At 33.0% G+C, this 144,179-nt stretch overlaps 3 protein-coding genes and 1 long non-coding RNA gene across 4 annotated transcripts; 3 read left to right on the forward strand and 1 right to left on the reverse strand.

Annotated features, from left to right (window-relative positions):
- The first annotated feature begins 11,345 nt into the window (after window positions 1-11,345).
- Window positions 11,346-30,290, forward strand: LOC134683416 (uncharacterized). Its single transcript, XR_010101014.1, has 4 exons — window positions 11,346-11,522; window positions 24,504-24,527; window positions 26,583-26,675; window positions 30,204-30,290. It is a non-coding gene; the product is annotated as an uncharacterized LOC134683416 (long non-coding RNA).
- An 802-nt stretch (window positions 30,291-31,092) lies between these two features.
- Window positions 31,093-96,578, forward strand: LOC134684942 (uncharacterized). The gene is made up of 15 exons (XM_063544262.1): window positions 31,093-31,206; window positions 31,998-32,096; window positions 32,729-32,776; window positions 37,875-37,976; window positions 43,355-43,444; window positions 45,882-45,906; window positions 47,645-47,884; window positions 67,371-67,928; window positions 71,184-71,290; window positions 72,848-73,301; window positions 80,945-81,723; window positions 86,950-86,980; window positions 89,008-89,276; window positions 91,505-91,532; window positions 93,580-96,578. The coding sequence occupies exons 1-15, from the start codon at window positions 31,093-31,095 to the stop codon at window positions 93,948-93,950; spliced, it is 3,315 nt and encodes a 1,104-aa protein (XP_063400332.1). The 3' UTR covers window positions 93,951-96,578.
- LOC134683516 (uncharacterized) lies at window positions 50,398-59,683 on the forward strand. The gene is made up of 11 exons (XM_063542823.1): window positions 50,398-51,058; window positions 54,110-54,169; window positions 54,735-55,001; window positions 55,258-55,369; window positions 55,536-55,800; window positions 56,323-56,851; window positions 57,285-57,471; window positions 57,842-58,099; window positions 58,518-58,689; window positions 58,932-59,080; window positions 59,508-59,683. The coding sequence occupies exons 1-11, from the start codon at window positions 50,681-50,683 to the stop codon at window positions 59,681-59,683; spliced, it is 2,553 nt and encodes an 850-aa protein (XP_063398893.1). The 5' UTR covers window positions 50,398-50,680.
- On the reverse strand, window positions 59,524-61,862 carry LOC134683417 (P2X purinoceptor 7-like). The gene is made up of 3 exons (XM_063542703.1): window positions 61,572-61,862; window positions 60,556-60,777; window positions 59,524-59,956 (listed from the first exon to the last, which is right to left on the reverse strand). Exons 1-3 carry the CDS (start codon window positions 61,787-61,789, stop codon window positions 59,806-59,808), a joined length of 591 nt encoding a protein of 196 aa, XP_063398773.1. The 5' UTR covers window positions 61,790-61,862; the 3' UTR covers window positions 59,524-59,805.
- Window positions 96,579-144,179: the final 47,601 nt, after the last annotated feature.

Genomic DNA, 144,179 nt, shown 5'->3' on the forward strand with positions numbered 1-144,179 from the left:
TTCATCACAAACTTGTGTTTTGATGATGGTGATGTGTTTGTACATCTTACTTTACTGAACATTCTTGCTGCCTAAAATTATTTCTATCTATAATGAACTTGGCCCAGCAGTTTCAGTGGACAACTGTTAAAAATTGACTGTAAAGGACAATAACTCCTTAGGGGGTCAATTGACCATTTTGGTTATGTTTACTTATTTGTAAATCTTATTTTGCTGAACATAATTGCTGTTTACAGTTTATCTCTATCTATAATAATATTCAAGATAATAACCAAAAACAGCAAAATTTCCTTAAAAATACCAATTCAGGTGTAGCAACCCAATATAGGGTTGTCCGATTTATCTGAAAATTTTAGGGCATATAGATCTTGACCTGATAAACAATTTTCCTTCATGTCAGATTTTCTCTAAATGCTTTGGTTTTTGAGTTATAAGCCAAAAACTGCATTTTACCCCTATGTTCTATTTTTAGCCATGGCGCCCATCTTGGTTGGATGGCCGGGTCACCGGACACATTTTTTAAACTAGATACCCCAAAGATGATTGTGGCCAAGTTTGGATTAATTTTGCCCAGTAGTTTCAGCGGAGAAGATTTTTGTAAAAGATTACTAAGATTTACGAAAAATGGTTAAAATGGTTTGTCTCAATTTTGAAGGCCGTAAGGTTGCCTATAATTGCTTACAGTCATTTCATTTGAACTCTGATGAATATCTGTCTCATTGGCAATCATACCACAACTCCTTATTTTCATAATTAGTGCTGTTAATCTGTCTCATTGGCAATCATACCACATCTCCTTATTTTTATACTAATTACTGTTTATCTGTCTTATTGACAAATATACCACATCTCCCTTTTTTTATACTAAGTACTGTTTATCTGTCTCATTGGCAATCATACAACATCTCCTTATTTTATACTAAGTACTGTTTATCTGTCTCATGAAAATCGTACCACATCTCCTTATTTTTACACTAAGTACTGTTTATCTGTCTCATTGACAATCATACCACATCTCCTTATTTTTATGCTAAGTACTGTTTAATTGTTTCACTGACAATCATACCACATCTCTTTATTTTTACACTAAGTACTGTTTATCTGTCTTATTGACAATCATACCACATCTCCTTATTTTTATACTTAGTACTGTTTATCTGTCTCATTGACAATCATACCACATCTCCTTATTTTTACACTAAGTACTGTTTATCTGTCACATTGACAATCATACCACATCTCCTTATTTTTACACTAAGTACTGTTTATCTGTCACATTGACAATCATACCACATCTCCTTATTTTTATACTAAGTACTGTTTATCTGTCTCATTGACAATCATACCACATCTCCTTATTTTTATACTAAGTACTGTTTATCTGTCTCATTGACAATCATACCACATCTCCTTATTTTTATACTAAGTACTGTTTATCTGTCTCATTGACAATCATACCACATCTCCTTATTTTTATACTAAGTACTGTTTATCTGTCTCATTGACAATCATACCACATCTCCTTATTTTTATACTAAGAACTGTTTATCTGTCTCATTGACAATCATACCACATCTCCTTATTTTTATACTAAGTACTGTTTATCTACATCATTGACAACCATACCACATCTCCTTATTTTTTGACGGATTGTCAGTCAGTTAAAGTTCAATGATAAGTTCATATTGACAATAAAAGACCTCATCACAAAAAAGGCTGTTTAAATAGCCTTGCCCTCCGGGTTCGGTGATCTGAACATCCCTTCTTGTTTGGATGTCTTTTAATGACAGTATTAAGTTACAAGTGAACATTTACTATAAAAGGAAATTTGTATTTTATATCAAATAAGCAACCGCTTGATCTTATTTCCCTCCCCCTTTCTTATGAAATAATTAAGGGAAAATAAATTATTTACATCTGTTACGTGTACATTTATTTTAGCCTCCTTACTACTATAACAATGGATCAATTTAAAGTCAGTTTTTAACATTGATAACTATTAGAGGTATATTGAGGAGGAGAACATGTTAATGTGACATAAATATGACCCGCGCGTAAGTACCGATTTACCACTTTAACTTTAACGACAATGCTCGTCAAAAACGATTTAAGACTAACAAGTTCAATGGAACTAAACACATCCTTCTCGGAGAAGAAATCATCCTTTATGAATAATGTAGCCTTTATGGAATTTTTATATCCTATAGGATTATATAGCTTTATCATATAGGATTTAGTGAAGTCCTAATGGATATTAGAATATCCTTTATTATACATGTATCTACAGTAACTTCTAATTATACACTCTTTCAACAAATAAAATATCATACACCAAAGTCTAATATTATCTGAAAAGTCTTACCAGCTCAGAAAGAGACGAACATAATGACTGGCGAGTGACTCTTATAATCCTTTAACTTTTGTTTTCCAGAAAAAATGTAATTTACCACTGAGAGGAGTCAATTTCTAAATATTTTAAAAGTGGTATAGAAGACATTTTCTGCTTTAAAAGGTATCCTATTTTTTATCATCATGAAATATAAGGTATAAAAACTGAGATATGCAAGATTTTTTGTGGCATCAATGTTCTTGGCCTGCCTATAAAACAAAATTATTTGCGAGAATATCCCATATTATGGTGGCATATATCTGCCCCACTTGTCACTTAGTTAAGTCGTCATAATTAGCTAAATACGTAAGTCGACTTGTCAGTTAATTTAGTCTACTTGTCACTTATATTTAAGTATACTTGTCAGATAATAAGATGAAATTTTTTGTAAAAAATTAAAACATCTTTTATATAGCGTTTAATTTTGCCCATTTCATGACATGTAAAAACAGACTTATATATCTGACAAGTGCACTTAACTAAGTGACACGTAGACCTAATCTAATAAAATGACAAGTAGACTTAATTAAGTGACAAGTAAACTTAATTAAGTGACAAGTAGACTTGGTAGATACATAAGTCGGCTTGTCAAATTACATAAGTCGACTTGTCAGATACACAAGTCTACTTGTCACTTAAGTAAGTCGACTTGTCAGATACACAAGTCTACTTGTCACTTAAGTAAGTCTACTTGTCAGACACACAAGTCTACTTGTCACTTAAGTAAGTCTACTTGTCAGATACACAAGTCTACTTGTCACTAAAGTAAGTCGACTTGTCAGATACACAAGTTTACTTGTCACTTAAGTAAGTCGACTTGTCAGATACACAAGTCTACTTGTCACTTAAGTAAGTGACATGGAAAGTTTCCTAGTTTTGTGACATTATTTTTTTGCTGTTTTTATAGAGACCTTAAAATTTACTTTCTCGTGCTGAGACCTGGTCAAGTAACTGTGAAGTTTTTGATTTGTTTATCTGTGTCATTATATGTTGGTCAACGGTTCATTAGGGTACCGGTTCATTTGATTTGTTTATCTGTGTCATTATATGTTGGTAAACGGTTGATTGGGGTACCGGTTCATTTCTGTATTTTTTATTTTTTTTCGCTTGTTATTTTTTATCTTTAACAATAATGGCTATTCTGTAATAACTTGATAACTGTATCCTGACGGAACATTGTTCTTTTCTGTAATCAGTATATATTTTTACCCAATTCTTGAAATTTTGCAGTTATTCATTATATTTTAGCACCCCATTATTCTCTATTCTCTTTTTTGCCCATTTTACTCTATTCTTTATTTTTGCCCATTATTGTCTATTCTGTATACCCCATCCACACCCTCTTATATACCGTCTGTCTAAAGGTTGGGTGAACGTGAGGTCGGACGATCTAGTAAACAGTAAATAACTGAAAATTGTCGACTGTTAACGAAACTTTTAACAGGAGATAAATTCTTAGCAAACAGAGGATTTGACATATCAGAAAGTGTAGACTTTTGTGTGCGGAAGTGAAAATTCCTGCATTTACCAAGGGAACACGTAAATTATTTTTTTCTTGAAATAAAGCCAACAAGAAAATTAAGTGCACGTACATGACTGTTTTCGCATACAAGTTGAACTTGTACAAAACAAATATACTATTCTACAAAAAAACATTGCCAATTTACTTTCTGAATTTATATGTGTCACTGAGTTGAATCAGTTGTTCTACGACACCCTCCTCCCCCCATTCCAGACCATCACTGAAATGAATCAGTTGTTCTACGACACCCTCCTCCCCCATTCCAGACCCTCACTGAGGTGAATCAGTTGTTCTACGACACCCTCCTCCCCAATTCCAAAAAAAATTGTATATAGCGTGAAAAATTATTTATTATTTTTGGCGATCAAACGGGGGGAGCCGGGTCTTACGTCCTCTACCCCCTTTTTTCATTGAATCAACCGTTTTAAATGGGTCCAATCATTGTTTCAAACTGGTCCGATTTGTCTTTCAATCTAATCCGAGTTTCTTTAAAAGTGGTCCGAGTTTTCTTGGTCCGACTTGTCCCAATCCCGATATTCAGTGTCTCGTTTTGACAAAACTTCCGCGTTGCTGCTATCTGCAAACTGCCAACACATTCGTTTTAACCAAGAAGACGTCATTTCGAGGGCTTTTAAGGGTTAGTTTTAAATATTTCTGTTATATCTGACTCATGTGAAGAAATGACATACTCATTTTAGCTCATTTTAAAAATATTTTTGACATTTTTGACACAGCAACAGGTCGATGGCCATATTTCCGGGTTTCCATATCTCTTCTTCTTCGCATTAACTTAATGATTAAGACGAAATGTTCTGAACAAGTACAGAAGAAATGTTTAATTAATCATTTAACTAAGTGATTTTATGTTCTTCAAGGTAAAATTGTTTATGGAAACAAATTTGTAAGTTAAAAAGTGTAAGAGTTTTTAGACACCAGGCGGCGCTGAAGTTTGTCATGTGTTAACAAGTATTGTTTTTTAAAAAGCTTGTATGAACCTTCATTTAGGGACGACATCAAAAGATCAATGAAGGATAAAAAACTTAATTCAAATAGTTTGGGGGTGGGGGTTAAACTTGCTGTAAGTTTTGTTTATCCTACCAGTGATATTGTTTACCTTGAATTAGTGGAGAATAAAGGCTTTTTCCCCTGGAGAAGAATCCCAATTTGAAAAAAAAATGGCTAAAAATTATTCCCAAAAAGACAACTTTTTCCCCAAACAGTGCAGTCTCAGTAGTAATTGTGCATGATTACAAACTGAAAAACACTCATTTATACATTTGTCATGCCTAAAATGACTATATGGGCAGATTTGAGGTTCTATTTATGGATCATCACTGACAAAAAGGGGTCTTATTTCAAAGCAGGGTTTGACTCTTGAAAGGGGGTCTGTAAATTGAAGTTTCAGTCAAATTCATGGTTTATTCTAAATTTCCCAATTTGTTGAAAATTACGCATATTTTCCCAATAAAAAAGGGTAGAGGTAGTTTTGAAAAAAGCCAACAATATCACTGCCTACATCGATTTTACATATACATGATATATCTATATGGGTCAATCAATTTTTCCAAAGTTAAGTTAAGAGGGGGGTAGGGGGGTCATTAAAAAAACTATCTGAATTAAGTTTTTTATCCTACATTGAACTTTTGATGTCGTCCCTTACAGAGGCGGATTTAGGGGGGGGGGGCAAGCCCCCCCCCCCCCTTTTTGGGAAAAAAATTGGTTGCTTATGTAGGGAATCACTGAAGGGCGACTAGAGCAGGCCTCCTCTTAGGTCAGTCAGTGGGCCCCCACTTATGAACATTTCTGGATCCGCCACTGATTTATAATGCGTATAGATTCAAAAGTGTGCATACAATATAAAATCTTTGTATTTGAAAATTAAAATAAAATAAAGAACTGATTATTAACATCAAGTTAGGTTCCTCATCCACAGGTATGAGACAATACACCTTATCGCTAATCCTGAATCTGTCCTGCTCGAACTATGAACATCATACAACAATCACTTAATCCATTGTGGCGTCAGATATTTTGTATTATGACGTCAAAATTTTACGAGAACCTGTGTGATGCCCAGTAATGGCCTGCAGACAAATAGCGATAGGGTGTATATTAAAGATTTTACATTATTATTTACCACCAAAGGTATACATATAATTTAAACAAGTTATTTCAGACAATAACAGGTATACTAGTTCTGTTATTGGGGGAATTCTTATAGATTTATATCTCCTCCTGTCATGAATTGTGTTGAAATAACCGGTTATTTTACAAAGAAACAATGTCTGTATGTCATGTATGTAATAACGCCTTTCAGTCATCACAGTGGGTCTCATTGGGGTCTTAGCGTGACACAGGATTGGCTGATTTTTGGTATTTGGACACATGAAAGTCAAATTATTGTGCCTGAAAACAGGAAACAAAGTTGAGCGGGACACGTAAAATAACTTAAAAAAATAGAATCATAATTGTAATAAGCGTGAAATCAAAATTTGTTGTCAAAAGTAGTGATGACTTGTTTGAATACATGTACGGTTTACAATCATCGACATTCCGTTAATGGTTTTTGCATTTCGAAAACTGTATCCCTAAATGACTTCTGTACATAAATACCTAATTATAATAAAAAGAACAACAAGTTCTGAAAGTAATAAAGATCGGGTCGGGTGGACATGGTGGATCCATAAAACAATTCATTTTGAAAATGTAGCATCATTTAATCTTGGTTTCAGTAAAAAAAATATACATGTACTTCCATTTAATTCAATACTTTTATAACCAAAATATGCACTGCCACAATAGCAGATAAAAGGCATATACAATACAATATACACAACCAAATATATAATCATATTACAACATTTTCATTGACACATACATGTATATAAATACACATCCCTTAAATATTTTAATGTATGCTGATGATGTAGTTCTTTTATCATCATCAGAGCAAGGACTTCAAAATTGTGTTAACAAATTAAATAAATTTACAGTTGATTATAAAATGACAGTTAACACAAAAAAGACCAAGGTTCTTGTATTTAACAAATCAGGAAGACTTAAAAATATTAAAATATCATTAGGAAACCAGACTTTAGAATGTGTACAAAACTACACATACTTAGGTATAAATTTTTCATCATCTGGGAGTTTCCAAAAAGCAAAGAAAGAACTTTATAACAAAGGAATGAAAGCATATTTCAAATTAAGGAAGACCTTTTCAGTGGAAAGCCCAAAACCTAGTACTTTACTACACATCTATAACCATACAATCCGACCAATCTTGTTGTATGGATCTGAAATTTGGGGTTATATACCACATAAGAAACAAATACATTTGGATAACTTTATATCAAAAGAAACTGATTATCTTGTACTAGAGAAAATTCATACTAAGCTTTGTAAATTTTCACTTGGAGTTAATATAAAAGCATCAAATATGGTATGTAGAGGAGAACTAGGTTCACTCCCTACACTGTATAATGTAATAATGAATATGATAAAATATTGGATCCATCTAATGAAAGATATTGAACCTTCAAATATTATTCTAAGGGAAGCCATACATCTGTCTCATTCTATGGACAAACATAACCAGGAATCTTGGATAGGAAGTATTAAACATATATTTAAATTTCTAGACTTAGAATATCTATTTGTTAACCAGTCAAACTTTAAACAAAACCATATTCTAAAAAAGTTAAAAACATCTTTAACTATTAAATTTAAAGAAAGCTGGTTAGCTAGTTTAGAAAGCAATTCTGGGAAGTGTACTAATTTACAATCTGGCAATAAATTAAGAACTTACAGAAAATTTAAAAATATTTTTATGTTTGAACCATATTTAAAAATGAATTAAAAAAAAGACAGGCAAATAATCACAAGATTTAGAACTAGCTGTCATGATCTTGAAATCAAAAGAGGGAGGTATTTTGGGATTAAAGCTGAAGACAGAAAGTGTAAGCTATGTAAGAACGCAGTTGAAGACGAACTACATTTTCTTTTAAAATGTCCTGTTCTAAAAGATACTCGATCTCAACATCTATCTAATTTAAATTCCAAATTCAAAAAATTTTCAAGATTATCTGATGAAATGAAATTTGTTTGGATTCTTTCATCTGAAGATTTGTTTGTAACTTCAAACTTATCTAATTTATTGCACTCCCTTTTTGAAGAACGAAAGAAAATTATAGAAAATATTGTTGTTTAAAAAAAAAAAAAAAAAGAAATAAATAGAAGAAAAATATAGATAGATATATAATTATAGGAAATAAAATTGATCAGGAGTTGTCTCCCATAGACCTAGTACTATAAAGAATTATGTTATTTCTCCAGGTCACAGTGGCACCCATAACAACTATGTTTTGTCAATAACTTGGTTTGTATCAGGTTAATTAGTGTAAATGTGTATTCATGTGTTGTTTTTGTTTTTTGTTGTCTAAATGTACTTTAATCATTCTAATCATTTTCTGTGCTTTATTTTGTAATTCATTCATTTGATTGTATAGCTCAAATTTTGGGCACCATGATTGGGGTTAATAAAAATTATCTTATATATTGGCTATATCTTCCAAGTACATGTACCCTTCTGTGAAAAACTAATTGCTGTACCCAGGAAGTATTTAAGAAATTCAAAAACAAAATATATGTTTTGCCAACTTGGCATGGACAATGAGTACATAATTCAGGGGTGGATTCAAGAGGTAAGGCGGTCATTTTTTTCTGGAATTTATTTTTGTTCATTTAGGGGCATTTTTGTCATCAGTCAGGGGCGTTACTTAAACAAGTCATTTTTTTTAATTACTTATATAAGTAATTTTTTATTTTAAAAATAATAAAATTACTTACTTGAGTTATTTTAATTTTCAATAGAAACATAGACTAAATGTAGTTTTCATGATTTTAAACAACATTTTATATCATAAAATAAAGAATTTATCTGATTTGAGAGGAGTATAGAGATAAAGGGTTGCTTTGAAAATAATGACAAAAGTATAACTTGAATAAGTTATTTGAAACATTTTTGAAAAAATAGCAATTACACTTATCTTAGGCACATATGTAATTGATTTAGGTTACAAATTATAAATATCTTCAGGTCTTAATTAATTCACAAGTATCTATCTATTAATATCAGTCTACCTTCAAGATTTTAGAGGAAAATGATAATTTGATAGTCCCAAGAGACCAATCTTTGAGCCAGACGTATAAAAGATAAGTGCGTCGGAAAGTTAATTGGTGTTTCTGAAGAATTAGTTTTTATATATCAAGGGAAAAATAACCTGATAACTGTGAAAAATATCTAAAGCTAGTAAAATCTGTATTCTTCGATACCTATAAAAATAATATTCAGAAAAATTACTTATATAATGACAGTGGTCTCGCTAGCCCAAAATAGAAGGGCGCCGCGCCCTGGGTGCCCTCAGCCGCGCCCTGGGTGCCTTCATCCGCGCCCTTCTGCCCTGACGTCTTTTTCCGAAATTGTCTTGTGCCGTTTTGGTAAAATTTTGTTTCATCGATTTCTGATCTCCAAGTTAATTACATATATGACACCTGTGTGATTGCCCCCAGCTTAATCATGTCATTACAATCAATTACAATGACAAAGACTTCAAAGGTGTTAATAACTAGGTAATTTAATTAGGACAATGTATCTTTTTGTCATACTTTTGATGAATGCGTCAGTGAGTGTGCATTTTCGATTTCCAAGTCACAATGGAAGAGTGTATAAATGAAGACTTTCATTACTTTAGAATTGAATTTAAGTCATCAAAATAAAACTATGCCTTTACAGAAATGCCTGCCATCTCAACAAAAGCACAGTTTTTAATTAACGCAAACGTGGTGGAAATTGATTTTGAAGTTACTTCCCCTGTTTCAGCTTATTATAAATTTATGCTCTAAAAATATTATCTAGTATCAAAAAAAGGAACAAATTACCAATTGAATATATAATAACATAATAATATTACCTTAAAGATATTAACTGTCTTTGAACATATTAAAAAAAATATATTGCAATTTCTACTTAATAATTATACTTTTAGCAATCCATATTCTAAACATTGTTAAATAAGTAATGCTATACAATTTGGTGTTAATGAGGAATTTAAAGCTGAAATTTCTATATAGATAAAAAAGAAATACATATTCTTGGATAACGGTAAGAGTGAAGTTAAACTGTTAAAACATAATATGTTGATGGAGATAAACTATATCACTTATAATTAACAAACATTGAAATAATCAAATATAGACTATTGTTGAAAAGCATCTTTATTTAAAAAAAACCAAACATATACAGTAAAAAAAAAGAGAGATTTGTTAACTCGTGATACACACAGAAACGTAGACAAAAAAATGAGTAGTGCCTTTTCATATCATAAAAAGTGCCCTGCCCTCCACTGGCACCCTGCCCCTTTTGATTTCTAGCTAGAGCACTGAGTGATATTTAAATTAGCCTCGTTTTCAACATTACTTGTATAGGTAATTTTAATTGTTACTTGTTTAAGTAATGCCCCTGACTGGTCATGTTTGTCATGTTTTGCCTCCCACGCTTTTTCCAAAAATGTAGCTGTTTTTTTTTTATTGACATCTTTTCTCTGATAAACGAAAGATTGTCGTATTCATGCAAAAGTTTTAACTCGTATTAAGATTTCAGGCCCTCGCGAGTGGGAGAGTCAATCACGGGGAGGGACTGAATTATTCGGGTTATTGAGAAACAAAAATCTTGGGGCCCTATAGTAACACATCAGCCATGAGAAAATACAAGGATTTGTATAGTGAGACAAATCCTTGAAAATGTAGTATTCTAGTAGTTGTGCCCGTTTACAAATGGAAAAGTTGCTGAATTTTTCGTTTCCGTTCTCTAACTTAAGTTAGCCTCAACCAAATTTTGATAGTGATTTTTACCGTTCTTCAGTTATGTCCCTTTATAACTTTATATGATATGCGAGCGGGGGCAACTTCTGTGTCCCATGGACACATTTCCAATCTATTTGTATATGGAATCATTATAAGGTGTACATATATACATGTATGTATGTTACATGTTTCAAAGGAACAATATACATCATTAGTTTTGTTAAAATGTATACAAGTTCTATTGATATTACTATTGTCTTTATGTACATGTATACTCAACTATAGAAAGATATTTAACAGTTTATAGTTTGCCAATCATGCATAGTACACCTGTTATTACAGAAAAAGTACATGTATGTCTGTAATAACTAAAGGGTGGGGGTGGGGGGGGGGGGGCAGATGAAGTGTGCCTCTGGGTGCGGAATCTTCTCGCTGTGTTGATGACCCATTGTTGGCCTTTGGCTGTTTTCTGCTCTCTGGTTTTGGTTGTTGTCTCTTTGACACATATCTTGTTTCCATTCTCTATTCTGTTTAATCTGTTTACATGTTTTAAATTTTGAAACTTTTTTTAAGATTTTGATTGACTGGTGGCAGAAGGGGTATGTTATATAAAGTGGCATTAAGGCCTTGCAGACAGACTTAACAATAATATATAACATGCTGAAGTTTCAATAACAGTTTGACGAAGGCCCACATGTAATCCCATATTGACGGTTGTAGAACTCGTACCAACAGATTTCACTTTGGGTATTTAATTGTATTGATACTTAGTAATGGACTTTATTTTAAGAAGTTTCTTTCAAAATCACCCTTAGGCCACGGTTTTTTAATTTGTTGGTTTACGGATTTTCTCCATGAAAAAGTCGGGTCGGTCGGTCGGGAAAAAAGAAAAAAAAAGATCTTTCAAGACAGAAAACATATGCAAAATAAAAATATATTTCACCTTTCTAATAATATGTTTGTCATACTATTTTTCATCGTTCTTAAATTTTAGTTTGATGAAATATTATTGCTCAGCTGTAAACATCGCATGACATTGTCTAATAATTTCCCGTAAAAAAAGGGGGGGGGGGTACACTGACAAAGACGAAATTAAATCGTCATTTCACAAACAAGAAAAACAGATTCACGTCAGTTATTTGACTTAGCTTTTATTCAAAACTTGGTGAAAAATAATAAGCACGAAAACTGATAAAGAAAAAAAGTAAAAACGTCGTACGAAAATAAGTTTCAACACACGTGTCAAAAACGTAATAGACTCGTCCACTGTAAAAACGAGAATATCAGGTTTAATAATCTGTTGTCATGCATTCCCGTTTTTTATCCAAATGGACGATATTTTTTTATTATCTGTACAACAAGAAAATATCAAATGATTTGTTAAAATTCAGTATTTTAACTTGATTTCTTGAACTTCCACCTGTCCACATTTGGACAAGTCTATTTATACGAGAACATGCATCTTATGGACTGGTGACAAATAAGGGAAACGAACTCATTGTGTAATTTGTTTTAAACACAGGTTTCGTTCCGCAAAATTATTTGCGCAAACGACATTTCAAGGTCATTAATAATTGATTTGTCTATTTTTAGAAACGTAAACTGAAAGTTTCATTTTTCACAACAGAAAGTGTCATCACTTCTGTTAGTGATTAATGCATTTCATTTCATAAAAAAGGATATTTTAATTATTTTTCAGGGATAATGCATTTGTTAGGGTCGGCGAGAATAAAAAAAAAGCCTGAAAATTTGATTTTATTTTTATTTTGGAAATCGGCAAAATCGGGTCGGCGGATCCGTAAACCAACAAATTAAAAAATCCTGGCCTTAACCATGTTAACCATTTTTGTTAACAAGTTCAGGGCTTACACTACCATGACTACTTCAGCATCATAGGGAGAAGTGACTTCTCTTTTTGAAACCATGGAAACTGATAGGGAGAAGTGGTGAAATTTGAAAGAGAAGTGCTCCTTCGCGCGCTGCGCTACAATGTTTGGATTTTACTATAGTATAAAGGGTAATATGTAAATAATGTTCTTTTTATATTGTTCAATTCATATCTGAGTATACAATTAAAGTAACAGTTCAAATTCAAAGTTGTTTAAGTTTAGGTTCTTTATACATGTTATAGAAACTACCAACTAAATATCTAGCACTAAGAATTTTATTTATGTCAAAAAGGTAAAGAAATTATAATATATATCAATTACAATTTAATCTTGTGTATGAAAATCAGTGTTTCTCATCAAAAGATATACAAAGTTAAGCTGGGCCATAATATATTGATATTAGTATAATAGTCTCAGAGTTGAGCAACTTTAATCAATATTTTGAAACAATCCATAAATGTATAAATTATATGGAATTATATACACTAATCAATTAGATGTAACCAAAAGTCTGTTAATGCGTGTGGAATGCGTAATTTTTCCTTTTGGGATCAATATTCTTCTGTCGGCTGTTCCATCCATGCGTCTGTAGTTATTATTGTAAAAATACCGATTTCGATCATAGCTGGTCAGGTTCCGATCCGTAGTTAGAAAACGGTCAATAGCGGACGAATGCAAGAAAATTTACAAAAATAAATGATGTTTGACAAGCTATTTGGAAAGGAACATGACGTTTTTAATAAGAAAATTAATCATGTATGTCTGAATTTCTTCAATTATCAATAAAAAATTGATGTTTCATCAACTTGGTAAAAATTGAAAATGTCCGATGACGAAAGCGACTGAAAGTGAGTATCGTAAACAACAGGGCGACTTGTTTTCGCTTTATGGGGTTGGGGAAAGTGAAGTGATGGTCGGGAAAGCAACTTCTTCGCCCTAGTCGCCTGTTAGCGTGAACCCTGAACAAGTTATGTTGAAATTGAGGATCTTTTAACAGATTTTTTGGAACTTTTACAATGCAATTTGTAATCAAAATTTTGAAGCGTGTATGCTAAATAAAAATGTCATACTAACTGTCTCGTTAAATATATTATTCAACATACAATCAATGCAATAAGGAAAGATATGAGATGAACATTATATACGTATATCGATATATGTGTAAAGGTAGAGGCAGGGGTGTCCTGCTTTCCATTGTATAAAGCACCCTATATTTTTAGATTTTAATCGTGTACAGTGAATCTTAAAATATATATTTGATAAGGCCCAGATATTTTTACCTTTTAATTGTGTACGGTGAATCTACAAATTAATTTTATAAGTCCCCAAATATTTTTAGCTCACCTGGCCCAAAGGGCCAAGTAAGCTTTTCTCATCACTTGGCGTCCGTCGTCTGTCGTCCATCATAGTCGTCGTCCGTTAACTTTTACAAAAATCTTCTCTAAAACTACTGGGCAAAAATTTAACCAAACTTGGCTACAATCATCACTAGGGTATCTAGTTTTAAAAATGTGTCCAATGACCCGGCCTGCCAACCAAAATTGCGGACATGACTAACAATAAAACATAGGGGTAAAATGCAGTTTTTGGCTTATATCTCTGAAACTAAAGCCTTAAGAGCAAATCTGAAATGGGGTTAAAATGTACAACAGTTTTAAATCTATCTGCCCTGAAATTTTCAGACGAATCAGACAACCTATTGTTAGGTTGATGCCCCTGAATTGGTAATTTTAAGGAAATTTTGCAAGTTTTGGTTATCTTAAATATTATTAAAGATCTGTAGATACAGATAAACTGTTAACAGCAATATAATTTTCAGCAAAGTACGATTTACAAATTAAGTCAACATGACCAAAATTTTCAATTGACCCCTTAAGGAGTTATTGCCCTTTATAGTCAATTTTTAACAATATTTTTCATAAATTTTTGCAATCTGTTACAAAAATCTTCTTCACTTAATATACTGGGCCAAATAGAATTAAACTCTGTGAGTGAGCTACAATTTTCAATAGGGACCGTATCTTGATTGAAAAATATATCCGATGACCCTGCCATCCAACCAACATGGCTGACATGGCTAAAAATAGAACATAGGGATTTACTTTACAAGTCTAAGGGAAAATTGTAAAAAAAAACAATTTCAAATGGTCACCAGCTGGTCACAAGCCAGTAGCCTGTAATTCAGTGGTAATGTCTTTAGTTGCTGTACATGTATATATCATATTGGTTTTTGTTTCTTGATTTGTACAAAAATCTGGCCTTAAGTTGGTCCGAGGATGTTGTTGTCTACAAATATAGTCCCTAGTGTGAACAGTGTATAACTTGCATATTTTTTTGATACACTTTCCAAATTTATTTCTTTATAAGTATATTTTATGCATGAAATATAAAGTATGGGGGTGAAATTACATGTGAAAAAAAAAATTTGGTGATGAATTGTAATGTAAAGTAATGATTTTGTCCAGTTGAAGAAGGTCAAGAATTAGTATGTCTGATGCTGTCAAACTGAATTATAGACCCCTTAACATAGAATTGTCCATATTTTAAGTTAGAGCTGGTAGACTTTTCTATAATTTTGATATTATTTGTCCCAAAAGTAGTACACTACACTGTACAAATCTTTATGAGATGCAGCAGATGCGATTTTTTTAATTTGAATTTATTGTCTAAAAGATATGCACTACGAAATAAGTGTGTTCTCAGACCTTTCTCGTTGGAAGTGCTTTACATTTGTCATTTTGGAGCCTTACTTATAGATTGCTGTTTGGTATAGCTTTTGCTCATTCATGTCATTATTGAAAGCTCTCTGGTGAAGAGTCGTCCCATTAGCAATCATACCACATCTTCTTACTTTTAACAGTATTTTTACAAAAACAAGAAAAACACATTTCTGACTGACAAACCCAATTTCGACAAATGGTTGCTACCAGCACTTTTACATTTTCATAATATGAGGAAGGCGCTACCTTAAATGCCAGCTTTATACTAAGACAATGTCCTATGTTTTGATTAGTTGTTGGTTGTTTAACGTCCAGTGGCAAATATTTCATGCATGTTCAGAACAAATGTCCTAGGTTGCATGTCTAAAATGAAATTATAAGTTCAGATAGAAAATGTTTAGGGAACGAACATTGAACTTGAAAAGGCATGAGGGGTTATGGTATTTTTCCTGAAAAAATATTCTGGTTCATAAATTGATGAATAAAAAATCTGTTCAAGCATTAGGACAAAAAAAATGTGTTAAATCCAGATCTTCACCAAAAATGATTTTATCTTTCAGATATATATGCAAATTAAATTAAATTTATATATATCTTAAAACATAAAAACTTCCCAAACTTCCCAAACCGCACATGTAAGTCTGTACACAGTAGTTTTTTAGGTGATAATAAAGGCTGTATAGTAATTAGGCCGTATTTGTCAATTTGTTATGATAAACATTAATACTAGTGTTAAATTTTAACCAAATAATTTTAGTTGAAGGGCTTCGTTAAAAAAAATCTGACTCAAATAACAATTGTGTTTCTGATCATCTTCAGTTTGTGAGTTGTATGAATTGTTCTACATCAACTTCTTGTACTAATTCAGAGTCAGCTTTATGTCTTTTTTTGCAAATATTTTTTGTATAACATGCACATGATGTAGCTTACTTTTCAAGTTTTTATATGACAGCAAAATAAAATTGAGAATGGAAATCGGAAATATAAGCATGTAAAAAATTTGCTGAATGATGTCATAGTTGTTTTCAAGTAGACACATTGGTTTCCAGACAATAACTTGAGTATAAGTGAATGGATCTCTATGAAATTTTACTAGAAGATTCAATACAAAAAAGGAAGATTATAATTGATTTTTTGGTTATGGTAACAACATTATTGGGGGTGTGTTTTTTTCTTCAAAATTTTGAGTTTTTCTTCCAAAAATTACCTTATTTACATTGATTATACTCATCTAGTATATATATAGATTCAACAAATACTGATTTGGCTGGAGATGCACTCAAAATAGGGTGTTTTAAATATTTTATCTGTAGTTTTTCCTATGATTTGTACTTCTTGATAATCATGATAATGTTGATGTGAGTATCATGATAAAGAAAATATATTTGGTAACTGTAAGTATATATTCACAATTGACATGCACCGGAGCAGGAAAAGGATCTTCTGTCCCTTTATTTCCAAAAATGCACATGATTTTTTTTCACAGAAACACAAGTTATTTGGTAAACATGGTAAATAAAACATTTGTCAATGTTTGAAACTTTCAGTAATAAAAATTAAGTTTAGCTTGTTTAAATGTTTCACTGATTGTATGAAAATTTTAACAGCAATGTACAAAACACTTGATAAAATTGCATTATCTGCAGAATTGTTGATAACTTTCCTCACAATAAATTTACAAGGACATATAACTAACACATTGCCAATGTTATTCTGATCTGAGTTTTATACATACATATACTGGCATGGCTGTGCTGTTTCAAGTTGTCTTCTTTTTCTGTTTCCTTAGAAGTATTTGTTTAACCTGTTCAGTCACTATAAAGTGTTACAATTCTTATTTAGACGCAACACATAAATAGTGACCAAAAAGGTACTGCTTTCACATGAGAGGAGCTAGAAAAAAAATTAAATGTACACATTTTCAATAGTTTGTAGGACTTACTTTCATATGAAATTAAGGAGATATGTACATGTAGTTCGAGACTTCTGCTGAATAGAAATATGTGGGTCTACCTGATTCCTGTTTTCAAATTAGTCCATATTGAAGGATCCGAAAGTAAAATATGTTTGATTTCAACTGACATAAAAAAAAAATGGTGTTATTTATATGCTCAATATACATCTGCGGTCGTATCAGGCTGTGCATGGCAAAGCATTTTATTGCCTTTAGGTTTGTACTTTTTTTTTTTTTGGTCATGAAAATAAATTTTTAAGTCGTTTGTGAAGTTGCTAACATGAGCATGATGAGAATACTCTAATTTACTCTAAAATTAATTTTGAGTCCATGTAGAGTCATTGAAAAATGAGTTTGAAATTACATCGAAACAATCCTGTAATGAGACCAGTACCCAAATTCCATACATCATTACATGTATGGTTAATTTCAAATCCTTTAAACTGGGATATAAACAGAGATTTTGTTTTATTTCATGCTGGAACTATTATTTTTGGAAGAAAAGGATGTTCCTGGTAACACATCTAATTTGCTCATTTTATTGAAACCCAATTGAACCTTTCCATAGATTCACCTGATAGTGACCTGTCCATTTAAACTTTTTGCAGTTCTATTATCCCATTGAACAAATACAACAGGTATTGTTCTCTGTATAGTTTATAGTCACTCAGACCTTTAAAATCTAAGAGAAATCTATCACTCATTAATTAATCTACCAGATTAAAAAGAGGATAATAAGATAATTGCACATGCAGGTATTTTTTGTTGAAAAGGTGCAATTTGGTTACTGAGTACAATTTTGGTACTGTGATGTTATATCATAAGTGTGTATTGCTAAATAGATTGAAATGTGAACCTGATAGTGATATAGTGATAAACATGATAAAGTACTTGGTAGAGTAAAAATGTTTTGATCAGGGATAAACTGATGCATAAAATATGCAGGTGACTGCTGCAGCTTGAATTTTAAAGGATGTAGCCCACATTCTTCCAAGTAACATGCCCTGTATATACCTATCATGGGCAGTGGTTTATTCTAATGGGTTATCATATTAATAACTCCATCTTCCCATAAAATCCAATTTTGGACAATATTGAAGCATACAATATATACAGTAGTCAGTTCTAAATGTACTACTCAGACTCAAGTCTCCTTTTATGATTAAACTTAGAGAGAGAAAACAAAACAGTTTCCATTTCCTGGGACTGTATAAGGTGTGACATAATCAAGGAAAAGATGTCTTGAGAGTTTGCCATTTAGGAAGTACAGATTTAGAAGATTGTGAATTATTTGAATGTTTTAACTTTTATTTTTGACTTTTGTTAAGTTTTGAATTAGTCTGTGGGCTACCATAGGATCCAGAGGGAGACCCTTTTCTTGGGAAAAAAAATGATGATTATATAGGGAATAACTGAAGCATGAGTTGAGCGCACCGTCAGCCCCCCCCCCCCCCCCCCTTTATGAAAAATGCTGGATTCGCCATTGACTACATGAATTAGCGTGATCACATTCAACTGTATAATTATCACTGTTCCTTGGTGTGGGGAATAATGATATGTGGCAGATGAACATAAGGAGTCATGGTCAACCAGTGCACCGGAGTTTGCCCGGCATGGCCAATTTGTAAAAAAAAATGCGAAATGTATTGCTTGCAGAATTTTTTTCTTTGTTCCCATGGCTGGACGGAACTTTTACGCTAAATATGTTATCGTTAATTATGATTTTGTGACTTTTGAATGAAGTACCTGTGATTATTTAGGACATTTGCTTTGACCTCACTGATAATGGAATGTTGAAGCAGACGAAACATGGCGTCAGATGTTGTTGTCATAACTTCGGTAATTTCCGTGGTACAATAAAATTCAAATAAGCTACACAAGTAGCCAACATTTCTGAATTCTTGTTTTTGCAAACAAATAAAAATTCATGTCGTATTTAACATAGAAATTATTCCGATCTTTCAAGAATTTTTTCAAGATCGCGTTAAAACGTTAAATTCGGCCGCCATTAAAAAAAATAATCGTACGAGATTTAGCGAGAGTGACTAAACTTTTCAGATGGGTCGTCTAGAAAGAGTTATCGTTCTTTGTCCCAAAACGATGCTTCTACCATAAGTGCAAGCATAGCTGGCATATTATGGATTAAGTGCTATCATGGCTATGGTCCTTGTGATTGATTGAAAAATCACCGTTTATGACATTTCTGTGTAATAACTAGCGAAACATTTAACCAAACCTTTTAAAGTTTTAATATTTGTTGTTTCTCATGTCAAAATGGAGGTTAAGTGTGATAGTGCAAATTTTCTTTTATGCTGTTCAGGAGTTATGGCCCTTGATTGTTTCAACAATGACATTAAAATGTAAGCAAGATTTGTACATCATTTTTACCTCATCTATTTAAAAAAGAGTAATTTTGTTTTAAAGTTTATCTGATTTACTTGTATATGGTGGAATGTAATAAAAGGACAAGGTTAGAGGATAATCATAATTTGAATAAAATACAGATTTTATCAACATTAATACTTAAAGGTATTGGGCCAATCTAAATATGACATCATGATTACAACAATAATTGAAATATATATTCCTTGTAAAATTACAACTCCTGTATACAAACATGTTTAACCCCTCCTCATTCTTTATGTGACTGTCCCAAGTCAGGAGCTTGTAGTTCAATGGCTATCACTGGTTCTTGTCCGTCACATTTGTCTTTCGTAAATTGGTTAAATTGTTATAAATTAGGCGTTAGTTTTTCTCAATTGAATTGTTTCATATTTTTCATGTTATGGTCTTTATAGCTGACTATACGGTATGGGTTTTTATACGACCGCAAAAATTAATTTTTTTTTGGTCGTATATATATATTGGTATCACGTTGGCGTCGTCGTCGTCCGAATACTTTTAGTTTTCGCACTCTAACTTTAGTAAAAGTGAAAAAAAATCTATGAAATTTTAACACAAGGTTTATGACCACAAAAGGAAAGTTGGGATTGATTTTGGGAGTTTTGGTCCCAACAGTTTAGGAATTAGGGGCCAAAAAGGGATCAAATAAGCATTTTCTTGGTTTTCGCACTATAACTTTAGTTTAAGTAAATAGAAATCTATGAAATTTAAACACAAGGTTTATGACCACAAAAGAAAGGTTGGGATTGATTTTGGGAGTTTTGGTTCCAACAGTTTAGGAATTAAGGGCCCAAAAAGGGCCAAAATAAGCATTATTCTTGGTTTTCGCACCATAACTTTAGTATAAGTAGATAGAAATCTATGAAATTTAAACACAAGGCTGCTAACCATAAAAGGAAGGTTGGGATTGATTTTGGGAGTTTTGGTCCCAACAGTTTAGGAATAAGGGACCCAAAGGGTTCAACATTAAACTTTGTTTGATTTAATCAAAAATTGAATAATTGGGGTTCTTTGATATGCTGATTCTAACTGTGTATGTAGATTCTTAATTTTTATACGACCGCAAATTTTGAAAAAAATTTCGTCGTATATTGCTATCACGTTGGTGTCGTCGTCGTCGTTGTCGTCGTCGTCGTCCGAATACTTTTAGTTTTCGCACTCTAACTTTAGTAAAAGTGAATAGAAATCTATGAAATTTTAACACAAGGTTTATGACCATAAAAGGAAGGCTGGTATTGATTTTGGGAGTTTTGGTCCCAACATTTTAGGAATTAGGGGCCAAAAAGGGCCCAAATAAGCATTTTCTTGGTTTTCGCACTATAACTTTAGTTTAAGTTAATAGAAATCTATAAAATTTTGACACAAGGTTTATGACCACAAAAGAAAGGTTGGGATTGATTTTGGGAGTTTTGGTTTCAACAGTTTAGGAATTAGGGGCCAAAAAAGGGCCCAAATAAGCATTATTCTTGGTTTTCGCACAATAACTTTAGTTAAAGTAAATAGAAATCAATGAAATTTAAACACAATGTTTATGACCACAAAAGGAAGGTTGGTATTGATTTTGGGAGTTTTGGTCCCAACATTTTAGGAATAAGGGGCCAAAAAGGGCCCAAATAAGCATTTTCTTTGTTTTCCCACTATAACTTTAGTTTAAGTTAATAGAAATCTATGAAATTTAAACACAATGTTTATGACCACAAAAGGAAGGTTGGTATTGATTTTGGGAGTTTCGATCCCAACAGTTTAGGAATTAGGGGCCAAAAAGGGACCCAAATAAGCATTTTTCTTGGTTTTCGCACCATAGCGTTAGTATAAGTAAATAGAAATCTATGAAATTTAAACACAAGGTTTATGACTATAAATGGAAGGTTGGTATTGATTTTGGAAGTTTTGGTCCCAACAGTTAAGGAAAAAGGGGCCAAATAAGCATTATTCTTGGTTTTCGCACAATAACTTTAGTTAAAGTAAATAGAAATCAATGAAATTTAAACACAATGTTTATGACCACAAAAGGAAGGTTGGTAATGATTTTGGGAGTTTTGGTCCCAACATTTTAGGAATTAGGGGCCAAAAAGGGCCCAAATAAGCATTTTCTTTGTTTTCCCACTATAACTTTAGTTTAAGTTAATAGAAATCTATGAAATTTAAACACATTGTTTATGACCACAAAAGGAAGGTTGGTATTGATTTTGGGAATTTCGATCCCAACAGTTTAGGAATTAGGGGCCAAAAAGGGACCCAAATAAGCATTTTTCTTGGTTTTCGCACCATAGCGTTAGTATAAGTAAATAGAAATCTATGAAATTTAAACACAAGGTTTATGACTATAAATGGAAGGTTGGTATTGATTTTGGAAGTTTTGGTCCCAACAGTTAAGGAAAAAGGGGCCCAAAGGGTCCAAAATTAAACTTTGTTTTGATTTCATCAAAATTGAATAATTGGGGTTCTTTAATATGCTGAATCTAACTGTGTATGTAGATTCTTAATTTTTGGTCCCGTTTTAAAATTGGTCTAAATTAAAGTGAAAAGGGTCCAAAATTAAACTAAGTTTGATTTAAACAAAAATTAAATTCTTGGGCCTCTTTGATATGCTGAATCTAAACATGTACTTAGATTTTTGATTATGGGCCCAGTTTTCAAGTTGGTCCAAAACAGGATCTAAAATTATTATATTAAGTATTGTGCAATAGCAAGTCTTTTCAATTGCACAGTATTGTGCAATAGCAAGAAATATCTAATTTCACAATATTGTGAAATAGCAAATTTTTTTTTAATTAAGAGTTATCTTTCTTTGTCCAGTATAGTAAGCAAGAAATATCTGCAAGATTTTTTTTTAATTGGAGTTATTTTTCTTTGTCCAGAATCAACTTAAATCTTTGTTATATACAATATACAATGTATATTCACTTTTTACTACCAACTGATAAATTTAAATAATCTTTACCATTCAGTGATAACAAGCAGTTTTTTTACATTTTAATATTTTATGATGTATTTAAATGAGTAGTAATTGTTGCAAACTCCATTAGAATATTTTAATTGAAATTAGTTTTGGAATAAGGGAAAGGGGGATGTGATTACAAAATTGGGTTCAATTTTTCTCATTTGAAATTTCATAAATAAAAAGAAAATTTCTTCAAACATTTTTTTGAGAGGATTAATATTCAACAGCATAGTGAATTGCTCTGAGAGAAAACAAAAATTTTAAGTTCATTTGAATACAATCATTCTGTGTCAGAAACCTATGCTGTGTCAACTATTTAATCACAATCCAAATTTAGAGCGGAATCCAGCTTGAATGTTGTGTCCATACTTGCCCCAACCGTTCAGGGTTCAACCTCTGCGGTTGTATAAAGCTACGCCCTGCGGAGCATCTGGTTGGTCCTGTTTTCAAATTGGTCTACATTAAGGTCCAAAGGGTCCAAAATTAAACTTAGTTTAATTTTAACAAAAAATTGAATCCTTGGGGTTCTTTGATATGCTGAATCTAAAAATGTACTTAGATTTTTGATTATTAATTGGGCCAGTTTTCAAGTTGGTCCAAATCAGGGTCCAAAATTAAACTTTGTTTGATTTCATCAAAAATTGAATAATTGGGGTTCTTTGATATGCCAAATCTAACTGTTATGTAGATTCTTAATTTTTTGTCCCGTTTTAAAATTGGTCCAAAATTTCCAAAATTAAACTAAGTTTGATTTTAACAAAAATTGAATTCTTGGGCTTCTTTGATATGCTGAATCCAAACATGTACTTAGATTTTTGATTATGGGCCCAGTATTCAAGTTGGTCCAAATCAGGATCCAAAATTATTATATTAAGTATTGTGCAATAGCAAGAAATTTCCAATTGCACAGTATTCAGCAATAGCAAGAAATCTTCAATTGCACAGTATTGTGCAATAGCAAGAAATTTTCCATTGCACAGTATTGCACAATAGCAAGCAATCTTCAATTGCACAGTAATGCGCAAAAGCAAGAAATATCTAATTGCACAATAATGTGCAATAGCAATTGTGCAATAGCAAGAAATGTTTTAATTGGAGTTATCTTTCTTTGTCCAGAATAGTAGTTGAATCAACTCAAATCGTTGTTTTCTACAATATACAATGTATATTCTAGCTAGTATATTCACTTTTACTACCAACTGATAAATTAAAACAATCTTTACCATTCAGTGATAACAAGCACTTTTTTTTACATTTGAATATTTTATGATGTATTTAAATGAGTAGTTATTGTTACAAACTCCATTAGAAATTTGAATTGAGATCAGTTTTGGAATAAGGGAAAGGGGGATGTGAAAACAAAAATTAGGGGTGGGGTGGGGGTGGGGGTTCATTTTTTTTCAATTCAGATTTCATAAATAAAAAGAAAATTTCTTCAAACATTTTTAGAGAGGATTTATATTCAACAGCATAGTGAATTGCTCTAAGGCAAAACAAAAATTTTAAGTTCATTAGAACACATTCATTCTGTGTCAGAAACCTATGCTGTGTCAACTATTTAATCACAATCCAAATTTAGAGCTGAATCCAGCTTGAATGTTGTGTTCATACTTGCCCCAACCATTCAGGGTTCAACCTCTGCGGTCGTATAAAGCTTCGCTCTGCGGAGCATCTGGTTCTCATTATTGAAGGCTTTACCGTTGCCTATAATTGCTTACATCCACTTTATTTGAACACAAGTGGATAGTTGTCTCATTGGTAATCATACCGTATCTCTTTATTGTTATAAAAATACAATGATTTCTCTTTCTTTTACAGGATATAATGGCAAGTTGGGATGAGGTAAGTTTTTCTTCTTAAAAGTCAGTGGTCATGTGACCTATTTCATGTGACCTATGTTGTTTATTATTAAATTTACATGAAGGTACAGGCGTGCAGTATTCTTAGGGGGAGAACAGGAGAAATCAAAATAACTACAGTGAAAAGAATTTCAATATACAAAATTCCAGGACACAAACAAAGAGATATAAGATATTAAAGGACATTCATTTCTAAAAAAAACTCTGAAATTATAGACAATTTCATAATGACATTCCCTCTTCATAGTCATTGTATTTAATATATAAGCTATAAGCTATTGAAACTGTAAACATGTAGCTTATTAAATTCAATTATTACATTTATAATACATTTTTATACGACCGCAAAATTTGAAAAAATTTTCGTCGTATATTGCTATCAAGTGGGCGTCGTAGTCTGCGTCGTCGTCGTCCGAATACTTTTAGTTTTCGCACTCTAACTTTAGTAAAAGTGAATAGAAATCTATGAAATTTTAACACAAGGTTTATGACCACAAAAGGAAGGTTGGGATTGATTTTGGGAGTTTTGGTCCCAACATTTTAGGAATTAGGAGCCAAAAAGGGCCCAAATAAGCATTTTCTTGGTTTTCGCACTATAACTTTAGTTTAAGTTAATAGAAATCTATGAAATTTTGACACAAGGTTTATGACCACAAAAGAAAGGTTGGGATTGATTTTGGGAGTTTTGGTGCCAACAGTTTAGGAATAAAGGGCCCAAAGGGTCCAGATTTAAACTTTGTTTGATTTCATCAAAATTGAATAATTTGGGTTCTTTGATATGCCGAATCTAACTGTGTATGTTGATTCTTAATTTTTGGTCCCGTTTTCAAATTGGTCTACATTAAGGTCCAAAGGGTCCAAAATTAAACTTAGTTTGATTTTAACAAAAATTGAATCCTTGGGGTTCTTTGATATGCTGAATCTAAAAATGTACTTAGATTTTTTATTATTAGCCCAGTTTTCAAGTTGGTCCAAATCGGGGTCTAAAATTAAACTTTGTTTGATTTCATCAAAAATTGAATAATTGGGGTTCTTTGATATGCACAATCTAACTGTGTATGTAGATTCTTAATTTTTGGTCCCGTTTTAAAATTGGTCTACATTAAGGTCCAAAGGGTCCAAAATTAAACTAAGTTTGATTTTAACAAAAATTGAATTCTTGGGCTTCTATGATATGCTGAATCCAAACATGTACTTTTAATAGATATTTGATTATGGGCCCAGTTTTCAAGTTGGTCCTAATCAGGATCCAAAATTATTATATTAAGTATTGTGCAATAGCAAGAAATTTTCAATTGCACAGTATTGTGCAATAGCAAGAAATCTTCAATTGCACAGTATTGTGCAATAGCAAATATTTTCAATTGCACAGTATTGCACAATATCAAGAAATATCTAATTGCACAATATTGTGCAATGGCAAGAAATTCCAATTGGATTTTAATTGGAGTTATCTTTCTTTGTCCAGAATAGTAGTTGAATCAACTTAAATCATTGTTTTATACAATATACAATGTATATTCACTTTTACTACCAACTGATAGATTAAAACAATCTTTACCATTCAGTGATAACAAGCACTTTTTTTTACATTTGAATATTTTATGATGTATTTAAATGAGTAGTTATTGTTGCAAACTTCATTAGATTTTGAATTGAGATCAGTTTTGAAATAAGGGAAAGGGGGATGTGAAAAAAAAATTGGGGGGTCAATTCTTTTCATTTCAGATTTAATAAATAAAAAGAAAATTTCTTCAAACATTTTTTTGAGAGATTAATATTCAACAGCATAGTGAATTGCTCAAAGGCAAAAAAATTTTTTTAACTTCATTAGACCACATTCATTCTGTGTCAGAAACCTATGCTGTGTCAACTATTTAGTCACAATCCAAATTTAGAGCTGAATCCAGCTTGAATGTTGTTTCCATACTTGCCCCAACCGTTCAGGATTCAACCTCTGTGGTCGTATAAAACTGTGCCCTGCGGAGCATCTGGTTATATTTTAGAGGAAAATGTAAAAACTTTGTTTTGCTTACAGAAACTTCTGAAAGCTGCAAAGGAGGGAAATATAAAAGAGGTAGAATCATGTGTAAAGAACAGAGCTAATTTGGAATGTAGAACCGATGATATGGTAAGTGAAGTAAAATGTGTTTATCATATACATGATATATAGTACACACAATATGAATCAGTTAAACATTGCTCTTGTTAGTGTTCAGTAATTCAATGTTAATTTCTGGTTATTGCAAATACATCCCGAATGTATATAGAACTCTTGTATTCCACAAAAACAGTGCAAAACATTATTTCATAACACCAATATATACAACTCCTGTATTCAACACAAACAGTGAGAAACATCAGTACACGACACCGATGTATACAACTCCTGTATTCAACACCTATACCCAAGTAAAACAGCAGAAAAACACATAAAGTACATGAAGTAGAAGAAGAATGCCATGGCCAGACGAAAAGACAAACAACAGCCCCAAACAAACTTGAAACACTTCATTACACTGATGAATACCACTCCAGTTTGTATGTCAAAGGGTTGCCGTCTGATACTTCATAACTGTATACCACTGAAATATTGTGATTTACTTCAATACACTGATGAAAACCACTCCAGTGTGTTTGTCAAATGGTTGCTGTCTGATATTTCATAACTGTATACAACTGAAATATTGTGATTTACTTCATTACACTGATGAATACCACTCCAGTGTGTTTGTCAAATGGTTGCTGTCTGATACTTCCTAACTGCATACAACTGAAATATTGTGATTTACTTCATTACTCTGATGAATACCACTCCAGTGTGTTTGTCAAATGGTTGCTGTCTGATACTTCCTAACTGCATACAACTGAAATATTGTGATTTACTTCATTACACTGATGAATACCACTCCAGTTTGTATGTCAAATGGTTGCTGTCTGATACTTCCTAACTGCATACAACTGAAATATTGTGATTTACTTCATTACACTGATGAATAACACTTCAGTTTGTTTGTCAAAGGGTTGCTGTCTGATACTTCATAACTGTAAACAATTGAAACATTGTGATTTATTCATTACACATGTTACACTGATGAATACCACTCTAGTTTGTATGTCAAAGGGTTGCCGTCTGATACTTCTTAACTGCATACAACTGAAATATTGTGATTTATTTTATTATACTTTATGAACCTTAACATACACTGTCATGGTATTCTATAAAAAAAATTCCTTTGGTTTTACATAAATCTTGCATCATCATGACACAAGATATGACACATGATCATACAACATGCATTTACCACTCCTGTACTGAACATGACATGTGACACCTGATCATACAACATTCATTCACCACTTATGTTTTGAACATGACATGTGACGCCTGATCATATAACATTCATTCACCACTCCTGTACTGAACATGACATGTGACACCTGATCATACAACATTCATCCACCACTCCTCTTCTGAACATGACATGTGACACCACATCATACAACATTCATTAACCACTCCTGTACTGAACATGACATGTGACACCTGATCATACAACATTCATCCACCACTCCTCTACTGAACATGACATGTGACACCACATCATACAACATTCATTAACCACTCCTGTACTGAACATGACATGTGACACCTGATCATACAATATTCATTTACCGCTTCTCTACTGAACATGACATGTAACACCACATCATACAACATTCATTAACCACTCCTGTACTGAACATGACATGTGACACCTGATCATACAATATTCATTTACCACTCCTCTAATGAACATGACATGTGACACCTGATCATACAACATTCATTCACCACTCTTGTACTGAACATGACATGTGACACCTGATCATACAACATTCATTTACTATTATACTGAACATGGCATGTGACACCTGATCATACAACATTCATTCACCACTCATGTACTGAACATGACATGTGACACCTGATCATACAACATTCATCCACCACTCCTGAACTGAACATGACATGTGACACCTGATCATACAACATTCATCCACCACTCCTCTACTGAACAGGACATGTGACACCACATCATACAACATTCATCCATCACTCCTATACTAAACATGACATGGGTAACCTGCTAACATGTGACATAGTAATGACATACTTACACCAACATGTGACATTTCAAAAACTCTCTTATACTCAATACCAACCTGACATGTGACATAGCAATAACACTCTTATACTCAACTCCAACATGTGACATAGCAATAACACTCTTATACTCAACTCCAACATGTGACATAGCAATGACACTCTTATACTCAACACCAACATGTGACATAACCATGACACTCTTATACTCAGCTCCGACATGTGACATATCACTGACACTGTTTTACTAAACATCATCATTTGACCTAGCAATAACACTCTTATACTCAGCTCCGACATGTGACATATCACTGACACTCTTATACTAAGCACCAACATGTGACATAACAATAACACTCTTATACTCAACCCTAATATGTGACATAGCAATCACACTCTTATACTCAACACCAACAAGTGACATAGCAATGACACTCTTATACTCAACACCAACAAGTGACATAGCAATGACACTCTTATACTGCTCACAAACATGTGACATATCACATTTATAGGCAACGCAAACAAAAAGTAAAAACATGGCTTATTGAAGTTCTTCACTTATACTCCACACAAACATTTTACATGGAAATACCACTGAATTCTTTTTAAGCTTTTATTCTGAATCAACACAAAATACTGTTAATCGACAGGTGTCATGGACATTAAATACTTGTTAGAATTATATAAAGTGGGGTCTTATTTTTCCTGTCTCATTAATCTGACTTAGAAAATATAACTCGTCTTTATTTTTCTTGAAATTATTTTTTTTTTATTTTGCTCATTCATCATTGTTAATCAGACAGATTTAATAACAAATATTTGATAGAATTATATAAAGTGGGGTTTCATTTTATTCGTAACACAGAACTAAATCAGATAGTAAAGGTTTTATTTTGTTTCTTGACAAAACTTTTTTTTTCTAAACATCTGATTTTAATAAGAAGTTGAAGAGAACAAGTTGTGTTAACATCTTTAGTCAGATAATGTTAATTCTACAGATCTAATGTAAAACATCTTTTAAAAATAACAAATACTTGACAGAATTATATAAAGTGGGGTCTTATTTTTCTTGTCATTTCGTACTGAATCAGAAAATATAACTCGTTTTATTGTTTCTTGAAAAAAGTTTTTTTTTTTAACTTTAATCATTCTACTTAATCATTGTTAATCAGACAGATTTAATGGACAACAAATATTTGTTAGAATTATATAAAGTGAGGTCTCATTTTAATTGTCTTGTCAAGCTGAGTCCATTGATATAAATATTGTTGACGTTTCTTGATAAAAGTTATTATTTTAACCTGACAGTTCTGATGGAAGTTCTGACATCTCACAATAAAACATGTTGTTTATTTGTTGTTTATGTAGAATATAAATACAAGTGTGACTGGTCATTTTATTCAGTTTTGACCACTGATTCATGTGATATATATTTTGTTTATATTTATTACACAACATTGTCCAGTTTATGACACAAGTTTTGATGTCTGTTATATGTTGATATTACAGTTTGGAATGACACCATTAATGAAGGCCGCTGAGGAAGGACACCTGGAGGTAGTGACGTACCTCATCAGTCACGGCAGTCTGTTAGAGGCCAAAAGCACCTTGGTAATGATAGATATAATCATCTTACTCTGACTAAACACCACTTTATACAGAATCTACACAAAATCATGTTGTTAATCAGACAGGTTTAATGGACAACAAATATTTGTTAGAATTATATAAAGTGGGGTCTTATTTTATTCGTAACACAGAACTGAATCAGATAGTAAAAGTTTTATTTTGTTTCCTGATGAAAAATTATTTTGTTAACATTTGATTTTAATGAGAAGTTGATGAGAACAAGTTGTGTTAACATCTTTAGTTAGATCATGTTAATTCTACAGATCTAATGTAAAACATCTTTTAAAAATAACAAATACTTGATAGAATTATATAAAGTGGGATCTTATTTTTCTTGTCTTTTCGTACTGAATCAGAAAATATAACTTGTTTTAATGTTTCTTGATTTTTTTTTTTTTTTTAACTTTGACCATTCTACCATGTCTACTGAATCATAGTTAATCAGACAGATTTAATGTACAACAAATATTTGACAGAATTATATAAAGTGGGGTCTTCTTTTAATTGTGTTGTCCAGCTGAGTCCATTGATATAAATATTGTTTATGTTTCTAGAAAAAAAGAATTTTTTTTTAACCTGACAGTTCTGATGGAAGTTCTGACATCTCACAATAAAACATGTTGTTTATTTGTTGTTTATGTAGAATATAAATACAAGTGTGACTGGTCATTTTATTAAGTTTTGACCACTGATTCATGTGATATATATTTTGTTTATATTTATTACACAACATTGTAAAGTTTATGACACAAGTTTTGATGTCTGTTATATGTTGATATTACAGTATGGACAGACACCATTAATGTGGGCGGCTGAGGGAGGACACCTGGAGGTGGTGATGTACCTCATCAGTCACGGCAGTCTGTTAGAGGCCACAGACCCGGTAATGATAGATATAATCACCTTACTCTGACAAAACATCACTTTATACAGAATCTACACAAAATCATGTCGTTAATCAGACAGATTTAATGGACAACAAATATTTGTTAGAATTATATAAAGTGGGGTCTTATTTTATTAGTAACACAGAACTGAATCAGATAGTAAAGGTTTTATTTTGTTTCCTGACAAAAAGTTATTTTGTAAACATCTGATTTTAATGAGAAGTTGATGAGAACAAGTTGTGTTAACATCTTTAGTCAGATAATGTTAATTCTACAGATCTAATGTGAAACATCTTTTAAAAATTACAAATACTTGACAGAATTATATAAAGTGGGGTCTTATTTTTCTTGTCTCTTCGTACTGAATCAGAAATTATAACTTATTTAAATGTTTGTTGAAAACAAGTTTTTTTTTTAACTTTGATCATTCTACTTAATCATTGTTAATCAGACAGATTTAATGGACAACAAATATTTGATAGAATTATATAAAGTGGGGTCTCATTTTAATTGTCTTGTCCAGCTGAGTCCATTGATATAAATATTGTTTATGTTTCTTGATAAAAGTTTTTTTTTAACCTGACAGTTCTGATGGAAGTTCTGACATCTCACAATAAAACATGTTGTTTATTTGTTGTTTATGTAGAATATAAATACAAGTGTGACTGGTCATTTTATTCAGTTTTGACCACTGATTCATGTGATATATATTTTGTTTATATTTATTACACAACATTGTCCAGTTTATGACACAAGTTTTGATGTCTGTTATATGTTGATATTACAGGCTAGATGGACACCATTAATGTTGGCCGCTGGGAGAGGACACCTGGAGGTAGTGATGTACCTCATCAGTCACGGCAGTCAGTTAGAGGCCACAGACTCGGTAATGATAGATATAATCACCTTACTCTGACCAAACACAACTTTATACAGAATCTACACAAAATCATGTTGTTAATCAGACAGGTTTAATGGACAACAAATATTTTTTAGAATTATATAAAGTGGGGTCTCATTTTATTCGTAACACAGAACAGAATCAGATAGTAAAGGTTTTATTTTGTTTCCTGACGAAAAGTTATTTTGTAAACATCTGATTTTAATGAGAAGTTGATGAGAACAAGTTGTGTTAACATCTTTAGTAAGATAATGTTAATTCTACAGATCTAATGTAAAACATCTTTTAAAAATAACAAAAACTTTACAGAATTATATAAAGTGGGGTCTTATTTTTCTTGTCTCTTCGTACTGAATCAGAAAATACAACTTGTTTTAATGTTTCTTGAAAAAACTTTGTTTTTTTTTAACCTGACAGTTCTGATGGAAGTTCTGACATCTCACAATAAACATGTTGTTTATTTAGTGTTTATGTAGAATATAAATACAAGTGTGACTGGTCATTTTATTCAGTTTTGACCACTGATTCATGTGAAATATATTTTGTTTATATTTATTACACAACATTGTCCAGTTTATGACACAAGTTTTGATGTCTGTTATATGTTGATATTACAGTGGGGAATGACACCATTAATGTTGGCCGCTTTGGAAGGACGCCTGGAGGTAGTGACGTAGTTTTTTTTTAAATTTTGATCATTCTACTGAATCATTGTTAATCAGACAGATTTAATGGACAACAAATATTTGACATAATTATATAAAGTGGGGTCTTATTTTTCCTGTCTCTTTGTAATGAATCAGAAAATATAACTTGTTTTTATGTTTCCTGAAAAGGTTTTTTTTTCAACTTTGATCATTCTACTGAATCATTGTTAATCAGACGGGTTTAATGGAGACCTAATACTTGACATAATTATAGTCAGATAATGTTAATTCTACAGATCTAATGTAAAACATCTTTTAAAAATAACAAATACTTGACAGAATTATTTAAAGTGGGGTCTTATTTTTCTTGTGTCTTTGTACTGAATCAGAAATTATAACTTGTTTTAATGTTTCTTGAAAAAAAAAAAAATTTTCAACTTTGATTATTCTACAGAATCAACATAAAATCATGTTGTTAATCAGACATGTTAGGCGAAGTAATATAACTACTCAATGGAATTTTTTTAAATTTTAGATGTGGATTCTGCTAGTAAAAATACATCAGAATATAGAATAAAAAAAGGGGGTAACCGTTTTCGTTTTCCAGATACAAGCTGTTGAAACTAACAGCATTATAAGCCAGAAATACAAAGGATGTATAGTAGAAATCATAAAAAACGGCAGATTTTTTTACTTATTTTAAAATTCGAAGTTCAATTAAAAAATAAACGACGAATCCATTGGTGCAAAGAAAGTCCTTAGCACCCGTGCTGGTTTTCAAGCTATATTCTCTTGAAGTTTGATTTTAAGCGGAGAATTATAAAATATTCGGCGACGTTATTGATGTCTACTGTAACGTCACCACAAATTCTACTCTATAACGCTATTATACCCATTGTACAGTACAGTATTGTCATACAAATCGTGACTGTGGTTAACACATTTTCATAAGTATTGGAGATGCTAAAAAGATAAAAGCATAATCGGTTGAGATGGTTGATAATGATACAAACTGAAAAATGTTTATGAAGAATATTTCTGATGCCAAAATAATGCAAATTGGTAAATAAATATACTGCAAGTGAAAGAAAGTTACTGTATAGACTTTAACTCCATCTTTTCTTGATTAGACAGGGTTCCATATCTTTTTTTAAATATTTGTATTGGTCTAATAATTATTAATCAAATATAGAGTTGTCCAGATTAGAACAGAACAATTCTATACATATTTGAAAAAAATCATTATAAAATTGGGATCGCTTCTTTTCATTCTCACCATTTCCGGCGCTATTCGAGGTATTGTGTATACAACCCATTCTATTTGTCAAGTTCACACACGTGCACGTAATTCTACAATTTTACTTTAAAATTTCCTTTCCCGATAGCTTGCTTTTTAGCTCACCTGTCCCTTAAGTGAGCTTATGCCATCACTTGGCGTCCGTCGTCGTCCGTCGTCTGTCGTCGTAAACTATTTCAAGAATCTTCTCCTCTGAAACTACTGTGCCAAATACTTTCAAACTTTAACTGAATGTTCCTTAGGGTATGTAATTTATAGATTGTATCCGAAGTTATGATCTATCAACAAACATGGTCGCCATTGCTAAAAATAGAACATAGGGGTCAAATGCAGTTTTGGGCTTATAACTCAAAAACCAAAGCATTTAGAGCAAATCTGACATGGGATAATATTGTTTATCAGGTCAAGATCTATCTGCCCTGAAATTTTCAGATGAATCAGACAACCTGTTTTTGGGTTACTGCCCCTGAATTGGTAATTTTAAAGAAATTTTGCTGTTTTTGGTTATTATCTTGAATATTATTATAGATAGAGATAAACTGTAAACAGCAATAATATTCAGCAAAGTAAGATTTACAAATAAGTCAACATGACGGAAATGGTCAGTTGACCCCTTTAGGAGTTATTACCCTTTATAGTCAATTTTTAACCATTTTTCGTAAATCTTAGTAATCTTTTACAAAAATCTTCTCCTCTGAAACTACTGGGCCAAATACTTCCAAACTTTAACTGAATGTTCCTTAGGGTATCTAGTTTGTAAATTGTATCCGAAGTTATGATCTATCAACAAACATGGTCGCCATTGCTAAAAATAGAACATAGGGGTCAGCAGTTTTTGGCTTTTAACTCAAAAACCAAAGCATTTAGAGCAAATTTGACGTGGGTAATATTGTTTATCAGGTCAAGATCTATCTGCCCTGAAATTTTCAGATGAATCAGACAACCTGTTGTTGGGTTGCTGCCACTGAATTGATAATTTTAAGGAAATTTTGCTGTTTTTGTTTATTATCTTGAATATAATTATAGATAGAAATAAACTGTAAACAGCAATAATGTTCAGCAAAGTAAGATCTTCAATTAAGTCAATTGACCAAAATTGTCAATTGACCCCTTTAGGAGTTATTGCCCTTTAAAGACTTTTTCACAATTTGATCATCATGTTGACTTACTTTAAAAAATCTTCTCCTTTGAAACTGCTGTATCAATTTCAGCCAAACTTAGGCTAAATGAGTTTCAGAGTATCTAGTATAAATTTTATATTTTATTTCCTTGTATGTCAAGAAACATAGCTCCTATGGCTAAAATAGAACATAGGAGAAAATGATTATTTTTTTTTGGCTTTTGAAGAAAATAGGACGATCCAAAAAACATTTAAATAAATTGAAAAGCCAAAATAATCATTGATGAGAGATTTAACCAAAAGAATTAAGGTGAGCGATTCAGGCTCTTGAGAGCCTCTTGTTTCTTTAACTAAACGACATGTCATTATCTTGAATTCAATTTTTGCTTGAAATTCAAAGGAAATAATTGCTTGTACCATTATTTCTTAAATTTCCACATGTACGACTCATAAAAAGTAAGAAATCTGCAACTGCATGAGATGTCATCTTCAGAATGGCTATTATAAGGTCAAAAGAGGAACCTGTATGTAAATTTCAGAAAAAATAAAACAGATCGGAGTTTTTTTTATATAATTTCCCGTTGCATAGATCAATGCCTGTTTAATGCCTTAGCATTGTGTATATGCGTATTGTTAAGTGTAATTCTAAAGTTTTGCGCAATTACAGTTATTGTTATATGCTGTAAAAAATGTGCTGGTTTCATGACATTAATGTACTGGTGTCATGATATAAATGTACGTACTATGTAATGCTATACGAATGTAGGTATGTTTTAGTGTACTGTTATATGATTGTGCCAAGAGCGATGTAATAAGAATATATGCATCCATGATGCTAAAATTTTTTCGTAAAATTAAAATACTAATTGTTTTACAAATGGTTTACAAAGTACATCATTCAATATGTATATAACAAAATACCTACAACTTGAAATTTAAAGTTGAACTATCAATATATTTTTTTCAAGAAAATTAGGCCCGTGACCCTCTATTTTCTTATATATATATATATATATATTTCCAGAAGTATTAGTAAACGAAATTAGCCCGTCGAATCTTAGACAAATCTATTGTTAAATGTTTCTTTAATCCTGTTAATAAGAACAACTTATGTTTTCTTTATATAAATAAAATGAATACCCTAAATGTGGTTAATATCAATGTATTGTTACGAAAAAACAAGGCCCGCGATCCATTTTTTTATATTGAAATTTGAAATTTCTTTGACCGAAAAGTCTTTTAGAGAAGCTTACGAAACATTTATCGCCGAAAATTTTGACACCACAGCCGCCTTATCAAATGAAGTGGATATAAGCAATTATTATAAGCAACCATAAGGCCATCAACCATGAGAAAAATCCCTAACATTTCGTCGGTTATTGAAGGCTCCGACATAGTAACATTATTTTCTTCACCCTCTCTCTTCTTCCCTATACCTTAAACTCTATAATTCTATCATACTAGTAATCTTCAATTTTGAGACTTGAGAAGAAAAAAATACTTCAGAATTGTATTTTCTACTTCTGAATGATAAACAAAAAGAACAACACAAGAATGCACATTTCGCTATCCTTTAGAAATTGGAACTTGATCAAGAAAAAACTGCATATTCTATTTTCATCATACATGTGTAGTTTCAGTTTCAACCATTGTTCTAAATATAGATTTTACTTTCCAAAAAATTGCGGACAGAATAGAAGACACCTGTTTATTTTATGCTCAGTGAGAACTGAGATTTGGATGAGATAGATGATTAATTTTACTTATTCTGGATAAATGTCACTGTGTTAATACCTTAGTTTTTGTGTAATGTTTTGTAGACACAATCTGATTATTTTGTTCGTTTTTTTCTCTGTAAGTTTTGTCCTGCCACTTATACTTGTTAAATTGTTTTCCTTGAGGCCTATCGTTTAAACTTTTCACACAAAAATAAATTATCCTAAAATTTTCAATTGCATAAAAAACGGGACATGCCCACACATTTTTAGTTCAACACACATTTACTGTAATTATTCGTTACCTTCAAGATTGCGCTACAACAATTCATTCAAATAATATATTGTGGGGTCAATTCTGGTTTGATTTTAACGAGTATGATACGACTAGAAGCAGAATTGTCACTAGTTTATTTGTTTATTTTCAATTTCTGTTGAAATAAATACTGCAATAGTATGTACCCGGCCGCTCCTGTATGAGGCTAAAACAAAAACAGTTACAGACTAACACACAATACTAAAATTTCGGATTGGAGTTTTGAAATTTTGAGATAGCGCAGGAATACTTATTTGGGTTCATGATAGACCGCACAAAGTCAATGAAATGAAGATTTCTCTTTCATGTGCCATTTTCCCGTACTTGGAGTAAGGGAGATAACTTGCGTAACTAACGACGCACGTTTTGTATCCCGTTTTCCGCTAGAGTCGTGCAATTACGTACTTCGCCTTAAATGGACAACAAATACTTGTTAGACTTATATTAAATGGGGTTTGCTATCATTTTTTCCTGTTTTGTAGAACTGAATCAGAAAAAATATCTTGAGTTTATATATCTTAATCAACCATTTATCAGTTTATACACAAGTATAATTGTTTATTATCCTACCCAATGTTATATTTCTTACACTTTGATAAATTGTTTGACTCCTCTCTTGATTTATTATCACACTCCATTAACATGTTTATATTTTTATATTGTTATAGGATGGAGAAACAGCTTTACATTACGCTGCTCAAAATGAACGGATTGATACAACAAAGTGGTTAATAGATCAAGGGTGCAGTCCTTGGGTGAAATCAAAAAAGGTAACATTCAGTGTTCATTCTTATTCGGTATCTTTATTAACAAAAAATGTATACATTTTAAATTGATATATAGAACAAAATTTCACTTGAATTTATGTGAACCAAGTATTTAACTTGGAGCAAGCATCTGATTTACCATTAATCAAACCAACCCACAATCCACACTTAAAATGATGTCAAAACACTGATCACCAATCAAATGTTAACACATGGACAAATAATCAAATGTTAACACACTGACAACCAATCAAAGTATTTAACATGGTGCAGTCACTTGATTTACAAACATTAATCGTACCAACACACAAACCACACTTCAAATGATGTCAACACACTGATCACCAATCAAATGATAACACACGGACAAATAATCAAATGTTAACACACTGACAACCAATCAAAGTAATTAACATGGTGCAGTCACTTGATTAACAATTATTAACATGAGTCATAAAAACTGAAATACCACAATTCAAACAAAGTCAACAAAGGGATAACCAATCAAATCATGTCAATACAATGATCACCAATCATACACTACAAACACAACTTTCCATCAATCATACATTACAAACACAACTTTCCATCAATCATACATTACAAACACAACTTCCACCAATCATACACTACCAACATACCTTCCACCAATCATACATTACAAACACAACTTCCACCAATCATACATTACAAACACACCTTCCACCAATCATACACTACAAACATACCTTCCACCAATCATACATTACAAACACAACTTCCACCAATCATACATTACAAACACACCTTCCACCAATCATACACTACAAACACACCATCCACCAATCATACACTACCAACACACCTTCCACCAATCATACATTAATTTACAAACACACCTTCCACCAATCATACAATACCAACACACCTTCCACCAATCATACACTACAAACACAACTTCCACCAATCATACATTACAAACACAACTTTCCACCAATCATACATTACAAACACACCTTCCACCAATCATACATTAATTTACAAACACACCTTCCACCAATCATACATTAATTTACAAACACACCTTCCACCAATCATACATTACAAACACAACTTCCACCAATCATACACTACCAACACACCTTCCACCAATCATACATTAATTTACAAACACACCTTCCACCAATCATACAATACCAACACAACTTCCACCAATCATACACTACCAACGTACCTTCCACCAATCATTCATAACCAACACAACTTCCACCAATCATACACTACCAACACACCTTCCACCAATCAAACACTACCAACACAACTTCCACCAATCATACACTACCAACATACCTTCCACCAATCATACACTACCAACACACCTTCTACCAATCATACACTACCAACAAACCTTCCACCAATCATACACTACCAACACACCTTCAACCAATCATACACTACCAACAAACCTTCCACCAATCATACACTACCAACACACCTTCCACAAATCATACATTACAACATACCTTCCACCAATCATACACTACCAACGTACCTTCCACCAATCATACATTACAACACATCTTCCACCAATCATACATTACAAACACACCTTCCACCAATCATACACTACCAACACAACTTCCACCAATAATACACTACCAACACACCTTCCACCAATCATACATTACAAACACACCTTCCACCAATCATACACTACCAACACAACTTCCACCAATCATGCATTACAAATACACCTTCCACCAATCATACATTACTAACACACCTTCCACCAATCATACATTACAAACACACCTTCCACCAATTATACATTACAAACACACCTTCCACCAATCATACATTACAAACACACCTCTCACCAATCATACATTACAAATACACCTTCCACCAATCATACATTGCAAACACACCTTCCACTAATCATACATTACAAAAACACCTTCCACAAATCATACATTACAAACACACCTTCCACCAATCATACACTACCAACACAACTTCCACCAATCATACATTACAAACACACCTTCCACCAATCATACATTACAAACACACCTTCCACTAATCATTCACTACAAACACACCTTCTACCAATCATACATTACAAACATACCTTCCACCAATCATACATTACAAACACCTTCCACCAATCATACATTACAAACACACCTTCCACTAATCATTCACTACAAACACACCTTCCACCAATCATACATTACAAACACACCTTCCACCAATCATACATTACAAACACACCTTCCACCAATCATACATTACAAACACACCTTCCACCAATCATACATTACAAACACAACTTCCACCAATCATACATTACAAACACACCTTCCACTAATCATTCACTACAAACACACCCTCTACCAATCATACATTACAAACATACCTTCCACCAATCATACATTACAAACACACCATCCTCCAATCATACACTACCAACATAACTTCCACCAATCATACATTACAAACACAACTTCCACCAATCATACATTACAAACCCACCTTCCACTAATCATACACTACCAACAAACCTTCCACCAATCATACATTACAAACACACCTTCCACCAATCATACATTACAAACACACCTTCTACCAATCATACATTACAAACACACCTTCCAACAATCATACACTACCAACACACCTTCCACCAATCATACATTACAAACATACCTTCCACCAATCATACACTATCAACATACCTTCCACCAATCATACACTATTAACATACCTTCCACCAATCATACACTACCAACATAACTTCAACCAATCATACACTACCAACATACCTTCCATCAATCATACACTACCAACATAACTTCCACCAATCATACACTACCAACATACCTTCCAACAATCATACACTACCAACACACCTTCCACCAATCATACATTACTGACATAACTTCCACCAATCATACATTACAAACACAACTTCCACCAATCATACATTACTGGCATACCTTCCACCAATCATACACTACAAACATACCTTCCACCAATCATACACTACAAACATACCTTCCACCAATCATACATTACAAACATACCTTCCACCAATCATAAACTACCAACATACCTTCAACCAATCATACACTACCAACACACCTTCCACCAATCATACACTACCAACATTCCTTTCACCAATCATACACTACCATCATACCTTCCACCAATCATACACTATCAACATACCTTCAACAGATCATACACTATCAACATACCTTCCAACAATCATACACTACCATCATACCTTCCACCAATCATACACTATCAACATACCTTCCACCAATCATACACTACCAACATACCTTCCACCAATCATACACTACCAACATACCTTCCACCAATCATACACTACCATCATACCTTCCACCAATCATACACTACCAACATACCTTCCACCACTCATACACTACCAAAATACCTTCAACCAATCATACACTACCAACATAACTTCCATCAATCATACACTACCATCATACCTTCCACCAATCATACACTACCAACACTCCTTCCACCAATCATACACTATCAACATACCTTCCATTAATCATACACTACCAACACACCATCCACCAATCATACACTACCAACATACCTTCCACCAATCATACACTACCAACATACCTTCCACCAATCATTCACTACCAACATACCTTTCACCAATCATACTCTACCAACACACCTTCCCACCAATCATACACAACCAACATACCTTCCACCAATCATACACTACCATCATACCTTCCACCAATCATACACTACCAACATACCTTCCACCAATCATACACTACCAACATACCTTCCACCAATCATACAATACCAACATACCTTCCATCAATCATACACTACCAACATACCTTCCACCAATCATACATTACAAACATACCTTCCACCAATCATACACTACCAACACACCTTCCACTAATCATACACTACCAACACAACAACAATATAATCATACTTCAACTAACACACATAACATCAACATGCCGTAAATCAATATCACAATGAAGAACACAACTAAAATCTATTCATACTCCACCATAACACCGTTCACCAATCATACACTGTCAACACACCTTAAACCAATCATATAATGTTATCATAGTTTACCCACACACCTACCATCTTATCTTACTTTACCCACAAAACTACCATCTTATCTTACTTTACCCACACAACTACCATCTTATCATACTTTACCCAAACAACTACCATCTTATCTTACTTTACCAACACACCTACCATCTTTTCTTACTTTACCCACACAACTACCATCTTATCTTAATTTACCCACACATCTACCATCTTATCATACTTTACCCACACAACTACCATCTTATCATACTTTACCCACACACCTACCATCTTATCTTACTTTACCAACACACCTACCATCTTTTCCTACTTTACCCACACAACTACCATCTTATCATAGTTTACCCACACACCTACAATCTTATCATACTTTACCAACACACCTACCATCTTATCTTACTATTATTTATCGTTTTATATTGTATAGGTAAAATTATTGCAACAATTACCTATTATTTATTGTTTTACATTGTATAGGTAAAATTATTGCAACAATTACCTATTATTTATCGTTTTACATTGGATAGGTAAAAGGAGTGTGTTCGATAAGGCCCTAAAATGGCCCACTTTTTTAGCCTAAATTTCAAATTCGGATTTATCGCCCAATATCACGATATATTATAGCTAATACATTGACTAGCTAGGAAATAAATCATTTTGTTGAAAATTTTACGTTTCTGCGTTTCATTTTGACGTCACAAGTTGTTCTCATATTGATTTTTCACGAAAAAATCAATGAAAATAGGTGAATTTCCATAGATTATTGGACAGGAAACATAGAGCGCATACATCTACAACAAAGATCTTTTAAAATAATGTTTGTGAAGACATTTCACATGTCTTTTTTTAATCTTAAGCTTGTCGACGCCTGCGCTCTATGTTTCCTGGTCCTTTATTTGGTTGAAATCTAGATGATTTTGTTAAATTTCACCAAAATCCTTTATCTTGACCTTTTTTGGATGTAAAAATCAACATGTTAGAATTAAACTTTTGACAAAAACAGTTCTGTTTAACCTTCTAACATGTCTTTAAGGCAACTTAAAATATGTATTGCCTTGTAACTATGAACTTTATAATTGAGGTCAAATATGGCCCTTACCGAACTTACTCCTTTATTCAACAATTACCTATTATTTATTGTTTTACATTGTATAGGTAAAATTAATGCACCAGTTACCTATTATTTATCGCTTTACAGTTTATGAAATAAAAGAAGATGTATATGTGTATGATTGATGAAAGATTATTTGGTTGTATTTCAGGGACAGACTCCTTATGATATGGTAACAATGAAAAGCTATGATGATTCTGAAAAGAAAAAGAAAAAGAAAGAAGTGATGGACTTCCTTAAGGTAAATATTTTTTCTCAATAAAAAAGAGATATTCACAAATATGTCACAGATATGTTAGAGTCACAACAAACTTGGTACAAAGAAGTTTCAATAAAACATTTGCCTTTAGTTGTCTATGTGGTATTTGTTGTCATTTAACAATGTAAGTTGACAAGCTTGTTACCTAATGTCAGAATGTTGATGTTGGCATATGTGAAAGAAAAATGTTTGAAAACTGTGTACTCATCTGTTTGGATATCTTTTGGTATTTGTTTTGTCGGCTTGCTGTCTTCTTGGTTGATAAATCACATCTCCTTTTATTTAAGCATAATATGTGCATTATGTATCAGTGTATGAAAAGATTGATTTAAATGTTTCTCTAATTCTATGGAAATTTATCCCTTTCCGAACCCATTGTATAAAAAAAATTAATCAATGTGTGGTTGCCGGTGATCTCAAAAGATCATTGGATGATTTTAAGGGTCATAACCTTTCTAGCTAACTGGATGAATCAAAATATGCTAACAGGTGTTAATGAAATTGACAACTTCGTGGAATGTGAAAGGCACACAAAGGGGATTTTCGTTTAACAAAAAAAGAAAATTTATTTTTAATCATTAGAGAAACAGATTCTTACATAGTTACTTGTGGATCATTGTGTTTATCCAATCTCGATAGTTATGTTATAACTGAGGCTCTGACTTTAAAATTGATAATTTAACTATCTCGATTGGATATATCAGATAATCCACTGTTATCTATGTAAGAATCTATATGTATGTAAGTATGTGATAAACATATATATAAATGCACTTCTTTACATCATTTTTTACATGTGTAGAAAAACCTGTGTAAAATCTTTTAGAATCTAATATAAATACAATTACAAGTTAATCACAACATTATTAAATATGCTAATAGTTATCAAAGGTACCAGGATTATAATTTAGTACGCCAGACGCGCGTTTCGTCTACATAAGACTCATCAGTGACGCTCATCAAAATATTTAAAAAGCCAAACAATAACAAAGTTGGAAGAGGATTGAGGATCGAAAATTCCAAAAAGTTATACCAAATACGGCTAAGGTAATCTACCATCATGTTGTATTGCATATAAGAAAAACAAATTATCATGACTAGTAAAGGATAATGATTTTTTTTTAGGGCGTGCAAATAAAAATATTTGAGACATTATTTGTAGCTATAGTAATGATGCTCTCAAAATTTATATTTAATTTAGTTATAAATGTAACCTCAATTTTAATATTTTGATTAATTTTTCCACGTTTAATTAAAAAAAAAAAGTAAACCGTGTACAGTAATTTATATACATACATATGCAGATACAGTGAGGTATTTTCAGTTTGAACCTGGTACACAAATAAAGCAAGTTATTTACAATTTGAATACATCATGAATCTTGTCCTTTTTGATTTATTTGTATGCTAATAAAATATAACAGTTTTATAACAAGAAGAAGATGCATAACCCTAATAATGTAAATAGACTTTTTTGTGGTTTGTAAAAGATTTTAAAGATGTTGTTTTGATTGTTTTTATGCCCCAGCAACAAAATGTCAGGGGGCATATTAATTTACCCCTGTCTGTCCTTCCGTCCGTCTTTTCGTCCGTCCGGAGTAGGATACATTGTTCGTCAGGCTATCTCCTCCTACAGTTTTGGAGGTACAACCTTAATGTTTTGTAGGATGTTCATAAACATAATAAAGGTGTGCATGGCCACAGGATTTATATTTTTTTCAAATATTCTGAGAATGACAGGTAGTTGGACTTAGTCATGTTTTTGGTACTAGCTGCATAAAGAAATCATGGTTTGTCTGGCTATCTCCTCCTACAGTCACATCATCATACATAGTGTTAAATTTATAATTTCCTATGGTCAGGCGGAGGCATCATTTGTGTCTTGCAGACAGCGTACATGTAACAATTTCAAGTTGTATGCCAACATCACTGTTTGTCAAATCTAAAATATGTGGAACTATACTTGTGCATGTGGTAGAGCAGAAAAGGGAGTTGGGGGCATTGTCCATATCTAGTATTGTGTATAGTCATGTTTACATTTTTTCATGGTTTTTAGCTCACCTGTCCTGAAGGGCCAAAACAGTTTTTGTCATCACTTTTCGTCCTTTTCAAACTGATGCGTTAGATATTTTCAAACTGATATGTTATTGTGCTGTGTTGTTCCACCACTGTCTCAAGTTTAGGGGGATTGAGCACTCACAAACCTGTTTAACCACCACTTTATGTATGTGCATGTTCCAAGTCTGAAGCCTGTACTTCATCCAGTTGTTTTTGGTTCCTGTCTGATATATTTGTACTTCGATTATTGATTGCTTGATATCAGACTGTTGATTTTCTCGTCTGAATGGCTTAACATTTTACCGTGGACACACCAGGTTTATGAATTGTTATGTAACATCAGATTGTTTTTTCTTTTGTAGACTGTCATGTTAAAGACTCCAGAAGGTAAGTCTAGTTATGATCTGACAGTATTCTTATCTATCATACCGTTATTTAAGAATAAAGTGTTTTTCCTGTACTAGTATTGATAGTTAGTTGTTATACGCCCGTTGTCTTTTAGACGGGACCTATTATGGTATACCGTTGTCCGTCCGTCCGTCGTCCACACTTCGGACAATAACTCAAAAACGCTTTCACCAATTTCCATGAAACTTGAGTGAATTGTTTATATCTATTGACGTATGCTCCCTTTCGTATTTTAATAATTTCAGATTTTAAGTTTGGGATTTATGGGGCTTTATTCATAAAAAAGGGGGGATTTTCAACACTTCGGACAATAAATCAAAAAGGCTTTCACCAATGTCCATGAAACTTTGGTGAATTGTTTATATCTATTGATGTAAGCTCCCTTTCAATTTTTATAAATTTCAGATTTTAAGTTTTGGATTTATGGGGCTTTATTCATAAAAAAAGGGGGATTTTCAACACTTCGGACAATAACTCAAAAAGGCTTTCACCAATGTCCATGAAACTTTGGTGAATTGTTTTTATCTCTATCTGATAGAGATAAACTGTAACAGCAATTATGTTCAGCAAAATAAGATTTACAAATAAGTCAACATGACCGAAATGGTTAGTTGACCCCTTTAGGAGTTATTGCCTTTATAGTCAATTTTTAACCATTTTTCATAAATCTTGGTAATCTTTTACAAAAATCTTCTCCTCTGAAACTACTGGGACAAATTAAACCAAACTTGGCCACAATCATCATTGGGGTATCTAGTTAAAAAATTGTGTCCGGTGACCCGTTCAACTAACCAAGATGGCGGGCCGCCATGGCTAAAATAGAACATTGGGGTAAAATGCAGTTTTTGGCTTATAACTCAAAAACCAAAGCATTAAGAGCAAATCTGGCATGAGTTTAATTTGTTTATCAGGTCAGAATATATCTGCCCTGCAAATTTCAGATGAATCAAACAACCCGTTGTTGGGTTGCTGCCCCTGAATTGGTAATTTTAAGGAAATTTTGCGGATTTTGATTATTATCTTAAATAATATTATAGATAGAGATAAATAGTAAACAGCAATAATGTTCAGCAAAGTAAGATTTACAAATAAGTAAACACGACCGAAATGGTCTCTTGAGAGCCTCTAGTTAAGTAATGTCCCTGCCAGTCAATGTTATATTCATAATTCATTTTAGTTGGTATAGTCAGTTGTACTGTTCATTTGTATATTTAGTACATTGTTTTGGGGACATTAAGGTGTACCCTTGTTTGTCAGTCGCGCCGTACATACGTCCCTAAATTGGTATACCGCTCTAAACTTTAGTTGGTCTCAACTTAATTGTATGAAACTTATAAACAGTGGTTATTACCACAAAACACAGATCAAGTTTGAACGCAGGTGGCATCACTTTTACCATTCTAGAGTTACGCCCCTTTACAAATGGAAAAGTTGCTTAAATTATCGTTTCCGTTCTTTAACTTAAGTTTGCCTTTTACAACTTGTGATGAAGCTAATACACAATGCTTATTACCTCAAAACTCCGATCAAGTATGAATTTGGGTAGCATCACTTTTACTGTTATTGAGTTGTGTCCCTTTGTATTAACAATATAAGCAAGCGGGGGCATCATCTGTGTCCCATGGACACATTACTCATTAATTTTATCATCTTTTCCCCCCGGATACCATTGGTATTCATATAATTTAAGTAAAACATATTGATGTCATTTTTACAGAATATAACAACTTGAAGAAAAAACAACAGTTAAATCGTTTAACGGGTAAAGGTACCTACGAATCGTATGACATGCGCTGTATGGTGACTGGCCAGTTCGCCGTCGGAAAAACTACTCTGGTGAAGCTATTAGTGGCGGACGTCATTCCCGAAGGGAGACATCCTACAGATGGTATCTCGCTTCTAGAAGGTCGCTGTGGTCTTGACGTCCAAACAAGAGAATGGATTCTTATAAATCCAGGTAAGAGCATGTTTGTTTATGCCCCTCTCGCATTGGAGGGGGAATTAAGTGTTACCCCGGTCCTTCTGAACGTCTGTCCAAGCATTATTGGGAAACAATACTTGAAAATTTTACCTCACCAAACCCAGGTATATGCAATTATCCCTCAATACCGCATGCTTTGCAGAGAAGCATAAATACCAAATTAGATTGTCACGCCAATTACTCGTTCCACTAAACATAGAAAATGATAGTGCGAGTAGGACATCCATATACTATGGACACATTCTTGTTTGAAACTGATATACTATGATCATTACCACAAAACTAACAACAATTTTTTGAATTTTGGTGACGTCCCTTTTAACGTTCTTGAGTTATGTCCATTTATAACATTATATGCAAACAGGGCATCATGTGTGTCCCATGGACACATTCTCAATCTATTTTAAAAGATTTAAGGTGACTCGGCCTTTTAACAGTGCGGAGTTTAATTAGATATAGGAAGATGTGGTGTGAGTGCCAATGAGACAACCCTCCATCCAAATAACAATTTAAAAAAAGTAAATCATTATAGGTCAATGTACGGCCTTCAACACGGAGCCTTGGCTCACACCGAAACAACAAGCTATAAAGGGCCCCAAAATTACTAGTGTAAAACCATTCAAACGGGAAAACCAACGGTCTGATCTATATAAAAAAAAAAAAACATTTTTCTAACAACGAGCGCCTTGGAAACGATCCCTTTGAGGGTTTTTTTCAAAAAATAGTTTTGACGACTTGAAACGCAGATGTGTCTAAAAGAACCTTTTCCCAGTGTCAACAAGCGATGCAAAACTTTCCATGTAAAAAAGGAAATACGTTCAGAAATACAGAGTGGTTTGTTCATTTTTCACATACAATTTTAAATATAAGGACAGAAATAAACATGATATAAAAATAAAGCATAAAAAGAAAAGAAGAAAAAAAATATTGACATGTTGTTGTTGTACAACTGCCAATGACGCAATGTTTAACCTCAAACAAACTGTTTGAAATTTTGATAATAATTAGGTATTTTTTATTTTCTGAAACAGTTTTGAACATAACAATTTTCAAGCAAAGACTAAATACTTGACAGTCACATCTAACATTTTAATTTACAGATGTATATACTTAATCAACTCATGGACACGAAAAAGCTCTTTAAGACAACTACAGTCGTCTAACTGGATTTTTTATTATATTTGTTATTGAAAGTGGATTTCTAACAAATTATTTCATATCATAATTCCATGATCTCCGGAACTTAACATAAAACCTCGGGGCCAATGTTTTCTATTTATGATATTTTCTTTTACTTGTTTTGATATTTGTTATGTTTTATCTATCAATGTGCCAACCGAGTTTGCATTAAAAAAGAGGAAAAAGCAGCGTAAAAACCTTAACAATTGAATAAAAATGTGTTATCACAATAGACTACCGGAACTCAAGCAACACATTTCACAAAATTGATTATTTGTTTTACCCATAAAAAAACCCAGGTCTATGCAATTATCCCTCAATACCGCATGCTTTGCCGAGAAGCTCATAATCTTTGGTTTAAATAAGTAGGGATTTAGCCTATGACATCTGCAGTCTACCAGGCATCTTCGCTAGCCAAGGGTTACGATCCACTCCCGCTCTCTTCACCCTTGGCGGATTGAGCCAACATTTGTGATAAGATAAAAACCACGCCAATTCCGAATACATTAGTCTTGACCAATGGTAGCACTTGAACTCTTCAGCTTGGAGGTAAAAACACGACAGCGTCTAGATGCTACACACTTGGTAAAGCCGGAAATGAAAGCATACGTCAACATTCATGCATTTGTGCATGAAACATACACAGGAACTTCCATTTGTTGATTAAAAACATTCAAGTTTTCACTAAATATAGTCGTATGTTTAGGGATGTAAAGGCTTGTTGCACAAAAAACACGTGGCAATTGTTTACAAACACTTTCTACATTTACACGTAATCATGTTACAGGCGCATTTTGATTGGATGCAGCGAGTTTTGACTGCAACCAATAAAAATCCTTACCTTGTGTCTCCGAAATTTTATCTCAATCCGCCAAGGGTGAAGAGAGCGGGAGTGGATCGTAACCCTTGGCTAGCGAAGATGTCTACCAGGCAACTCCAAACACTACCAGCTAAAGGCCTTATAACCACAAAATTTATACTACTTACTTGGTTCAGGAAAAGTTGGGATTGGAATTCTAAATCTCCGCGCAGTACACAGGAACGCTATATACCGTGATGTTGGCAAACTTTAATTTCTGTCTTACTTGTTGACATGCGTTTTTTTATACGACCGCGAAAAATGTTTTGGGATCGTATAATGGTATGATGTCGTCGTCTGAGTCGTCCAAAAAACATTGGTTTCCGGAAAACAACTGTAGTTTACGTCAATGGATCTCTTTAAAGAGTAACTGAAACGCTTTTATTAAGTTACTTTCATTTAATAGTACTAAATTACCGTATAAAAACGCAAAAAACCCGATGAAATTTGGTTCATTAGTTATCGAGATATTTGCAAAATACTGGCCGATCGCCATTTGAACACCTGAATGATTTGTTAAATAACTTGCCACTTATTCTAATATTAATACTCGCCGGAAGTGACGTACAGTGCGGGTCAGATCATGTACATAAATAGACAACAGGTCATTTACAAAGTGAAAGCAGAATAGCAGTGGATCGTTTATACGTTATTGTTGACAGTTATCGATTGACAGTGCTTTTTATATATTCACCGGCAATTTTCTTCCTTTACTTTAAATCTACAATTCAACAATGGGAAGGAATTGTGCAGTTGCTGGATGCAACAACTCGGCAAAAACGGGACATACTCAACACGCTTTTCCAAAAGATGACAGACAACGTAACTTGTGGGTTCGTTTTGTAAAACTGACCCGTGTGGATTTTACTGTGCCAACTAAACACTCAGCCATATGTTCAGAACACTTCTCAGAAGAATGCTATGAGGTTGACAGGTTGAGATTCAAGGAGTTATTTGGTTTATCTGCTCATAACAGCAAGAGGCTTTTGCCAGGTTCAGTGCCAAGCAATTATCCAAAAAGGTCATCAGATGTTCTTAATGATGGATTTCTTTGTGAACCCAAGAAGAAGCTCAAAACTTCTAAAGCATTACAGAAAAGAGAGAAGGCCAGGGTAAGTTTATTAAAAGTATAGCATAAAAGCAGAAAAGTGCTGCATTTTTAAGCTTAAAGTAAAAGAACAAACCAGCATTATAGTAGCAGTTATTTTTTGAAGCCACCCCTTTTCTATAATAAGCATATTACTTTAACGCATGTCTATTGCATCTGTTGTACACTATGACTTATAGAGTACAATGTATATCAGATTTATAAAAAAAAATAGATGTGATATTAAAATACAATGTACATGTATGCAAATCCACCAGAGACTAAGCAACATATATGAATAAGTTTGACGTGGCATTATGTGGAATACATAAATACTTTAGAAGTAATACACGTACACGCAATTTACAGTGTCATAATTCTTCACGTTAAACAGCTGATGTGCTGATGGAGTATGCGTTCATTATCCCTGAACTAGTCTATATATATATATAGATATAGGAAGATGTGGTGTGAGTGCCAATGAGACAACTCTCCATCCAAATAACAATTTAAAAATTAAACCATTATAGGTTAAAGTACGGCCTTCAACACGGAGCCTTGGCTCACACCGAAACAAGCTATAAAGGGCCCCAAAATTACTAGTGTAAAACTATTCAAACGGGAAAACCAACGGTCTAATCTATATAAACAAAACGAGAAACGAGAAACACGAATATATTACATAAACAAACGACAACTACTGTACATCAGATTCCTGACTTAGGACATATTTGTTTAGAGCCATCTAAAGGATGCCTCCGGGTCAGGAATTTCTCGATGCATTGAAAACCTGTTAGTGACTTTCTGCTGTTGTCTGTTCTATGGTCAGGTTGTTTCCCCATTTCCAGTCTCAATTTTATGATGTACATATTCGATCCTGTTTAAAATGATTTCACACTTATAACTTTGGGGTCCTTTATAGCTTGCTGTTCATTGTGAGTCAAGGCTCTGTGTTAACGTTGAAGACCATAACTTGACCTACAGTGGTTTACTTTCATAAGTTATTACTTGGATGGAGAGTTGTCTCATTGACACTCTGACTCACCATTGCTCACACATACCACATCTTCCTATATGTATATTTATTAGGTGCCATAACAGAAAGTATAATTGAACAAAGACTTAACCTACAAATGTACAATGTATGTTTGCTTACTTATATTACATTGTGTCTTAGATTTATATTTTGTCTGAATTTGTTCATATATAACATGTATAAAAGAGAACTTTAACTTGCGATTTTAATATGGATAATTTTATGTATTTCTACACATGTGAAAAATTGTCAACCAATATTACCAGTATAGTGAAAGCCTGCATCAAAATACTTCTGAAAAAATTATTCTAACATATCTAATCTTATTTGTTTTTATGCACCCAGTATATGTTTTTATATATATACATGTACATCAAATTTATATGTAAATATATACATGTATATGCACATGTTTGAAAATGTAGCATTATTATAAGGTCATTGTAAGAATAAGCCTACATGCAGCCTCTCCTGTTGTATCCAATATTTTTTATGTATAAAGTTGTACCTCACATAGGATATTTTCTAGAGTTACTGAGTTTGATTTACACACCTTCTTTTCAAACCAGCACAATTACCACATTCTGAACATAAGTAGAAGGTACTGCTAATATCAAATGAATAGCCATGGCAGGCATGACTTTACCAAAAAAAGATGTAGCCAAAAAGCTTGCAATAAGCACAGTAAGAGGCTATTACATGTATTATGGCCAAATGCTCAAAATGCAGAAAATAACATGGTTTAAAATATAGCTTTTTTTAATACATGTACATTCTATTTCATTAGCATGATTAGGCAATGTAAAGCAACAGCAAAGTTTTAATGTTGAATTGTTTATTTAAAAAATATGTAATTATTTATTCATTATAAATAAAAGAATATCTTTATCTATATGACACTCCAAATCATGCTAGATTTTTGCCCCCCCCCCTTCTTAATGGTATTAAAGTAAACATCTGTAGAAATTAAAACTAGTCCATGATATAAAACAAATTAGTATACATGTGGATGGCTATTTATCACCTTCAATCGCGGTACGTCTAAACACCACCTAGGCCGCCTTGGTGCACTAAGCTCCAGGAAGTGCACTAAGCCCATGATGGGATGATCAAATAAGCACAAAGTTCATCTAGTACGATACAGATATGAATAAAGAGCAAATATTTGAATTTTAGTGCACCAAGGCGGCCAAGGTGGTGTTTAGACGCTCCCCTTCAATCGTGGTAATTAAAACAGTTCAAAATTTAACACCTATTAATTAACATCCTGTTATCTAGTAATAAAGATCAGACAGAGGTTTTAATCCCTCCAATCAGGTAAATAACAACTTGGTCATGCACCTACCACCTGTGGGGTATTTCAATATATATGAAAGTCATAACAAAGGTGTTATAAACACCAGTTTTGACTTAGATTATAATTCAAATTTCACAAAGAGCATAAAATCCCACCAAAATTATTTACCTAATTAATTCTACAAAATGTTGGAATTATTTGATCATGTTTATAAATTGTAGATTTGTTGATGATTTTTTTTAATTTCTTTTTACATGTATTAAAGTGCTGTTTCTCCAAGGATTATACTTCAATATGTATTTATGTTATACACACCTTTCAAAATATCTACTATTTCATTTCTTTCAAATATATATCATGTATATGGGCAATCATTGAAATTAATTGGCTATACCAGTCTATTAACATGTAGTTATTACCAGAATTCCACATTTCTAGAATTAAATTATTAATTCTAAAATTTCAGCATCCCTTTTTTTCCCAACAATCTTATGGCTTACACTACATAAACAATAAACTGAATTATTTCAACCTAATTCTAGCCATAATTAATGAATGTGACTTATGAACTACAGCTGACTCTGTGCTATGGGCTTTGCTCATTGTTGAAGGCTGTACACTGTACAATGACCTATAATTGTTAATTTCTGTGTCATTTGGGTTTTTTGTGGAGAGTTTATCTCTTTGGCAATCATACCACATCTTATTTAATCTATAGATTTTCATTATTTATCCTTTTTCAGGTACTTCAGGAACTTTTATATAATACACCAACTGAAGAGAGTAAAGACCCTAAAGAAACGGTATGTCTAAACACAGCTAAGAAATCTTATATGCCACTTTGGACTAGATTTTTAAACAAATAGTTTTTTTTTAATTTGGTAGAAAATGATTTTAATACTTCATTGCCAATTTTATAGAAATTGATAATGTTTAGCAATAAAGGCACCTTGTCAGCTTTTATGTGATATTTTTTTAGTATACACACAATAATTATACTCAAACATGCAAGTGTAAATTTCTAGAAAAATATGAAAACAAAAGAAGAAGAATGTATTCCATATTAACCAGAAATATTAATCCTACACTGAGTTTAACAGCGCTAAATTACTTTAAATGTATGCAAATAGGAAATGGAATTAATAATGAATGATTATAATAAGATATACTGGATTTGTCCTGGAACCCATTGATTTTATTATAATATTTACAAATCAAATTTTGCTTCTGTTTCTTTCCGATAAAGTTATTCTTCATAGGTGCATGGCTTTATGAGCTTCAGTTATTTCGTCACGTTATTAAAATGTTAAGTACATGTAGATGCAACATTTGAATTTGATTTCAATTTGATTTTGTTTTTTTCCCCAGATACTTCCAGAAGTGTCAGAAAATATACCAACTGAAGAGAGTAACAACCCTAAAGAAACAGAAAATATACCAACTGAAGAGAGTAACGACCCTAAAGAAACAATTGATCAGGTTCCTGTGCTTATCCACGCTGACACATGTCCATCTCCAGACCCTTGTGATAATGGACCAGAGTCATACATACCAATGAATGTTGATCCATGTCCAATTGATTTACACAATGATAATATTGATGGTATCAGAACTACTCATACAGAAGTTGAAATGGTTTGTATAAATATCATTTATAATACTAACTTATAAAGTGTTTTTCTTTAGTTATAATGGTATCAATAAACAGGGCTTTTACACATTAATCATATTGATAGAGTGTCTTCAACAATGAACAAATCATTCATACCTTTCAACTAGGTCAAGACGAATCCTAGTGTCAAATATAGCTGTACTTTTGATAAAAATAAATCAAATAATGTCTTTTCCTGGTTTGTTCACATACTCGAAATAATTACAATTTATTTTTTAGGTCAACACTAGTACTACCCAGAAAGAGGCAGATAACCAAACACCAAAAGTAGCAACTAAAAAGAAGTACAGATCCGCCAGGATTCAAGTTCATCCAAAAACAAAAGAGAAATGTAAGTATACTTTCAGCTCTGTTTCATTTAAGACTATGTTTGCAACCTTTGGATGTGACTTTTCATTTAAATAGTTTTATAAATTGACCATAAACCCATTTTTTCATAGTATGGTATCAATATTTCTATAGGTAAAGTTGTAAAAAAATGCATATTTTCCATTCAGGTACTCAAGCTGATTTTCAGCCTAGGATACGTAGCTTTGGAATTCAGTGTAACCTTCTGCCAACACCTATTGAACCACAGCAGGACAACAATACAGAAGAAAGGCATCAAGAACATAATGACAGTGGCCACATGGAGCATGAGGATTCTGTTGTACCAGATAATACAAATGATCCTGTTATTCCAGATGATATTAATGACCCATCATACGAACCGTCTATAAATGATTCTTCAGACAGTGGTGGAAGTGATAATTCTCATAATGAGTAAGTCTTTTAAACAGAAAATAAATCAGATAATAGACTTTAAACAATAAAAATTATAACTCACATCTTTAACCTATCTTTTTTATGATATAATTTAAGGTACACATGGTGTTGAATATGCATGGTGTAGTGATTTAAAAAAAACAAAGTTGTTGAACAAATATGGACGTCTTACAAGTCCCCTAACTGAGAGACCAAATATCGATCACCTACTACTGTAATTTCAGAAATTATAGGGTACATTTATTTTATTGAGAATAATCCTGTTAAATTCATATATAAAGTTTTGCACTTATATAAACCCTTTCGCATTATTCGCAATACCGGTAATTTATGAATTTAATTAAAATTGAGAATGGAAATGGGGAATGTGTCAAAGAGACAACAACCCGACCATAGAACAGACAACAGCAGAAGGTAACCTGAATGGGTCTTCAGTGCAGCGAGATAGGTATATTTGTATAATTTTCCACCGATCCAGTTTCAGGAACTATTTGTTTATCTTGTTCTTTATTCTTACAGACTAGAAACACATCTTCAAGAAAAGAAATTCATAGTATGTGAAGACCAGCTAATGGACTTATTCAAGATTTGCCCCACATGTTGTGGTTCTGCCAATGCATCCATTGCACACACAGTAGGAACACTTATTAAAGTTAATGTGACATGTGAACTTTGTCAACATAGCTATTCATGGTATAGTCAGCCATTTTTGGGATCCGTTCCAGCGGGTAATTTAGCAGTGTCAAGTGCTATTTTATATTCAGGTGCATTACCAACCAAAGTGCTACGTTTAATGAACTTCATGAACATTCCAACAATTTCACATCAAACATTCTTTAACCACCAGAAACATATATTATACCCAGCTGTTTTAAGGTTCTGGAAGCACCAACAGATGCAACACATAGCTAAATACAGAGACCCTACAGAGTCCTTAGTACTTGGTGGTGATGGTAGAGCTGATACCCCAGGTCATTCAGCCAAGTATGGATCGTACTCAATGATGGACTTAAAACAAGGTGTTGTACTAGACATCCAATTAGTTCAGGTATGATACTTTATAACCAATTAAAATGTATAACAGGTACATATACCTACCCAATCAATACCAAAGATATTGCACATTAATTTGTTTCCTTACCCAGAATTGTCCAATGATTACACTGTTAAACTTGATTTGAAGGAATTTGATTATTTAGACTAAAGTGAATTATAATTCCTTCTAAGACATGGCACATATTTGAGACTGTCAAGTAAAAGGTATGAAAATGCATACTAATTAAAAAAGACAAACAAATAATTAGCAATCATGACAGTGCTTGATTATAATTTAATGCCGTTCTGCATTGTGCATGTATGGAAATAAGTATCTTGCTGTGATATTTTTTTTCAAGTATGCAATGAGATACAAACATATTAAAATTGTGTTAACTTGTTGTAATATATATAAGCATGATTAATATGTAGATATTTTCTTGTAGAGTAATGAGGTCAGTTCTAGTAATGCGATGGAGAAAGAAGGGTTGATACGGTCATTAAAATGGTTTGAAGACAACAACCTGCAAGTCCAAACCCTTATAACTGACCAACACGTCCAGATTGTAAAATTTGTAAGAGAACAGACACCCCACATTACTCACTACTTTGATGTTTGGCATGTTGCTAAAGGTTTGTTTAGATTCAAAAATAGAATGATATTAATTCAACAAATCGGGCTAAAACGTCACGACCCACTCGAGAATTCAACCAAAAAAGTTACAAATACTTGATTTTCTCTGTTATTAGAAGGAATGTAAATTTAAAACTTTGCAAATATGTTTTTTATGTTGAGATGAACATAATTAGATGATAAGTAAATAATCGCAGAATTTCCCTTTAAATACCAATTTTCTATTTTTAAGTTTATATGCAGACTTCGTTAAAACCAAGATATTTAATATTCACGTACATACAAGTTTTCCGTTATCTATGATGATAAAACCCACAGTAGATAAGTTATTAACATTGCATTATAATGGTAAAATCCTTATACTTACAGGTTTAAAGAAAAAATTGGTAAAGATCAGTAAGGAAAAAGACTGTAAAGAAGTTGGAGAATGGATCAAAAGCATTACCAACCATATGTACTGGGTTGCTGCATCCACTCCAAATGGTGACAGTGAAGAAATGGTATCAAAATGGTTATCTGTTGCTAACCATGTGCAGAACAAACACAGAGGACATTCTGACCAAGTTGCAAATTGTTGGCACAGGGAACTAGTTGGCCATGACAGAAAAAAGAGATGGTTAAAACCAGGTGAGATAATATTGTTGTAAATCCGATCAAGATATAAAAAATAAAATTTATATGTATTTTTCTATAATTTAATTGAAATATACTATAAAAAAAACCTTGATGTTTGTTAAACCTAAATGTCTTATCAACCCAGTGATTTCAGCTCTATATCAGATCAAGATGAATGACTGATACATGTATGATTCTTAGGTAATAATCCCATTAAAATTACACCAAACATTTCTCAATTATAACATGAAAAACAACATTTGACATGTGTACAAAAAATCAAAATGATATAATTTTAAACATTGTAATGACATTCAATGATTTAAGTAAAAATCATGGCTTCTTATATCAAAAAGGGGGAGGGAGGAGAGGGAGACAAATAAATTTCTTTCTTCATGTTTTTTTTTACTTTTACTAATTTTCATTTCAGGAACCAAAGCTTGTGTTAAGACTGAAGAGCTTTTGACAGCCATACGACTAAAAACGTCCGTTAAAAAGCTGTCACCTATTCACCAGACTTCAGATGTTGAAGCCTTTCATTCAACAATAAACCACTTTGCACCAAAGATGATTGGTTTCTCCTTTCATGGTATGCAGTGCAGGTAAATAAGTTTAGAATTCAATAAAGATTTGTTAACTTATAGAAATAAAATCAAGCACACCACTTCAGATAATTTTCTCATGGAGAGGGACACAAAACACTTACTTTTTCACTTTGTTATTTATTTTTAAAATTTTTGTTTAATAGTGTTAATTGAGTCTCAAAGCCTTGCATCATTGTGCATTACACCAAATCTTGTACCGTGTCATTTCTTAGATCAAATGTTGAAATTTATTATTGCAGACTGCTTCTTGCTGTACTGCATTTCAACGAGAACTCTGCCAGACCACAAGCACTTACAAAAGATGGAGTAGCTAGATATAGTATTCAATTTCCGAAGTACAAGAGTGGCGGCTATATCACAAGGGAAAAAAAGATCAATCAATCATTCCGTAAGTTTTTGATTTGAGAGGTTATAGAAAATTGTATGACAATCGACAAATTCAGCACAGCTATCTAACCAGCTTTCTACCTGAGAAGATGACTGCCAATTTTCAAGTGTATTAATTTATAGTAGGGGAAAACTAATAGGTGTAAACATATATATTTCTTAAACCAGTCTACACTTCAGACTGTGTATGCATCCTAGATGAGTTAATGGAAATTCTTTTTTTTCCCCCGTCTTTGGGTTGGTGACTTAGTGATATATATATTTCATTTCTGTGAAAAAATAATTAAAACATTAAATTAATTGTATAAATATTTTCATTTGATAATTTATTACAAATGCACTTGTATAATGGGAAAATTTCTTATGAATGATACATATGTATTTACATTAAGTAACCACTAAACCAATAATACTTTATTATATTTCAGGATACATTAACACACTTATAAGGTCTATTAGGAAAATAGTTGATGTAACAAAGATTCGGAGTACATCTGAGGAACCAATGCCAACACCAAGACCACTGTGTGCAGCTTTCACACGACAACAGAAAACTGATGCCATACAAGCTATGAAATCAAGATTCAGGAAGGCAGAAATATAGACAATAGTGTTAACTAAAGATATAAGTGCTAAAAAAGTTAGATGACATTTAATGGTTGAAATAAATAATGATAAGTTGTACATAATAATAGTAGTGAATCATGTAAATAGTCTTAATAATGTTTATGCTTCTTCAAAACCTTTGTATTGGTTTGAGGGGAACTTCTTCCGAATTGCAAGGGTAGCACAAGCTGGGAGATGCACACGTACTGACTTTCCTAGGTAACCCCAACACCATCTTGCTAACTGACGATAGGCTGTATACCGGTTTCTCCTTTAAAAAAAACCAATCACCATAACTATTTTTTATAAAGAAATCGATTTATCAAACACATGTTTTCATTTTTTTGATATTTATTTTGGCATTAACCTTTCCTCAATGCAAATACTTTTTTTGGCATACTTGATTCGCATAGGATTTTTCAATAAAAATGCTGAAAATATGCTTCAAAGTATAAAAATGCATTGGGAAAAAAATAATTTTTTAACGAATAAATTAAGTCAGAAGTTCTTATGAATATCCTTTTCATATTGGTACAAATTTAATAAGTCTAATGCAGACATTTCGTAGTCTTAACATTACAAATGAGGTGCTACACAGGCGTCGAAAGGCGTCTTAAGTTAATGGAGTAAAGGGGGAGGCATCAAAAGGCGTCATGATGGAGGAAAGGGTTAAACATGGTTTAATAACATTTAAATTGTATAAATGGAACATTTCATAAAATATAATGTTTTGTTTGAGTGCTTCTACATCTTTGTTTATCACATTTCTGCCTGTTCATGCCATAATGTATATACATTTTATGTACGTATAACAGTTATTTATCAATTGATGAAGAAAATAAAAGTGCTAATACATTTTAAATAACTTACTCTTCAGTTGTTACTTGTATTTCTCCATACTGCTGTCGGTATTGGAAGTATGCAGTTTCCAGAACATACTGGTTAAGACACACTGGTTCAAATCCAGGATGATTTGTTATGCATGATACTGGAGTGGTTAGTTCCTCCATTTTTTCTGTAACTCTCCTTAATTCTTGGCAGCAAATGCATTCCTCTGCTTTAGGCATAGACTCACAATTCCCACAGTCACACCTGAAAGTTTAATTTTCAAATAATGCTTCATTTGAGGTGAATTAATATACCAATAGATGACAAATAGTTTTACGGGGTATAGACTTATAAAATGACAAATGTGCTAATCAGTAATGCTCATTTGCCTAATGAATAAATAAATATAAATTTAATGAGTTTCAGCCAGTCATAATATTGAGAACTGTCTCAGAAAAAATCTGACGAAACAATTCATATTGCTTTCAAAAATGCAATGATTTTCATAGGCTGATCAAGGCTGGGAGCCTCCCCCTCCTTTAGTCGTAAGAATTAGGTTGATTATATAGGGAATCACTATAGCAGCCCCCTCCCCCTTTTTTATGATCCGCCACTGTTTTTTTAACCTACAAATTCTTCTTCTTTTTCTTCCAATACAGTGCAGTCCTCTAATTGAGTAGTATCGCACTATTGGGTGTGACAACAAAGGTGCAAGAAAATATTTAGATGAATTAAAGTACATGTATAGCTTTTCAAGTGAAAGCTGCATGTTTGCTCAATACATAAAAATAAAGTTATATACCCATCTTTCCTTGATTAAGCACAGAAAAAAGAAATGATACATAAGGATCAAAAAGAGACCCAAAAAAAAACACACATTTATATGATATACATTATTTTTCAAGTTAAAATATGACTGAACTTTGACATTTTATCGTTTATTATATACCATTTTTATTATTCATTTTCACCCATATCTGGCTACTATCTCGTGTATTCTGGTAGCAAGTCTTGTCCAATAATCTTTTACAAATTATATTGTACAAATATGTACTTACCAGTTTGTATTTCCTAATCTTTGTTCCATATCGTCGTCCCCGTCCAGTGATGCATTATTTCTACCATCGTCGCTGTTACCATCAGAAAGTTCGGGCTCAAACTGATATGGTTGAATGTCATCTTCTGATACAGTTGGTGGGTCAACTTCTTCAATGCTTTCAAATGATGAGCTTTGAAATGACAGCGATAAATCACTAGCATAGCTGTTATCATCCATAATATATTTCTTTTGGTCAATGTAAACAGATCAAGAGTAGCCCGCACTGTACGTCACTTCCGGTAAATCCGGGTCACGTGGTGAGGAAACCCTGTTTCCGGAAATAGCGTTGATTGGATTTCCCATAGGTAAAAATAACCTAACTTTACTCGCTATTTTCTCCGTTATTAATTGACCAAATTTCATCGGGTTTTTTGCGTTTTTATGCGGTAATTTAGAACTATATAATGAAAATAACTTGATATAAGCGTTTTAGTTACTCTTTAAAATTAAATAAGAAGGTTCAATACCACAAAAGGAAGGTTGGGATTGATTTTGGGGATGATGGTCCCAACCGTTTAGGAATAAGGGGTGCAGAAGGGGCCCAAATCAAGCATTTTTCTACTTTCAGGATAAAAACTTGTGTATAAGTATTTCAATTGCTCTGAAATTGTTCTTCAATATTTAATACCACAAGTAGAAGGTTTGGATTCATTTTGGAGGTTTTGATGCCAACAGTTTAGGAATTAAGGGCCAAAAAGGGGGCCAAAAAAGCTTGAATTTATTCTCCTAAATGACCATGTTCACCCATTTTATGATTTGTTTGCAGTAACTTTGATAGATTGGTAGCAATAATAATTTCAAAAATGGTCAGGATATAAGATAAACCAATAAGTCAACCTGGTTGAAATCCTCATTTGGCCCTTAGGTCAGCTGTTGCCCTTAAATTATGATTTTTTCCATTTTTGCATTTTTTTGGAAAGATACTACACAAATGTATAAAAGATGGAAAGAAACAATAAATTGAATCTTTGGAGCCTCTTGTTTACTGACTGTCTGCACAAATTTTCACAGATAGCTGAAACGAAAACAATTCATTTTATGATTTAACTTTTTCTTCTTTCGTATAAAAGTTTACAGACCATGTTTTATGGCGTAAGGTGCATGCTCAGATTTAGGAAAAGTTGTTTCTGTCCTAGAAAATTGTTACTCTGAAATAACAAAAAATAATAAGGGAAAAAAAAACAATCTTAAAGACTAAAATGTACTTGCTTCAGAAATATTTGAAAACCAGAGTGCACAGAACTTCTTAATTATCACGTAAAATTTGAAATTTAAGAATTATTAATTTCTTTAAAATGCAATATCAAATCTTTTTTTTTTGAGAGACATGATGATTATTTAATCGACTTCTTTCATTCCAAAGGTCAATTTGCCAGTTTTAAGCAAATTATGATCTCTTTAAAAAGTTATGTATTTTATTTTTTTTGTTTATCATTTCATTTTATGATTTAACTTTTTCTTCTTTCGTATAAAAGTTTACAGACCATGTTTTATGGCATAAGGTGCATGCTCAGATTTAGGAAAAGTTGTTTCTGTCCTAGAAAATTGTTACTCTGAAATAACAAAAAATAATAAGGGAAAAAAAACAATCTTAAAGACTAAAATGTACTTGCTTCAGAAATATTTGAAAACCAGAGTGCACAGAACTTCTTAATTATCACGTAAAATTTGAAATTTAAGAATTATTAATTTCTTTAAAATGCAATATCAAATCTTCTTTTTTTGAGAGACATGATGATTATTTAATCGACTTCTTTCATTCCAAAGGTCAATTTGCCAGTTTTAAGCAAATTATGATCTCTTTAAAAAGTTATGTATTTTATTATTTTGTTTATCATTTCATTCATTCACCCTTTACTTTTTTTATGCTTTTCATGATATCACAACATCTTTTCAAAAGCCTAACTTACTAAAAAGCTCATTTCTTTAGAAGTTTTTCATGTGCCTGTATAGATTTTGTGTAAAAATTAACATTGTGCTTTCTATTTTTAACTTTTGATATTCACGTATTCTGGTAATTTTGCAGTCATTTCGTATACGTCATTGACTTTAAACTGTGTTTATTTCATTGTTAATTTCATGTGACATGAATGAACAGATACAGTGCAAAACTAAGTACAAAAACTGTTCAACCACTTTGTCAAGACGTTAACAAAAATCTAAATTTGCAAATTTAAGATTATTTTTCGTTCATTATATATTTACATTGGGTCAACAAAAACATTAAACATGAGCTTAAGAGACGCAGCAACGAAATAAAAAATGACAATTTTTAACCAGATTCCACATATATTCTTATGTGATAGTATACAAGTAGCCCACAGAGCATTTTGGTTCACTGTGCAATTCTAATGTCAAAACTCTAGTGTATCGATATTTGTCTTAAACTGATAAATGCAATTTGAGCTTACCTGGCCAAAAGGTCCAAGTGAGCTTTTCTCATCAATTGGCGTTCGTTGTCGTTGTTGTGGTTGTCTGTTAACTTTTACAAAAAATCTTCTCTGATGAAACTTAACTGAGCCAAATTTCACCAAACTTTGCCACAATCATCATTGGGGTATCTAGTTAAAAAAACGTGTCTGATGATCCCGCCTGCCAACCAAGATAGCCGACCTGGCTAAAATAGAGCATAGCGGTAAAGTGCAAGTTTTGTCTATTATTTCGAAAACTGTTATAAAGGAGCAGAAATGTTCATAATGTTGAGTGCCAATTGTCCATATACGTCAAAACTGTCAGACGACTTCTTATATGAGTTATTGCCCTAAAATGACAAATTTTACCATTTATTTTCATACTTGCCTATTATCTTGAAAACTAAATAATAGATGTAGAGAAACAATGATTAGCAAGATAAGTTCTACAAATAAGTCAAAACCGACAGCCGACTCCTTGTTAGAGTTATTGCCCCATTGATGATCATGTGTACCATTTTTTTGGGCGTCTTTTGCCTTATATCTTTAAAATTATAAAAGATAGATAGAAACTAAATAATAATAAATGACCAGCAACACTAGATCTACAATTAAGACATATATAGAAAATCTTCCGATGACTCCTTATTGGAATTATTGCATTTTAAGGTGGCTCGGGTGTCTTCCTCCATCTTGAATTTTGAAGTAGCAGATAACAATTGGTCTAGATCTTTAATGAAATGTGCAAATTTTGAAATTTGTATGTAATTCATGTGTTAGACTTTTAATGTTGATGTAGAAAATTATCATATATATTTTATGGACACCATCATGAATTGGTTGATCTATACTATGTGTCTGTGTATAAACTAACTTATGACATTTTTACCACGTCTTAGATTGTGGTTTAATTTCTATGTCGTCTGTCTGCTTAATACTGAAAGTGACCTATTCCCTAATGTGAATGTTATACTGAGTGTGAATTTGCATTGCTATGCGAAGTGTCTCGGAATTTGTACATCCAACATTCATGTATTTATTTTTGATGAGTCTGATATGGTTTCGATTGGATAATGTGTTAGTCCAAAAAATTATAGAATTGCCTTTCAATACCATCATTGTTATGAAAATTGTTTGGACTGGTATTGTAAAAATAATTGTATAAAATTCGAGATTGCATGTTCCTTACGTAAGTGCGGTGTCCTGTGGTGTCTTTTGTTGATAGAAGATGCTCGTTGTTTTGCGGTTTGCATGTTGTGTGGACTATTATATTATTTGTTCGTGCGTTTCTCTGTGATGAGTGTTTTTGCGTGTGTTTGTGCTGTATTTCTGTCACAAATTGTTGTCATTTGAGCGATATTTTTAACATTGTCATATAAGCGGGAGGTTTGGCTAACCAGGACATAACCAGTGGTTCAACCCACCATTTTTAGCTCACCTGGCCCGAAGGGCCAAAAGAGCTTTTCTCACCACTTGGCATCCGTCGTCCGGCGTCGTCGTCGTCGTTAACAATTTACATTTTGAACTTCTTCTAGAGAACCACTGAATGGAATGGAAACAAACTTGGCATGAATGTTCCTTATGAGGTGCTGACCAAGTGTTGTTACTTTGTAGCCGATCCATCATCCAAGATGGCCGCCAGCGGGGGACTTAGTTTAACATAGGACCCTATGGGAAATGCATACAAATGACTTCTTTTAGAGAACCACTGAATGGAATGAAACCAAACATGGCATGAATGTTCATTATGAGGTGCTGATCAAGTGTTGTTACTTTGTAACCGATCCATCACCCAAGATGGCCGCCAGCAGGGGACTTAGTTTAACATAGGACCCTCCCTAGAGAAAAAAATCAGTGAAATTACACTGGAATACCACTGATATTCCATTGTAATTTCCACTGGAATTCCAGTAATTATCAATGGAATAATTTGGCTGGAATTCCACTGGAACTACATTGGCTTTCCACTGGAATTACAGTGAAATTCCAGTGTTATTTCACTGGATTCCAGCCAAATTATTCCACTGATAATCACTGGAATTCCAGTGGAAATTACAGTGTTATTTCACTTGTATTCCAGTGGAATTCCAGCCAAATTATTCCAGTGGAATGCGAATGTAATTCCAGTGGTATTTTGCTGCAACTCCAGTGGAATAACTACAGTTCCAGTGGAATTGCTACTCTGACATATACGCCCTATTGCTGGCCTTATCACTACTTCTGAGAAACACAAAATATAGTGATTCATCATATGATTGATCTGATCATATTCAAATAAATAACATTTTTAACATCCTATCCATGAACAGAAAAATGTCCTGCATGGTTTGTATAAGTAGAATAAAAACAGTGTCTATATGGTCAGCTTAAACCGTACCCAAAAACTGATTAACTAATATAAAAATTATGTGTGATATATAAACTTCTCTTCCTTTCTGTAATTCAAAACTTGCTGTCTCTGTACTTCCAACTATAATTGCTGAATAAAGGTATTAAAATGGAGTCTGCATAAAATCTGTCTCATATCATTGCTGGCAGCTCATATTTAATCCCCTAAAAGTACAAAAATATCCACAAAGAATCAATTGTTCAAGAGGTAATGATTGTATGAAGCAATAAATTCAATAGAAACAGCATTATGCATCTTAAATTGCATTGGAAGTTTAAGTTAAACTCAAATTTAGTACCCCCCCCCCCCCTTTAACCCTTGAAGATAAAACTGGTGACTTAAATTAGTATTAACGTTTCACCAAGTTAATTTACGATGAATATTATTCACACAATTTAATTTCTACATATAAGATTATCATATATACCCATGTACCATTTACATGTCAGATTACGATATGTCTGTTATGAATGTGACAACAATATATCAATTTATCATATGTTTAGTAGTAAATACAGTAGTTTTGCATATGTGATAAATAGCCTGCTGTTTAATCCATATCACGCAACTTTGATGCGCACCCTTTATCGCATACCCTTTATCACACCCCTACCCTTTATCGCATACCCTTTATCGCACCCCAACTTTTTTTTTTTTTTTTTTTTTTTACTTAAAGTCAGTTTTGGTTTTTTTTTGCTTTTGAAAAATTTTCCTCAATTTTTTTTTATGACGTCATTGTTTGGTATGTGACGTGGATTTATGTGGAGGTAAATTGTAACAGTCAAGTACATCTGCGGTTGGTATATTTATATGTATAGAGTTTTATTACCCTCTTATGTACAAAGCGAAAAAAGCACTTCTTATGTACAAAGAAAAAGAAGCACTTCATATAAAAATTTGCATTTATATTTATCTTTTTATAATTCTATAAAGTGGTGTGGGTTTTTTTTTCATACAGAAACTTATAATGCCATGGATGTTGTTTACAATAAGGTTTTAATGACCTCGAGTAAAGAAGAGGAACCTAATCTTAATGAAAAGTTAGACACACAACAAGCATCAGATACAAGTCCTTCTGGAAGTAAAGATGATGAAATTGTTAATCCAGGCCTATGTGTTCTACAGCAGTCACAAGCTATGGCATTGCCTCTCCCATTAAACACATCAGGTAATCTCTCCAACCAACCTCCAACAGCCCTACCTTTATCACCTCAGATGTTCTCCAATGTGCCTCTATCACGACAGCAGCTGAAGCAGAAAATGAAAGCTAAGATGACTAAAGATGAAATCAGAATTCAAATGGAAAAAGTCCTTAAAAGTGGCAAATATAAGATGAAGGTTGGACGACTCATATTCTGGGACTTTGGTGGACAGTATGTATATTATACTACACACCAGACCTTCATGACCTACAGAGCTTTGTTTCTTGTTGTATTTGATGGCAGCAAAGGATTGCATGAACAAGTCCTTGATGTGTTGTGTTTTCCAGGGCAGCATATGGCACCAACTCCAGCAGGTAACATTGACCTATTCAAAACTGCAAATCCCTCTCATGATGTATGTTTTGCTGTTCTAGCATCGCTTTATTTATTTAGAACATCCTAATCAGTAATACTCCCGGTGCTTGGTTCAATTTATAGAGGTACCATTTTAATCGTTACAGCTAGTAGAAGCAAATATAAATACATGAATACATGATCCAATAGCAATGTTGAAAAAAGTCAAGTGTCATTGTAAGAATTGATTTTTGTTCAATATAGAAATAAGGAGATGTGTTATGATTGCAAATGAGACAACTATCCACCAAGTTAGATTTAAGCGATGTATGCAAAAGTAGGCAAATATACTGCCTTCAACAATGAGAAAATCCATACCGTGTAGTCATCTATAAAACAATTTAAGTATGACAGACATGAACCAACGACAACCACTGAACAGTTTCCTGACATGGGTCAAACAAGTACATATACATTATACTGTAAATTCAGAAAGAAATTATTGCAAGGTTTTTATGTATGCAAATGATGCGACTGGGTGCATATCGCAATAATAAGAACTCACGTTCTGATATTTGATCCTATATTTCTTTGCAAAATTTCCTGAAAAAGTAAAAATGAATCTCGCTTTTTTTATGCCGTAGCGGAGGGGGCGTTAAGTTTTACCCTTGTCTGTCTGTACGTCCCAAAATTGGTTTCCGTTCTCTAACTTTAGATTGCCTCAACCAAATGTAATGCACCTTTTACACGATGCTTATAACCACAAAACCCAGATCCTTTGGAATTTTGGTGGCGTGACTTGTACCGTTCTAGAGTTATGCCCCTTTACAAATGGAAACATTGCTAAATATTTGGTTTCTGTTTTCTAACTTAGGTTTGCCTCAACCAAATGTTATGAAACTTATACACAATGCTTATTACCACAATACACAGATCAAGTTTGAATTTTGGTGCCATCACTTTTACTGTTCTAAACTTGTGCTCTTAATATTTTTTTTCTAAAAATATCAATCAAGTAATTTTTATACGACCGCAAATTTTGAAAAAAATTTCGTCGTATATTGCTATCACGTTGGCGTCGTCGTCGTCGTCCTCGTCGTCGTCCGAATACTTTTAGTTTTCGCACTCTAACTTTAGTAAAAGTGAATAGAAATCTATGAAATTTTAACACAAGGTTTATGACCATAAAAGGAAGGCTGGTATTGATTTTGGGAGTTTTGGTCCCAACATTTTAGGAATGAGGGGCCAAAAAGGGACCCAAATAAGCATTTTTCTTGGTTTTCGCACCATAGCGTTAGTATAAGTAAATAGAAATCTATGAAATTTAAACACAAGGTTAATGACTATAAAAGGAAGGTTGGTATTGATTTTGGGAGTTTTGGTCTCAACAGTTAAGGAAAAAGGGGCCCAAAGGGTCCAAAATTAAACTTTGTTTGATTTCATCAAAATTGAATAATTGGGGTTCTTTAATATGCCGAATCTAACTGTGTATGTAGATTCTTAATTTTTGGTCCCGTTTTCAAATTGGTCTACATTAAGGTCCAAAGGGTCCAAAATTAAACTTAGTTTGATTTTAACAAAAATTAAAACCTTGGGGTTCTTTGATATGCTGAATCTAAAAATGTACTTAGATTTTTGATTATTGGCCCAGTTTTCAAGTTGGCCCAAATCGGGGTCCAAAATTAAACATTGTTTGATTTCATCAAAAATTGAATAATTGGGGTTCTTTGATATGCCAAATCTAACTGTGTATGTAGATTCTTAATTTTTGGTCCAGTTTTAAAATTGGTCTAAATTAAAGTGCAAAGGGTCCAAAATTAAACTAAGTTTGATTTTAACAAAAATTAAATTCTTGGGCCTCTTTGATATGCTGAATCTAAACATGTACTTAGATTTTTTATTATGGGCCCAGTTTTCAAGTTGGTCCAAATCAGGATCTAAAATTATTATATTAAGTATTGTGCAATAGCAAGTCTTTTCAATTGCACAGTATTGTCCAATGGCAAGAAATATCTAATTTCACAATATTGTGAAATAGCAATTTTTTTTTAATTAAGAGTTATCTTTCTTTGTCCAGTATAGTAAGCAAGAAATATCTGCAAGAATTTTTTTTAATTGGAGTTATCTTTCTTTGTCCAGAATCAACTTCAATCTTTGTTATATACAATATACAATGTATATTCACTTTTTACTACCAACTGATAGATTTAAATAATCTTGACCATTCAGTGATAACAAGCAGTCTTTTTACATCTTAATATTTTATGATGTATTTAAATGAGTAGTAATTGTTGCAAACTCCATTAGAATATTTTAATTGAAATTAGTTTTGGAATAAGGGAAAGGGGGATGTGATTAAAAAATTGGGTTCAATTTTTCTCATTTGAAATTTCATAAATAAAAAGAAAATTTCTTCAAACATTTTTTTGAGAGGATTAATATTCAACAGCATAGTGAATTGCTCTAAGAGAAAACAAAAATTTTAAGTTCATTTGAATACATTCATTCTGTGTCAGAAACCTATGCTGTGTCAACTATTTAATCACAATCCAAATTTAGAGCGGAATCCAGCTTGAATGTTGTGTCCATACTTGCCCCAACCGTTCCGGGTTCAACCTCTGCCGTCGTATAAAGCTACGTCCTGCGGAGCATCTGGTTTAAATTGGAGTTATCTTCCTTTGTCCATGATTATAGATGAATCAACTGCAATCAATGCTTTATACAATGCATTGTTTAATTTTGCCTTCCACTGATAAATTAAAGCAATTTTTACCCTTCAGTGCTTACATGCACTTTAATTAACTTTATATATGTAAGCGGGGGCATCATCTGCATCCCATGGACACATTCCCCATTTATTTTTAATCGCAATAATAGATGGACGCAATAATTTCTGAATATACAGTAGAATGTGACGGGGTTAAACATGGTTGTGAGTTCTAACCCCTGCCCTATCCTAGGACTAGTGTTACAGCCCATCATTAGTCCACATTCTCAACATAAGTAAAACAAAGTCTCAGACAATTTTGAAAATCAGCACTGATCAATAATTTGTCAATGTTAAACACAAAAGAAGGCTACAATGATGTTTAAAGCTTAACAAATCTTAACATCATTAAGCTACTCAAGACTTAAAATGTCATCGATATGGCAAACCAGCAATACACAAGCATGGTCAACGTGTAGCTTGAACTTTTAATTGATAGTTATAAATGACCTCAGATATATTTAGCAAGTGCAAGTCACAAGAATTCGATTATCTCGTTTGTTTTCAGTATTTTTACAACACTGGGTCAACTGTATCCTTACCTATTGTAAGGCAGTACATGCGGGAATTCCAAAGATCTTGTTTGTTGCTACCCATAAAGACAAAGTACCAAAGGTAAGTGATCTTTTAGAACAAAGGTATTCTTCACAAATCATTTTATTTGTAGCGTAACAGTTTTATAAATTTAAAGGAGTAAGTAAGTATTGATCTGCTAAAACACAATACAATAATAAAAATATTGTTGAAGAGTTATCACGGGTAATTAGACAGCACACCTTTATAGATTGGTAAAATCAAGGTCAGCTTATTGATCCTTTAAGCAAAATACTTATTCATAGAGGTAATTAATTTTAAATTATTTGATGATAGTCTTTTAATTTAAAATTATATTAATTTAAAATTATAATATGGCTTAACTGATGATTTTATATCTTGTTTTTGTCATAAATCATAATTTAACCAAATGAACTCCGCTTGTTTGCTCTATGGTCATGTTGTTGTCTCTTTGACACACTTCCCATTTCCATTCTTAATTTTATCTGATGAGTTTGTGTCAATACTGACAATAGTTCCAAAATCAAGGTAACTTGATGTAACTTATTACTCTAGGAGCGGTTCAAATCATATGTGGAAACTAAAAGAATGCAAAATCTCTTATCTTTTTATGAGTAGTCCTCATACTAAAGTTGAAGACCGATTTATTATTAAAAAGGAGAGAGAGAGAGAGAGAGAGAGAGAGAGAGGTATTTATTTCACTGTTTAAGCGATATTCGTAAGATTGTCATAAAGCGGATGGTTTGGCGTGCCATGAAACTAGGTTCAACCCACCATTTTATTCTTAAAATGTCCTGTACCTAGTCAGGAATATGGCAGTTTTTATCAAATAGTTCGTTTCTATGGGTGTTGGCATTTGTTTATGTTGCACTTCGGTGTTCCTGTTGTTCCTTTGTTTTTCTCTTATAGTTGATGTGTATCTCTCAATTTTAATTTGTAACCCGGACTTGTTTTCTCTATAGCAATTTATGACTATTTATGACTTTTGAACACCAGTATATTATTGTGGTATTTTTGAAGTAGTAAACGGTGAGCAAATTGACATTGTTTTTGAAATGGGTGAACATTTTACTTGAAGAAATAATAATGTAGACATTCTTCATTGTTCTTGTTGTTCAATTTTTTTTTTGTGAAATATTTTGTTATTGTTGTCTTTCCATAAATTCTTATGACGAAGGTGTTGTCTGTTGCTTTTTGCTTTGTAAATTTTGTATTATCCCCTAGATTTGTTCCCTCTTTTTTCACAAGCATACATAACACCTGTCTTATTATAACTTTATATAAGTGGGGTATACTGCTTCACCTTATAGTCCGTCCGTCTGTTCCATGAATATTTTTCGTCTCGTCTTTCTCAGGAACTACATCATAAGGATTTCATAAATTACATTTCAGGTCAGCTATACCGTGTGATGTGTTTTCAGATTCATCACTCAACAAATTCCTGTTTACCGAAAACTTACATATACAATATATGTACTTTTTCGGAAAATATAAAATTTAGATGTATGACCTTAATAAACAGGACGAAAAGCGAGGCTTGCATAGCTGTTTTCCTCTTTCGTAGCGAGTACAAATAAATTCAATTTCTCACTACAGAACATCTGTTATTTTTTATAGGAGATCATTGAGACGCAGCGTGAATTGGTTTTCACTGGAGTAGAAGAGTTATTTAAAGACCATGAAGGACGACATCATCTAGTCCTTGACAAACGGATATTCGTAAATGCAACAGACAAATTTGATTCAGAGATAGAAGTCCTGAAGAAAACCATTACAGATTTAACGTTTGAGCATCCATGTTGGGGAGAGAGGATGCCAAATGCTTGTGTTCCCCTTGAGCTGGAGATTGCTGAGCTGGTAGCAGAAGGGAAGCAAATACTGTCACTGGCAGAAGTTGAAGAATTAAATGCCATCAGCCAGGTGTCCATCCTGTCTTTTAATCAGCTCAGAGATTTTCTACATTTCCATCATTCGCTAGGAAAGATAGTATATTTCGATACACCCCAGTTGAGAGATTATGTGATTATCAGCCCACTTCTCCTGGTGGAAGTTATGCGATCCTTCGTAACAGGTATTTAGTGATAACTATATCCAAAACAACTTTGATAGATACAGTAGAGTTATTAATTTCAAATTATGAGTAAAATTGAGAATGATAACGGACAAAGAGAGAGACAACAACCTAACCAAAGAGTAGAAAAAAGCTTAAGGCCACCAATGGGTCTTCAACACAGCACCTGTAAGTTGGCTTCAGCTGCCCCCATAGCAAAAATGTGTACTACATGCAGTTCAGCAAAAACTGATGTCACACTGAACTTCGAAACATATAAATGAACCAACATTTAAAAAATAACATACAAGTCTAACAAAGGTCATAGATTCCTGACTTGGGACAATCAGCGGGGTTAATGTAAAACTCATATCATCATAGTGTTATAGTAATTTAATCTTTTTATAGCACATGTTGTGTATTTAAAGTAACACATATAATCACATTTTAAAACGCAGTGGTCACTAGTTCATACAGTGTCAAAGTGCTCATTATTTGCTATATTATTCACATCATTTACAATTATCAAGTCAAGTATGGAAGACTCTTGATTGATACTAATTATAGTTGTATCAACACACAGCTGGTGTAAAAATTTCGCGTTAAGACATTCTATAAATTCTGTACTAGTTTCGTTCTTTGCATTCCAGGTCTCCCAATCTATATCTGGAAAATTGAAATCCTCATTTATCAAAATATGAGTATAATTATGACCAAGGTTTCTTGTTTTGTTCATTTAATCATTTAAGGCCTTGTGTTTCCTTTCATTTGATTGAAGCTTTATATATACATCCATATACTAAATTGTCATGCCCTAATAATGGAATCTTCATCCATACACCTTCTTCAAATTCAGAGTCAATATCTTTCTCTGTTGCATTGACATTTTTTTATATAGATAATAATTCCTCTCTTGGCTTTATAGGAAAATTGCTTGGAAATTACTCATATCCATTCAAATTTAATTCTGACTTTGTAAAAATATACCTTATATTCTTTGGAACGTACTCTGTAATAGCTATACTATATGGTATCACAAAAGAACCTGATTTTAAACCCATCAAGCATATTCATAAAGCTATCTGCATTTTTGTATATACAACATAAACCCTGGTGATTAAAATGATTAACTAACTTAACTAAACAAGAACTTTGAACGTGTAACGCATTTACACGTTTATGTACATTTCTGTTTAAGTATAAATTCGCTGCACTTTTACAACGTACTTGAATTTCCCAAAGGTGGGTCTTACGAACTTCCTTTTCTGACTTTGACATGTCCTGTTTTATACTCAATTTATTAGCTTCCATTTCTGACTTTGACATGCCTTGTGTTATACTCAATGTATTAGCTTCCCCTTCTGACTTTGACATGCCTTTTGTTATACTCAATTTATGAGCTTCCCCATCTGACTTTGACATGCCTCTTGTTATACTCAATTTATGAGCTTCCCCATCTGACTTTGACATGTCTTGTGTAATACTCAATTTATTAGCTTCCCCATCTGACTTTGACATGCCTTTTGTTATACTCAATTTATGAGCTTCCCCATCTGACTTTGACATGTCTTTTGTTATACTCAATTTATTAGCTTCCCCTTCTAACTTTGACATGCCTTTTGTTATACTCAATTTATGAGCTTCCCCATCTGACTTTGACATGCCTTTTGTTATACTCAATTTATGAGCTTCCCCATCTGACTTTGACATGCCTTTTGTTATACTCAATTTATTAGCTTCCCCATCTGACTTTGACATGCCTTTTGTTATACTCAATTTATGAGCGTCCCATCTGACTTTGACATGTCTTTTGTTATACTCAATTTATGAGCTTCCCCATCTGACTTTGACATGCCTTTTGTTATACTCAATTTATGAGCTCCCCATCTGACTCTGACATGTCCTGTGTTCTACTCAATTTATAAAGTTTTAAATGGTATAATTCCTCAAGTGATTTTAATTTTGAAAGTTTGTTCAACGTTTCTTGTTCTGCATCTTTTAAGGTGACCCTTATCCGTCTGGATTTCAATTCAGATGTTCCCCCATTTTGTTTGTCAATTGAATCACTATTTGCTTCTACTTTTCTACAGTGTCCCCTTTTTAATGCTATTATTATCAGATTCAAGAAAATCAAAACGATTATTCATAAAGTTTGTTTCTTCAACCTGTCTATCTTTACCTTCATCTGGTTCTCATTCTGCTGCACCAAATATGATTATATTTTGTTCCCACAATGCACTATCTCTTCAATCTAAATCTTTCTGATTTACAGACTCAACCACTTTATCTGCAGCCTCATTTGTGTCATTTTTACTAGCAAATTCCTGTATCATATCCTTGACACTGGGTTAATCAACTTTATTTTTAATTTGTTCCTCAAGCTTTGACGCCCTACCCTTTGTAGCCTCTAGGAATTTTTCTATTTTATCGCGCACAAAACCAATGCAGGGCTGGTGATTAAAAGTGCTCATAATCATCATCTGAGAGTTCAAACATTAATTGCTATCATAAAAAGTACATTATTCACATTGCACATCTTCCCCTTTAATTACCTTCTGAAATGAATTACAAGAACAGCCGTCTGTCATGTCTATTCCTTTTTTAACCTTTTGATCTGATTAACTAGAAGTTAACAAACCTTTTGTTGCCGATCCCGGCATTTTTGACAAAAAAACAAAATGACAGATTTGTTTACACTCGCTAAATGAAGTCAAATTCCAATGTAAATCTGTTATTTCAGCACAACATATGAATGGAAATTGATAGTATGGAATGTTTGACACCGTGTAGACGCACGACTGATTTTAAACACTTAAAAAATTGTCAAAATTTACGCTCTGGGCTTACCACACCACTTCATTAATACGCAACTGGAAGTCTTCTTAAAAAAGAAAACAAATTTTCATAAATCAATGCAAGTGGTATACAGTTAGCATGCAGTTTATCTCATTTTCTTAGATAATATGTGGCCCTACATATCAAGACATGGTTTATTTACTCTAAATGTTTCGTTTAGTTAACAAGATAAAGTATTGCCATTGTTATTTCATCATTTGCATTTTACTATCAAAATGACATATAAGTGAAAAATATATCTGTGTCAACAGTTATAAATAACAATATTTCTTTAAATTTTATACGACCGCAAATTTTGAAAAAATTTTCGTCGTATATTGCTATCACGTTGGCGTCGTCGTCTGCGTCGCGTCGTCGTCTGCGTCGCGTCGTCGTTGTCGTCGTCGTCGTCGTCGTCGTCCGAATACTTTTAGTTTTCGCACTCTAACTTTAGAAAAAGTGAATAGAAATCTATGAAATTTTAACACAAGGTTTATGACCACAAAAGGAAGGTGGGGATTGATTTTTGGAGTTTTGGTCCCATCATTTTAGGAATTAGGGGCCAAAAAGGGCCCAAATAAGCATTTTCTTGGTTTTCGCACTCTAACTTTAGTTTAAGTTAATAGAAATCTATGAAATTTTGACAAATGGTTTATGACCACAAAAGAAAGGTTGGGATTGATTTTGGGAGTTTTGGTTCCAACAGTTTAGGAATTGGGGGCCAAAAAAGGGCCCAAAAAAGCATTATTCTTGGTTTTAGCACAATAACTTTAGTTTAAGTAAATAGAAATCAATGAAATTTAAACACAATGTTTATGACCACAAAAGGAATTTGATATTGATTTTGGGAGTTGAGGTCCCAACAGTTTAGGAATTAGGGGCCAAAAAGGGACCCAAATAAGCAGTTTTCTTGGTTTTCACACCATAACTTTAGTATAAGTAAATAGAAATCTATGAAATTTAAACACAAGGTTTATGACCATAAAAGGAAGGTTGGTATTGATTTTGGGAGTTTTGGTCCAAACAGTTTAGGAATAAAGGGCCCAAAGGGTCCAAAATTAAACTTTGTTTGATTTCATCAAAAATTGAATAATTTGGGTTATTTGATATGCCGACGCTAACTGTGTATGTAGATTCTTAATTTTCGGTTCCGTTTTCAAATTGGTCTACATTAAGGTCCAACGGGTCCGAAATTAAACTTAGTTTGATTTTAACAAAAATTGAATCCTTGGTTTTTTTTTATATGCTGAATCTAAAAATGTACTTAGATTTTTTATTATTGGCCCAGTTTTCAAGTTGGTCCAAATCGGGGTCCAAATTTAAACTTTGTTTGATTTCATCAAAAATTGAATAATTGGGGTTCTTTGATATGCCAAATCTAACTGTGTATGTAGATTCTTAATTTTTGGTCCTGTTTTAAAATTGGTCTACATTAAAGTCCAAAGGGTCCAAAATTAAACTAAGTTTGATTTTAACAAAAATTGAATTCTTGGGCCTCTTTGATATGCTGAATCTAAACATGTACTTAGATTTTTGATTATGGGCCCAGTTTTCAAGTTGGTCCAAATCTGGCCTCTTTGATATGCTGAATCTAAACATGTACTTAGATTTTTGATTATGGGCCCAGTTTTCAAGTTGGTCCAAATCAGGATCCAAAATTATTATATTAAGTATTGTGCAATAGCAAGAAATTTTCAATTGCACAGTATTCAGCAATAGCAAGAAATCTTCAATTGCACAGTATTGTGCAATAGCAAGAAATCTTCAATTGCACAGTATTGTGCAATAGCAAATATTTTCAATTGCACAGTATTGAACAATAGCAAGAAATATTTAATTGCATAATATTGTGCAATAGCAAGAAATTCCAATTGGATTTCAATTGGAGTTATCTTTCTTTGTCCAGAATAGTAGTTGAATCAACTTAAATCATTGTTTTATACAATATACAATGTATTTTCACTTTTACTACCAACTGATAGATTAAAACAATCTTTACCATTCAGTGATAACATGTTAAGCACTTTTTTTACATTTTAATATTTTATGATGTATTTAATTGAGTGGTTATTGTTGCAAACTTCATTAGAAATTTGAATTGAGATCAGTTTTGAAATAAGGTAAAGGGGGATGTGAAAAAAAATTGGGGGGTCAATTTTTTTCATTTCAGATTTCATAAATAAAAAGAAAATTTCTTCAAACATTTTTTTGAGAGGATTAATAGTCAACAGCATAGTGAATTGCTCAAAGGCAAAATAAAATTTTTAAGTTCATTAGACCACATTCATTCTGTGTCAGAAACCTATGTTGTGTCAAGTATTTAATCACAATCCAAATTTAGAGCTGAATCCAGCTTGAATGTTGTGTCCATACTTGCCCCAACCGTTCAGGGTTCGACCTGTGCGGTCGTATAAAGCTGCGCCCTGCGGAGCATCTGGTTGGAAATTGTCAGCTACATTTTTCATCCATCATAATAGACGGAGTGTTAATAACATATATATAATTATCACACCGCGGGTAAATTATGACATTGTGATTAGTTTAACGCCATCACATGATTACCCCTCATGGATCCGTAGGGGGTTATACCGTTAGTAAATTTCATAGGGGGTTTATGACGTCACATCTAATGTTAATGGTGACGTCATTTATTGATGTTGTTGTATTTTATTGAATTTCATTTATTTTAATACAAAACGCAACAGGAAAAGTCTTGTGTGTGATAAGTTTGTAATACAACTAACAAGTGACCCCCTTCTGACTGAGAAAAATCCATAGGGGATTCTGTATTCGTCCTCAACCCCTATGGATTTTACAAACCCTCTATGGATCTGTAGGGGGTCAGCAGTGAACCATATAACTTATAATATGTTACTCCCCATTTACATTCTCAATTTTAGTACATAATAAGATTAATTTTGATTTAATTGATTAATATAAAATATCAAAGCAAATGAAGTAAGCAATTTGTAATAATAAAAATATATAATATAATATGACCCATTGTCTGTTACTCTGGTCCCTTTTTTGGACAGCACATGTGACCTCATAGTATACTAATAATTTGTTAAATGTAAAAGAAATAACTATGTAAATGCATATATGATAATATATATCATTCTATATCTTTAGGCCAACTAAAATTAATTAGTAGATTTTCATCCAAAGTTTTAAAAAAATGGGGCGTGTGGGAGGATTTTATTCTTTTAAATTTTATTTAATATGAAACCTTCTTGTGATGTGAACTTCATATATATGCAAGTGTTATAATTAGCTTATACCATATACATGTGTAAACATGTATAAAGAATCTTACATAGTTTTTCAAATTCTTAAATAAATATCTCTGATTGGCAACGACTTTTCTACATGCAATTGCTACTTTAGAAACATATTTCCAGTAAACAGTAAAATCATGAAGAAATTCTCTATTGAGTTGGACTACTTTACAAGGGATGGTTTGTAGTCCCTATAAAATTATGCAAATGCAATGGTATGCAACACAAGTATTATGAATGAGAACTCAAACAGTGTTGGTAATAGTAGGGTTGTGCTTTTAAGATTCTCAAGTTATGCAAGACTGAAGCAAATATAATTACAATGTAAAACATGAAGTTGTTTAATGGCTACTTTAAGGGTATTTGGTGTTTTTAAACAAAAACAATAGCCATGGGTAAATCTATAAGGGCTTTCTGTAACACAATTTGTATGTTTGCCGAATTTTTGAACTCAATATACGGTCATATTTCTATCAAGTTTGTGCTTTTGTCAGTTTCTTTAATCCAGTTATTTCTACCAATGTGTTCCACGATTCTTGCGCTTTTGAAATCTTTCAGAGCAAAAATTTGCTGACACAAAGTCAATGTTTTATCAAACATATTCCACGGTTTTCTTAGGACAGAAATTTCCAATTTGTGACATACCGCATTTTGCGTTCTTGGACACAGCCTATCACTCGTAACCTGAATATTTCATGCCCCTCTGGTATTTGTCTCTATTTCCGTAGGTGATATTGTCATCATTGATCAGCATAATTTGTCAACATAATCGTTTTAAAGTACTCGAAACAAGAAATGTGAAAACAAAAATTTACAACAGAAAGTTCGAATGAAACGAAATTATTGACGGTTACCAAAAATGGAAATGAACAAAATTCCCAAATCGTAAAATTTTCAAAAAAAAAATCGGGGCGGGACAATTTCAGAGGGGAGGGCGGGGATGAAAATCTATCAATTAATTTTAATTGGCCTTATATAGAGAAATCTAATTTAATATTGTATTCCTGTTTATATTTAAAACCTTATTATCAACATATTTTTTATCTTCATTTCCCAATAGCCAAATAAGAAGAGATTTGTTATCAAGTTTTGAAATACTTTTATTTTTACTATATATTTTGCTTAGAAAGGGATTTCTAACATTATTCAAAGTTTTACATGTTAAAAGAAAATGCATCTCATCTTCTATTTATATAAAAGACTTTCATAATAACAACAAAATGCATTTCACTTATTATTTAGTGTTTTTTTCAGAATTCTATAGAAGTGGAACGTTAGTCATTTTTTTATTGTTTTATTATTTTGATCCAATGTAAGTTATTTAAGTAAAATGCAAAAAAGTTCAAACTCAAGTTTTTTAATATTTGTATTCAAATTGTAAGTTATAAATAAACATGGAAAGATTTTTATTTTTTCTGAACTATAAGAGAAAGGTAGAGAAAAATAGAAGACTTAATATCAAACACATACCATAGGCTAAACAATCTAACATATAACTGATGCTATGTTTATTTCTTCACTGTTGATATTTTATTCTATTTTATTTTACAGATAAAGGCTTTTGGCCAAAGAAAGGAGACATAAGGAAAATTTTTGAAAGAATGTCAGGAAGTGGAATCATACAAAGAAACGATCTGTATCTTATTTGGGAACAAAAGCACTTCAAGAAAATATCCCCCTACAAAGAGTTCATATTTGATATGCTCATCCACCTTGATATTATATCAGAGCAGCGTAGATATGATACTAATACAGGAAGTCGGTTACCAGTGGAAAACTTCTTTGTTCCCTGTATGCTAACACAAAGAAACGACACAAGTTTCATGGCAAATGAATGCACACCAGAAAAAGCTATTAGCCTAGCTTTTGTTTTCAAAGGGACAATTATACCACCAGCCTTACCAAATCGTCTCATTAGCGCATGTCTCAGTATGTGGACTGTGAAAGCATATGAAGGGAGAACACTTCTGTTTTCAGGATTCATTGGATTATCCTTCGATAAGGTACATGATATTGTTGTATGTGTTGAAGGTAACAAAATTCTGCTGTACATAGTCCATAAGACCTCCAACGGGCTGATTGTTCCAGATATTGCCACGGGCATCAAGGAAAGCATGTTTACAACATTGGAGAGAATATCAGAGTTCTATCAGTCCACAGTCCATGCCATATCTAGCAGCCAAAAGCTACCTTTCCATATTGAATATGCATGCTCCAGGTTAGAATGTCATATCCCAGAAGAGGCAGCATTCACAACTGATGAATGGATCTGTCATAAACATAAGATTGTACATACTATAGACAAGTGGAATATTTGGAATCAAGATCAGGTAAATTAGAACTATTAAGTTGATTTTATTATTATATAACAGAATCTTGAATCAACTCACCAAGTGCTGACAAGCATCACTTGAGCATGGCTTAAAATAGAACATATGGTAAATTGGCTTATATATCTGAAACTAAAGCATTTAAAGTAAATCTGTCGGGCGTACAAATGTTCATCAGGTTGAAATCTATCTGCCCAGAATTTTCAGACGAATCAGACAATCTGTTGTTGGGTAGCTGCCCCTGAATTTGTAATTTCAAGGCAATTTAGCAGTTTTTAGTCCCCTACCGACGAAGTAAAAAAGGACCTTAGGTTTGCACTCTGTCCGTCTGTCTGTCCTTCTGTCAGTACAACAAATACTCTTCTCCTCTGAAACTACTGGGCCAAATGGCTAAAAATAGAACATAGGGGTAAAATGCAGTTTTTGGCTTATAACTCAATAACCAAAGCATTTAGAGCAAATCTGACGGAGTAAAATTGTTAATCAGGTCAAGATCTATCTGCCCTGAAATTTTCAGATGAATCGGACAACCCGTTGTTGGGTTGCTGTCCCTGAATTGGTAATTTTAAGGAAATTTTGCTGTTTTTGGTTATTATCTTGAATATTATTATAGATAGAGATAAACTGTAAACAGCAATAATATTCAGCAAAGTAAGATTTACAAATAAGTCAACTTGTCCGAAATGGTCAGTTGACCCCTTAAGGAGTTATTGTTCTTCATAGTCAATTTTTAACCATTTTTCGTAAATCTTAGCAATCTTTTACAAAAATCTTCTCCTCTGAAACTCCTTAGCTAAATTAATCCAAACTTGGCCACAATCATCTTTGGGGTATGTAGTTTACAAAATATGTCCGTTGACCCGGCCAACCATCCAAGATGGCCGCCATTGCTTATAATAGAACATAGGGGTAAAATGCAGTTTTTGGCTTATAACTGAAAAACCAAAGCATTTAGAGCAAATCTGACATGGGGTAAAAATGTTTATCAGATAAAGATATATCTGCCCTGAAATTTTCCGTTGTTAAGTTGCTGCCCCTGAATTGGTAATTTTAAGGAAATTTTGCTGTTTTTGGTTATTATCTTGAATATTATTATAGATAGAGATAAACTCTAAATAGCAATAATGGTCAGCAAAGTAAGATTTACAATTATAAGTCAACATGACCAAAATGGTCAATTGACCCCCTAAGGAGTTATTGTTCTTTATAGTCAATTTTTAACAATTTTCATAAAATTTGTAAATTTTTACTAACATTTTCCACAGAAACTACTGGGCCTAGTTCATTAGAGATAGAGATAATTGTAAGCAGCAAGAATGTTCAGTAAAGTAAGATGTACAAACACATCACCATCACCAAAACACAGTTTTGTCATGAATCCATCTGCTTCCTTTGTTTAATATTCACATAGACCAAGGTGTGCGACACGGGCTCTTTAGAGCCTCTAGTTCTTCATGCTTGAAGATATGGATTTGATATTTGGTATATTGTTTAATCATAACTAGTTACAGATCAAGTTCGAATTTTGTTCCAGTTTGATAATTTTGTGCAGAGTTATAGTCCGTGAACTTAGAAAAATCACTCAAATAATCAGTTTTCTGCACTTATTTTCGTCATTCTTGAAGATATTGATTTAATAATTGGTACATTGTTTAATCTTGACAAGTTACAGATCATGTTCGAATTTTGTTTCGGTTTGATGATATTCTGCAGAGTTATGGTCCTTGAATTTAGAAAATGCACTTAAATTATCAGTTTTCCGCACTTTTTTCGTCCAGCTTGAAGATACTGATTTGATATGTGTTATATAGTTTACACCATGACAAGTTATAGATCAAGATATAGTTTACACCATGACAAGTTATAGATCAAGTTATCATTTTGTTCCAGTACAATTGATTTTAAACTGGTAGGGGACTATGCATTGCCATGCAATACTTTCAGAATGCTTGTTTATTTTTATCTTGAATAATATTGTAGATAGAGATAAACTGCAATAATGTTCAGCAAAGTTAAAACTACAAATAAGTTAACATGACTCAAATTGTCAATTGACCCCTTAAGGAGTCATTGCCCTTTCAAGTCTATTTTTAACATTTTTTTTACAATTTTTGTAATCTATTACAAAAATCTTCTCCTCTGAAACTACTTGGCCACAATCATCATTTAGAGTATGTAGTTTGAAAAATGTGTCGGACGACCCTGACTGCCAACCACCATGGCCCATATGGCTAAAAATAGAATATAGGGGTAAAATGCAAGTTTGACTTATATCTCTGAAACTTTAGCATTGAGAGCAAATCTGACAATAAAAATGTTCATCAAGTTGAGATATATCTTTCCTTAAATTTTCAGACGAATCAGACAACCCGTTCAGACGGGCGGCGTTGTTTGGTTGCTGCCCCTGAATTTGTAATTTTAAGGACATTTTGAAGTTTTTGGTTATTATCTTGAATATTATTATAGATAAAGATAAGCTGTAAACAGCAATAATGTTCGGCAAAATAAGATCTACAAATAAGTTGAACATGACCAATAGAAGTTATTGCCAATTATAGTCAATCTTCTTTACAATTTTTCATAATGTTTTTGTAATCTTTTAAAAAAATCTTCTCCTCTGAAATTACTAAGACAAATAAAACCAAACTTGGCCACACTCATCACTGGGATCTATAGTTTAAAAATGTGTCTGACGATCATAAAGATTGAATAAAAGAAACATATACTTACATGAACTACGGAAAAATAGATGATCAAAGGTAAAGACTGAGTGTACTGTTGATAATTTATTTCTAGATGTTCGTTCTTTTGTTGTACTGTTTACACCACTGTCCCAGGTTAAGGGGAGGGTTTGGATCCCGCTAACATGTTCATTAACGCCACATTATGTATGTATGTGCCTGTCCCAAGTCAAGAGCCTGTAATTCAGTGGTTGACGTTTGTTGCTGTGTTACATATTTGTTTTTAGTTATTTGTTTTGTACATAATTTAGGCCCTTAGTCTTCTTGTTTGAATTGTTTTAAATTTGTCATTTAAGGGACTTTCATATCTGACTTTGTGGTATATGCTTTGCTCATTATTGAAGGCTGTACGGTGACCAATAGGTGTTAATGTCTGTGTCATTAGGTCTCTTGTGAAGAGTTGTCTCATTGGCAATCATACCACATCCTCTGTTTTATATTAAAGGCGATAGTTGTCATTAAATATCTTTAAACAATAACCTTAAATTGGGGTAACCAAGCTAACAACAGGCTGAAGTTAACAGTGCAATTAGGCGATTTGTGGATTTTATTGTTTAAAATTGAGTTTACCCAGCAATGCAATTTTTGCGACTGTTACGAACATCAAGTTTTATGAAAACTAAGCTTGTTCATTATAATGTCGCGTATTAATATAAATCATATTTTAATTTGGCATATATAGTATCAAAGCATGTCCAATTAACATATTTTTATTGTTTATTGCTACTAAAAAATGACCTAAAAGAGTTTGAACATATATATTCACATTCTGATTTTTTGAATGCCCATTTAATTAGGTGTGTGAATAATTTCTTAATGAGAATGTGAGGCAATGTGGTATACAGGGTAGAAAAATCAAAACTTTCGTTTTCTGAAAATGGAGTCAGTTGGAATGTTGGTGAATTGGTGATTTCCTTTTTCAGAACCTCAATGTAAACTTTACGTCAAACAATAATAATATTATTAGCAGCTTTATCGGCCGGGACACAAACAAATTCCTTGGCTAGTTCTTTTAGTTTATGTTTGATACGAGAAATAGGTTTATTGTGGTTATTGTTAATAGTAAAATGTTCTTTAAAATTTTGAATACGTATATCAACTATCTTCATTACTGAATTAAAAAAAGAGTCCAAAGATTTTTTGTTAGCTTTTTCCCGTTTTATCCATTTCACACAGTAAGTATGGAGTGAGTCGTGGATGATATAACGACACTCATTCCAATTAATAATTGACGGGGGACGATATTTAGGTCCTTTACTGAGGAATGATTTTAACTCTCGGTCTTGAACGATGTTAAGATCTCCTGTTATAACATGGGAAATGGGTCCATAAATATATTCGGAATTACTGCAATTACATGAAGTAGGTGTATTTTCACTGATATAAATATGTCTGCGAAAAACGCTTCAAATGATCTTAATAACATAAAGTTCCAGAAACATTGATCATGCATGCACCACAAGTGATAAGTTGATATCAACATGATTAATAACAATGATTGAAATACAATATAATATACGGCATTTTTTCTGACAGTAAGGTTTAATCTATTTTTAGTAATATATATGCAACGTGGCTCGGTACAGATACATCCCGTCAAAGTGTTATTGTGTTATGGTAAACTTTTGTATTTTTGTCTTTCATTTTTACTTAATATGTGCTTTGTCTATCTTTAAATCTTTTTTGTGTTTCTTTGTCGACATATTTGTTTGTTTTTATAGTGATACAGATTACAAAATGTTGATTGCTTCACTCCTCTTTTTGACATGTTTACCTATTATGTCTGTTTGTTTTGTTCACACAATGTTGTCAAAATGATGGAATTTCATGCGACTGTCATGCAATTGCCAGGTTTAGCTAGCTATAAAACCAGGTTTAATCCACCATTTTCTACACAAGAAAATGCCTGTACCAAGTCCAAAATATGACAGGTGTTATTTATATTCGTTTGATGTGTTTGAGCTTTTGGTTTTGCCTTTTGATTAGGGACTTAATTAGTATTAAGTGTATAATGGTGTACTCGTGTTAACATAAAAGTCACTTGCCCACATGCGTAATGCATTAAAAGTAAAAGCTTATAATTCCTTTTTCTGTATCATAGAATTTAAAGCGTTCAAATATCAATTATAATTATTGTCGACAGCCTTTTAAAACAGATTTTAGATTATCAAGTTAATCTTCTCAATTGAAACAATATAGTATCACGTCAGGTGTAATTCTAACTAAGTACAGAAAACAGGAACTGCCTATTCCAGCTCTCTGTGTTCTGACTTCTCCAACTAAAAACTCTAATAACATTTGTATTGACAGGAAGAGGAGAGGTAGTCTATACATTGTAAACAGTATGAACGGTCCTTGATCATGGTCATACTTTTTTAACATTAGCTTTAGATATAACATGTATGATAAACTCAATTATTCAATCCATTTTTATCAATTGGGCTGATTTGTGAATTTAGATATCTCCATTTTTATTTCGTTTTAGGCAAATGAACAATGTGAAGTGAACTGTCCAGGTAAATATAAATAATATGTTATTAATTTACTCTTCATTACAATGATCCAACCAAAAACATGAATAAAAAAGATCTTTGAAACTTGGAAATTTGTTGCTGTATATGACTTGTAGGGTACGTTGTACACATTGTATTTAGTTATTTGTATTTAAAACAACAATACCAATATTAAAAAGATATAGAGAGATGTGTATGAGTGCCAATGAGACAACTCGCCAGTCACAATTTATAAAAGTAAACCATTATAGGTCAAGGTTTCGGTCTTCAACACGGAGCCTTGGTTCACACTGAATAGTAAGCTATAAAGGGTCCCAAAATGTTACTAGTTTAAAACCATTCAAACAGGAAAACCAACGGTTTAATCATAATAAAAAAAAACAGAAACGAGAAACACTTATAAACCACATCAACAAACAACACCTACTGAACATCCGATTCCTGACTTAAAGTTTGTTTAAAAGAAAACATAATTCATTTATAAAACAATTGTCAGATGATCTCACCTTAAAACCGACATGGTTAAACGTATAACATAGGACCAATATTAATGTTGTGTCTATCATCTTCAAAAGCCCGAAAGATAGAAAATATATAACAAAGCAGACATGTGCTATATATTGAGATCTACCTACTGGTCAAAAGTAGAAACACAAAAATACTGAACTCCGAGGAAAATTCAAAAAGGAAAATCAAAAATCAAAAGGCAAAATCAAGAGTCCAAATATATCAAACGAATGGATAACAACTGCTTTTAAAAAATGAGACGACCCAATGTAGGAGTCTTTAATTAATGAGCGTTTAGCATTTTCTTCATGTCTGCCTATTATCTTGAAAACTATAATATGTATAGAAAAATAGCGAAAATGATCAGTAAGACAAGATCTGTCAATGTATTATATTGCCAAAATTATTGGTCAACTTCTTGTAGGAGTTACAGCCTCTAAATGACTTTCACGTGACCAATCCTCGAATATGACTGTTTTGCCGAATGTGAATTTGTATTGCTATATGACGTGTCTCAGTATTTATATATCAAACAATTTATAAGTCCGGTTGGATATTTTGTTATTTCTTATGTTTGCTGTTGGAGACGATGTGGTTCAGTATTGAAATATCCAGTTTTCGGACATTGAGTTGTTACTTTCTTATACGTGTGGGCCCAATCTTTCATTTTGTACTGAGTTCTTGTCTGTTTATTTCATTTGTGGTATGAATTCTGTATATTCGGTACATTTCACATATGATTTCTTTGTCAGTTTAGTCAACTTACCCGTGGTTCGTCTACAGTGTTTTTGTGTCCGTTGTTTGTTTTTGATGAAGTTGAAGTCCAATCCACTTGAAACTTAGTACACATGTTCCCCTTGATATGATCTTTCTAATGTTAATGCCAAATTATAGTTTTGACTCCAATTTCATTGTCAACTGAGCAGAAAATGAAAGTGCGAAGTTCAGGTTAAAGTTTTTGGTCAAGGTAGTTTTTGATGAAGTTAAAGTCACAACTACTTGAAACTTAGTACACGTGTACCCTATGATATGATCGTTCTAATTTTAATTCAAAATTAAAGTTTTGACCCCAATTTCACGGTCCACTGAACATGGAAAATTATAGTGCGAGTGGGGCATCCATGTACTATGGACACATTCTTGTTTTTTTTTTTTTTTATTGTTTTCATGTTTTAAAGATTTAAAAATCAATGATAGAAAGAATACTAACAAGAACAAAATGATATGCAGGACAAGATAACAAACTATGTTTATTTGTCCGTTATTTTTATTCAATTCCTTAGAGTAGTCTGTGTCCGCAAATGATGGGTTTTAGAGGATCTTTAGAGACCCTTTGTTTTAAGCCTTATAATAAATAAGTTAAAATTTAACAAAAATAAGTCAGATATCTAACGAATCAATCATGTCCCATTTAGGTAAAAGGTTTTTTAGAATTAGGATGATCATGTTATGTCTTTTTTTAAATATTTGATTTCAAAAGTAATCAAATCTTACAGCAAAGTAATCTTCTTGTGTTTTTTTAGGTTTACAGGAAGGTGCATTGAATCAGATGCCGAGTGATATTGAACTTCAGAGATTTGCATCACGATGTGATGAAACTACTATTCGAGAGTTAGCCATACATCTTGGTATGTCTCTCCAAGAATGGGAAGACCTTAGATGTAATTTTGATCGGATTGAAGTTGTGAAGTATAGAATACTGGTCAACTGGCGAGAAAAATGTTCAGGAAAATTCCGCAACATAGCAAAAGCTTTAACAGATATGGATTTACCTACCCATAAACTGTGTCAGGTAATTGAACATTTGTTGATTTGACCTTAGAGTTTACAGCCACATGCACTGATTATAATTAACTACTGATCAATTGTGTTCTAAAGTATCACATGTATTAAACACTATTATAAATTCGGGTTTTGATTGGGTTTACAGAGTTTGGAATAATGGCGAAAAAAAGAAGTAAAATGGACACATCAGTTCATATCAGTTCATGCTTATGTTAAGGCTCTGCACACTAGGTCACGGTCCAGAGACTTTGAATTATTTAGCAATTGCCAATGATAAGTTTTTCTGCCTAAGGGTGTACTTTGCTGATCTAAGGTAAAATTAAATAAATCAAGAAAATTAAAAATTGATACTTTAAGCTGGAAGAATTTAAGATAAGGATAACAAAAAAGCTAAACATATTGATAGGTCATGGAGCTCCGTTGCTAGATATTTGATTTATAAAATATGTTGGGAAAAGGCTGACTCGAACTTTTACTTTATATTTGCTTTGATATTATTTGGGTCTCCAATCAAAAGAAATAAAATTAAGAATTTGCTTAAATTTTGTCAAATGACCATTTATGAGTCTTTGAGTCTTATGTTAAAAGATAAATAGTTGTTATGGGCAAACTTTTTTTTACCATGTATCGTATGGAAAAACACCAAGGAGTCCTAACATCTATGTATAATGAGTGATCACGAAAAAACATCTTGCTTTAACTTAATTGTCCTTTATAAGCTACGTAGTTGAAGTTCAGTTATTTATTTCCTAAACAACAAATATCAAAATAAAAGTAGTTCAGCCTCTTGCTATATAAGTCCATGATACAGGTAATGTAAATTGAACTCAATTAAACGTTTGTATGCCCCATTTTAGGCAATATGTTTTCTGGACTATGTGTCTGTTCGTTCGTTTGTTCGCCCGTTTGTTCGTTTGTCTGTCTCGCTTCAAGTTACAGTTTTTGACCGAGGAAGTGTTTTGATGAAGTTTTAATCCAATCAACTTGAAACTTATTACACATGTTCCCTATGATATGATCTTTCTAATTTTAATGCCAATTTAGAGTTTTGAACCCGTTTTTACGGTCCACTGAACATTCTTGTTCTGACGTATTTTCAGGTTGTGTTCAACTCATATTTAATACATGTGATATATGGTTTGTAGATTTTGTGTTATATGAAAATTAGGAGCTATGGTATCATTCCCAATGAGACAACTATCCTACAAAGTTCAAATGAAGTGGGTGTACGCAATTATAGACAACCATGTAGCCTTCAACAATGAAAATTCCCATACCGTACAATTTTTTATAAAAGGCCTTGACATGATGTTTGTGTAGAGTTTCGGTGAAGCACTGAAATATCTCAATTTAAAAACAAACATTTATTGCTTTCCTTTGGATAAATGTCGGCAATGAATTTAGATAAACTTTTATTTTTTAACGAAAAGTATCATCAAGGTAATGGAAAGTATTGTTGAAATGATAAAATAAATTGAATTTAAACAGGTCTTTACTGAGTTTGGTTGTTAAGTGTGGTAAATAACAGTATAGGAACAATTTGCTTTTAAAGGGGCACTATTTGTTCCAATAGGAATATCAACAACATATCGATTAACCTATATTGCCAAAACGTACATAAATGCTATAAAGAAGAACATTTACGGCTTCACTGAATCTATAAGGGTTTTGACCAAATTGTGTATTTTTCAATTCCCTACTTGCACTTTTTCAACTTGAATGTTTGCTAGGTAGTGAAAACTGTTAATTTTAGACTTTTAAATAAACAAATTATTCCATAGTTCACTAATACCAAACTAGCAAATATGTGTTGAAATCGCTAAAATTGCTTTCTCGGTACAGATGGGTTTACTCTTTGTTTTTAATCTGTTATAATGACCCCACAAATAAAGTTAAAAAAACCTATTGTTTACCAAATTTGGGTCTTTATTTTGTGTTTGACATACTCACTCTTATAACTATATATTTGCAACTAGTATGTAACTATTTAAGGACTGATTGAAAGTTATAACTTTTATTAGAGTGACTAGTTTCGTCCCATGTACCATTTAGATAGGTGTTCATGAATGACATTTTATCGACAGTAAACCTTTAATTTAACAACTATATACAATAACATTTAAAACTAAGATATTTCTTTGAGATAACATAAACTGTTAGACAGCAATACGTTTAAAAAAAACTAAAAGGTTTGATTGGATTTCTTTTTTAATAGAATCTAAATTTATATTACAGATAAGAAGAATTATAAAAGGAGAATATGGTATGTATTGCTAATATATGTGTTTGTAATTGTTAACACAGACACGAGAAGAGTTTTAATGTTGAGACAGGAAGACTTGTTAAGCAAATTGTTATAACAGATAGTTGTATATCCATGCAATCAGTGCTGTCTTACAATCCTCCGACAAAACATAGGGTAACACACAACTATTTCAAGTCGAAATTCAAAGTTCAGAAAAATTTAAGTACAAAAGCGTAAAACTTTTAAAAGTTATGTTTATCTGAGACTATATAAGCCGTCTTTACACTAAATCTATTGAACGTGTCTGTGTACTGATAAGATTTTTGTTCTGGGAAGCATGGTTTATTGAATAGGTGCATTGAGTTTTTAACAAAACTTTGAATTTTTCGAAATACTACGGATTTTCTTACCCAGGAGTAGATTACCATAGCCGTATTTGGCACAACTTTTTGGAATTTTGGATCCTCAATGCTCTTCAATTTTGTATTTTTTTGGCTTTTTAACTATTTTGATCTGAACGTCACTGATGAGTCTTATCTGGACGAAACGCGCGTCTGGCGTATAAAATTATAATCCTGGTACTGTTGATAACTACTTTTACTACTCAAGTCTTTTGTCTGTTGTTTTTATTCATATGTCTATTTTATGAGTTAATATGAAATAAGGATAAGGCTTCAGTAATCCATACAGTTAAACAGTTTTTCGAACAGTACCCAACATCAACCAAAGAATCCTGATTTTGGCCATAAACATAAAGCAGGGGACTGATTGGACGTGTTTCTTAATTCTACCACAACCCACTTTTTTTCGTAAACCTTGAACATTTAAATGCTTTCTGCATTAACAGTTGTATCTGTTTTAGCTCGCTTAAAGATTTTTCGTTAAAACATGTATATTTAGGTAAACACAATATATCTTGATGCTTTTTTGCCCTGTACATTTTTAAATTTACGTTGGGATTGCTTTTGAAGAAAGCAGTTGACAAATATGAGGGTTTAATTTGCCATTTCAGAAATACTAGAAACAATTGGTCTTTTAAGTTTTATTCAGGATACTTATATGGTTTTACATATATTTGACTGAGTTCATCTGACTTTATTTTCAAATCTATTTATTTTTATCTCTCTCTCTAATTATATCACATTGTGATATGATATAGATTTGTATACCTTACTTATGATAAGGTTGCACAACGAAAAATTATGCGCCTTCACATCTTATCCTTTTGTCTATACGCAATCAGCCATCTACAATTATATCAATTTTCATTTCTGTCATATTAAAGCCGAAATGCACAGACTATATTCTTCCTCGGCAAAGTGTTTTTTGTTAAAAAAAAAAGAATTTAACAATCACTATTAACTCTGTTTAATATATCCCAGGCATAGAATACCTTAGCCGTATTCGGCACAATTTTTTGGAATTTTGGATCCTCAATGCTCTACAACTTTTTACTTTGGCTTTATAAATATTTTGATATGAGCGTCACTGATGAGTCTCATGTAGACGAAACGCGCGTCTGTCGTACTTAATTATAATACTGCTACTTTTGATAACTATTTTATAAAGTGTCCAATTTAAAATCCAGAAAACTGTGTCGGGATTGTTTGTTATGAATTTTATGTTTCCTCTGTGACATCAAACACAAAGTATATTTTTTTTTATTTCTTATGTGTTTGTATGCTTAATTATAAAAAAAAACGTTAGAAAGAATCAATCTTGAAGTTTAGTAATTAAACAAATATCTTTTGGTTATTGCTCTCTCGTTGACATGTATTATATATTTCCCTTCATCTTTTTTTGGTTTAAACGATTGTTAGCTGTTTGCTGTATGACAAATTATTTAAGTTAATTTGATAGTCAAAATAAAGATTCACAGCTTAGACACCTGGCCAGCTCTACAATTTTAAATGATTTTAAAAGATCCCAATTCGAATTCTTTTTTTCACCTTTTAACACTTTATTCTTTTTAAAACTCCGAAAATTGTACCTGTCTAAAAAAATGTCTTCTTTGATGTACTTGTACACAGTAGATTTGTCTAATTATTTATATTTATCTAAACAGATATCGATGAAATATACATGGATTGGATTCCAACAGATGAAATTCTAGATGCTCTTGCACAAGTAATAGGTGTGTTATCTTTCCAACTGGGGATAGAATTAGAATTACCGATAACATCAATAGATATTATACAGCATGATAATGGGCGGAACTTAGTTGCACAGTGTAAACAAATATTATTTCAATGGAGAGTTCAGGGGGTCAGACCTACCATAGGTGTTCTGGTTCAAGCTATGCTTAATGTTGGAAGAGGTACCAAATGTTTAGAAGAGATCATTAAAACGGTTGGAGTGAAGAAATATGTGCCACAAAAAGAAGGAAAATTAAAATCATTTCTTAAAAAACTGAATCCTTTTCAGAACAAGAAATAGTACAGACATTTTTTATTTGGAATTATATAATCAGAGTATTTAATATTCAAACTCTTGCGTACAAAATGTTGATACTGACATTCAAACAACACCACTTTTGGAGAGATATACAGTACCCATTGATACTTAATTTGTTTGATGTACTTGTTCCCAAATGTGATCTCTATGTTTCACCTCGTAGAGACATAACTTGAGAATTTTACCAGTAAATATACACATGCATATTGGTCAAATTGAAATATGTGTACACATTCTTAAGTACAGAAAGGGGTAGTACAGAATTTGAGTGTAAGTAGAAACTCTTAGAAGTTCAAGGCATATATATACGTTGACAATATTTTGAACAGGCCTATATATTGACCTTTTTAAAAAAAGTTGTGCATTTAACTTTCCTTCTAGGATACATTTTCTTTCAAAACTGCTTTGATCTAGCTGTCAGTAGCTGCGAGTACTCTCAGATCAGTTTTTAGTGTCTGTTTGTTTTTGGGATGTACAACTATCCGGTCATGTCCATTTGTATTTGTAGTATTTGTATTTTTATCCATATGATGAATTGAGCCTTTTTCAACTGGTGTTTCTAGTTCGTTCTTATGTTGTACTGTTACACCACTGAATGGGATCCCGCTAACATGTTTAACCCCGTAGTATGTATGTATGTGCCTGTCCCAAGTCAAGTCTGTTATTTAGTCAGTAGTTGTCGTTTGTTTATGTGTTTTACATATTTGTGTTTCGTTCATTTTTATGTCCAATTTATGGGCATTGTGTTTTCTGGTCTGTGTGTCCGTTAGTTTGTTTGTATGTCCGTTCGTTCGTTTGTTCATTGATACCGCTTCATGTTATAGTTCTGGTTTAAGTTTTTAATAAGGGTAGTTTTTGATAAAGTTCAATCAACGTGAAACTTAGTACACATTTTCCTTTTGATATGACCTTTTTAAGTTTAATACCAAATTAAAATTTTTACCCCAATTATACAGTCCGATTTTTTTTTAGCTATCAACAGATAATAAATGATATTTCAAGCTCTTTGAGATATGTCTCGGTTCCATCTCAATTGGAATTTCCGAAAACAATGGACAATCTATAATTGTTTGTAAAATTAATGATGTTACATCCGGCCAATCCACCATATTATGAATTATATCTCCAACTACATTATATTAGGCAATGACTCATATTCTGTACATTTTGGTGTATAATGTTGATACTAATTGCTTACTTGATATCTGTATTTCCTCCCTTTTTAGCTCACTTTTCAATAGGTCTAAGTCAGATATTGTCATCATTTGGTGTCCATCACAAATTGTTCATAGTCTTCGTTGTAAGTTCGTAGTCGACTTTTAACTTTTTACAAAAATCTTAAGCTCTGAAACTACTGGACCAATTTGAGCCACATTTGACCACCATCATTATTGCCCTGTTATGACAATTTCTACCCTTTTTTTCGTTTTGCCGTATGTGCTAAAAATCATAGTAGATAAATAGACACCAAGACACTCGTACCACATCTTTCTATATCTACTAAAAAAAAAAGATGACCAGCAAGGCAAGATCTACTTACAGGCCAAAATATGCCGATATAGTTAGTGGATTTTCACTTTTAAAAGGTTTTTTTAATTCCTAATTGTGTTTTAAGCAAAAACAAAAAGAGACACAGAGAGAAGCTAAACAGATTTATAAATGGTCAGCAATACAAGTTTAACGAAATAGAGATTTTTGCAATGAATTCCATTCTTTTCTACCAGGTAAGTGAGTGTCCTTTGTTGAATATGGTAATAGACCAAGGTGAATGACACAGGCTCCTTAAAACCTCATAGAGTTTTACCGAGAAACCTCCGTTGTCTTAGTATAAAAACAGTTCTTGCAGTGTCATACAAAAAAAAAGAAAACCAAGGAATGATGTATACATTGTATTTGTTTACTTTAGTAATGTTGTAGATTGTGTCCTCACATCTATCTGAGAAATTGTGTCATATAGATATTAACATTGTGTTCCGATGTAGTTATTTGTACACTTATTTTCAACTACTGTTGTAGAGCGTCTCATTGCTACACACGTTTCTCAAATTCCATCATGTAAATAAAAGCATGTTGAATTGTTTATAACTTGTTTGTATATATATATTTCGTACTACTGATAGAGAGTGTGTCATTATTACACACGTTTGAAAAATTCTATCATGTAAATAAATGTATGTTGAATTGTTTATAATTTGTTTATAAATATAATTTGTTCTTTTGATGTAGATTCTGTCTTTGTTGCATATGTTTGACAAATTCTATCATGTAGATAAAAGCATGTTGAATTGTTTATAACTTGTTTATGAATATAGTTTGTTCTTTTGATGTAAAGTGTGTCATTGTTTCCTATGTTTGACGATTTGTTTGTTGTAAATAAAAGCATTTTGTTCCACATTGAATACATGAATTGATACATGACTGAAGATTTTTACATTTTATTTTTTGGTAAATGACATGAATCAATAAAATGAGGGCCAAACAAAACTACAACACAACAGTCTTTACAAAACGAAGCAAAATGAGTAAATAAAAGAGAAATAACACAATAACACAGAAAAACGGGAATGATCGCAGGTGCATGATAAGGAAAAGGGCAACAAGATAACAGAAAACGGGAATGATCACAGGAACTCAGGAAAAGGGCACTAAAAATTAGGTATGATCGTAAGTGCTCAGGAAAGGTAAGTATTTCCTGCTTGCGTAATTGTCTATAAGTAGGGATGGCAACGAGTACTCGAGTACTAGGGTAATCGCTCGGAAGGCCGAGTACTCGAGTACAATTTTGGTACTCGGATACTCGTTTGCCAGTTAAAAATCTTAAAATATTTCTCCTCACATTTCCGCTCACTTTAGTACCGTTGATATATCCCCTTCGTAATACTATTTAAAATTCATTGACAACGTAAATATAGTTATGTTTATCCTGATACTTCTATTTTATTTGGTGCTAGAATATAATAATCCGTTCCTTCCGAGGAGACGTTTTCATGTGCACTTAGTACTTGTAACAACAAATAGAAAGTCATACAGTCTTTCATCTGAAGCTGTTGACCAGATCATATTTCTAAACAAGAACAATTCAAAGTGCCCTGTGATGAACCCTACTGATTAGAGACATTTTAACGGTGTTTGTACACGGATCAACACTAACTCATCACACGCCGTAAACTTACCTTTGTTTGTTTATCAAGACTTCTATGTAAACGTTATTGGTTTGAGATGTACGTTTAGATTGATTTAATTACTCTTTATTTTAAATTTAATTATTGTTTAATTTACAATTTAAAGAGAGGCGACAGATACGAGTAAGGAATTGTATATTTAAATACGCCAGGTAGTTTCATATTCCGGAAATGGTTTTCCGGTGTGCGTTTGACATTTAACATTAACTCTCTCTCTTCCTGTTTAGGTGGCACGGTAGTATTTCCTGGCCATAAGGGATAATGATAGCCTTTTTAGAATTTTCACCACTTTCTAACACTGCAAAAAATTCTACATTCACAGTTAACTGAAGTACTTTCATTTTACCATTCAGAAATGAATTTGGATATATACCATGACCGTTTACTTTTTTTGCTATTTTTAAAATCCTAAGGCCACTAGTACTTTTAGGTCTTTTATGGTGCAGTGAATGCAAAATTTAAAAAAAATCTCAAAAATTCATTTTCATCTGTATATAAAATTATTTCATATTTTTCTACACCTGATTCATCACTCAGTTTGGGAAAGTATGTTCAGTTGATACTGTATGTTTTGTCCAATCACACTGTTTAGATACATTTACCTAAGTAGGGTACACAAAAGAGCAACCTAAATTCTGGAAAGCAAACACTACCGTGCCACCTTAACCAAGACATAACAAATTTGAAACCAGTCATGACACCTATGATGCATAGACTTCTTATTTTGGAACATATTACAATAATGAATACTAGTCTGCACTCATTTCTTACCCCAAAAAAATGAAACATTACATCCCTACCCCATCTGACAGATTTTCACTTTTTTTCATCTTACCATTTTTACTTAAGGAGTGAACAAAACCCAAATATATGATGTTTCAAATCAACACAGAAGTCAAACATGATGATTTAGGAGGAATTGGTGGATTGCCAACTCTGTTTATGGGTACTCTTGACTGAAAGAAACAGTTTTAGCACCAAATCATGAAAACTGGTATTAAACTCCATTCCACATTTTACAGCATGCCTTATATTACTTCAAACATTTTCAGATTTTGAGAATAATACAAAAAGAGTCTTTAGATTGCAGTTAACTATTATTCCAAAATCTGTTTGACAATACATGTACTAGAACACATCTCAAAGTTGACTGTTTGTCTATTTCTCATGTATGCATTAAGTTAAATTATGTCCCCTTACATAATCAATTTGCCTTTATTGTGCTTTTCACTGTTAGAAAATCTTAACAACTAATGGTATTTGCATGGAAAATGAATAAACCATTTAATCTTGCTGATATAACATCATAAATATATTCTTTGTCAAAAATAAGGTATATGCAATGTAAAGAAACCCCTATTTCTATCTCTATTTCAGACCAGTATAAAGTAAAATCACAAAAATACTGAACTCAGAGGAAAATCAATTTGGAAAGTCCATAATCACATGGCAAAATCAAAAAACAAAACGCATTAAAAACGAATGGACAAGAACTGTCATATTCCTGACTTGGTACAGGCATTTTCAAATGTAGAAAATGGTGGATTAAACCTGGTTCTAAAGCGCTAACCCTCTCACTTTAATAACAGTCTCATCAAATTCCGTTACATTTACATGATGCGTTAAATAAACAGTCACAATCAATAAAATAGTCGAAATATGGGAACATCAGTCATCATCGTATAACAATTTAACAGGACACAACAACATCTACTATCTACGAGAGCTTAATGAATAAGTAAGGACCCCTTAACCACTTACTAGTTCCCCAAAAGCTCCAACTGGTGCCATGTTACATCAGAACTACAAATTAAACCTCAAGAAAACTAGTATAGCTGTACTTGTGTTGAAAAAAATAAGAAATTATGCAATTTATTTAGTTCGGTGAAAATAATAGGATGTACATGCAACCGAAGAATGTCGCGTCTCAAATTTCAGTGGTTGCACATTTGTCAGACACTGCGAAAAGTCAAAGGGAGCATTTATAATTAAAGATGTAGTGCAAGTTACACAAAAATAATGAATTTCTACTTTCTAGGTAAATTTTTACATTATTACCTACAGATCAGGCAAAATTTGCTGAATCAGCAATTTTTACTCTCAGGGGTGGAATTTAAGGCTTGTTTTTATCATAGTTGCCCTTAATCAACTTTGTATTGATAAACTTACAAATTGCATAGGTCAAAAAAGTTCCTTTATTAATTTAGTGTAAAAATATATATCCCCCTTAAGGTGGCACGGTAGTATTTCCTGGCCATAAGGGATAATGATAGCCTTTTTAGAATTTTCACCACTTTCTAACACTGCAAAAAATTCTACATTCACAGTTAACTGAAGAACTTTCATTTTACCATTCAGAAATGAATTTGGATATATACCATGACCGTTTACTTTTTTTGCTATTTTTAAAATCCTAAGGCCACTAGTACTTTTAGGTCTTTTATGGTGCAGTGAATGCAAAATTTAAAAAAATTCTCAAAAATTCATTTTCATCTGTATATAAAATTATTTCATATTTTTCTACACCTGATTCATCACTCAGTTTGGGAAAGTATGTTCAGTTGATACTGTATGTTTTGTCCAATCACACTGTTTAGATACATTTACCTAAGTAGGGTACACAAAAGAGCAACCTAAATTCTGGAAAGCAAATACTACCGTGCCACCTTTAACGATTATATAACTTGGCATGTTTTACTATGTTAGTCAATAAATAGACAATATCTCAAGTCGTACATTTGTGTAGTGATTTTCCTTATTGGCGTGGTGGCAGCGAGATTACGTCCCACGTTCTTCGTACAAAGGTGTGTAAGTCATTCCGTAATACAAACATTACTGTGAACGCAAGTGAACGACAACATAAATATAATCATAAACATGGCTAGCTCCACCCGAGCACCGAAGCAGTGGTGCTTAACAAAGATTGAAAACTGGCGCCAGAACCTTATATATACATTATCTTTAGACAAAAACTTTGCACCTTTTCTTGTGTCTGGAACAAAATGGGAAAAGAAAACAAAAACAACAACCCATAGGGGTTTGCAAATGATGGGGAAGAGGTCCCAGAAGCTAACAGAAAAACGCGAGAGCAAAAAGTTAGCATGCTAGAGCTTATGTTAGGACAGATTGCCAACTACTGCCCAATAATTTCTAGGAACACCATTGTTAAAAACTCCACATCGATCGACAATATTTGGCAAACCATCCGCCTACACTATGGTTTTCAGATTACGGGTGCACATTTTGTTGACTTTGATGCTATTCACTATGATCCAGGTGAGAGACCTGAAGATTTGTACCAACGGTTAATGGCTTTTATTGAAGACAGTCTGCTAAGAAAAGATATGGGTATAACTCACCATGATGAAGACATTGAGGACGATGAGGAACTATCACCTACCTTAGAAAACCTCTTGATATTGACATGGCTTCGTCTCATCCATCCTGAGCTACCTAAACTTATAAAACAGAGATATGGTACAGAGCTTCGTGCGAGAACACTAGCATCTATAAAACCAGAAATTTCACAAGCTCTAGAATCACTTCTAGAAGAGTTACGTACAACAGAGGACGCCAAATCCATGAGAGCAGCCGTCAAGCGCTTTCCAAAGACAAAACAATCGTCGTTTGTGCCCCGCTGAAACTTCAAATCATGCCCACTGTGCAAATCAGCAGGACGACCAGAACGTCATTCTCTTAGTCAATGCACATACTTACCACAACAAGATCGCCAATTTATGGCTAAAGCTCGTGATGTATCTGAAATTCATGACGCTGATGAATGTGATTTAGATAACCATGAAAATAATGATTCAACCTTTCAAGACCAGTTCCCTGTAGCATCTAACAGAGTTCAGATTCAACAATCACCTTATATCGACGCTTATTATGGCCACAATCCTACAAGACTTACCATTGACAGTGGTGCTACTGGAAATATCATACGTGCCTCCGCCGCTACCAAACTTAACGCAAAAATAACCAGCAGCTCACAGTCAGCCCATCAAGCAGATGGATCATCACCTCTGACTGTTGTTGGAGAAACTAGACTTACATTTACGAGAGATAAACACCAGTTGTATTTTGAGGGACTAGTAGTTGAGAACTTAGATTCTGACATCTTGGCCGGTATCCCATTTATGGAGAAAAATTATATATCTATTCGTCCCGCACGCCGACAGGTACTTATAGGGAATGATTGTGTTTATAAGTATGGTTCATCCCCTAACGGAACTTCTAATTGCGCTGTGCGCAGAGCACATGTGGCACGAGCACCATCCGATGCCACAACTTTATGGCCAGGAGACTACATAGATGTAAAAATACCTATAGACATGGTTTCAACGGATGACATATTTTTCATCGAACCTCACAAAAATGATTCTTATGAAAATCTCAATTATTGGCCTGAACCCAGCCTAGTTTCTAGCGTTGCAGGAAACCTACGAATACCTAACCTCACTGATGAACCTGTCGTTTTGAAACGTAATGAACATTTCTGCAATGTACGTTCAACATATTCACCGGATAATATTGACATTTAAAGCCCGGATCATGCAGTTGCTACTAAATCTCAACTAAATAAGGCTCAAGTACTACATTCAGATCTTGTTCGAGTTGACCCTGATGGTCTATTACAACCTTGTATTAAGGAAAAATTCAAATCTTTACTTAGACAGTATGACAATGTTTTCAACCCAACGTTTAAAGGCTACAATGGAGCAGTTGGAGCTCTTGAAGCAAAAGTTAACATGGGACCAGTTCAACCACCACAAAGAAAGGGACGGATACCACAATATTCAAAAACTCAGCTAGTTACTTTACAGGAAAAATTCAATGAACTCGAAAACATAGGTGTGTTTAAAAGGCCAGAAGATATAGGTGTAACAGTAAAATATCTTAATCCATCTTTTCTTATCAAAAAGCCAAATGGAGGTTTTCGACTTGTCACAGCCTTTGCTGATGTTGGTCGCTACAGTAAACCTCAACCCTCATTAATGCCAGACGTAGATTCTACACTTCGACAAATTGCGCAGTGGAAACATATTGTGATTTCTGATTTGACTAAATCTTTTTATCAAATACCTTTACATAGGGACTCTATGAAGTACTGTGGTGTCTCAACCCCATTTTGTGGTGTTAGAGTATATGTAAGATCTGCAATGGGAATGCCTGGATCGGAGACAGCATTAGAGGAACTAACTTGCCGTGTACTAGGCCACCTAGTACAAGAAGGAGTCGTAGCCAAAATTGCGGACGATCTATATTGCGGCGGCAATTCACCAGAAGAACTTCTCACTAACTGGGAAAGAGTGTTACAAGCCTTACAGAAGTGTAGCCTCAATTTATCAGCTACAAAAACAATCATTGCACCTAAACAAGCTACAATTCTCGGTTGGAATTGGGAACTTGGATCAATCCGTGCAAGCCCTCACCGCATTGCTACACTTTAAACTGTCAGCCTCCAAAGACCGTACGTGCACTTAGATCATTTGTTTGTGCCTACAAAGTGTTGTCTCGTGTAATTAAGAACTCTTCTGGACTTCTGTCACTTCTTGAAAACGCAGTAGCTGGATCTGAGTCAAAAGATACAATATGATGGACCGAAGAGCTTAACTCAGCCTTTACAAGTGCACAAAACGCACTTTCGACCAATCGTTCGATTGCTCTCCCTCGTCCTAACGACTAACTATGGATTGTTACCGACGGAGCTTTGAAAACATGCGGACTTGGAGCTACTTTGTACATTAACAGAAACGACAAACTTTAACTTGCTGGATTCTTCAGTGCAAAACTTAGACAAACTCAACGCCAATGGTTACCATGTGAAATTGAAGCATTATCAATTGCAGTATCTATCAAACATTTTAGTCCGTACATTATTCAATCTTTATCTACAGCATGTTTTCTAACTGATAATAAACCGTGTGTTCAAGCCTTTGAAAGTTGTGTAGAGGTGAATTTTCATCAAGTCCTCGGGTTTCTACTTTTCTGTCGACTGCGAGTCGCTTCCAAGTATCTATAAGAGATGTTTCTCGATTGGCAATACTACCATCTGACTATTCAAGCCGTAACGCACTCAATTGTGACAATCCTGCCTTTCAAATTTGCAATTTTATACATCTTCAGGAGGAATGCGTTGTGCGTCATGTAACAACTGCAGATATTCTCAACGGAGCAGTTAAGCTTCCCTTTACAAGCAGGGCAGCATGGCTTTCAAACCAGACCGAATGTTCTGACCTCCGGCGAACAGTTGCTCACTTACGACAGGGAACCAGATCCTATAAAAAACTCACAAATATAAAGGACATTAAGCGCTACCTGAATGTAGCCTCGTTAGCTAATGACGGACTTTTAGTAGTAAAAAGAAACTTTCCGTTTATACCTTGTCGGGAATTGATCATTGTACCGCGGCAAGTATTAGATGGCTTAATTACTTCAATTCACATTAAACTAGACCACCCGTCATGTCACCAGATGAAGTCTATATTACAACGTTACTTTTACGCATTAGACATGGACAAGGCTATCGAATCTGTAACTAGCAGCTGTCATCAGTGTGTTTCCTTGTTGAAGACCCCGAAGGTCCGCGAAGAGCAGAATTCAGCAGACCCACCTGAAACTATTGGTTCTTCATTTGCCGCAGATGTCCTAAAACGTGAGCGTCAGTTAGTTTTTGTTTTACGAGAATGTGTAACTTCTTATACCTTTACAAAACTATTAGATACCGAGCGCCATCATGATTTACGAGACGCAATTATTCAACTGCTTGCTGAAGTCCACCCTCTAGACAGCCCATTTGCTGCTTTCAGGACAGACCCTGCGTCTGGTTTTAAAACCTTTAGTAAAAGACGAATTGTTAGCTAGACAACGCATCACTATAGAATTAGGCCGCCCAAAAAATGTAAACAAAAATCCCGTTGCTGAGAAAGCTATTCAGGAACTAGAAGATGAAATACTTCGTTCGAACCCGTCAAGCCCAGTATTAACACCATTATCGCTTTCACTTGTCACAGCTCGACTGAATACACGTATTCGAAATAGAGGATTATCCGCACGCGAAATGTGGACACAGAGAGATCAGTTTTCTAATAATCAAATACCGCTCACCGATCAAAACCTAATTATCGCCCAACACGAACAAAGATTAAAGAATCATCCACACAGCGAAAAGACAAAGTGTCCATCAGGCAAATTACCCATGTGTTCTGTTTTAGAAATTGGCGACATAGTATATCTACGATGTGACCTCAACAAAACTAAGTCACGTGATAGATACCTTGTGGTAGCTGTTGATACCCCATGGTGCAATATCCGTAAATTTATTGGATCTCAATTAAGACAAAACTCTTATCGTGTAAAATGTTCAGATTGCTACAAAGTTGCCTATGAAGTTTCAGAACTTGAAAATGTTCAACGTCTACTACCGCATTCCGACGATGACGACGATGAAAGACTGACTGACATCTCCTCACCTCCGCCTGTGCCGATCATTCCTAAAGCGATATCCGACCTTCCAACATTGCCGTCAGTAATACCACATCAAAACACTCAATTAGAAAATGTGGAACGTTCTCTTAGTATTAACAGTCCGGACATAAATTTAAGTAATGATAACTGTGCAATGGACATACCAGAAGAAACATGTATTGACTCTCCAGAAAATGAACTAAATTTCTCATCATCCGATTTAATACGTCGAACGGATCGCAAGCGCTCACCTCCAAAGAAATTCAATGACTATGTTATGGACTGAGTGAGTCTAATGGGGAGATTCCTAATTGTATATAGAACAGTTCATTTTTATTTTAGTTTTAATTATTGCATTAAAGGGGCAGAATAATCCCCAACACCAGAGGGCAGTCTACCCTGTGAAGGTGTTTATAATTATATAAAAAAAAGAAAGAAAAAAAAAGCGATAACGCCAGGTAGTTTCATATTCCGGAAACGGTTTTCCGATGTGCGTTTGACATTTAACATTAACTCTCTCTCTTCCTGTTTAACGATTATATAACTTGGCATATTTTACTATGTTAGTCAATAAATAGACAATATCTCAAGTCGTACATTTGTGAAGTGATTTTCCTTATTGGCGATAGATAATTCCTTGTTCAAACTCATAAGTCGAAAATAAACTTGACAACTCCATGGCTAAGAAAAAAGAAAAAACACAAACAGACAAACGATAGCGCAAAAAAAAAACAAAGACAGCTAGAAAACTTTAGACTAAGCAACACGAACAAACACACGTAATTTTAAGTCCAATATTGTTGTTGCCAAATTAATGGACAAGTAATATAAAAAAAATACCAACTCAATAGGAACAGATAATACATATATTGTCTATTTTGTAGGACTTTTATATGCAAATATTTATGGTTTTATTGGCATGTTTCTAATTTGGTTCATGAATACGCCGTACGCAATCAATAATTTCTATTATGATAGGTTATTTGTTGAAACGGCGGTCGGTAAATCGTTGCAAATTAATTGACACAAAAACAAAGGAGGACTGATACACATTACAGACGATCAAGTTATTATTGTCTTTCAATATGTTTATGAAAGGTAATATCAAATACATTGCATCCCACCTAAAATCTAAACTTTTCAATAGACGTTTAAGATCTACCCATGTATATTTGGTCCGGAGATACACTAGGACGCATACAAATCTATTGCGTTATTACTGCATTTCCCCCCTGAAGATATTCGATTGACTAATATGAATGCAACACCAGTTTTCCCAGCAACCATTGACATAACATTCGCTAGATTTTTTTTTTAAATGTAGGGTCAGCTTCTGTACTGGGTCTCCGGATTGAGGTCTTTCTCTATACTTATTGTCTTCAGACCCGTTTTCTTGGAATATATATGGGGGTAGTCTGAATGAATAGAAGCTCTCAGATTTCTTGTTAATTATGGTGATTGTAGATTGTTGTCAGGGATGGATTTAGGCGGTTTCAGCTTGGAACTTGAATTTCTCGCTAATTTTACCACATATTAGTTCGAGATATCTACAATGCACCCCTTCAGAAGACTGTTTCAATAATTTTACCTAAAACAAAATTTAGCCTCGATCCGCTCGGCGATTATAAAACTTTGCGCCCCCTAACAAGAAATCCTGGATCCGCCCCTGACGAAATAACACATACGTGTTGATGTCGGGTTAAACATCAATCAATCAGTCAATCACTTACAACATCTTTACATTACTTGTCCACATTTTTTTTTAACTCACCTGGCCCACAGGGCCAAGTGAGCTTTTCCCATCACTTGGCGTCCGGCGTCCGTCGTCTTCGTTCGTCGTCCTTAGCTTTTACAAAAATCTTCTTCTCTGAAACCACTGGGCCAAATTAAACCAAACTTGGCCACAATCATCATTGGGGTATCTTGTTTAAAAAATGTGTGGCGTGACCTGGTCAACCAACCAAGATGGCCGCCATGGCTAAAAATAGAACATAGGGGTAAAATGCAGTTTTTGGCTTATAACTCAAAAACCAAAGCATTTAGAGCAAATCTGACATGGGGTATAATTGTTTATCAGGTCAAGATCTATCTGCCCTGAAATTTTCAGATGAATTGGACAACCCGTTGTTGGGTTGCTGCCCCTGAATTGGTAATTTTAAGGAAATTTTGCTGTTTTTGGTTATTATCTTGAATATTATTATAGATAGAGATAAACTGTAAACAGCAATAATGTTCAGCAAAGTAAGATTTACAAACAAGTCAACATGATCGAAATGGTCAGTTGACCCCTTTAGGAGTTATTGCCCTTTATAGTCAATTTTTAACCATTTTTCGTAAATCTTAGTTATCTCTTACAAAAATCTTCTCCTCTGAAACTACTGGGCAAAATTAATCCAAACTTGGCAACAATCATCTTTGGGCTATCTAGTTTAAAAAATGTGTGTGTTGACCCGGTCAACTAACCAAGATGGCCACCACGGCTAAAAAAAGAACATAGGGATAAAATGCAGTTTTTGGCTTAAAACTCAAAAACCAAAGCATTTAGAGCAAATCTGACCTGGGTTTAAATTGTTGATCAGATCAATATCTATCTGCCCTGTTATTTTCAGATGAATCTGACAACCCGTTGTTGGGTTGCTGCCCGTGAATCGGTAATTTTAAGGAAATTTTGCTGTTTTTGGTTATTATCTTGAATATTATTATAGATAAAGATAAACTGTAAACAGCAATAATGTTCAGCAAAGTAAGATTTACAAATAAGTCAACATGACCGAAATGGTCAATTGACCCCCTAAGGAGTTAATGTCCTTTATAGTCAATTTTTAACAATTTTCATAAATTTTTATAAACATTTCCACTGATACTACTGGGCCAAGTTCATTATAGATAGAGATAATTGTAAGCAGCAAGACTGTTTAGTAAAGTAAGATTTACAAACACATCACCATCACCAAAACACAATGTTATCATGAATCCATCTGCTTCCTTTGTTTAATATTCAAATATATCAAGGTGAGCGACACAGGCTCTTGAGAGCCTCTAGTGTGTTTAAATGATCATAGATCATATATGATATGAAAACATTGTTTTCAATTCTAAAGGGAAACTTCATGATTTTTGTCGTCCAAAGCAGACCTACAGGTATATGACCAGGGACCACAGTTATCGTCTACATATAGACCCTACATAGTGTGGACAGTGTAAGCCACATGTGTAGCCTTTTATGATGTTTCGACTTTTAAGCACAAGTGGTATATTAAATTTCTATCCGACAGTTGTTCATGTTTTGGTGTTGGTGTTTCTTGATTTATTTATCAGGTGTATTCTCAAAACCTCGCAAAAAATAGACTCAGTTCCATATTGAACAACATGTGTTGTATTTTTTGTCCTGCTCTAACGGCACGTGCACTTTGAGGAGAGCTCCCTGTGCATAGATATTAAAACCCATCATCATAAAACTTTCACTTAATCTGTATAAAAGTTTTAACAATGATTGATTTACCGGATTCATTTCATATACACTACCTAAACAGAATTGACCATGTGATCTGAAATTACTTCCTGAAGACTTTGAAGTTTGGTTTTATTATCGTTCAACTGTTTTGTTTGCGAAAATACGATCTAAGGAATGACAGAAAAAGTAGCTGTTTATTTTTACGTTAACGATAATGAAATTTGGGCGTCTGACACTTCCATTATTGCAAAGGGGCAGTTAACGCTAACATTATTAGAAAAAAAGAAAATGTCATGCAGACACCACATAGACAAAACACATAAGCAAAAAAGAAAGACACAAATGTGTATTTTTCCGCTATTTTATCAGCGCGTCTTTAAAAGTTTAGTGTGTTTCAAAAAAGAGTATAAACATAGTTTTGATCGGAACGGCTTGCCATAAAGGAGGTGCAAAAGATACCAGAGGAACAGTCAAACTCATAAATCGAAAATAAACTGACAACGCCATGGCTTAGAATTAAAAGACAAACAGACAAATAATAGCACACGTCAAGAAACAACATAGAAAACTAAAGACTGAGCAACACTAACCCAATAAAAAATGGGGTGATCTGAGTGTGGTTCATACAAAATGCTTATAATCACCAACACAGATCAAGTTTGAATGTTGGTGGCGTCATTTAACCATTCTAGAGTTATGCCCCTTCCCAATAGAAAAAATGCTGATTCTCTAAATTAAGTTTGCCTCAACTAATTGTTATGAGACTAATGCACAATGTTTATTTTCACAAATACCATATCAAGTTTTAATTTCAATGGCGTCACTTTAACAATTCTAGAGTTATGCCCTTTACAAAGTCCGTTATGTAACCTACGTTTGCCTGAATTAAATATTATGAAACTTCTTCACAATGCTTATAATTACCACAAAATACAGATCAAGTTGGAATGTTGGTGGTATCACATAATTTGCTGAAGGTTATGCCCTTTACAAATGAAAAAAATGCTAAATTTTGTGTTTTGAACAGGGCGATGTGTGATGGTGTGCAGAGTAACTCGGGATCATCTAGATCAAATCCCTCGTCAAAGTAAATCCGACATCGCTTGCCTCTGTGGTTGGTTGGGTGAAGATAGTACTGGCGATGGCATGACTTCCTAGGGATGTATGAACTGATAACAATGTTCGTCTTAATGACGATCCCCTAAGGTTCACCTTGGTATTTGGTAGGTGTTATCTCTCTGGCTTCCTATAGCGATGTTCTGGCTTTTGTCTGGTGGTTCTGGTTTACGCTGGCGGTGGGTGGTATTACTTCTACGGAGGTACAGCAGATCTTTTGGCCTGCACCCACTGGTCGTAACACACTTGGCGTCCCTTCTCCTGGTGAATGGTGGTTTGCTCTTTTTCAGGACTTTTGAGTTTACTGGAGGATGCCTCTGTTTCTTGTAAAGCCTTGTTCCATGTTACCTGAACTGTCACCTGGTCAGTAGTTACCGAAAATTCCCATGCAGGTTCGGTTCTTTTCCAGACACGTTCATGGTAGTGTTGTAAAAAAGTAACTACCGAGCGGAATGGTAGAAAAGGCTGCAAATTAACAAAGAGTTCTTAATAAAATAATTTATTATGCAGGAATATTAATTTCAATTCTTTAAAGTCAATATATAATTCACATAATTAAACCAAGTCAAAGAACCTGCATAATGTCAGTGTTTAGACAAAAATAACAAATAGCAATAAATATACGTTTCAATAATAAAATGAACAATTCCAAACTTAGGCCAGGGTTGGGCTAAAATTGTTTCACGGCAAAAACGCCACCGTCAAATACAAAGTGTAACGGTTTTCACCGTCTCTTTACACAATTAATACCTGAAGATGTGTAAATAAATGCTAAAATAGCTTAACTTTACTTCCTATATAAATTCACAATACCAAACGTGAAATAAATAGGTTAGGAGAACGAAAAGCATCCGATCTCTGGGACAGTTAAATTTCAACTTACCAAGTTGTTTACGTTCGCAACCAAGTTGTCATTCTCACGGATTATTTCCCGTAATTACTTACATTTCGCGGATCTCGTATACGCGATCATTACACTGACAAATATGCATGACCATTAATTATATACAATAAATAGTTTTATTCCATAATAACAATATTTCAATAAGCACACCCGGAATTAAATCCCGTATTTCAGAAATAACTTCTTTGTTGTGAAAAGAACGACAACTCTTGCACTAAACATGGAACTACGGTTTGGCGGAAAATGTGTCAACACAGTAAACTCTACCGAAAACGTTGATTAATAAATTAAACAAGACTAAAATGTGCTCTACCAGGTCTGTCATACCTTTACACAAATTGGGCAAACAGAAATAATACTTAAGTAATGAGATTTCATGAGAAATCATTATTAAAGATCGAGGTTTAACCAAATGCCATTTCAGTTTCACAACACTACCTCCCTTGAAGAATACATTTCGTCCCCGAAATTCTATAACTCAATAAACAAAAATTAGAATAGTATGCTTATTGAACATAATAATATCAATAAAAAAACAACCCACATATCATTGAATAGGTTTGACGCTGAGAACTTCTTCTCCTTTAAGCATCACATAAAATCTATATATACACAATAACAATGAAAAGTGTTTGAGGACTTCACCTCCTTTAAAACACTAAAATATTTGACAAAGTAAAGACAAAATTGGTATTCAAAATTAGGAATCAATAAAAACGGTAAATTATTTCAGCTCCAAATGAAACCTAATTTCATTCAATATCTATATACTGATTATCTAAAAATTAATTTTCTAATTTTTGTAAAGATTACGGAAACCAATTTTGTCAACAACAGTAACAAATGCATAAATATGACCTTTAAATAAAATTTAAGATATTGTCTAAAACAATTTTTTGACTACATATCCTTTTAGCTTTTTCCTAGGCATCTCATTTTCTTTCTCTTCCTCTGAATCAAACTCGACCACTCTTAGCTTTCTCCTCAACACTTCCACTTCATTATCTTTGTGTCTGAGTTTCCTGTTTAGTGTCCTAATCAAGTCATCTTTTTCTTTTAATTGCTTCCTGCTTCCTTCTTCATTCTTCCTTAATTTTCTTTCTGCTGACTTTACCTCCTCTACCTTCATTTTCAATCTTTTCTCTAAACGGGCGATATAGTCCCCAAATCTATTAAGCTCAGCCTGGTGACTGCCTTTCATAATATTTACTTCAGCCTTAAGCTCTCTGAAGGTTGTAAAGGTTTCTTCAGTTTGACATGAATTATCAGTAATATTAAACTTCCCACTATCATTAAACTCCCCACTATCTTCCCTTATTTCTATTATTGATTCTACCACTTCTGTAATTATATAAGATTGGTCCTTGTATGTGGCATAACATGATGTGTCAGTACCGTATTTCACAAAATATGGGTTTGCAGATTTTATTATACAGTTGTTACTACTAGTAGACTGAATACCAAGTTCTTCCATTTTCTCAAGGTGTGGTTTATAAGATAGGATATGTCGGTCCATGTTCCTTCTGGTATTTCCCCGGAAGTGACAAATGTTGCAATGGAATGGTATCTGGTCTTCCTTCACATGGCTAAGTAATATATGCCAAATTGTATCCCTCTTATTTCCTTCGTACAAACAGTCAGTCCAATTACATTTATAAATTTCAGACATTTTACTGAAAGAAAACAAAGACTTGAAAAGAAATGAGAACAAATAATTGACAGCAGGTACCCTGACTTGGAAATCTTACATTCCTTTCTGGACAGCAACAGCCCAGGCTGGAACATCATCAGATTGATATTTCTTTAACTTATCATGATGAACAGTCTCTGATTTGTATCTATTTTTTTTTATTTTATAAAGTACAGGACTCAAAACATCTACTATTACAAATGGACCAGACCATCTTTCGTTTAGTTTTTTAACTATGTTATTAAATTTGTAAACAAGTGATCCTTTACAAAATTGATTTTGGGATATACGGCTGTCGTAATCTTTTTTCTGTCGTACAGCAGATGAACGGAGATGTTCACGTGCTAATTGGTAAATTTCCTCCAATTTTGACCTCATCTTGGACACGTAAGTCTCAACTTCCATTGATTCTTACAATTTGGAAAATGAAATATAATTTGAGGGGGTAAAGTAATCTCCCTGCCTACCATTAACATGTTATGGGAATAACTTGTAGCTGGATGTTCAGTACTTCTATATGCTGCCATTAAAATACCAATATGTGAATCCCAATCATTAGCATTTTTATTAACAAAACTTGTAATCATTCCCTCAAGCGTGGCATTAATTCTCTCCATGATGCCATTAGAGCAAGGTCTATAGGACGTAGATCTTGTCTTATGTATTTCCAATAATTTACAAACTTCTGTAAACATTTTACTCTCAAAATTTCTCCCTTGATCGGAGTGGAGTTCCAAAGGAATACCAAAACGGGAAATAAATTCATGGACAAGCTTTTCAGCAACCTTTTCAGCTTGCTGGTATGGAAATGGGAACGCCTTCATCCATCTAGTAAAATGGTCTCCAATAACTAATATAAATTTATTATTTTGACGGGTATGGGGTAAAGGACCAATAACAGCAATTGCAACGCGGTCCAATGGATGACCCACAGTGTAACTCTGTAAAGACGCTTTAGGTTTTCTATTTAAAGCCTTAAATCGATTGCAAACAGAACAAGTGTTTGCATGTGATTGAATATCCTCTCCCATCTGGTCCAATGGAAACAGTTTTTAATTTTGTCTTTAGTTTTATTTACACCAAAATATGCAGAATACATAGTATTATGACAACTTGTCATTACTTCTTTCCTCAAGACTTTGGGAACTAATAACTGATAACTTTCACCAGTTGGTTGCAATCTTTTCTGATACAATACATTATTTTTTTGTAATCAAAAGATCATAATTTAACCAATATTTTCTTGTTGATGGACTGTATGAAGCAATTTCATCTCTGTTTGGTTTACAATTATTATCTAACCATTTATGTACAGGCCCTAAATCACTATCTTCTCTTTGAAAATTTTCCAATTCTTTTGTAGTGTATCCACTAAGCCAATTTGAATCAATTAACTTGGAATTCTTACTTCTAGTGACAGCACAAATTTTTGAAACTTAAATTAGTGACATTATCTACATCAGTTTTAAAATCTACCAAATCAGCATCCATAGATTTGCAATTTTTACATTCAGGACATAAACTCCCTGTTTAATATGATCCCAGAGTGATAAGTCATATTCACGACGTGAAAGCGAGTCAGCATTTTGGTGTTTAACCCCTGGTCTGTGTTGAATATCAAAATTATACTGGGAAAGGGTCTCAAGCCAACGAGCCAACAGCCCCTGTGGATCTTTAAAATTAAACAACCATCTCAGGGATGCATGGTCGGACCTTTTTCGACCTTTTTCGACCAACTAAGTAATGGCGAAACTGATGTATGAATGTTATGACTGCTAAAAGTTCCCGTCTGGTCACGCTATACCGTTGTTGTGGTTTATCTAATTTTTTGGACCCATAGGCAATCACCTTTTCCTTTCCATTTTGAATTTGAGTAAATACTGACCCAATTCCAATATTAGATGCGTCAGTATCCAAAATAAACTGACCTTCTGGTAATGAATATGCTAAAATTGGAGCTTCACACAAAGCTTTGCGTAATATTTCAAATGAACTTTGACATTCACTTGACCAATCAAAATGAACATCTTTCCTAGTTAGTCTACTCAAAGGAGATGCTATTTCACTAAACTTGTGAACAAATTGTCGATAGTAATTGCAAAGACCCAAAAATTGCTGGACTTCCTTGACTGAATTTGGAACCTGCCATTTACTAACTGATTCAACAATTTTTGGATTCGGACTAATGCCATTTGTACTAACAGTATGGCCAAAATAAAGAACTTGATCTTTAATGAACGCACACTTAGAAGGTTTAAGTTTTAAACCAACATTTTGTCATCTGCCCAGAACTTCCTCTAATTTATTAAAATTTTCTTCTAAATTTGAACTATAAATTATGATATCATCCAAATAAAACAAAAGGGTTTTCCATTGCATTCCTCGAAAAATTAACTCCATACATCTTTGTAAAGTGGAAGGAGCATGACACAATCCAAAATGCATTTAAGTATACTCAAAAAGACCATATTTTGTAATAAATGCAGTCTTATGTCGATCTTCTGGCGCCATTTCCAATTGCCAATAACCAGACTGAAGGTCCATGACTGAAAATATGCTAGCGCCGGCTAGACAATCTAAGCACATAGATATATTAGGAATCGGGTAGGCATCCTTGATAGTTGACTCATTCAATTTTCTGTAATCTATACACCACTTTACCGACCCATCCTTCTAACCAACTAAACAAAAATTTTCGTCGTATATTGCTATCACGTCGTCGTCGTCGTCGTCGTCGTCGTCGTCCGAATACTTTTAGTTTTCGCACTCTAACTTTAGTAAAAGTGAATAGAAATCTATAAAATTTTAACACAAGGTTTATGACCACAAAAGGAAGGTTGGGACTGATTTTGGGAGTTTTGGTCCCAACATTTTAGAATTAGGGGTCAAAAAGGGCCCAATTAAGCATTTTCTTGGTTTTCGCACTATAACTTTAGTTTAAGTTTATAGAAATCTATGAAATTTTGACACAAGGTTTATGACCACAAAAGAAAGATTGGGATTGATTTTGGGAGTTTTGGTTCCAACAGTTTAGGAATTAGGGGCCAACAAAGGGCCCAAATAAGCATTATTCATGGTTTTCGCACAATAACTTTAGTTTAAGTAAATAGAAATCAATGAAATTGAAACACAATGTTTATGACCACAAAAGGAAGGTTGGTATTGATTTTGGGAGTTTCGGTCCAAACAGTTTAGGAATTAGGGGCCAAAAAGGGACCCAAATAAGCATTTTTCTTGGTTTTCGCACCATAACTTTAGTATAAGTAAATAGAAATCTATGAAATTTAAACACAATTGACTGTGTCAATTATTTAATCACAATCCAAATTTAGAGCTGAATCCAGCTTGAATGTTGTGCCCATACTTGCCCCAACCGTTCAGGGTTTAACCTCTGCGGTCGTATAAAGCTGCGCCCTGTGGAGCATCTGGTTGCGAATTCTAATTGGATACTTTTCTACATTTACTATTCTAACAGGAATAGTTTCCTTATAGGGATCAACCAATGACCTAGCAACTATAATTTGTCTTTCATCTTCAACAATGTTCAAAGACTGGTTCAATAACGGGAATCAAGTATTTCTGAATTAATACTCAAACCTGGTAAAATCACCTCTGAATTAGCTGGAATAGTAACGACTTCCTTCAAAACAACTCTTGCAACTTTATCTGACCGTCTAGTGACGTCACAATTAATCCATTGACCTTTGATGTCTAAGCCCCTCTTAGTATTAATTGTAATATCATGCTCAGCTATTATATCACATCCTAGCAACAATTCATCACCAATAGGCGCAATATATACAGACCAATTAAAATATAATGGACCTATTTGACATGAAACATCAGCCATACCTAAAGTTTGCATTTTCTTGCCTGCCTCTGCGACAACTAAGTTTCTCTCTGCTTTATAAATTTTTGGACGTCTATTCTCTGGAATTTTTAAGAACTTTTCCTGACTCATAACAGTAACCTCAGCACCTGTATCAATGACTGCATTCACATAGTCACCCTCAATAACAATAGGTACCCTCAAAGTAACTGCCCTTACCCTATCTATAACAACATCAACACTAGTTATATCAACAGAAGGGTCTACAGTAACATATTCATCAAGACAGGAACTTTCTGAAACATTTATTTCAGCATCATCAAACTGACCAGAAGCTACGGAGAGCTTTGATCTGTCAGGCTCATCACCACAAATATTATCAACAGCATACAACTTATTAGTGTCCTCGAAAGCTACTGAGAGCTTTGCTTTACCAATATCAATATCTCTACAAACTTCAGTATTTCTCTTATTACCAGCACTTGTCAAATTAAAATCAACAGTTTTCCCTCTATTCAGCGTACATTTATGATCTTTATTCTCTTCAATTATAAATTTATTCTCCTTTAATTCATCTAAAATAACTGGAAGTGCTAAGACTTGACCGTCAGGCTCAACCCGATCTAGTTTAACTCATCATAGCTTTCTGTTTTAACTTCCCCAGGATTATTTACATTTCTCTGAGTTTAAAAACCATTTCCCTTAGATTGACCACCTTGATATTTTATTTCTACAATAATAAACAAAAAACTCACTTGTTGCGCCTAAAAATCTTCTTTTTATCAAATTTTATTACATTCTGAAGCGGCACAGAAGTATGAAAACGCCCGGTGTTTATGTTTGACGCTGGAAGCATACGTCACCTAGTGTAGGGACCAAAGAAGATAACATCTTTTCGCGGAATTTTCTTTAATGAAGATTTTATACTGAAATAATGATTGAAATGTAATTATAAACTTGTTTTGCATTAGAATAGAGATAACTCCGCTCCGCGTCGCCAGGTAAACTACATTTGCGACAGTAAAACTACAGATGGACGTCCTTAAAGCTTCAAATACAATACAGTTATCTCTTAAGTGTAGCGGTTTTCACCGTCTCTTTACACAATTAATACCTGAAGATGTGTAAATAAATGCTAAAATAGCTTAACTTTACTTCCTATATAAATTCACAATACCAAACGTGAAATAAATAGGTTAGGAGAACGAAAAGCATCCGATCTCTGGGACAGTTAAATTTCAACTGACCAAGTTGTTTACGTTCGCAACCAAGATGTCATCCTCACGGACTATTTCCCGTAATTACTTCCGTTTCGCGGATCTCGTATACGCGATCATTACACTGACAAATATGCATGACCATTAATTATATACAATAAATAGTTTTATTCCATAATAACAATATTTCAATAAGCACACCCGGAATTAAATCCCGTATTTCAGAAATAACTTCTTTGTTGTGAAAAGAACGACAACTCTTGCACTAAACATGGAACTACGGTTTGGCGGAAAATGTGTCAACACAGTAAACTCTACCGAAAACGTTGATTAATAAATTAAACAAGACTAAAATGTGCTTTACCAGTCACAACAGTAGCCAATAAAGCGTTGGAATCATCTGAGAATTCCATTATGATTTGTCCAAGAAGTGTGTCGTGTTGTGAGCTGTGATCAGTTACAAGTAAATAAGTATATCTAGTAGAACAAATACAAAGAAGAGCTACACGATAAATACTTGCAATAGATTTCACAACACCAGAAGTGTATCTGAAATGGTTCAAAAAGCTAAACTAGCAAACCCCACAAGAACACAGGCTTAAAACCAGACTTCAAATGTTCCACAAATTTATAAACAATGAAAATGTATTTACCATCACAGGATGTTCTCATAAAAAGCCAGTCCAAAACAAGATCTACCCATTAACAAACATACAGGCAACTCCAAAGCAACAAAGACAGTTTTAAAATCTCATTCTTCAGCCAAACCATCAAAGATTGGTATATGTTACCACCTGCAAACCAAACCTCTACAGACAACTTTAAGGATGCACTCACTCATGAAGTCATCCTTTCAACATGTGCTCACTTAAATCAAATGTGACTATTGTTTTTATCTTATTAAGAAAAAAATTATGATATATGTGGTATGAGTGCCAATGAGACAACTCTCCATCCATGTCACAATTCATAAAAGTAAATCATTATGGGTCAATGTACAGTCTTCAAGGTAGGGTGTTTAAAATTGACTATAAAAAGGACAGTTGCTCCTTAAGGGGTCAACTGACCATTTTGATCATGTTGACTTAATTTATAGACTTATTTGTAGATTTTACTTTGCTAAACATTATTATCTATAATACTGTCATCGGACACTTTTTTATAAACTGGATACCCAATGATGATTGTGGCCAAGTTTGATTTAATTTGGTGCAGAAGTTTCAGAGCCTAAGAGGAGAAGATTTTTGTAAAAGTTAACGACGTCGGACGACGGACGCCTAGTGACGAGAAAAGCTCACTTGGCGCTTGGGGCCAGGTGAGCTTAAAAAAAAAGGTAGACTGGGATCTCGCTATATATAAGCACTTTGTTCTAGAAACTTTGATATATGAAATATGTATCACTATATGTAATATAATGATATTTATGTAATATGCACATTGATCTAGACAGGCGAACCAGTCTAAAAAAAAAGGGTGCATGACAACTTGAACTCAACCAACTCATACTCTATTTTTACCGACTCTCACCCGTAATTTTATTATTTGATATTATTTATATACATAGAAGTTGTAACTTTCTTCATTTATCATAAAATAGCAGCATATGAATAAACACTTTCCTATATCAAAGCTGATTAAATGCGAATCATTAATCATTAGATCTTAGAATTTTGATTATGTGAAATTGTTTGAACGGTAATTTATTTGATATGCATATTAAATGATTATGAGCACAAAATATACTTATGATAATAAAAAAATAATTGACCAATGTCGACCTTATTTTCGCAATTCCATAGATTGAGCCTTTATATAGTCTACAACACTATACAAAATAGCTGTATTGGGATCTAGAATAGTTTAAGTTTAGAGTTTGAGTGAAGCTGGTTAAAATTAGGATAATGGGTTTTAATTGCATTTATATGGGAATGTCTTACATTACTGTTAATTTGGCAATGAAGGAAAAAGTGTTCCTCATCATCTATATTATATAAAAGAGTTCACGTAGAAAAGTATGCATATGATCATAAAATTGAGAATGGAAATGGGGAATGTGTCATATACTAACGAAAATAATCACAAGTTCAGTAAACAGTTTCCTTTTTATTATTCTACATGTTCTATTTCCGTCAAACTGGAGGATTTTTTTCAGATATAAACATAAACAATAAATGTTTTTTAAAAACAATAAAGAGTATGACGATAGTTTCTGTGTGTATTTATTTATATATAATGTGGTAAATGTTTACTTATGTTTTATCGTGTACCCGATATAAGGTTATTCATGTCTATCTCAGGTATTTTTTATTGATTATATCGATCGCACTGTATTTTGCCACCTACGCAACAACTTGCATTGTGACGTCATAGCATTATTGATCGTAAATAAAACGATGCTAGCTCTGCTTCTGTGATTACCCGGATAAACAGACTTTTGGCACCTGTCGATTCCCATATGGACAATTTTATTGCATAGGAAAACATGACAAAAAGTAGATAAACTCTCCTTACATCAGATTGAGCGAGGGGGTATGATTCGGTCACACTGTTACAAACACACACAACGACAGTGTAATTCCTGACCAAAGAAATTGATACAAAATGGTCATGGCAATCTGTTATAACTTCATGTTGAACAAAATGAGTTTCTTTCAATTATTAAAGAAACATTTTTATGTATATATGTTTGCAAACAGTCATACTTTATCTTAGTTCAAATAATTATGAGGTCTTGAAAGACTATTAATTTGTTTTTCTTCGACGCGTCGATATAAAAGCGTCAAAGAAAAAAAATATTATAGCGTTTCAAGACGTCATTATTATTTGGACTAAATTAATCTGTACACATGTACATGATATTATTGATATAAATACATGTAGTTTACATGATCATGATGATATGTCCTCTTTAAAGTTACACCATTGCTCCCGGTAAGGTGAAGGGTTTGCACCTCCAAACTAGTTTAAACCTGTGAATTCTGTATGTTCCTGTTCCATGCAAGTCAGTAGCCTGTAATTCAGTAGTTTTTTGTCGCTGTATATCATTTTTGATTTTCGTTCATTAATATTTAATCTACATCAACATCCAGGGCTTGTCCAATACATCTTATTACTATTTGGCTGACCTGAGAATCTGTCCTGCTTGTACTATTGACCTTATGCAACAATCACTTTTTTTGTGATGCCTTCCTAAGCTACGTCAGACTTCCTTATAATTATGACGTCTTGCAAGGCTATTTATTTTATTTCTGTGATGCCTTCCCTAAAAATGTCAAAGGCTACGTCAGACGTCCAAAAATAATGACACAGAAAAAAACAGCCTTGCAAGACGTCATAATTATTTGAATTAGTACCCATTTGGTACCAGAGGTAAAAAGGGTCAGACAAGTTAAAACCCAATAAAGCTTCTCCAATGCGCGTGGGACATATAAACAACGAGGATCAAGTGCGGAGACCTAATTTTAATTAAATTTTGCCTGTGCTGACTTTGTTCAGAAATATTTTATGAAAGTCCAAAATTAATTTCTGTGTCATTTTGGTCTCCTGTGGAGAGTTGTCTCTTTGGCAATTGTATCACATCTTCTTTTTTGATATAGAGTTTCGGTTGGTAATTTATTTGATAAAACAATACAAACAGAGCGACATTTTTTTAAGGATATTTAACTTTGAATTATAAACATTGTAAAGCTGAAAGCTCTTCTTATTCAGTAATCATGGTAATAGATAATGTACATTGTACGACAAGTGTATTAAAAAAAATCTTGGATAGGGGCAAAATTTTAAAAGAAAACATCAATTGTCCAAGTACATGAAACTTGTCACTATTAAAACATGTAAAAAACAATCATGCTTTTAATATCTTAAACATGAAATTTATGTTTAGTCCCATTTCATATTTAAATGTCCAATACAGGTAGGCTTGCTTTCTGACATAAACGTGTTGTCATTTATAGAATATTTTGTCAATAAAAGGGACGATGGTATCATTAACATTAGATGTATGACGTTGACCATGTTGACAAGTTCAATTTGTAAAAAGCTGGTAAATATTGGATGGTTTAAGTAAATTGACTTTTTTTCATGACTGTAGCATTGAAAGGGGTCAGTATTGTACTTTTCAGGTAAAATTTTATCTGCTATGTAGTTTTCAAATTAATCGCCAAATATGAAAGAAATAATTGTTGAAAAGAAAATTTAAGAAATTATTATTTTGAGGAGTCAGTTGACAATTTTGGTCATTTGACATGCATGTACAATGATTCATGTATACATGTGCTGGTGTTCAAACTGACTTCAAATGAAGCTAATACTAACAATGAACACTGCCCTTTACTGGATCTTGATATCTATATCTTTAACGGGAAGCTTAATACCAAAATTTATGATAAAAGAAATGATTTTTCATTTCCTATTTTTAATTATCTCTTCGCTTGTGTAAGTAACAATGTATTTGATTTTAACGAAAAAAATCTCTGTATTACTGAAAACTTGTTACACCAGGGTTTTCTATATATCACAAATTAGTCGAAACATTTACTTTTTTGTACTAAATTTTACCATAGCTACAAGGACATTATTCGTAAATATAAATCAACATGCATCAATCTTATATGTTCAGGTTTTTCACATCCAATCTTTTATAGTAATATTCTATACAAAGTACAAAACTGTTGTCATTCACCTCAAAAGCTAACAAAACCTTTAAGCATACTTATTAAGAAGGGATACAGTTACGATACTGTTGTCAGGTCAATAAACATGGCATATTTTGGAATTTATATTGACTCACGTGCACCCATAGTAGGTATTTGCATCAGAACATGCAGAAATAAACACAGTAATTCAAAAACCAGTTGTTGGCATGATACAGGTTATGTTCTGATATATATTTAATCATTTTTATGATGGTATCATTGGTATGATACTAAACCCCTAACGGGAGGAATTATGCTTTCATATAAAAGAGACAAAAACATTCAATCAGTTTAATTGAGGTCTGGAGCTGTCATGTCACTTTGTCTGTAACTGCTAGTAGTCCTTTGTTAATTTATGTATCATTGTCATTTTGCTTAGTTTATTTTGCTACATGTATCTATTCAGACATCGAACTCAGACTTCTTTTAAACTTAGTTTTACTGTGGGTATTGCTGTGTGGGTATTTTTTCTTCATTGGCTAGAGGTATAGGCATGATAAAGGGAGGGTTGAGATCTCACAAAACATGTTTAACATTGCCGCATTGTTGCACCTGTCCCAAGTCAGGAGCCTCTAGCCATTGTTAGCAAGGTTAGTCTTGTATGTTTTTTTTATTTTAGTTCAGTTATATGTTTTCGAGTTTAGTGTGACGTCCATTTTCACTGAACTAGTACACATTTGTGTTTAGGGGCCAGCTAAGCCCCCCCCCCCCCCTGTCGCGGAATGTTCTCACTGTGTTGAAGGCCCATTGGTGACATTAGGCTTTTTTCTGTCCTTGGTCGAGGTTGTTGTCTCTTTGACATATTCCGTATTTACAATTTAAGGGCTCTGTATTGAAGACCATACTTTGACCTATAATGGTTAACTTTTAAAAATTGTGACTTGGATGAAGAGTAGTCTCATTGGCACTCGTTCTACATCTTCTCTACTTTACAAAAATGGACACCACACTAAACTCTGAAATATATAAATGAACCAAAATTTAAAAAAACATGACCCAAGATTAACATAGTCTAGAGGTTTCTGATATACCGTATATATATATATGTGTATGTCATGTATATTGTAATGTGGTTTGGTAAATTGATTTTATTCAATAATTTCATTGAATTTGGAAAGTGATTTTAACTTGAATTCTACAATTTTAAACTAATAACCGTGCCCGAAAATTTAGAAATGATCCCTGTAAACTTATCGCTCCTTTGAATAAACTTATTCTTAAAGGTTACCAATTCAACACTGTAATAAGATCATTGGATATTGTTTTTATTGGTATAAATATTGATTTTGTTATCAGTAAATTAAAAGCAAACTAAATATTGCTTGTATGTTATATACATATACACATTCATGGATCTACAATCTGTCGATAACTGTACCTTGGCATTGTACAAGGTCATGCTTTTCTCTGACTGTTTATGACGTCTTTACACTAAATCCATTGGATGTTGGATGTGTATGGATTGATAGTTTAGTCTTAGATGCATGATTTTTTTATTAGTTTTAGTGGCTTTGAACTTGTTGTCAGATAACTGTGAGTACTCTCAGATCTGTTCCTAGTACTTTGTTGGCGGGATGTATAAGTACCCGTCTATTTGTATTTTTGTCCATCTGATGAGTTTAGCCTATTTCAACTGATTTTTATAGTTCGTTCTTATGTTGTACTGTTATACCACTGTCCCAGGTTAGGGGGAGGGTTGGGATCCCGCTAACACGTTTAACCCCGCCACATTATTTATGTATGTGCCTGTCCCAATTCAGGAGCCTGTAATTCAGTGGTTGTCGTTTGTCTATGTGTAACATATTTGTTTTTCGTTCATTCTTTTATATTAATAAGACCATTAGTTTTCTCGTTTGAATTGTTTTACATTGTCACATCGGGGCCTTTTATAGCTGACTATGCGGTATGGGCTTTGCTCATTGTTGAAGGCCGTGCGGTGACCTATAGTTGTAAATGTCTGTGTCATTTTGGTCTCTTGTGGACAGTTGTCTCATTTGGCAATCATACCATATCTTCTTTTTTATAATAACATGAATAAATAGCATATATCATGTTTATGTGTTATTGAACTTTTCAGTTTTAATATAACTGACTCATTTTTGCTTCTAAAAAGATTTTCTCATTTTTGTTACTTTCTTTATAACTTATTTATGGATAAAAGAAGTTGAAAAAACGTCAATGTTCATTTTTTTTTACATTGAAGTAAAGACAAATTAGCATTTAAAAACATGCATAACATGCATAAAAGCCATTTTAAAACATATTTATTTCTTATGTGATGTACATGTATATGTAAATAATAGTTTACAGTTCATTGAAGTTTATTGATGCTAATATGATAATTTTTATAGAAAGAAGTTTAACCAGGATAAGCTATCATTTCAAAAGGACATACATTAATATGACCGTTGAGAATTTTGGTTTGGTTTTAGAGTTAAGTCATGTGCCATAACCTATTTAACTTGTATATATTTATTTTTTGTTGAATATCATGTAACTTCAATAAATTAATAATTTACCAAAGCATTTTTTATTGTGCCATATTCAGCTACATTTGTAACTTCATCCAATAACTTCATAGGTGTAAATTTTCAAAAACTCAAAATTATGAATCTCCCAAATGTAAAAAAAATGTTTTGTAAGGGTATTTGTTACTTGTATGAAAACGTATATATATATGTCATTTTTATGCTTATCAATGTTCTTTTTTCTGAATATGCATGTATTCTCTATATATGCCACTGGTGGGCCCTTAGTTGGTATTAACATATATGTTCTTCTCTTCTTCTTCTTCTTCTTCTTCATTGTTTCTAGTATTAAAAGTGGAAGTTTAAAAATTATTCTATTTAACCTTATTACATATTTGCAATCTGCACTCTGCATAATAGCTGTATATATAATCTGATGCCGCAAGCTTGTAAAATTTTATTCGGACTAGGAAATTTTGCAAAACTTTTTTTAGACACGTCAGGAAAATGTCTAAGTAGTTGGAACTTGGTGCAGACTGTAATGTTAATTTAATTGTTTAGAGATAAAAACATGGTGTATATATATATAGATATAAGAAGATGTGGTATGAATAGGTGGAAATGGTTAAGTCCATACATAAACTGTAGTTTATATATCCTTAATGTATTAAACATTGAATTTTATATTTAATGTAAAATGTTTTCCCTCTGAAGTCTACACGTTAACTTATTTTTTTAAAAGTAGATACGGGGCATTTACCTTCATTTTGACCTTGTTGATTCAAATTTTTCATCATACCCAACTAAACATTAGAATCAGATAAAATTTCAAAACATATGTATAATATATCATGTACATTTTAATTCCTTTGCATTTTTTGATCATTTACTGTTTGTGGTTGCTGATCATGTTTCAACCAAACTTTGACAAACTTGGATTATTTTGTTTGAACTAAACACCTACGAGACTACGACATTTAATATATATACTTCACTTACTTATCAAGAAGTGCACCTGTTGGGAAGTATGTATCGAGATTGACAATTTGACAATTTAAAACGTCATCAAATATATAAACAGCTTCATTGAAATTAATTTAAAAGTAAATTGACACACGTGCTTTAAAATGCATTTAGTTGGACTAACACTTGGAAATGCGAATATATATTTGATTATAACCACTTATCGTGTTTATAGTTTAAAAAAAAATGAAATTGGAAAAATAAAATGATTTTAAGTTGTAGTGGTGAACTAGTACATGTAGCACATGCATATGTAGTAGATGCATTAAAGTTGTGTTTGAAATTGACTACTAAGGAGGCATAGTTTGTTTTTACTGGTATATATTTTATGTGCTCTTATGTACATAATTCATAATAAAAAAAAATCTTATGAACATTGTTTTTGGAATACAACCCTCTCCCACACACTGTCTCCCCCTCCAACAAAAAAAATACAAAAAAAAACAACCCTGCCCTGACTTAATCAGTACATTTCACCCTCGTCTGGATTATCATTACATAATTTAAATAAAATGGAACAACATACAAATATATATTTACAACTTAGATGAATCAATTATATTCTATCTTTGAAACATATTTTTTTTCTTCACATTCCGTTTCTTTCTGAAAATATAATGCATATCAATTATGATAAATTTCATAACAAAACAACAAACTATAGTAGACACACTTTACCTCGCAAAATGTAATAGAAGTGGGGAAAATGTTATCATTTATACTGGTATTGAAAAAGAGAGACGAAAGATACCAAATGGACAGTTAAACTCATAAATCGAAAATAAACTGACAACGCCATGTCCAAAAAAGAAAAAGACAAACAAAAAACAATAGCACACACAACATACTACACTCAAGAATAAGCAACACGAACCCAAGTAAAAACTAGGGGTGATCTCAGGTGCTCCTGCGCTAAATGTGGCACCCGTCGTGTTGCTTATGTTATAACAAATCCGGTATATAGTCTCAATCGGTAGCTCACATTCATGAAAGGGAAGGGAATTGTAGTTACGACGTAAGGAACATATCCGATATCATTTGTGAAGTGGTTGACCTGTGCATACATTTTTGAAACATAATTCATAATAAAAAAAAATCTTGAATTTTCTTGGCGTCAGACAATGTCAAAGTGAAGTAATCCACATTTGCCACATCAATACAGGAACATTTTAAACCCATATTTGTATTCCTACAACTCAATCAACAGTTTCCCTACCTTTTGTGGCCCCAGCACGCACGCGATAGTTTGCCTCTTTTTGGCTCCTACGCCCATGCTTTTGAAACTATATTCAAGATCGTTATTGCCGTTGCGAATTGTAGGTTACTTTTAATCATAAACAATTAACAACTACATCGGTAGCGAAAAATAAATGAACGCTGCTTTTATTGTATATTGAAATTTTTTTCCGTTACCAACACTCACCTAGGTTATCTGGGGAAATAAATAAATAGTGTCCTATAATATTTAAGAATCAAAAGACCAACTTCAAAATTGTCTCCCCTTGGTATCCAAGAAAAGAGATGATTCTAAAGTGCATTAATCAAAAACATATCCAGATTAATTTCATTATTGAATACATGGTTACTAAAGAACTGCGAGCGAGTTTTGTGAAAACATTTTTTTTGAAAATATCATTTGTTAGTATGTACATGTAACCAACAAAATCGTAGCTAGAACGAACACGAATTATACAGAAAAGGATTACACTATTTTATTCTTATATTTTCCATTTGAAAGTGTCTATCAAATTGTCTTTACCCTTTTAGGTCCGTGTAACACTTATCAATTCAAAGTTTTTAAAAGTTTTTGAAATTTTGGATTTTTGGAAATTTGATCAAAGTTTTAAAATATCAAAATTTCAAATTGTGTAAAAGTTTTGAAATTTGTAATTTTAACCAAATTATTAAAATATTAAACTTCTAAATATTGTTGTTAAATTTGATAGTTTAGGATTTTGATCAAACTTCTAAAATATTAAACCTTATGTGCAATGTTGATTATTTCACTTTTTTAAAATATCAAAAATAAAAAAAGGGGCAAATAGTTATCAAAAGTACCAGGATTATAATTTTATACGCCAGACGCAAAGAGAGGGGTACCTGTTAAAAGCGAAATGGAATAAAAGCGGAATGAAACGAAACGAAACAAAACAATATGAATTGAACACAAACTGATAATTATCATGCGTAAAAGTTAATGTATAAAATAAAACCACAGATGGACAGTTGTAAGCGGCGAAAAATTGGATGACAAAATAAATATTTCTCAAAAGAAGATAATTCATTTCAAAACAAGACGTACGGATCTGATACTGGCCATTTTACTTGCTAGTTTTTCTAGAACCCATATTTCAGGAGAAACAGGAGTAACAGTAAAAACTGAACAACTCGCAGTAGGTCAAATAGTTTGTTAAGGTTGAGCATGTATATATATTTTCTACTGAACTCTAAGCAATAGAAAGGCTCAATACACGGTGTATTATCTCTTCTGATTTCAAGAGTTTATTCGCAATTATTATTTATTATTTACAATATTTACACAGAGCATTATTTAATTACAATTACTCTAAGCGCTCAACATAAACACAATTAATGCAGTTAAAAGAGGTGTTAAACATTTTAAAAAATGCAATAAGAATGAAATACAATTTTGAACACACATAAAAACAATAAGGAACAGAATATCTAAAATGAATAATCATAATTTAAAGGTGTGTTATACTACACGGACAAACACAAAGTTTAACATGTCATTGTCAGTATAAAAAGTTAATTGTAATCACTGAAAACGAGTCTCAAATAATGTGAAACTATATTGCTACAATTTATTTTTTGTTTTCTTAAACATATTTCTATTTCAAGGTGTTATGAAGACAATGTAAACATATTGTAATTGCCGTGTAATTGTCATGTCGTTAGATTCGTCATCTTTTCTTTTCAAATGTTTTCTACATTTCCACAAAAAAGGACATCAATTTGAATTAAAACATGAGAAAAAACATTGAAATGACTGTGTGATATTTAGAAATAAGATGTCAAGAGAGATAATTTGTGTTCAATTATTCTCTCACCTCCCTTTTAAACATATAGAAAACATATCCAAGGCAAACGACATTTCTATGAGTGTTTCAGATATCAACAGAAGGACAATATGTACAGTTTAAAAGGGGTAATTTTATTTTCAAAGTCACAAATTACTATAGTACAGTAAATATGCCTTAACCATATGTCCTACTAGAAATATATATATACCATTGTTGACAAATGTGAAAAAAAATTTTCAAGACTAGTGAGTGTTTTCCAAAATTGTACTGCATTTGCTTAATACTTACCAGCTAAGTTATACCAGTAAATCAGTTTGAACTGGCTTTATATTATCTGCATATTATTATTTGCAAACAAAAAGAGGAATAACTATAATATAACATTAAAACATCAGGTCTAATAAGAAATTGCAACATATACCGACAAATTATTTTTAATTAATATGATCATTAGAACAGTTTTGTTCTTGATCAATTTTGCTAATATGATTACTATTGTTTGTTTTGAAAATCTTTGTTGACGAATATTTTGATATGTTAACCTACTATAATTGAGAAACCTTAATCTTCAGAAAAATAGAAAATAATCTTTACACATTTAGAATAAAAGAGCAAATCAATAATGGTATTAGTATTTTATGGTGTTTAAGTTCGTTTTCATAAAGAATAGAATAAAAGTAAAATAAACTTTACTAGTGAATATCCCCTTTTTGACCGATTAAGGATTTAGGCAACATGGACGTTTAACACATTATGACAGAAAGTATATATATCATACTTTGCCAACGTGTTGTGCTATTTCAAAAGTTGCAAATTATGGGTAACCAAGTTTGTTTCCATGCTTCAAGTACAATACAGTAAAAATTATATGATTACACGCATAGATAGAAAACAAAATGACATAATTCTAAAACCATACGATCCTTTAAGAAATGTAACAGAAGCTCTTTCGCGTCTGCTAACAACTAAGCACAGAAATATCATGTTTTACATATTTGTAATAATGCTATTATATGAGATTATTCTCAATAAATACACAGATTTCAAAACATTACCAAAAACATCTCGCTTATATGAAAACAATATATGTTTAAATCTAACATTGTTTCAATATGATTTAAAGATTTTACAAAAGAATTGCTTGTTAGCCTCATTTGCTCATGTCATACAACATCTAGAACCGTTGATTTCTGATCAAAAATGGTGTAAATAAACTCATCATAGATACCAGGACTACATTTTGTATATACGCCAGACGCGCGTTTCGTCTACAAAAGACTCATCAGTGACGCTCGAATCCAAAAAAGTTAAAAAGGCCAAATAACGCACGAAGTTGAAGAGCATTGCGGACCAAAATTGAAAAAAAGCTAAGGTAATATATGCCTGAGGTAGAAAAACATAAGTATTTTAAAAATTCTAAATTTGGTAACCAGTTGATTTATAAATATAACCATATCAATAATAATCCATGTCAGCACAAAAAGTTTAACAGATCTCATCAATTAAACCATCAGACACACATTCAAAAAGATATTGTTGACGTTTCTCTTAAAAATGATTAAACAATGTTTACGTTTACTCCAAAGACATTCGGCAAAAAAGTAGTGATAGATCTCTTTCTCGTAATATTCGCTTCCGTATGATTAAATAAATTATCCACGCCTTTATGACTTCATTTCGAAGATAAAAGATAAAAGCGGGCGCCTGTATCCCTGTACTTTTATAGTTCACCAAGTGTCTGTGTAATCGTTGTTATGCAGACTAACTCTTGTTCTGTAGGTATTTAATTACAATTTTCTTATAACAGATGTGAGGATTAACAATTAGAATAATGTAAATCTCCGAATAGTCCGTGTATTATAGCACCATATTTGTATCCACCGCTAGCTTAGCAAGGGAAATGAGTGATGATGCCTCTAAACGCACGGATGTTGTTCACTTAAACCAAATTTTGAAGGCAGTGCATTCAAAATAGAAAGTGATATATATTTAGAGAGGTGTCAAACACACTTAAACAGTACATTGTTTAAACATCTTACTTCAGAGGGACCAACTGCTTTTAAATTATAATAGCAATGTATTCCATCATCTTTATAAAATGGATGGCATACTTTATTTGAAAACAATGGTTGAATGAAAACACATTCTGCATGACGTATTAGTATATTCGGGTGTATAATTCTAGAATTCAATGGATAACTTTATATAATTGGTTGCATCGATCTTATACTGATTTAAAGTTCGTTCGTATGTTGTACTGTTACACCACTGTCCCAGGTTAGGGGATGGTTGGGATCCCGCTAACATGTTAAGAAGCCTGTAATTTAGTGGTTGTCGTTTATGTATGTGTTACATATTTGTTTTTCGTTCATTTATTTTTTATCAACTAGAACACCCCCTCGAAATCGCGTCCATGCATTTATAGAGAGGTGAAATTTTGTGTCTGAAGAATTTCTACAAAAAATTTCATATCTGGAGATTTCCAGAAAAGGTATCAAAATTCATAGGTACTTGGAAACAGTTTAAGTCCTCTCTCTTGTTTCCTACGTCCGTTATTTCTTTCTGTTTAATTTCATTTTTATCGCGTTTCTGTATGCTATAAATGAAGTGTATTTGCTATTAACTATCATTTTTTTCTCCTAGGTGATCACTGCTATATTATATGGAGAGTCTCTATCAACGCAGATTGTCCTTGTGCAAGTTCAAAACCGGGTGTCATGTTTCACTTAAACGCGAAATCGCAGGCATTTTAAGCCCGGCTGAACATGTGCTAACTATTTTAGGATGATTTTTTGTGAAAGATTGTATGTATAAAGATTTCAAAAAATGATATCAAAAGTCATATAGGTACATGGAGAGAGGACAATATTTTAAATATTGATTATATAGGAATATATTACCTTAGACGTATTTGGCACAATTTTTTGGCATTTTTGGTCCTCAATGCTCTTCATCTTTGTACTTGTTTGGCTTTATAACTTTTTTTATCGGATCGTCACTGATGAGTCCTATATAGACGAAACGCGCGCCTGGCGCATAAAATTATAATTATATTGATAACTTTGGTAACTCATTAAAGCTCTCTCTTTTTTATTATTTTGTTTTCTGTTATATTATAATAGTTTTTGCGTTTCTGTATACTATGAACTTACGTATCTATATTATAACTATTAAAGCATATAAATCTCTCTATAAACTATTAATTCTATAAAGTTTTTTTTTCTCCAGGGCGATCACTGCTATATTACATAGAGATAACATTGGGAAAGGAAATAGGGAATGTGTCAAAGCGACAACAACCCGAACATATGGCAGACAACAGCCGAAGGGTACCAATGGGTCTTCAATGTAGCGAGAAACCCCACGCACCCGGAGGCGTCTTTCAGCTGGTCCCTTTACTATACTAGTTCAGTGATAATGGACGTCATACTAAACTCTTAATTATACACAAGAAACTAAAATTAAAAATCATACAAGACTAACAAAGGCCAGAGGCTCCTTACTTGGGACAGGTGCAAATTTGCGGCGGGGTTTAACATGTTTCTGAGATCTTAACCCTCCCCCTATACCTCTAGCCAATGTAGAAAAGTAAACACATAACAATATGCACATCGAAATTCAGTGCAAGAGAAGTCCGAGTCTGATGTAAGAAGATTTAACAAAAGAAAATAAAAATGACAATAATACATAAACAACGACACACTACTAGCAGTTAACTGACATGCCAGACATCAATTAAACTGATTGAAAGATTATATCTTTATCATATGAATATTAGACACAATCCCTCCCGTTAGGGGTTTGGTATCATACTATCATAACATATTTGAGAAGAACCTAACCCGTGACAAGCCAAAAACTGTTATTTTTTTAAATAAATGTGTTTAGTTCCGATGCAAAGACCCTATAAGTGAATCAATATTTAAGCCAAAATATGCAATTTTTAATGACATGACAACTTTATTCCTTCTTAATAAGTATGTTTAAAGGTTTTGTAAGCATTTGTGGTGAATACTGACATTTTTGTGATTTGTAAAGAATATGATCATAAACGGTTGGATATGAAAAGCCTGAACGTATAAGATGTCTACCTGTTGAGTTATATTTACAAATTATTTCCTTATACCGATGATAACATTTAGTATATGTGTTGACTTGTTTGTTGTATCGAAAACTCGATCTAGTGTAATAATTTTTTCAGAAATACATAAATTTCTCTCGCTAAAATATAATACGTTATTACATACACGAGCGACTCGTTCAAGTTGAGATACATAAACACCATAAGATTTTGACAAGGGAGGGTCACCATCTAAAAATAGATAATTAACGATATGAAATGAAAACTCATCTCTTTTATCATAAATTTTTGTATTAAGATTCCCGTTAATGATATAGATATCAAGATCGAGGAAAGGGCAGTTGTCATTGTTAGTATTAGCTTTATTTCAAGTAAGCTCAACATGATAAATTTCTGCAGTATATATACTGAAGTTGTCATTATTGAGAGCCAATATATCATCCAAATATCTAAAAGTTTTGTTAAATTTGTATATCAAATGTTGTTTCGATGGGTTTTTGCTAATGTCAGTCATAAACTGGAACTCATAGCAATACAAAAACAGGTTCGCAACACGTGGTGCAAGTTAGTCCCCATTGGAATTCGAAAAACTTTACGATAAACGGAATCTCCAAAACGAACAAAAATGTTATCAAGTAAAAATTCAAGCGCAGATATAGTATCAAAGCATGTCCAATTGACATAGTTTTTTGTTTATTGCTAGTAAATAATGACCTAAAACAGTTTGAACATATGTACTCGCATTCTGATTTTTTAAATGCCCAGTTAATAAGGGTAGTTATTTTTTTCTTAATAGAATATGAAGTAAAGTGGTATATAGGGTAGAAAAATCAAAACTTTGAACAGATTCAAAATCACCAATATATGCATGCAATTTATCAAGTACTTCCAACGAGTTTTTGACACTTAAAAAGTAATTAATTCCCCTATTTTCAAAGGCCTTATTTGAACAATTTATTACCAGGTTTTTTATTGTACCAAGTGTACTAGTAGAATAGACTATTTAGTAGTGGAATAAGGGCTTGAAGATGAAACAAATCTATATTTGTAAAGCTTCGGAAGCCAGTACATAGTTGGGACTTTCATTGTATTTTGATTCTGCTTGTAAATAAGTAGCTGAAAGTTTGTGTTTGTTACAGATGTCGTTTTCTGAAAATGAAGCAGTTGGAATGTTGGTGAATTCGTGATTTCTTTTCGCAGAACCTCAATATAAAATTTACGTCAAACAATAATGATACTATTAGCAGTTTAATCAGCCGGGAAAAAAATAATTCCTTGGCTTGTTCTTTTAGTTTATGTTTGATACGCGAAATAGGATTTTTATGGTTGTTGTTAAGAGTAAAATGTTCTTTAAAATGTTTTATACGAATATCAGCTATCTTTATTACTTAATTAAACAAAAGAGTCCAAAGATTTTTTGTCAGCTTTTTCTTGTTTTACCCATTTCAAACAGTAAGTACGGAGTGAGTCGTGTTTGATATTACGACACTCATTTCAATTAATAATTGACGGGGAACGATATTTAGGTCCTTTACTGAGGAATGATTTCAACTCTCGGTCGCGAACGATGTTACGGTCTCCTGTTATGACATGGGAAATGGGGCAATAAGTGTATTCGGAATTACTGCAATTACATGACACAGGTGTATTTTCACTGATATTTTCATCTTAACACAAGCGGATATTATGCGTGGTACCTTTAGGATACAGAGGCATGATGATTTATTTATTTTGGGAGGAGGAGAAGCGAAATGAGGCCTTCTTGTTTAATAGTATAGATAAGGCCGTTAGTTTTCTCGTTTGAGTTGTTTTATATTGTCACATAGGGGCCTTTTATAGCTGACTATGCGGTATGGTTTTTGCTTATAGTTAAAGGCCGTAAGGTGACCTACAGATGTTAATGTATGTGTCATTTTGGTCTCATGGGAAGAGTTGTCTCATTGCCAATCGTACCACATCTTCTTTTATATATATACGTACTTAATGTGTCGGCGGAATTTTTATAGATTCTTTAATGAGTTTTAATCGAGTCTGTCATAATCGATTATTGGGTTATATTTCCTAATTGTTTTGTCATATTTAAAATTATGCAATTCTGCTAAATGTTTCTGCCTATTATATGCTATATAGACATGATAGATACAAGAAAATGTAGTATAAGTACCGATGAGACAAATTTCCATCCAGGTCACAATTAATCTTCTTCTTTTTTAAATACTCTGTTTTCTATGACTGTCTGATATAGTCTAGCAGATAGGTGAATAATTGTGCACTTTGTGTTAAAAGCATGAAATTTGGTAGAAACCTAGTTTTGACAATTCTAAACAAAATTTGCTATGGAGGCAAGCTTGATTTTATCCACTTCCGGTTTTATCATCAAGATGGCGGACATGCATGTGAAAACGGAATGTGGTTAATAATTTTTCACATTTGGTAGCAAAAAATTGCTTGATATACGATAATATTATTGTGTAATCATGGTTTGACATAAAGTATCAATTTTTTTAGGTCCTTGGGGTTTTATATTTCGAATTTTGTAACTTCCGGTCAAAAATTTCACAAAAAAAACGTAATTAAGAGACAGAATACACATTTTTGATAAAATAAGCAATGTTATTCAAAAATAAAGTAAAATGACTGATATTACTACATGTATTGTTCTTTGTCAAATAAACAAATTTCTAGAATAAAAAACAAACTCAAGGTACTCGCAGACCGGTTTGTGTTCGTACCGGCAGACAAGGCAGCAAATAATGTAGTGGTGGTGTGACGCATATACTACACGAAAGTTCTTCAAAACGAAATAATAAATTCCTCTACATTCAGGTCAGTGCGCACCACAGAGAGTCAAATCGTTAACAAGCATACCACTGCCACTGCCCAGCTTAAAGCATCTTCCGAACATTTGAAAGTCCCTACCATGTACTGGTTACCGAAATTACACAAAAAACCATTTAAATTCCGTTTCATCTCCGCTTCGAGTAAGTGTTCTACTACTAATCTATCAGTGCTTCTAACCACCTCCCTTACTACTATCAAAGAACTGGTTATTAACTTTTGTAATAAAGCTTATGAAAATAATGGTATTAATTATTTTTGGAGTGTTAAAAATTCTTTAGAGGTTTTAGATAAAATACATGCTTTCAATGGTCCTTACAATTCTGTTGACAGTTATGATTTTTCTACTCTGTACACTACACTTCCACACAATCTTATAAAGAAAAAGATTTTGTATTTGATAAAATGGTCTTTCGAAAAATCTCATTGTAATTTTATTTGCTGTAACTCGTTTAAGGCCTTTTTCTGTAACGAAAAAGGAAAATATGCTAGATACACTTACTGGAAATGTGAGGATATGATTGAAGCTTTAAACTTTCTGCTTGATAACATTTATGTACGTTTCGGCGATAGAGTGTATCGTCAGGTAGTAGGTATTCCTATGGGCACCAACTGTGCCCCTTTAATAGCAGATTTATTTCTATATTGCTATGAATCTCAGTTTATGACCAAACTCAGTAAAGACCCATCATTGTTACATTTGGTTGATACATTCAAAAATACCTACCGTTATCTGGATGATATTTTTTCGTTGAATAATCCAGAGTTCTCTAAATATACTTCAGAAATTTACCCAAACGAACTTACTTTAACTAAATCTAACATAAACAGCAGCAGTTGTCCTTTTCTAGATTTAGACATTTCAATTTCAAACGGGAAACTTCACACTAAAATTTACGACAAAAGAGACGATTTTTCATTTCCTATTGTTAATTTTCCTTTTTTAGACGGCGATGTGCCTTTGGATCCATCATACGGTGTTTATATATCGCAACTCGTTCGGTTTGCCCGTGTGTGTTCTGATGTCATAGATTTTAACGAACGTAATCAATGCATCACTGGTAAATTGTTGTGTCAGGGATTTCGATACCATAAATTACTTAAAACTTTTACTAAATTCTTTCATAGATACAAAGATTTGATTAGTAAATTTGGCTATACCTGTAGAAAGCTTATTAAAAATGGTATTTCTCATCCTAAATTTTATGGTAATATTGTACTTAAAGCGAGGAAATCACTATGTGATCCTTGTAAACTCATCGAACCTTTGAACAAACTTATAAGTAAGGGTTATCGTACCAATATTGTAATTAGATCTCTGAATATAGTTCACATTGGCACTAATATTGATTTTGTCATTAGCAAATTAAAACATAACTAAATTTCATTATCTTTTGAGGCGAGATGTATAGGGGACACAGCCACGTTAACTTTTATTTCTATAGAAGTCGCTCTTCACTATACTACTACCTGTCGATACATTTATTTTTGGCATTGCACAAGTCATGTCTTCTTTGACTATTAATGACGTTAAAATACTAAATCCCTGTGATGTGTTTTAGTCGATTTTAGTCTCTGATGCATGATTTTTTACTATTAATTGGTTTTGGCTTTTAACTAGCTGTCAGTAACTGCGAGTACTCTCAAATCGTATTTTCTTGTTAATTCGACCTGTTGATACTGTTTATAATGCTTTTTTGTCATTTTTTATTTATATGGATCTTGGCTGTATACCAGCTTTGATTATTTGTAATATCTTCAATTTTTCACTTATTCTTACAACATTTGTATAAACTTCAAGATTATAAAAAAACGTTTTTTTTCTAAAGTGAACATTGATTGGTTAAATATTTCTCAGTGTGTTTGAATTTATTTGATAGCCTTTTGGTCATGACTGTTTGTCTCTAATATTTAATTAACTGTGCATTTGTATTCAGATATCGCAGATCAAATTTATTCGTTCTTTGTGTAATCATACGTTTTTTGATTGAGTTAAGTCTGCTAATTGATATTTTATCGTATGTTTTTATATGTTGTGATGTTATGCTATTGTTTCAGAAAAAGGGAGAAGGTTTGGGCCCATTAAAACGTTTAATCCCGCTGCAAATGTTTGCACCTGTCCTAAGTCAGGAATCTGATGTACAGTAGTTGTCGTTTGTTTATGTAATATATACGTGTTTCTCGTTTCTCGTTTTGTTTATATAGATTAGACCGTTGGTTTTCCCGTTTGAATGGTTTTACACTAGTAATTTTGGGGCCCTTTATAGCTTGTTGTTCGGTGTGAGCCAAGGCTCCGTGTTGAAGGCCGTACTTTAACCTATAATGGTTTAATTTTTAAATTGTTATTTGGATGGAGAGTTGTCTCATTGGCACTCACACCACATCTTCCTATATCTAAGTTACTTTTCATTCCCTAACCCCATCACAAACACACAAGGCCGTGTATGGGAGGGCAGATTGTCCATACTTGCAACGACCTGGACATCCATATTTTCATTCAAATTGAACCAACTCTTGACATGAAGATAATGCCTCTGACATATCGCTCTAAAATGTTTGTCAAAGTTTGCTTTTAATCAGCCAAAAGTATTTCGGCTAGGCAATCGTTGAGACATTCACCTCACACACATACACCTTGATGGATAGAACGTTTGGTCTTCTAAAAATAGCTGATTTTGTTAGCAGAATACTCTCAATAACCTGCTTTTGTTAACTTAAAGATGCTCTCGTGCCTCATTGACCATCTCTGATTTTTTTTCTATCATGCATCAGAATAACGAATCGTTCGACTAATGGTGTAATAATTGTATCGGGAGATGATGACAGACACCAAGTGATGAGAATAGCCCACTTGACTTTTCATAGATCAATTTGTGTATGAGACGAACAGATCAATGAAGATTGTACATGTATATATCTAGTAACTTTCAACGATGAATGCTCTTGTGACATTATTGATTCAATGTCATTAGTGTATCCCAGCAAACGATGACACAGTGTCGCATCCAGTGAATGCATCTAGTCCTTCAGCGTTCGCAAGCTAATGAATTGAAATGTAGCCGAAGAGGTTCCAGTCCGAAAGCAATCCATCTATCAGCAGCATTTGCCACATGAAAGAAAGACACAACAATTTTCAATACATCGGTATCAAATGTAGGAACAATTCACTTCCCGAAAATGTGTTCATCCATCAGTTTATGCGACAGAAAATGAAAGAGCTCTACCTACACGTAAGAAGCTACTTGTAGCTTTCTTTAAATTGATGTATAATAGCTAAGTAGGTAGCCCACACTATGTCAATTCTTAGTCAGTATCAACCTTCTTGTTAATGTATGTACAAAATGTTGTCTCTGAAAATTCATCAAAAGTTTGAGAGGCTCCGGTTTAAATGTTTTAACAACATTAGCTGCACCATTAATCACTATAGTGTCAACAATATTTGTTTCCATTCAGACTCATTGCCAGTGGATGGAAGTTAAGTTTCGTGTTTAAAAAACGTCCCTCCTCTTGTTTGACAGGATATTTAGTCTAGAAAACAACAAAACATCACTTTTCAATACAGCATTTTTTTTTTCGTGGCTGATAGGGTATTTTCTGAAGGGTTCGAAATAATGACAATTCATTTTTCTTGACATTGACATTGATTGGTTTGCAAATTGATCTTCGGTAAAAGAGGGGCGAAAGATACCGTAGGGACAGGCAAACTCATAGATCAAACAAAAGCTGACAACACCATGGCTATAAAAGAAAAAAACCAGTCATATAATAGAACGCAACACACAATAAAGACTAATTAACACGAACCCCAGCAAAAACTGGGGGTGACCTCAGGTGCTCCGGAAGGGTAAGCAAATCCTGCTATACATGTGGCACCCTATTGTGTTGCTCATGTTATTACAAACCCAGTAAACAATCTAATTCAGTAGGTTATATTCATAAAAAGGGGACAGGATTGTAAACTTTTCACATTTGTCCAACCTTTTCTACTTGATGAACGACAAATAGTATCAATAGTTTTGACGGAAGTATATCTTTACTATCTAGAGCTCGCAGTTCGTTGTTGTCTTCGAGAAATTGATTTCCTAACTCGTCTTTTACTTCTACCAAAGAGATTACATCAAGGATTAACAACCTTTTATCACCTTGTTTCTGTGCAAAGTGAGCTATGTGCTCTTTAGCATGTCTTGCCTTTTCTTGTACAGCTATCATCCATCTTCGAATGTCTTTTTTTTTGTGATAATCCAACTATGCCTCCAATCTGGCTTAACAACATTGTTGTTTTGTTTATGCGCATGGTCATGACTATTGCTGAAGTCATTTTCTTTGGCTTACGAACTACAAACTTTCCATATTTTTGATATTGCTTGCAAAGTGCATTGGTAAGATTTGCGGATATTGATAGAACTCTTATCATACGACACCGACACACCTAAACAATTATCCAGTATTCCTCTTTTTCTTTTCTGACAATGAACCATACCCCTATACATATGTAAAGGTGTTTCTCTAGATGAATGATGAAGGATCTTTTGAGAGTCACGGATTTGTTTGTTGCTGTTGAATATTAACATCTGAGCAATCATTATATGTGTTTCCTGAGAATAAGAGCTTTTTATGTGTTTCCTGAGAATAAGAGTCAGTTGTTATATCTGGTCCATACAACAGCATACTAACAACAGGTAAGATAGATCTTGGAATCGAATTCTCCTGACAGTACACAAGAAAAAACTGCCATAAAACTCATACGTAACACTTAACATGTCACCGCGAATGATTTTTACTGCATTATAAATCTGCATGTAGTTTGGGTAAAAGTCAGCATCACATGCTTTCTGAAGTGCAGTTCCTATATCATCCTTGAAAGCAAGTAAAGCGTTTCTGCCTTGTTGGTATTCCTCGATATCAGAGAAATACGCCAGAAATATATATATAAGAAGATGTGGTATGTGTGCCAGTGAAACAACTCCCCATCTAAGTTAAAAATGTGAAAGCTCTCTCACAGGCCAAAAAAAAAACCAATAATTGTGAAATATAAGAAGTCTTTTCTTTAATTGTGTACTGTAAAGTCTGTCTTCAATGTTTACACCCTAGGTTCCTTTTTATCTCAGAATAACCCTGACCTCTTGCATACTGGTATTTAATCTTCCTCGGTTTTGGAATATATTCAAATAGATGACCAATTTAGCTATTGTGATTCTATGTTTTATTGGTTTGTATCTTCCTTATTTTGACTCGTCTTCTGCAGAAACTCTTGATGTCTTTCATTAAATATTAGTATGACATCGAATACTGTGTTTCCTTTCTTGTAAAACAAGGCCCTCATCATTGAGTTTCGCTATTACAGCTGTGTCCATATGTTTCAGTGAACATTGATGAACACGGAAATCAACATTACTTGTCGTTCCTTCATGGAGGTTTTCATCTGGTTTATACGATTCACAAAAGAAACATGCATATCCATTCGCTGCTATTTGTCAAAGTTAGCTGGTGAAAGTGAATTTTCTACTCCTATTGTTTGTTTTTTCTGATATATCATCTGCATCCTCTTGATGTCTTTTTAGCTCTCTTTTATTTTTGTTTAAATGAGCCTTAAATAGGTATTATGCCATGTAGCATTATTTTTGTATATCTTTCTTGGAAGACCACTACCATCATCATCACCGGCAAGATTGACGTTCTTTTAATTTTACGAGATTCTCCGTCAAAGTCACATATATGGCATCAATATTAGTACGCTTTTGCCGATATAGGTCATTGTTGTAATTCGTCTGTCATATTTTGACAAATTATACATGTACATAGGTCAGTCATTATCTCCAACATTTGAAGAAGATGTTCCTAGTCTTTGACTATCTGATATCTCAATAAGTTTAACTTGAATCTTTTAGATCTCATCTTTGAATTGTTATTTAGACTGCTGATTTATGAAGCGTAGGTCTATGTTCATTCATAGAAAATAATGAAACAATATTATTCACCATAAATGAATTTGAATTGTCTCCAAAGAACTGAATAGTAGTTGATTTTTTTACGTCAGTCTTCTAACTTTTTGAAACTTAAAAGTCAACACTTTTCTTGAATTTAACACAAAATTTGGACCGGAAGTGAACCAAATGTTGCTTCAACACTAACAGATAACATTGAAAGTTATCTGATATGACTCAGATCAAATTAAAACATCAGTTTTTGTAGTTTGAACTAATATTTCTGATAGAAAATTAAAAAAGGTGAATTTTTGGAATATGCATCCGCCATTTTGGATTTTACCGGAAGTTAACTATATTTTCAGCTTGCCTCCATATCTAAAATTTAAGAGTATAGATAGAAGTAGGTTTGAGCAAAATTTGGTGCTTTTAACACAAAGTGCACAATTCCTTCATATATTGCACCTATCTGCTGGACTAATAACAACTCATATCTTTCTGTAACTGTGTAAGATAGGCATATTTTTTAAGACGTATTTTTCCAGTTTTCCTATGCACGGGTTGTAAGAAATTTATATTTAGAAACTAATGTTTCAACTCCCTCAGACAAAGATGACATTAGATGAATTTGGCTATTTCTTTTAGGTATTTTTGACATATAGCTCTTCAACGGTCTTGGTACTTATACTTCTTCGGATTTCAAATGTTTGGCTGTGAGCGTTCCTGATGAAGGTAAATCCAGAAAAGCGCGTCGGACGCAAGAAATTAATAACGTGTGGTTTTGAATGTTTTGTATTTGGTTAACACAACCTATGGAATTTCCTTTTTTGATAAAGGAAGATGTGGTATGAATGCCAATACAACAACTCTCCAAGTAACAATTCATAAAAGGGAAAGTTTATAGGTCAAGGTACGGCCTTAAACGGAACTTTGGTTCACACCGAACAGCAAGCTATAAAGGGCACCAAAAGAAAAAAAACGAGAAACACTAATGAACCATATAAGCAGACGACAACCACTGAACATCAAATTCCTGACATAGAACAGGTGCAAACAATTACAGCATATTACCCGTGTTAATGGTACCAAACCTTCTCACTTTTCTGAAACAATAGTATAACATCACAACATAGAAAGACACACTATAGAATATCAATTGGAATGACTAAACTCAATTAAAAAACGTAGTAATAAAAAAAAGTCACACAATGAACGAATAGATTTGTGATACAATGAAAATACATAGTTAATAACAATAAGGAAGGATTAAAGTAAAAGTATAAAACCGTTGTGAAATGTTAAAACAAATTTAATAAAAAAAAAATATATGAAAAACAAATTACGTCATATTATACACAGGTATATTAAACCAATTGTGTATACTTGTTCTTCGGTCTATATAATCTTCCGTAAAGGAATACCAAGAAATTATTGTATGTCAATAAAACTAATCGAAAACTTGGTACGTGTGGGGTGAATATCAACAATAAAACTACTGTCTTTTTAATTTTGTTTTCTCAGTACATCTGTTTTATTTCCATATTAAAACTTTCTCTCTCTCTTTCTCTCTCTCTCTCTCTCTCTGTCTCTCTGTTGTTATTGCCTCGTGTATATGAGCAAATAGACAAACAAATAAGAAAGAAGTGAAGAGGACAACACTACTTTACCCACAATGATAAGCAACCTATAGTTTTCCTTATAATACAATGATTTCAACAATGTACAGCTTACTGCAATGAAACACTCCCTGGTAACCATGATTTATTTGAGTAAGGTGTATTTGGCCTTCATTAGAAAAGTGTTTGATACAATATTGGTTCTGATTGTTTACAAAATATCGAAAAAGAAAGTACATGGTAAAAAGAATAGCAAACCGATTAAATAGGACAAAACTACATGAAGTTATTGATAAAGTCTATATTCCATGGATATGCTTGAATATGGCGCATATCTCAACACTTAAAAAACATAAAATCATTTGTCAAAAATAAGTAATGATTATCATGACGTCAATGTGCAAATAAGATGTCAATGCATTTCAACAATAAAATATATACATTAAAAAAATTGTTGTATAGTCTTTTTAAGAACTTCTTATGATAATAATCTTACCAAGTTTTTATTCCAGACATCGGCCCAGTCATTATCACTATCTTAGTCAATAACACTGTCCTGTGGGCCATCCATATATAGAGATTAATACATAGCCTTTTCCATATCAGCCTGGGTATCATCCCGAGACCCCCATATCAGCCCGAGACGGAGTCGAGGCGCTGATATGGGTCGAGGGATGATACCCAGGCTGATATGGAAAAGGCCATGTATTAATCGCTTTATCATATACTTCCGACAATAGTTTTATGTAAGGAAAAAAACCAAATGCAACAACTAAAACAGTCAAAAACTTTATGAAGAAGTTAAGTTATAAATTCAATATACTATAATCATAATTGTTAACTAACACTACCTCCATATATATGTACATTGTATGGTAACATTTCCTATAGAGTCATTTTGAAACATTGAATATTTGGAAGAGTTTCATGATCATTATTACTCCATGTTTGTTGTACTATAAAATGATTCATAATTGCCAATGGCATTTGTTAGCAAGTACTAAACTATCCCCACAAAAGTTCCCGTAAATTTTGACGTCGTCATCAATATCTGACGTCACAATTGAAAAATAAACAACCTTTACCGGAAACACCGAAAGTAACTTGCACGAGAAGCACTGTTATGGGTTTTTGCACGAGACGCCACTGATATGGGTTATCAGACCGGGCTGATATGGGTTATCAGCCTGGGTGGGAAATTATGGCTTGTGTACTTCCGTTCGTTACACATATGCAAAAGCTATCATATTAAAGCTAAGTATATGATAAATCACAATAATGATCAGTTTTTGAAGAACTATTATATAGAGATTAATACATGGCCTTTTCCATATCAGCCTGGGTATCATCCCGAGACCCCCATATCAGCCCGAGACGGAGTCGAGGCGCTGATAGTGGTCGAGGGATGATACCCAGGCTGATATGGAAAAGGCCATGTATTAATCGCTTTATCATATACTTCCGACAATAGTTTTATGTAAGGCAAATAAACTGTTAACAAATGCAACAACTAAAGCAGTCAAAAACTTTATAAAGAAGTTAAGTTATGAATCAAATATATATTATAATTGTCCAACAACAGCATCTCTACCTCCATATATATGTTTGGAAACATTTTGAAACATTGAAAATTTAGAAGAGTTTTATGGTCATTATTACTC

Source organism: Mytilus trossulus, chromosome 9 (assembly GCF_036588685.1).
Source record: "Mytilus trossulus isolate FHL-02 chromosome 9, PNRI_Mtr1.1.1.hap1, whole genome shotgun sequence".
NCBI classification, from domain to species: Eukaryota; Metazoa; Mollusca; class Bivalvia; order Mytilida; family Mytilidae; genus Mytilus; species Mytilus trossulus.

Bases quoted from the DNA above. Each gene is read 5' to 3' on its own strand.
- LOC134684942 (XM_063544262.1), top strand. From the start codon at position 31,093: ATGTTGATATTACAGTATGGACAGACACCATTAATGTGGGCGGCTGAG. The intron at 47,885-67,370 runs GTAAGAGCATGT...TTTTTCATACAG, and splicing joins ATGGATTCTTATAAATCCAG to AAACTTATAATGCCATGGAT. The intron at 81,724-86,949 runs GTAAATTAGAAC...ATTTCGTTTTAG, and splicing joins ATATTTGGAATCAAGATCAG to GCAAATGAACAATGTGAAGT.
- LOC134683516 (XM_063542823.1), top strand. From the start codon at position 50,681: ATGGGAAGGAATTGTGCAGTTGCTGGATGCAACAACTCGGCAAAAACG. The intron at 51,059-54,109 runs GTAAGTTTATTA...ATCCTTTTTCAG, and splicing joins AGAAAAGAGAGAAGGCCAGG to GTACTTCAGGAACTTTTATA. The intron at 55,002-55,257 runs GTTTGTATAAAT...TTTATTTTTTAG, and splicing joins CTCATACAGAAGTTGAAATG to GTCAACACTAGTACTACCCA.
- LOC134683417 (XM_063542703.1), bottom strand. From the start codon at position 61,789: ATGGATGATAACAGCTATGCTAGTGATTTATCGCTGTCATTTCAAAGC. The intron at 60,778-61,571 runs GTAAGTACATAT...TTAAACTTTCAG, and splicing joins AGATTAGGAAATACAAACTG to GTGTGACTGTGGGAATTGTG. The intron at 59,957-60,555 runs GTAAGTTATTTA...TTTTTTTTAAAG, and splicing joins ATACAAGTAACAACTGAAGA to GAGAAACCGGTATACAGCCT.